The following is a 121,896-nucleotide window of genomic DNA, read 5'->3' on the forward strand; positions in this document are numbered from 1 at the left end:
TTCCATATTTTAAAACTTAAAACTCCTGAAGCCTTCCAATTATCCCCTTCCCTGGGATCTCGGAGAGTCCTGAAAGCCCATGATTTAATATATATTGCAAACTTGAGGAGGTATGTGTATTTGATTCACCAGTTGTGACTAGTGGAGATCAGATGTCTAATGGAGTTTTCATTAATTAACTAGGCAAAACCCTGACTTTCAGTATGTCCAGTGGGTCCCTGAACTCATTCTGAGATTATCTCCTCCATACAAGAATGTGTTAGTGAGGTTGGTATACTTAAATGTTCACAGATTTTTACGTTGGTTCCCTGACAAAGAGTGAAGGCCACTGTGGTTGGGAAAGCTAAATGGCCTTTATGGTTATCTCTGCCAAAGAAACTAGTGAATAAATAACAGAATAATATCCCTAGGGAAATTAGTGCCAGCGACAATGAGGTAAAAGAAGTGTGGGTGATGGTTCTTACCATATCTTTTAAATATCCTATCTGGCAAGTGCAGAAGATAGATGAATCACGAAGTATATCAGTTGATCATCGACAACACCATCAGGTAGAGACTGCAAATATGGTTGTTAAACTAGATATATTGCCCTTACTTGAGAAAATTTAGCAAGATTCCTGGTACATGCTATACAGCTATCACTCTGGAAAATAATTATTGTTTACTGCTACTTGTCCATAAGGACCACTGCTACATCCACTCTAGTAGTGACTTGTGTAACAGGTTTAAAAGCCTGGAAGCAGTCAGGAGGCAAAGAGTGTCAAGGAAACTTAGCCTCCTGGAACCTTGGCTTTCCCATAGCTAGAATGCCCCAGATTTCTCCTTGCAATATGTGGAAGGTCTTGCATGAAAGAAATTTCAGTATTTTTCTGGTTAAGAGTTAGAAATCTCAGGGCAAGCTTAGCAAAGTATACTTAGAATCTTCATTATACCAGGTATAGCAGACTACATTGCATATTAGAAGAAAGTTGGTAAATTCTTCTGGGGAATGGAGATTCTCTACAGATACTTAAAAGATCAGCCAAGTTACTCTTATATGCAAGTATTTACCAAGGCCTAGAAAAAAAGGGGGGTTGTGGTATTCCACTATTCACAGTAAGGTCTGCTAGAGCAGAACTCCCTGGTGCTAGCTTTCATAAGGCTCAAAGGATTAGCATAAATTCTGACTAGGGTGTGAAATCCTTATCTGACATTAGCTGACTCTAGCAGGGCTGTTTTATCTAAACATTACTTGGTCCCTGTCAGTCCTTTGAAGTCATTCCTCTGTTTTGTGTCAGATACTTCTATGTACCTTGCCTGCTGTGACACCCTACTCCTTTGTTTTCTATATTATATAAGACTGGTGTTCACTTTGTGAAAGATTACATTCAGATTCAGCACTCCTTTGTGTCCTGGGCTATTCCCGTCCCGCAGAAACGCACACAGAACACAAGTCAAGACCTTTCATGGTTACACTTTATTCATAATCGTGAGGTAGAACAAAGAAGGATAGAAACGTGTTGCTATATATACCCACAGGTGTGACGTGTTAATACTACTGGTGGTTCCACCCACAGTCTCAAATGTCCCGGGGGACAGACTAGTGACTTGGCGGGCATTTGCTCCGGCACATGCGCACAATGGAGCTTAGCGCCATCTAGTGATGGCACGCATTATCACGGCTTCCTACACCCTTGTGTCTGTGTCCCTTTGTCAATTCTTGTCAACTCCATGCTCACCTGTCTGGAACCTCGATTTCCCATGGATTGAGGAGGGCAGACCACCAGAATCAATTTTCTTTCAGTTTTCAAGAGCAGCAGTAGACTTCCTCAGTTTCACCTCAAGGATATATTAATGTTCTAGATCAGTGTCAGAACTGAGTTATAAGGTGCAATGATTTGAATGTAAATGGCCCCCACAGGCTCAGAGATTTGAGGACTTGATCACGAGGAAGTGTAATCTATTGGAGTAAAGTATGTGTTTTTTGGAGGATGTGTATCCCTGGAGGTGGATTTTGGGATTTCAAGTGCTCAAGCCAATCCCAATGTCATTATTTTCTGTTGCCTGCTGATATGCATGAAGGACTCTCAGTGACCTCTCCAGCACCATGAATGCCTGCATGCTACCATGCTTTCCATCATGACAGTAATGAACTAAACCTCTGAATATAAGCAAGCCTCAATTATATTGTTTTTTAAAAAGGAACAAAATGGTCTGGTGTTTCTTCACATATACAGAACACTGTCTCTGAGACACAGGATCTTGTTTATCTATAAATTCTTCAAAGTATCACATTGGTGAAGTATAATGATGGCATGCATAGCCATAGGTATGCAACCATTTTAAACTCATTGGTAACACATATGGGTAGTAGAAGACTCGATGGTACTTGAGGTGTCAAGGGCAGATAGAATGCTTTTTGGAACATGTTGCAGACCCCCATAGGCGAATTACAGAATAGACCTTTGAGAATTTGTAGAAAAGCTCTACCATCACCTGCAAACAGCTATTCTCCATTTGAAAAACAGCTCTTAGCTTGCTATTGGGCCCTAGTTATAATTTGACCTTGGAAGCACAGGTGAGGTAAAGGTTACCTGACCCACCAAAACATAAGTGTGAACACTTTGCCCCTTCTAAGAATTGGGAACAAAACACCCATGGAAGGAGTTACAAAGACAAAGTTTGGAGCTGAGACAAAAGGATGGACCATTTAGAGACTGCCATATCTAGGGATCCATCCCATAATCAACCTCCAAATGCTGACACCATTGCATACACTAGCAAGATTTTGCTGAAAGGACCCTGATAGAGCTGTCTTTTGTAAGATTATGCTGGGGCCTAGCAAACACATAAGTGGATGCTCACAGTCAGCTATTGGATGGATCACAGGGCCCCCAATGTAGGAGCTAGAGAAAGTACCCAAGGAGCTAAAGGGATCTGCAACCCTATAGGTGGAACAACATTATGAACTAACCAGTACCCAGGAGCTCTTGTCTCTAGCTACATATGTATCAAAAGATGGCCTAGTCGGCCATCAGTGGAAAGAGAGGCCCATTGGACATGCAAACTTTATATGCCCCAGTACAGGGGAATGCCAGGGCCAAAGAGTGAGAGTGGGTGGGTGGGGGGGAGGGTATGGGTGACTTTTGGGATAGCATTAGAAATGTAAATGAAGAAAATACCTAATTAAAAAAAAAAGCAGTTTATTCTCAAATGAAGGCTCTGAATAAACGATCAGATCTGAGAAGCTCCTGAATACTGGAACAAGTCAATTACGTGAAGAGGTCTACCAAATGATTTTTACTCCTGTTAAAATGTTCCCTGCTGAAAAGTGTGTCCCTAGAGCCTCGTGGTCTGTTTTTTATGATTTATTAACTGATAAGGAGAAGACTGGGGCCTGGTATATTAGTGGTTCTGCATGTTATACAGGCACCAACCAGAAATGTACAGGTGCAGTATTACAAACCCTTGTGGTAAAGTTGAAAGTCATGGATTAAGAGAAATCTGCACCAAGGGCAGAAGTTCAGACAGTATATGTGGACATATATTATGTTTGCAATGAGGAATTATCAGATGTAGACTTGTTTACTGATTTATGGACTATAGCTAATTTGTTGGTTGGATGGGGCTTGAGGAAGATCATAATTGGAAAATTGATGATAAGGACCTTAGGGTAAAAATCTTTTCACATTTGCAGGTGTGTAGAAACATGATTGCCATGGAAATGTTCATCAATAAGTGACTTTTGCTGAGAAGGATTTCAATAAGCAAGTAGCCTAAATACCTCATTCTGTGAATAGTCAACTTCTTTTCACAGACATCCCTGTCAGTGTCCAATATGCCCATGAACAATGTGAAGATGGTGAAGTGATGAGGTATATACCTGGAGTTGACAATATGGAATTCCACTCACCAAGGCAGCCCTGGCTATAGCTTTATTCTTAGGGTCAAATCTGCCTACAACATAGACCAATACTGAGCTCCTGATGTGGCACCATTCTCTTGGAGACTAGCCAGCAACCTGGGGACAAATTGCCTGATATGGGACCACTCCTTCTGTGAAAAGTACACCTTTTTGTTTTTTTGGATTGGATACATGTTCTAGTCCTAGATTTGCCTCTCCTGCAAACAATGCCTCTGGCAAAATGACTATCTGTGGACTTAAATAATGCCTCAATCACCATGGTGATATTGCACACAGTTTTGCTTCTGACCAAGACCCATGATCATAGAATCCACTGATCTTATAATGTTGCCCATTATTCTGCATCAACTAGTCTGATGGAGAGATTAAAAAGATCTTTGCAGACACAGCTATAGTGTGAAATTACATGGCAGCAGCTGGAAGAGCTGTTGCACTATTCTGGAGAGAGAGAATATGTTTTGAATATTTGCACACTATACAGTATGGTCTCTCCTGTAGCCAGGATTCATTGGTCAAGGATCAAGGGGTAGGAAACAGAAACCCACTATCACCCCTAGTGATACACTAGGAAAAGAATTGCTTCCTTTTCCTGAGACCTAAAGCTCAGCTACACCAGAAGTTTTTTTTTTTTTTTTTCAGAATAGAGAATGTTCCTGCAAGGAGCCACAACAAACATTCTATTGACATAAAAGGTAAGACCTCTTACTGGCGACTTTGGGAATCTAATATTCTTTAACAAAAAAGATAAGAAAGAAATAACAGTTTTAAAAGAGGTGATAGATCCAACATTACAGGGGAAAATTGGATTGCAACTCTACAAGGGATGTAAAAACGATTATGTCTCACATGCAGAGAATACTTATACAATGTATATATGTATATAATATATTATATATAATACATGTGTGTATAATATGTATATATAATGTGTATATATAAACAATGTATATAGTTTATATAATACATATGTGTATATATGTACATGAACAAATGTTTATATATATATAATAGATTAATTAAAGACACATTAGCTGAATAAATGTTACATTTTCAATATGAAAAGATGTATAAGACTATCATCTGTAATAACAATCTCTTTAAAGATAATGACTAGAAACACTTTATAATACTAACTCTATAGATAACTATAGTTTTTATGAATTAATCTATATTTATTATATTTTTACTTTATTAATTTGGTTACAGAGTATGTATGTGTATGTGGTAGTTTCAATAGCTGTTGTACCCAAAGACTCATGTGCTTGAATTATTGTCTATAGGACATGACACTATTAGGAGGTGTAGCTTTGTTAAAGTAAGTGTGGACTTGTTGGATGAAGTATGTCACTATGGAGACAGGTTTTGAGGTTTTCTATGCTCACACTATATTCAGTGTGACATATTGTCTTCTTCTGCTTGTGAATTAATATGTAGATATCTCAGCCTTTTTGTCAGCATCATGTCTGCCTGGACACTGTCATACTTTCCACCATGATGATAACGGATAAATATATTAACTTTTAAGCCAAACCCAATTAAATGTTATTCCTCATATGAGTTACTTTGGCTAATATGTCTCTTTACAGCAATTAAATCCTGCCTAAGACAATGCTCATTGCCTGTTTGCAAGTGATACCAAATATTTATAGTTTTTAGGTCAATATTATTACATTTATAGAATCATATACCTTGTGAAAATCTTAACCCCTTTGTAAAATTGCTTGAATCTTTTATTATTTCAATGTACCAAATATTAGAATTTCATATGCAAGAAGTTTCTTAGATTCTTTTATTTGAAAGTATTATATAGTAATTAATTATATGCATTAGTGATATAATATATGATAGTTTGGTTGTTACATGCTTTGGGGAATCATATTAATTTGAAGAATGAGTCAATATATCTTTTATTAACTATAAATCAAAATGTTACATCAAAAGATATCTAGGAAAATCTGAGGAAGTTCTGAATAGAAAAGCAATGCTGAAAAACATACATCAAATTTTCTTGTTTGAGTTTGTCCTTGGACATATAATGGTTTGGATTAGGAGTTTTGAATGTACTGCATTTGCATTTTGGCAATCATCTTTAAAGTTAAAAATTAATCACCATATAACAAAATGTTTATATTTATGAGAAGACATGAGTTAAACAATATTTCAAATGCAAATTGAAAGTATATTAGTGACATGTTTGTGCATTTCTAAACAATAATATCAACTAATAAATGTATTATGATTTTATTCACAAGTGGGATAATTGATGGTGCCATTAATGCACTTTGTACGAAATGGCGGTGATCCTCTTGCTTTATGATATCCATATTTACATTCAAATTCAATATCCTCCCCTGAATGGGAATAAATATTTTCAGTGTGTCTCCATTTGAGAATTATTTTGTGTGCTTCCATAATGTTTTCTGGTATTATACATGCATCTGAAGGAAAAATTACCAAATTTCATTAAGTAATACATAAACCAACAGAAATTACCCATATCTATAGACCAATTCCATTTATTTCTGAAAATTATTTATAAATGTAATGTCATTATCAGTAACTTCAAAAATTAATTTTTGATTTGAAAACTAATCTTTGTATCTGCAGTTAACTTATCTTAATAGACGTTCCAAAAAAATTGTGTTAGAGAACTGATATCATATACAGTAAATGATATAAGGATAATTGGGAGATAATTAAAATTTCATACTGTCTGTCATTCTTGGCAAGGTCAACTGAAGTTGGTCAATGTCAGAAATGTAAGAACAAACCACTGAAATTATGAGGAAACACAACAGGGAAACAGTTCATTGGTTTTGGACACTGAATGTGTGGAAGGGTCTCCAAATTGTAAGGCAAAAAGCAAACCTTGACCCTTGGATTTCATCACAATGAGGTACTTGTGCATAGCACAGAGCATAATCAATACAACTAAGAAATAGGAAGCTAGGTGAATCAGAGTAAATGGTTGTCTATTGTTTGTTTCTATGTATTTACATATCTTTTTTAGGGGTATCTTATGCCAAGAAAATATGAAAAAGTGAAAATTATTTGTTTTGGTTTGGGTTGGATTGGGTTTGGTTTCATTTTATTTGATTTGATTGATTTGGTCCTGGTTGGAAGTTATTATGCCACTTCCCCTAAATTGACAATATCTTTTTGAAAACGCTTTGCAGTCTTATACTTAAATAATTGATCAGGATTTCAGTTTGTTGATAACTTTTAAATGAACTGTCATTAGTCTGTGGTAAAATGCATTTTAAAAGAAAAATAAGCCAACCAAAATTGTATAAATGAGTAGATACTTCTCAAAAAAAAAAAAAACGAGTGGGGAAAAAAACATTAATATCATTTGCTGTCATCTTTTTTTTATCAAAGCCATAATAAAAATACTTTGTCACTCAGTTAAACAGCATTAGAGAAAGGAGCCCTTAAAATTACAAACGCTAATGAATGTGTGGTGAAAAACTCATAAGCTCTTGATGGGAATGTGACTAAGAGAAGTTACTATAGATGACAACTGAGATTTCTTAAAATTTAAAAATAGATTTTACGTATATCATTGCTATATGCTTTTTTTGCTATACACTCAAAAGAAATAAAACGAACCTTCTAAAATTGCATGTATATGATTATTGGAAACTGCTACATGACTGTAGATAAGATGCAAAAACTTTCTAAACTAATACCAATTTGATGAATTTATAAAGACAACATGGTATACTTAAGTGTGAAATTTTGTTCAGGCATTAAAAATATATTTTATTATTTTAGTTAGAAAAAGGCATTGGAGGATGCTAAGTGAAATAAACCAAACACAGGAATACAGCTACTTTGTGTTCTTTCTTAGAGAATGAAACGAAAGACTCAACTATCTCTAGAATGCATGACAGTGACTAATAGAAGTTACTTGTCTTTATCTAAGGGCAGGAGATGTTGTATGAATTTAATAAATGCAGGATGTAGATAGTTGTGATTTGAAAAAGAATGGCTTCTATAGGGTCACATATTGCTTATTCATTGGGGATTGGTGATACTAAAAAAGGACTAGGAGCTATTGGCCTTGTTGGAGTTGGTATAGCCTTGATAGAAGAAGTATGCCTATTTCTTATTTATTGAACTCCCTATTTTATTAGTATGTCATTGGACTTTTTCTAATGTACCGTTTTATGTTTCAGAATAGTGTTATTCTACCCTAATAACAATCATCATGTGACAAGGCTGGAGGGCATTAGTCAGATACTTCTTAAAATATCTTTAAATTTGTGGTTTTCTAATTTTTTATGGTTAGGGTAGGATTATAGGTTTGAGGGAAGAGAGCATAGAGAATTGTCCTCATCATATCTTATCAAGGATATATGACATAAAAATTACATATTGATAATAACTTTGATCACCTGTCCAAGACAGAAATTGCTAGGTTTTTATAAAATTATATGCTTCCCTCTTCCTACATTCTCCTATGTGGAAACAAGTTTATCACTAACAACCACAATTAAGAAGTGTAAATGTTAACCACCAGTACCTTATAACTAGAATGACATATCAAATGAGTCTGTTCTGTCAGTATTGCTCCTAATAGTCACTGTGATCCACCATCTCTTCTGTTTCTTTATGCATATTATACTGAATGTCTTCACATCTTATTGTGTCTTTTAAGTTCAGATATGTTCATTATATGTCAGAAAAAAAACATTTTCTTTCCCATATGTGCTGGTTATTTTTCTTTTGTTGTTAACTTGATAGAAACTAGTCATCTGGGAAGAGGGAACCTCAACTGAGAAAAAGCCTCTCAATCAAAGTAGTCTATAGTCTAGTCTGTGGTGCATTTTCCCGATTAATGATTGATGTGGGAGGATACAGCCTACTGTGGGCAGTGTCACTCTCTGGGTATGCATGTCCTAGGAGGTATAATAAAGATAACTGATGAGTATGGAGACCAAGCTGGTAAGCAGCATTCCTCTGTAGTCTCTGCTCAGTTCCAGCTTCCAGGCTCTTGCCCTGCTTGAGTTTCTGTTCTGCTTTTCCTCAATGATGGACTGTGGTGTGGAAGTGTAAGGCAATCAACCCATTTCCCCCATATTGCTGTTGGCCACAGTGTTTATCATAGCAATAGAAAACAAGCTAAGACATATAGATAAACCGATTTTCTACATAGAGAAATCCCTCTTATTTTATCATAAATATTCCTCTCTTTTTTTATTATAGAAAGGGACATTATAGCGATTTTCTTAAGATGTAGTCTTACTATGTTACTGAGGTTCATTTCAAACTGGACTGAAGCAAAATTTCTGCCTCAGTCTTTCAAGTAACTAAGAATACAGATATGTACCACAGTATCAAGAGTTTATTATACTGATCTTTTAAAATTAAAATTATGTATTTGTTACCTCCTATGACTATATTTCAGGATATGTATAGATTTAAATGATATGTATATTATATATACAATATATTGTATAGTTATATGTGTATATAATATATATAACTAATTATATATGATATATGTGTATATGATGCACATAATATATAAAATAGATAATGTATATAATATATACAAATTATATAAATATATTTAATCTGTTATATGAAAGTGTTTGGTTCAAAAAGAATAAGGTTATTCTCCATAGATAATTTATAACATTTATGAAACTAGAAATTTGACTAATTGCATGCTAATAAAATTAAGAAATAAATTTTTGATTCCAAAAAAATAAAAAGAATAACATGCACAATTTTAGTTGACAGGTGGGTTTTATAAAATGTATCTAATAATTTTGTTTTTATCACATGCTAATGTTTGGCACAACGAAATAGTACATGTATTTTGTGAATGTTCTATTATTAATAGAAATATATCCATAATATAAAACAAATTCTCCTATAATCTATGAGAATAAGGTACTTACGTAAGCAGGTTGGTGGCTCAGACCACTTTCCATTTCTACATGTTATTGTCTTCTTTCCCTTAAGGAGATAATACTTCTGGCATTGATAGTCAACTGATGAGAATGGTTCATATTCTGGTAATGACAAGGAGGTGATGTCTCCATTGTCAATAGGTGGAGGAGGCCCACATTTCCCTCTTGAGTCTAAGGAGAAATTGTTTGAAGGTTTGAGAATTAAGTCAAATTACAGACATAAGCAGAACCAAAAATAATATAATATTAAATAAGACTTTAGTGTTTTCTAGCTAAATAAATGATTTCTTGAAGAAAGATTAATCATATAAACTGAGAGTTGCAAGTTCTTCCTTCCTTTTCACCTAAAGCCCTAGCTTAACTACAGCAAACATGTCTGTTCTGAAGTCTTCAAGTACTAGTAAATATCTTAACAGCTTCTGAGCACACAGATCCCAATGTACATCGACAACTTTTAAAAGAAACTTGATCAAATATGACCCTATATATTCCCACTCTTTATCATTGTTTGTAGAAATACATTTGTAAATAAGATTTTAAAGTTTATAATGCTACAGAAGGCCAATGAGGGTTTATGTTATACATTTGCTAAGTATATCTGAAATGCTTGGACATAGTATTTTTAGTAAACATTACGTGAAGAGATAAGACATTGAAAATTCTAGCAAAAAAATTCAGAACTCATCTAACTGCATAATACTTTGCTATATGTTTTTGTTTTGACTTCTGAGTGCCCTTGTGAGGACATAGGAAAAGTCTGAAATCAAAACTACTAATTCCGTTCAGTAAGATCTGAAGAGGAGCATCATGAAACTGAACCAAATGCCAACATTTTAAATATAAAAACAAAAACATTCAAGATTCAAACAAAATTAATGTTTTAGTATAAAGGAAAATGAAAACATTGGTCATTAGGTATGAATGTTCATATGCAAGAACTGAATAAACTCAAATAGGACATGTCCCATGAAGCTCCTGGAAATCCATCTACTGGAAATGCTTAAAGAAAACATATTGGAAAAAAAATCAGTAGAAAGTCATCATCAACTACACTGTACCAAGATTCCAGAAAAGTTACCCTTATCTATGGCCACACCATAGGAAGTTAAAAAAAAAATGAGTGTCAGCCTTAAGTTCCACATCCTGTGGTCGTAGCCTTTTGAAGAAAGACATTAATGAAGACAGTGTCCAATAAAATAAGATAAAGGGGATTTATCTCCAGCAAAGTTCTTCCTAGAGAATAACAACCAGAATTCATTGCATAAGTAAATAAAAATTAACAATAGGCAAAATTTACCTGTAAAATTAGGCATGTATAGAAGATGATCTTTGTACTCATAAAATTAGGTTTTTGTTTCAAGTGTAACATAGCATTTAAGAATAGTGGTAAAAAACATAATCATAGGAGGCAGAGGGAGGGAGGAACATGAATGGGAGAAGGGAGGAAGAGGGAAAAAGAAGGGCAGGATCAGATATGGGGGAGACAGGACAGAATCCTAGAGGGTCAGGAGAATGAATAGAAATATGCACCACTATTGTTTGGAGGACTGGGGAATCTCAAGAAAGTGCAAGACAGCAAGGATATAAGAGGCTCTGGAGATCCAATGGGGATAAGCTTAGCCAAAATATTCAACAATCAGGAGGTTGAACCTAAATAGACCACCAATACATAGGCATGGACCCCAGTTGAGGGACGGGATCACCCACTCATCTTAAAAATGTTGAACAAGAATTGTTCCTGTCTGAAGGAAATGCAGAGATAAAACTGGAGCAGATCTGAACTTGGGCTTGATGTAGGCTGTATATTGCTTTTACTATGTTTAGGTATGGGCCTTGAATTCCTGACATTTCCTAGACTTTTATCATGAAGGGATTTTGGACTTTGTCAAATGCTACTTCTGCATCTAATGAAATGATCATGTGCTTTTTTTTCTTTAAGTTTGTTTACATAGTGGATTACATTGATGGATTTCCATATATTGAACCATCCTTGCATCACTGGGATGAAGCGTACTTGATCATGATGGATGATCATTTTGATGTGTTCTTGGATTCGGTTTGCAGAAATTTTATTGAGTATTTTTGCATCAATATTCATAATGGAAATTGGTCTTCAGTTCTCTTTCTTTGTTGAGTCTTTGTGTGGTTTAGGGATTAGAGTAATTGTGGCTTCATAGAATGAATTGGGTAGTATTTCTTCTGTTTCTATTCTGTGGAATAGTTTGAAGAGTATTGGTATTAGGTCTTCTTTGAAGTTCTGATAGAACTCTGTACTTAATCCATCTGGTCCTGTGGGTTTTTTTTTTTTTTTTTTTTTTTTTTGGTTTGGAGACTATTAATGACTGCTTCTATTTTTTTAAGGTGTTATGGGACTGTTTAGGCTATTTGGGTTAATGAGTAGGGCCAGGGGCTTGGGGTAGGGGGATTTTCGGAGGGGACATGAGGAAAGGGGACAACATTTGAAATGTACATAAAGAAAATATCTAAGAAAAAAACCAAAATAAGAGTTATCAAGCCATCATTTCTGTTGTTCATAGATGTCATCATTGAGTATCGCTGTTGGTTGCTTCCCTCTTTTGGAAGTTTTCATGATACATTCTGGTATGAAAGCCAATTCTCAAGGAGGAATCTTTCACATCAATACCAGCTCAAGATTCTCTTGGCCCTGTATCTAAAGTATGTGGGTTATTCAACTATAGAAATTACTCAGATTCTATTCTGAGTAATTTATACATACTGACAAGAAAATCTTGGACAACCATGACTAATATCTCAAAATTGGTTTCTCATGCTTAATGTTGGGTTTATTGTTACATGGTCTATGGTTCTTGGGATAGAGCACTGTCAACCCAGATGGAAACTTTTCATTTAAACTTTTACTTAATAAAAATTTCATTAAAAAAGGAAACTATTAGAGATAACATACTCAGATTGTATATTCAAAAGCAATTAAAAATTCATGCTTCCATTAAATTCTTGACAAACTCTCCTCCAAATCAAGGTGAAAAAGTAGAAAAAAAAGACCTGACCAGCTTTGCTGCTCTTCTGTAAACATCACAGCATGAAGGCCTCCCATGAGTTCTGAGAAAGAGATGGCCATAAATATACAAGAAGCCTATAGAACACCAAATAGATTGGACCAGAAAAGAAAATCCTATCATAACATAATATTCAAAACATTAAATGCAAAGAACAAAGAAAATATTAAATGCTGTGAGGGAAAAATGTCAAGTAACATACAAAGGCAGCAGATCAGAATTACACCAGACTTCTCAACAGAGACACCAAAAGCCAGAAGAGCCTGGACAGAGGTCAGGCAGACACTAAGACAAAACAAACACCAGCACAGGCTACTATACCCAACCAAACTACCAATCAACATAGACGAATACATCAAAATATTCCAAGACAAAAATAAATTCAAACACTATCAATCAATCAATCAATACAGTTGTACAGAGAATTCTAAAAGGAAAACTCCAACGTGCAGAGGGTACCCTCACCAAAAAAGCAAGTCATTAATAATCTCACAAAAAACAAAAAGAGAATCACATCCACATAATGCCTCCTACAACAACAAACATAACAGGAACTAACAATCATCTGATTTAATATCTCTCAATATCAATGGACTCAATTCTCCAATAAAAAGACATAAGGTAACAAACTAGATATGTAAACAGGATCCAACTTTTTGCTGTATACAAAAAACACACCTCAAAACAAAGACAGACACTACCACAAGTAAAAGGCTGGAAAAAAAGGCTTCTAAGGAAATGGTCCCAAGAAACAAGCAGGAATTGCCATCAAAATATCCAATAAAATAGACTTTCAATCCAAAAGTTATCAAGTGAGTTGAGGAAGTATAGTTCATACTCATGATAGGAAAAATCCACCAGGAGAAAGTGTCAATTCTGAACATCTATGCCCCAAATACAAGGGCACCAATATTTGTAAAGGAAACTTTACTAAAGCTCACAAAAACAAAACAAAACAAAAACAAAAACAAAAAACAAACAAAAAACCAAACTATACATATTGAACCCCACACAATAATAGTGGGAAACTTCAAAACCCCACTCTCACTAATGGACAGGTCATTGAAACAGAAACTAAACAGAAGCATGGTGAAACTGATAGAGGTTATAAACCAAATGGATTTAACAGGTATCTACAGAACATTTCATCTTAAAATCAAAGAATATACCCTCTTCTCAGCACCTCATAGTACCTGTTCCAAAATTGATTATATAATGGGTCTCAAAACAGGACTCAACCAATAGAAGAAGATTGAAATAATGCCTTGCATCTTATCAGATCACTGTGGCCTAAGGCTGGCCTCCAATAACACCAAAAATAACAGAAAACCTACATACATGTGGAAACTGAACAACTCTCTATTCAGTGATAACTTGTCCAGGGAAGAAATAAAGAAATTTGAAACTTCCTAGAATGCAATAAAAAGAATGATACAGTATACCAAAACTTATGGGAAATAATGAAAGCAATGCTAAAAGGAAAATTCATAAAACTAAGAGTACTGGTAAAAAATTCTAGAAGTTCTACACTAGCAACTTAACAGTATCCCTGAGAGCTCTAGAACAAAAAGAAGGTAACATACCCAAGAGGAGTAGAGGGCAGTAAATAGTCAAACTGGGCAGACATCAACCAAATTAAAACAAAGAGAATTATATAAAGAACCAGCAAAACTAAAAGCTAGTTCTTTGGGAGTATCAACAAGATAGATAAACCCCTAGCAAAACTATCAAAAGTGCCCAGAGGCAGTGGCTAAATCAACAAAATCAGACAGGAAAAGGGAGACAGAACAAAAGAAATTTAGGAAATGCAAAAGGTTACCAGATCCTACTACAAAAGACTATTCTTAACAAAACTGGAAAATCAAGATGAAACAGAGGATTTTCTAGACAGACACTCTGTACCAACGTTAAATTATGAGCTGATAAACTAAACAGACACATATCTCATAAGGAAATAGAAAAAAAAAACTCATTAAAAATCTCCCAACAAAAAAGAGCCCAGGCCAAATGGCTTTAGTGCAGAATTATACCAGACCTTCAAAGAAGAGCTAACACCAACATTCTTCAAATTATTCCATAAAATAGAAACAGTAAGAACACTACCTAATTCATTCTATGAAGATACACTTACTCTGATACCTAAACTACGTAAGAATCCAAGAAAAAAAAAAAGAGAACATCAGACCAATTTCACTAATAAATGTCAAAGCAAAGATACTCAATAAAATTCTAGCAATCTGAGTCCAAGAATACATTAAAGCCATCATTTACCATGGTCAAGTAGACATCATCCCAGGGATGCAAGGTTGGTTCAATGTACAATAATCCATTAACATAATCCACCATATAAACAAACTCCATGAAAAAAATCACATGGTTATCTCATTAGATGAGGAAAAAAAAAACATTTGACAAAATACAACACCCCTTCATGTTAAAAGTATTGGATTGATCAGGAATTCAAGGCTCATACCTAAACATAACAAAAGCAATATACAACAAACCCACAGACAATATCAAATTAGATGGAGAGATACTTGAAGCAATTCTACTAAAATAAGGGACAAGATAAGGATGCCGAATCTTCCTATATCTCTTCAATATTGTACTCAGCTAGAGCAATAACACAACAAAAGGAGATCAAGGGGATACAAATTGGCAAGGAAGACTTCAGGGTATCTCTATTTGCAGATGATAGTAAACATAAGCAACCCAAAAATTTTACCAGAGAACTTCTACAGGTGATAAACCACTCCAGCAAACTGGTTGGATATAAAATTAACTCAAATAAATCAGTATCTGACCTTTATACAAATGATAAATGCACTGAGAAAGAAATTAGGGAAACATTGGGCAGTAGTGATACATGCCTTTAATCTCAGCACTTAGGAGGCAGAGGCAGGTGGATTTCTAAGCTCGAGGCTAGCCTAGTCTACAGAGTGAGTTCCAGGACAGCCAGGGCTATACAGAGAAATCCTGTCTCAATAAAAAAAAAAAAAAAAAAAAAAAAGTAAAAAAAAAAAAAAAAAGAAAAGAAGAAATTAGGAAAACAACACCCTGCACAAGAGTCACAGATAATGTAAATTCTCTTGAGGCAACTCTAACCAAACAAGTGAAATATCTGTATGACAAGAACTTCAAGTCTCTGAAGAAAGAAACTGAAGAAGACCTCAGAAAATGGAGAGATCTCCCAAGTTCACAGATCAGCAGGATTTACATAGTAGAAATGGCCATCCTACCAAAAGCAATCTACAGATACAATGCAATCCCCATCAAAAGTCCAACACATGTCTTCAGAGACATGGAAAGAACAATTCTCAAATTCACCTGGAAAAACAAAAAATAAACAAACAAAAAACAGAATAGTGAAAACAATTCTTAACAATACAAGAACTTCTGGGGGAATCACCTCTTCTGACATCCAGCTCTACTACCCAGCAATAATGATAAAAACTGCATGGCACAGAGACTGACACACTGATCAGTGGAATAGAATTGAAGACCTAGAAATAAAATCACTCACTTATTTGACAAAGATGAAAAAAAAATTGAAAACAGAAAGTAACTTCAGTAAATGTTTCTGTTCTCACAGTCAGTATGTAGAAAAATGAAAATAGGTCCATATTTGTCATCTTGCACAGAGACCAAGTCCAAGTGGATCAAGGACCTAAAAATAAAACTAGATGTAGTGAACCAAATAGAAAAGAAATTTGAAACGAGGTTGTACTCATTGGGACAGGGGGAAGTTTTCTAAACAGAACTCCAGTGGCTAAGGTCATATGATTAAGAATTGATAAACGGGACCTCAAGAAACTGAAAAGCTTCTATATGGCAAAGGATATAGACAATAGGAAAAATCTGCAACCTACAGATTGGGAAAAATCTTTACTAACCATACATTCGGTAGAGGACTAATAGCCAAAATATATAAAGAACTCAAGAAGCTAACCACAAAGAAACCAAACAACACAATCAAATGGGATATAGAACTCAACAATAGAAAAGAAATCATAGGAGGAATCTTGATTGACTGAGAAGCATTTAAAGAAATGTTCAAATTCCTTAGTCATCAGGGAAATTGAAATCAAAGTGACCCTGAGGTTCTCCCTTACACCAATCAGAATGGCTAAGGTCAAAAACTCAAGTGACAGTACATTTTGACATGAATGTAGGGAAAGAGGAACACTCTTCCATTGCTTGTGAGATTACAAACTGGTAGAACCACTCTGGAAATCAATCTAGAGTTTCCTCAGAAATTTGGAAATAGATATACCTGAAGAACCAGTAATTCCACTCTTGGACATATATATCAAGATGATGTCCCAGGGCATGCCACAGAGGAACATGTTTCACTGTGTTCATAGTGCCTATCATTTGTGATAGCCAGAAGTTGGAAACAACAGAAATGTCCCACAACAGAAGAATGGATACAGAAAATGTGGTTCATTTACACAATGGAATATTACTCAGCTATAAAGAGTTAGGACATGCTGAGTTTTGCAGGCTAATGGATGGAACTCAAAAATATTATCCTGAATAAAGTAACTCAGATCTGAAGGACATTCATGGTATGGTTACAATCCTCATAACTCAAGAAGTTTAACAAGCCATAGGACCCAATTGAGGATGCCCCAGTACCACCAGGGATGGAGATGAAAGTAATCATGGGTGGAAGGGAGAGGAAGAGGGCATGAGTGGGAGAGAGGAAATGGGAAATATGATCAGGTATGAAGAACAGTCAGAGGGCAGTCCGGTAAAGGAGATAAGGACTGGACTGTAAAAAAAATTAAAAAAAAAACCAAACCTATAAACAGAGAACCCAAACACAAAGTAACAAATGAACTGATATACAAAACAGACTAAAAATTATTTCACATGCAAATGATCTGAATAGTGAGATTTGATTGTTGGACCAGGCAGTTTATGTTTCTTTATAGGTATGATTTAAATATGTCCACCATAAATATATAGTTCATATTTAATAATAAAAAATTGAGAAAAATTAGAAAAATCCTGTGCTTATAAATCTAACTTTTAGCATGAAGTCATTGAAAATTCACGAGAGCAGGTGAGGGAGCCATCTTGTGTCCTGGATCTCTCAGAGACTACTCTGTGCAGGTGAGCACACAGACTGCAGAGGCAACACATCTTCTGGGACAGGCCCAGTTAAGGGCCTTCCTCTTCAACCAGGAGGCAGGTCTGAACACCAGATTTCTGTCAACCTTCCCTGTAAGAGGAGAGCTTGCCTGCAGAGAGTACTCTGACCACTGAGACTCAGGAGAGAGCTGGACTCCCAGGACTGCTGACAGAGGCTAACAGAATCACAGGAGGAACAGGCTCCAGCAAGAGACACTATAAAAACTAACGCCAGAGATTACCAGATGGCGAAAGGCAAATGTAAGAATCTTACTAAGAGAAACCAAGACCGCTCACCATCATCACAACCCAGCACTCCCACCTCAGCCCGTCCTGGATACTGCAGCACAAATGAAAAGCAACATTCAGAATCAAAATTATATCTCATGATGCTGGTAGAGGAAAGGCATAAGAAGGGCATTAATAACTCACTTAAAGAAATAGAGGTAAATACTGCTAAACAGGGAGAAATCCATGAAGAATTACAGGAAACACTGCTAAACAGGCAGTGGTCCTTAAAGAGGAAATGCAAAAATCCCTTAAAGAATTACAGGAAAACACAACCAAACAGGCGATGGAATTGAACAAAACCATGCAAGACCTAAAAAGGGAAGTAGAAACAATAAAGAAAACACAAAGGGAGATAACTCTGGAGATAGAAAACCTTGGAAAGAAATCAGGAAACATAGATGCAAGCATCAGCATCAGAATACAAGAGATGGAAGAGAGAATCTCAGGTGCAGAAGATTTCATAGAGAACATGGGCATAGCAATCAAAGAAAATGCAAAATGCAAAAAGATCCTAACTCAAAACATCCAGGAAATCCAGGACACAATGAGAAGACCAAACCTATGGATAATAGGAGTAAAAGAGAATGAAGATTTTCAAGTTAAAGGGACAACCAATATCTTCAACAAAATTATAGAAGAATACTTCCCAAACCTAAAGAAAGAGATGCCCATGAACATACAAGAAGCCTACAGAACTCTAAATAGATTGGACCAGAAAAGAAATTCCTCTGGTCACATAATAATCAGAACAACAAATGCACTAAATAAAGATAGAATATTAAAAGCAGTAAGGAAAAAAGGTCAAGTAACATATAAAGGCAGGCCTATTAGAATTACACCAGACTTCTCACCAGTAACTATGAAAGCCAGAAGATCCTGGACAGATGTTATACAGACCCTAAGAGAACACAAATGCCAGACCAGGCTCTTATACCCAGCAAAACTCTCAATTACCATAGATGGAGAAACCAAAGTATTCCATTATAAAACCAAATTCACACAATATCTTTCCATGAATAAAACCTTTCAAAGGATAATAAAGGGAAAACACTAACAAGAGGATGGAAACCACGTCCTAGAAAAAGCAAGAAAGTAATCCTTCAACAAACCTAAAAGAAGGCAGTTTTGAGAACAGAATCCCAACTTTAACAACAAAAATAACAGGAACCAACAATTACGTTTCGTTAAGTTCTCTTCAAATCGATGGATACAATTCCCCAATAAAAAGACATAGACTAATATACTGGCTACACAAACAGGACCCACCATTTTGCTGCCTACAGGAAACTCACATCAGGGAAAAAGACAGACACTACCTCATAGTGAAAGGCTGGAAAACAATTTTCCAAGCAAATGGTCTGAAGAAACAAGCTGGAGTAGCCATTCTAATGTCTAATAAAATTGCCTTCCAACTCAAGGTTATCAAAAAAGACAAGGAGGGGCACTTCATACTCATCAAAGGGAAAATAAACTCTCAATTCTCAATATATATGCTCCAAATCCAAGGGCAGCCACATTCATTAAAAAAACTTTAGTAAACCTCAAAGCATACATTGTACCTCACACAATAATAGTGGGAGACTTCAACTCCCCACTCTCACTAATGTAGAGATCCTGGAAACAGAAACTAAACAGAGACACATGGACACTAACAGAAGTTATGAAACAAATGGACCTAATAGAATATTTCATCTTAAAATAAAAGGATATAACTAGTTCTCAACACCACATGGTACCTCCTCCAAAATTGACCATATAATCAGTCAAAAAACAGGTCTCAACAGATACAAAAATATTGAAATTATCTCATTCAGCCTATCATATCACCATGGACTAAGGCTGATCTTCAATAACAGCATAAATAACAAAAAGCCAACATTCATGTGGAAACTGAACAACAGTCGACTCAATGATATCTTGGTCAAGGATTAAATAAAGAAAGAAAATAAAGACTCTTTAGAGTTTAATGAAAATGAAGCCACAGCATACATAAACTTATGGGACACAATGAATGCAGTCCTAAGAAGAAAACTCATAGACCTGAGTGCCTCCAAAAAGAAACTAGAGAAAGCATACACTAGCAGCCTGACAGCACACCTAGAAGCTCTAGAACAAAAGGAAGCAAATTCACCAAAGAGGAGTAGATGGCAGGAAATAATCAAACTCAGGGCTGAAATCAACCAAGTGGAATCAAAAAGAACTATTCAAAGAATCAACCAAACCAGAAGCTGGTTCTTTGAGAAAATCAACAAGATAGATAAACCCTTAGCCAGACTCACAAGAGGGCACAGGGACAGTATCCTTATTAACAAAATCAGAAATGCAAAGGGAGACATAACAACAGAACCTGAGGAATTCCAAAACATGATCAGATCCTACTACAAAAGGCTATATTCAATAAAGCTGGAAACCCTTGATGAAATGGACAACTTCCTAGACAGATATGAGTTACCAAAGTTAAATCAGGGTCAGATTAGTGATTTAAAGAGTCCCATTTCCCCTAAAGAAATAGAAGCAGCCATCAATTGTCTCCCAACCAAAAAACAAAAAAACAAAACAACAACAACAAAAAAAAAGAAAGAGATGCCCATGAACATACAAGAAGCCTACAGAACACCAAATAGACTGGACCAGAAAAGAAATTCTTCCCGAGACATAATAATCAGGACAACAAATGCATTAAATAAAGATAGAATACTAAAAGGAGTAAGGGAAAAAGGTCAAGTAACATATAAAGGCAAGCCTATCAGAATTACACCAGATTTTTCACCAGAGACTATGAAAGCCAGAAGATCCTGGACAGATGTTATACAGACACTAAAAGAACACAATTCCAGCCCAGGCTACTATAACCAGCCAAACTCTCAATTACCATAGATGGAGAAACCAAAGTATTCCAGGACAAAATCAAATTCACACATTACCTTTCCACGAATCCAGCCCTTCAAAGGATAATAACAGAAAACAAAACAAAACAAAACAAGGACGGGAACCACACCCTAGAAAAAACAAGAAGGTAGTCCCTCAACAAACCTAAAAGAAGGCAGTTTTGAGAACAGAATCCCAACTTTAACAACAAAAATAACAGGAACCAACAATTACTTTTCTTTAATATCTCTTAATATCAATGGTCTCAACTCCCCAATAAAAAGACCTAGACTAACAAACTGGCTACACAAAAAAGACCCAACATTTTGCTGCTTACAGGAAACTCATCTCAGAGAAAAAGATAGACACTACCTCAGAATAAAAGGCTGGAAAACAATTTTCCAAGCAAATGGTATGAAGAAACAAGCCGGAGTAGCCATTCTAATATCTGATAAGATTGACTTCCAACCCAAAGTCATCAAAAAAGACAAGGAGGGGCATTTCATTCTCATCATTGATAAAATCCTCCAAGAGGAACTATCAATTCTAAATATCTATGCTCCAAATACAAGGGCAGCCACGTTCATTAAAGAAACTTTAGTAAAGCTCAAAGCACACATTGCACCTCCCACAATAATAGTGGAAGACTTCAACACACCACTTTCACCAATGGACAGATCATGGAAACAGAAACTAAATAGGGACACAGTGAAACTAACAGAAGTTATGAAACAAATGGATCTGACAGATATCTACAGAACATTCTATCCTAAAACAAAAGGATATACCTTCTTCTCAGCACCTCATGGTACCTTCTCCAAAATTGACCACATAATAGGTCACAAAACAGTCCTCAACAGATAAAAAAATATTGAAATTGTCCCATGCATCCTATCAGATCACAATGGATTAACAGTGATCTTCAATAAAAAAATAAATAATAGAAAGCCAACATTCACGTGGAAACTGAATAGCAACTCTTCTCAATGATACCTTGGTCAAGGAAGGAATAAAGAAAGAAATTAAGGACTCTTAGAGTTCAATGAAAATGAAGCCACAACATACCCAAACTTATGGGATACAATGAAAGCATTTCATTGTGGCATTTCATTCTAAGAGGAAAACTCATAGCTCTGAGTGCCTCCAAAAAGAAACTAGAGAGAGCACACATTAGCAGCTTGACAACCCACCTAAAAGCTCTAGAACAAATGGAAGCAAATTGACCCAAGAGGAGTAGACTGCAGGAAATAATCAAACATAGGGGTGAAATCAGCCAAGTGGAAACAAGAAGAACTATTCAAAGAATCAACCAATCAAGGAGCTGGTTCTTTGAGAAAATCAACAAGATAGACAAACCCTTAGCCAGACTCACTAGAGGGCACATGGAAAGCATTCTAATTAACAAAACCAGAAATGAAAATGAAGACATAACAACAGATCCTGAAGAAATCCAAAACACCATCAGATCCTTCTAAAAAAGGCTATACTCAACAAAACTGGAGAACCTGGATGACATGGAGAAGTTTCTAGGCAGATACCAGGTACCAACATTGAATGAAGATCAGGTTAATGATCTAAACAGCCCTATATCCCCCAAAGAAATAGAAGCAGTCATTATTAGTCTCCCAACCAAAAAAAGCCCAGGACCAGATGGGTTTAGTGGAGAGTTCTATCAGAACTTCAAAGAAGATCTAATCCCAGTTCTTCACAAATTATTCCACAAAATAGAAACAGAAGGTACTCTACTCAACTCATTCTATGAAGCCACAATTACTCTGATACCTAAACCACAAAAAGACCCCACAAAGATGGACAACTTCAGACCAATATCCCTTATGAATATTGATGCAAAAATCCTCAATAAAATTCTTGCTAACAAACTCCAAGAACACATCAAAACAATCATCCATCCTGACCAAGTAGGTTTCATCCCAGTGATGCAGGGATGGTTCAATATACGGAAATCCATCAACATAATCCAGTATATAAACAAACTCAAATACAAAAACCACATGATAATCTCCTTAGATGTTGAGAAAGCATTTGACAAAATCCAACACCCATTCATGATAAAAGTCTTGGAAAGATCAGGAATTCAAGGCCCATACATAAACATGATAAAAGCAATCTACAGCAAACCAGTAGCCAGCATCAAAGTAAATGGTGAGAAGCTTGAAGCAATCCCTCTAAAATCAGGGACTAGACAAGGCTGTCCACTCTCTCCCTACCTATTCAACATTGTACTTGAAGTCCTAGCCAGAGCAATTAGAGAACAAAAGGAGATCAAGGCGATACAAATTGGAATGGAAGAAGTCAAAATATGACTCTTTGCAGATGATATGATAGTATATATAAGTGACCCTAGAAATTCCACCAGAGCATTCCTACTGCTGATAAACAGCTTCAGTGAAATAGGTGGATATAAAATTAACTCAAACAAGTCAATGTCCTTTCTCTACACAAAGGACAAACAGGCTGAGAAAGAAATTAGAGAAACAACACCCTTCTCAATAGCAACAAATAATATAAAATACCTAGGCGTGACTCTAACTAAGGAAGTGAAAGATCTGTATGACAAGAACTTCATGTATCTGAAGAAAGAAATTAAAGAAGATCTCAGAAGATGGAAAAATCTCCCATGCTCATGGATTGGCAGGATAAATATAGTAAAAATGGCTATCTTGCCAAAGCAATCTACAGATTCAATGCAATCCCCATCAAAATTCCAACTCAATTCTTCAGGGATTTAGAAAGGGCAATCAGCAGATTCATTTGGAATAACAAAAAACTTAGCATGGCAAAAACTCTTCTCAAGGATAAAAGAACCTCTGGTTGAATCACCATTCCTGACCTAAAGCTGTACTACAGAGCAATTGTGGTAAAAACTGCATGGTACTGGTATAGTGACAGACAAGTAGACCAATGGAACAGAATTGAAGACCCAGAGATGAACCCACATACCTATGGTCACTTGATCTTTGACAAGGGAGCTAAAACCATCCAGCGGAAAAAAGACAGCATTTTCATCAAATGGTGCTGGCACAACTGGCGGTTATTATGTAGAAGATTGCGAATTGATCCATTACTATCTCCTTGTACTAAGGTCAAATCTAAGTGGATTAAGGAACTCCACATAAAACCAGAGAAACTGAAACTTATAGAGGAGAACGTAGGGAAAAGCCTCAAAGATATGGGTACAGGTGAAAAAAATCCTGAATAGAACAGCAATGGCTTGTGCTGTAAGAACGAGAATCGATAAATACGACCTCATAAAATTGCAAAGCTTCTGCAAGGCAAAAGACATCATCAGTAAGACAAAAAGACCACCAACAGATTGGGAAAGGATCTTTACCTATCTCAAATCGGATAGGGGACTGATATCCAATATATATAAAGAACTCAAGAAGGTGGATTCCAGAAAATCAAATAACCCCATTAAAAATGGGGCTCAGAACTAAACAAAGAAGTCTCACCCTAGGAATACCGAATGGCAGAGAAGCACCTGTAAAAATGTTTAACATCCTTAATCATCAGAGAAATGCAAATCAAAACAACCCTGAGATTCCACCTCACACCAGTCAGAATGGCTAAGATCAAAAATTCAGGTGACAGCAGATGCTGGCGAGGATGTGGAGAAAGAGGAACGCTCCTCCATTGTTGGTGGGGTTGCAAGCTTGTACAACCACTCTGGAAATCAGTCTGGGGGTTCCTCAGAAAATTGGACATAATACTACCAGAGGATCCAGCAATACCTCTCCTGGGCATATATCCAGAAGATGTTCCAACCGGTAAGGAGGACACATGCTCCACTATGTTCATAGCAGACTTAGTTATAATAGCCAGAAGCTGGAAAGAACCCAGATGCCCCTCAACAGAGGAATGGATACAGAAAATGTGGTACATTTACACAATGGGGTACTACTGAGCTATTAAAAAGAATGAATTTATGAATTTCCTAGGCAAATGGATGGACCTGGAGTGCATCATCCTGAGTGAGGTAACCCAATCACAAAGGAACTCTCACAATATGTACTCTCTGATAAGTGGATATTAGCCCAGAAACTTAGGATACCCAAGATATAAGATACAATTTTCTAAACGCATTAAACTCAAGAGAACGAAGACCAAAGTGTGGACACTTTGCCTCTTCTTAGAATAGGGAAGAAAACACCCATGGAAGGAGTTACAGAGACAAAATTTGGAAGCGTGAAGAAAGTACCCAAGGAGCTGAAGGGCTCTGCAACTTTATAGGTGGAACAACAATATTAACTAACCAGCACCTCCTCCCCCCACTCCCCGCCCCAGAGCTCCTGTCTCTACCTGCATATGTAGCATAAGATGGCTTATTTGGCCATCATTGGGAAGAGAGGCCCCTTGGTCTTTCAATCTTTATATGCCCCAGTACAAGGGAATGCTAGGGCCAAGAAGTGGGAGTGGGTGGGTTGGGGAGCAGGGCGTGGGAGGGTACAGGGCACTTTTGGAATGGCATTTGAAATGTAAAAGCAAATATCTAAGAAAAAATTAAAAAAAAAAAGAAATTTCACACATGTTGAATTCAAAATGTAAGAAATAAGGAAACATCAGAAATAAAATACATTTTCTCATATAGAGATATATTACACCATATATTTACATTTGTAAATAATTATTTGGAGAATCTTTTCTCAAACCTTACATAAATATTGTTTTATACATTTAATATCAAATGAATAAATGAATATCTTTAGTTGTAAAGTGGTTCATTTCTCCTTAGTAGCAATGCTGTTCCTCTAATCTGATTCAATTTTGCTAAAAATTTCCACCATATTTCTTTATAATATTCCCCCAAACTGTATCATCTTATTTTCACTTTTTTAAAATAAATGCTTCTCTTATCACTTCGGTAGTGAGCCTAGTCTTTAACAACTGTATAATATCTTGAATGACCATGCTCTACATTGACTGAATTTCTAGTAACCAAAGACTGGACAACTCAGACACCTAGAATTGGTGTCTTGCCAAATTGTCCTCAAATGGGCTTTCTCTGGCAGCCAATGGGAGCAGAAGTGAGAGTCCAAATTAGAGGTTTTCATTGGGTACCTTCCCTTGGAGATCAGGGAATTCGACAGAAGATGGCAGGTGAGGAATTGTGGGAGTCAGAGGGCATGGAGGACACCAGGAGAACCTGGCCCACTGAATTAACTAAAAAGAGCTCACATGGGCTCACAGCCACAGAAGCAGCAAACAAGAGGAAGGCATGGATCTGCACAAGGTCCTTTGTGTATAAGTTATGTTGTTAGCATGGAGTTTTTGTGAGACTCTTAACAGTGGGAGTGGTTGTACATCTGACTATTTTGCCTGCTCTTGGGACTCTTTTACTCCTGTTAGGTTGCCTTGTCCAGCCTCAATATGAGAGGATTTTTAACTTGTCTTATTGTATCTTGTGTTGTCATGCTTGGCTATTGTCTCTTGGAGGACTATTATTTTCTAAAGGGAAGCAGAGGGCAGGGGATCTTGAGGAGAGGTGAAGTTTGAGGAAGCTGAGAGGATTGGAGGGGGAAGAAACTTGCCAATTATACAAAAGAAAGTTAAAAAAATTCAACACCCTTAGTCATCAAAGAAATACAAATCAAAACAATGCTGAGATTCCACCTTGCAACATCCAGAATGGCTTCTCAAGTCATTCAAGTGACAGTACATGCTGACCAGGATGTGGAGAAAGGGGAACACCTCTCCATTGTTAGTGGGATGGTAAATTTATACAACCACTCTAGAAATCAATCTGGCAGTTCCTCAGAAAATTGGAAATCGTTTTACCTGAAGACCCAATTATACCACTCTTGTGCACATATCCAAAAGATGCTCTACATAACCACAAGGAAAAGTGCTCCACTATGTTCATAATAGCCAGAAGCTGTAAACAACCCAGATGTCCCACAACAGAAAAATAGATACAGAAAATATGGTTCATTTACACAATAGAATGATATTCAGCTATTCATAACTAGGATATCATGAATTTTCAGGCAAATTGGTGAAACTAGAAAAAATCATCTTGACTAAGGTAACCTAGACACAAAAGGACATTAATGGTATATACTCACTGATAAGTGGCTATTAGCCCAAATGTACAGAGTACCCAAGATACACCCCACAGATCCTAAGAAGTTAAACATTATGGAAGGTCCAAATGAGGATGCTTCAATCCTACTTATAATGTAAAAGAACATAATCTTGGGATGTAGAAGATGGGCATTACCTGTGTGGGAGAGGAGAAAGGAAGGGAAATAGGGGTGGGGGCAGGATCAGGTATGGGGTGGAACACATAGGGCCAGGAAAATAAATGGAACCCTGAAGGTGCCAGGGACAGAGGATCAGGGCAACCTCCTTAAAGTCCCAGAAGCCCAGGATGGGGGAGACTCCCAGGTCTCGATGTCAGTGACCTTAAGCAAAAGTGCTCTGGGAGGGGAGCACTGGGAAAGGATAACATTTGGGATTTAAATAAAATAAATTTTAAAGATTTTAAAATTACTTCAGTTGATTTTAACTAATGTACAATAACTAAATTACATTGTCAAAGAAACATTAGGAAAAATGATGCCCTACCTCGGCACTTTGGTTTTTCTGTCCATATCCCATTTTCACACATCACTTCCACTTGCCCAAATAGTTCCAACGGTTTATTACATTCATAACGTACTCTGTCACCAGGTAGATATTTATCCTTGGTCCTTGTTACAATATTAGCATTTGGCACATGTGGTGGATCCACACAGGAATTATCTAAAGAACAAAATAAAGTACCACTACCTATTTGCTTGTCTTGAGTATCCAATTATTGCATAAGATTCCAAATATATTTATGACTTGGTGAGTGGATAAAGAAAATTTGCTACATTTATTTGCACACAAAAAATGAAATCATGAATGTCACAGGTAAATGTAGGGAAATAGACAAAAATTGATCCTGAGTGAGGTAACTCAAAACAAGGAAGGCACACATGTATATATTTGCTTATACGTAGATATTAGCTGTAAAGTCAGGAAAGCAAAGTTACATTCCATAGAAAAACAGAGGTTAGGTATAGCATAATGAACTGGGGCTAAGGTATTAGGTAAAATAGAGTAGATAGTTATGGATGGCAGGAAGGGGAGAGAAAAGACAGAATAGAGGAACAACAAAAGTTTCATTTGAGGGATATTATAAAAATTAATATAATACAAGCTTCTTAAAATACATATATATACATATATATGTATATACATACATATATATACTCTTTATATGTATATGTGTATTTATACGTATATATCTATATATGTGTGTACATATATGTGGAATATATGTATATTTATATGTATATATATGTGTGTCCATGTGTATGTATGTATATGTATATATATATGTATATATATGTATATATTCCATATATATATGGAATCTAAATGTAATCAACAAAAATGTGAGGATACAGGGCTCCAGTGGACATTTCATGTCACCAATGAAGCTCTTAATGCTGGGATTAGGTTACATCTAATTAAATGAGTGCGAGAGGGGTCACATGGAACTCCAAAAGAACATAGGCTGTTGACAAGACTATAGATTGTACTCTACAACCTGAAGGCAAGGCTATATCGTGAAAGACAACATCTATGCATCTCACTGAACATAGGAAAATTACACTTGTGCCTACATAGGACCTTCACACCTGAAGGCAACCATCTTTGGTATAGGAAGGTATTTTGCATGCTGTCATATATATGATAGCTTTCAGGTTAGTATTTTTACGGAGTTCCTGAGTATATAAAGTGGGGCTTTGTGTCTATTTAGTTTCTTATGCCTTTTCTTCTGTTGTTTTCTCTAAAATGACTTGTTTTGTCATCTCCCAGTGTGTTTGTTTCCATTTTATTATTATTACTCCTTAGAAAACTATTTCCTTTCTCCTGAAATACTGAAAGTGTATATATTAGATGAGACAGGAGGTGGAAAGAAACTGGAACAAGTGGAGGGAAGAGAAAACATAATCAGAAATCATTGTATGAGAAAAAAATCTATTTGCAATGTTAGAGAAAAAAAGAACATTGTTTTAAGAATACCATAGTCGTAAGAAAATGACAAACACATAAAATATCCTAATATCATAACAAACTTGATAAAATGAGATGTAAGCAAGATCAATTGAAAGATAACTATAGAAAAATGTATCAAAAATATTTAGAGACTAAAGCACAGTCCAAACTGAATCATACACAGATCCCCGAAAAGACATTGAGGGAGGCTGACGGTCTCATCTCTAGATGTTTTCCTATTGAGGATGTCTAGCATACACTCCTCAGTGTTAATTTACATTTTCAAAACTTGATCCAAAGATAGTGATGCTGATGATTTTGAAATTAAACTCTGAACACCATCATGCTACCAACTTAACCATTGGGTTTTCAATTAAATGCTTTTATTATTTTTAATATAAACCAACTTGGTCACCCTTTAAAACTAATACCTGTATCCTTTTCAATTATGTCATCCTCAGACACTAAAATAAATACATGTTAAAAGCCCATCCAAATACCTTTGCATACTGGCTGTCCAATCCACCGGCTATTAACACATGTCACAGTGTCTGAGCCATTCATTTGATAAGGAGATTGACATTTGAATGTCACTTGTTCTCCTGTCCTATATGATTTTTTGTTCTTCCCTGCTATTATGGCATTTTCAATTGTGGGTAAAAAGTCACAATCCGTTTCTGGAAAAAAAAAGTTTGAACATATATGTTTTCAGAAAGTTGCAGAATATAAAATATATGGATCAATAGGTAGCTTCATAGAGAAAAATATAGTAGTAGTTTTCCTATTTTGACTTAGTTATATTGAATTCTTCCATATTTATGAAAATGAATAAGGTAGATATAGAATGCTGATGATCAGAATTCTTGAAATTTTTACATTCAATTTTATCTCATGTTTTTCATGCTTATAGAGTATTTCTACTTTTTGTTTTATCAAGTGTAAATTACTCATGATTATTATTTCAAAATTTAGAGCATATGTAATTGTAGTGGCATTGCTGCTAAAACTGTCATTGTAGTGATGACCCTGTTTAGAAATCTGAGGATTCTGATATCTCAGACTATATGGAACAAAAACAATTTAGTTAGGCTGAAAGATAAAACTATGTTTTTACCAGTACTATATTCGACTTCCAGCATCCAGAACTATGCAGCAAAACCTTCTTATATGCTAGAATTCAGGCTTCATTTCTTAAATGTACCACATAGAGATTGAATTAGATTATATGTTACAAAAAGAATGAAAATAAAACTATACTTATGCATTTTGGTGGGTCAGACCACTTTCCTCCTTCACATTTAATAAATGCTGGTCCATCAATTCCAAAGCCTGTAGAACAATGATATGTAACCTCTTCCCCATGTTGGTAACTCTCTAGCTCAAGAGAAACAGTACCACGAGGAATTGAAGGTGGAGGTCCACAAGGAAGTCCTGAAAAAGACACAAATGAGAGTAACATAGTTAAAGCATTCCTCATTGCACTAATACAGAAATTCACTTGTTTGTATTTGTTCTGTATATAACTGTACTAAAAGGAAATGTTAACAAGCAAGATGTGCCATCATAAAAAAGGTGGGAAATGCTTCCTAATACCACATTCTGTTGTCTTGCATCTGTTAAACAACAAAGTAATAGTTATAAAGAATTAATAATCTCAGAAAATACCATATATTGTGGAATGGGTGGGAGGATCATATTCTGAGAAAAAACATTTTGGACTTTAATACTTGGAGGCAAATCAAAAAAATACAAGAGTAGATGAAGTCTATAGACTTTATACTATATCTAAAAATAGAAATGCGAAAGTGAAACTAGATTTCAATAGAGTACAATCAACTAAAGCAGCATATATTGAATTATGCAAGTACAAATTTATGGTTAAAATATATAAAAGTGTATATGTTCTGATCTAAATCATTCTGTCTCCTGGTTTGGTTGAGAGTAGACTACTAGTAATGACTTGTTTAAAACTACTATTGTGTTTTCATGTCACTCTCACCAACACAGCGAGGTGGAGTGCTCCATTTTCCCATGTAGCAGGTTACCCCATTTTCTTCAGGGATCCTGAAACCATCATCACAGACATAGCTGAATGTAGTTCCATGTTCATGACTGCTGGACTCAATGGAATCTCTCCTTTCTTCTGAAGTTCTGGGTAATTTAATAGATCCATGTTCTATTGTAGGGGGCTGGGAACATGGAATTTTTTCTACATGAAGAAATAGTCAAGTAAAAATAAAAAACTTACATTAGAAAATAAAAACACAGTATTTTAATTATGTGTCCAGAATATTTATAGTATGGCCTTGTTTTTCAGTACCCATCCCATCATCTGAGTTCTTTTGGTATAAAGTAAGTTATAGCTACTGACCAATGCAGCGAGGTAATGACTGCCACCTTCCATCTTTGCACACCATTTCTTCTGAGTCCTGAGTTAGGTAATTGTCTTGGCAAAGAACAGATAATTTTTCTCCATCCAAGTATTTCACAGTGGTTTCAATCACTCGGGTATTTGGAATCTGTGGTGGAGGAGGGCAGGATGTTTTCCCTTTTCATAGAAAACATTAAAAAATCATAGTTCTTTACTAAAGACAGTATCTTACATTATGAAGTAATAATTTTTGTTAAATAGTAAATTAGTTATGGCAATGTAAAAATTATACATTTCATTTGCATAACAATTTAATGTAGTGATTTTTTGTTCTCCTTTGAACTTTTTCTCATTCATTTTGAATGCAGTTTATATTATTTTTATAAAACTTGCTTCAATTATTTCTAGCCTTTAATATATCTTAACTGAATTATACACTTAAATATATTACATTAAGTGTAAGCTAACACGAATATTTCTCCAGAGCTGTCTATGGATATTTGTGATCTAAGATGTTGGATTACTTTAAAAATCTTCATGAAATATTTTACAAATAAAAGTTGATTAGTGAAAGGTGTACTTGAATTTACTTATTATACTAATGACTTTTCTCATCGCTGTGATAAAATACCTGAAAAGAGAAGCTTACGAAGGAAGGAGGAGGAAGTAAGGAGAAAGAATAGGAAAGAAGAGAAATAAAGAAAGGAGGAAGAAAATGATGGAAAGAAGAAACAAAGGAAGGAAGGAAAGAAGGGAAGATGGAAGGAAGGAAGCAGGAAGAGTTTAGGTTAGCCCATCATGTAGGAAAACAATGGCATCAGAAATGTGAAGCTGCTACTAAGATTGAATCTATAGTCAGGATACAGAGTCACCTTTCCCTTTGTATTATGTCAGGAATCCTGCCCATAAAATGGTGCCACCTACACTTATAGTGGATCGTTCCCCCTCAGTTAACCTAATCTAGAATCGTCCTTACAGACATGCTCAGAAGTGGTTTTTGTAGGAAATTATCGACTCATCAGGTAGAAAATATGTACTAGTCATCACAATTGATAATCAATTTTACATTGATTCTTGGTCAATAAGAATATGGAGTATGATCAAAAGTGGTTTGTATTATGTTATTCAACGTTTCAACTACCCTGAACATTCTATTTAACCTGAACTAGCTAGAGATGTGAAAACCGATGGTTCACAACCAGAATAATATAGTGCTGGTATTTACACCCTTCTGGCAAGTTTTCACTAAATCATTATGAAATCCAGACACCTCAGATTCATCTCTCAGATTCAAAACATGAAAGGGTACTTTCTTAATGGTTACTAATAATTTCATTCTTTTTTTATATTTCTGCTTAAGTAGAGAGGAATTATTAGAAATAAATCAACACTGTGTAGTGAATACCTTTCTCCACCTTCTTTGAACAACTAGCTAGCCATGCAGGAAAGAAAAACAATATCTTAATAGTACAATCAAAATGATAACAGCAATGATAAAATAACAGAGACAACATGTGTATTCCATAACATGCATGTAGTAGGTTTAATTTCGTAATGGCATGAAAATACTTTCTGTGAAATTTAGTCTTTGAAAAATATTTAAAATATCAAATGAAGCAGGGCTTCCCTAACAACAGTGATAATACAAATAGGGAAGCAGAAATAGTAGTAGAATGACTGACTCTGATGCCTACTGACATGGACTGGAAGGTGTCAAATAAACCGGAATTTTCCAGGTAAACTGACTGTTAGAAGAGTTAACTAAATTGTTAGGTTGACAGAGCACACAATCATACTGAATGACATGATGATTTAGCATAGGCATAGGAATGGCATAGCACATTTGTTGTGGTTCAAGTATCATATGTAGTGGAACTCTAAGAATAAGGAACCATTATGACACATAGGTAAAGCCATGTTGATTATGTTTGTTTGTGTGTTTTACAATTCAGGTCACTGACAAACATGAGACTGTAATTAAAAACTATTTTTTTTCAGAAAATATGTTAGAAGATAATATCTTCATATATGGCAGGGTACCTGAACTCATGAAATCTCAAATGTGTGGTCACCTAACAAGATATGCATATTGACAATACCAACTATAATATTAATATGGATAGGGAAAATGCTATATAGCCATTCTCCTAAGTGAAGAGCTACAGGAAATTAATGGAGGTCTACACTGGAATAATCAGTCTTCTCTCTGGATGAGAGAGACAACTAATAAGTTATCCAATCCTATGAACTTAGTCCTGAGCTCATACCCATAGAAGAAACACTTAATGGACTCATCAGGTTTAATTTACATATACAAGTTTTATATATATCAAGAAGAGGTCATAAAATGGATATTAAATTGGAGGGACACAAGAGGAGTTGAGTTGGAGAGAGAAAAGGGAGAGGTAAAATAATATGAATAGGATTTCACACATAATATTCTAGGAAAATTTTATTAAGGAAATAAAGACACTACTACTATAGTTGAAAATGCGAGGACACTCATGAGAAGACAATGCCAATAAGCACTTACTTGTACAGTTTGGTTCAGGATCCCATTTTCCATTGATACAGATTGAGCGTTCATAGTCCTGCTTGTCTCTACATTTGTAATACATGATGGAGTTATGCTTAAATTCATTTCTTTTTGGTTTAATTGCTTCTATGTCAGTTGACTTCAGCACTCTACACTTCTCCAGTTGGTCTGTTGCTACATGAAAATATTTCCATGAAAATAAAAACACGAAATGAGTGAGTGAGCTACTACATTAAAATATATATGCAGTAAATGTATTATGAAACTATGTCTTAGTACACTAAATTCTGCCAACCAAAATGCTGAGATTCACCGTGCAGAAGTGACCTATGTGTGGGAATGGGATATCATGTCCACTTTTTTATGTCTCAGCAAAAAGTTGTGTCATGAAGGGACTTGGGTACTAGGCAACTACAAAAGCATAAAAGAAATCACTGTCTCAGATGCTGTACATAAGATATGATTATGACACGATCAGCTCAGGTCATAGCCTTAAAAGCTGTGAAAATGTTCAAATTCATTACTCTCCCATTTTTTCATAATGTTAAATTTTTCAAAATTAAAAAAAAAGTGGGGATAGGATGTAGAAATTTTCTACTTCACATTTCCTTTTTTTGATAAATGTGATACAAGAAAAGAACATTTAAGTTACACTATGTAGAATACAAATAATTCAAAAAAATTTTTTGAGATAATTGGTATAAGAAAATAGATGCTTTTAGTCACCATCTGTCTCCTTTATATTCCCTTCATTTGAGTCTATAATAAATACTTTCATATTCTAGACTATTCTATAAAACAGAAATATTAAGTTATAGTAATAAATTTTTCTAGTTGTGTTATGAGTTAAGTAAGTACTATATATTTGGGCTTTTAGTATATTATGTATTTTAATTATTTGGTGTAAATGAGAGTCAACTTTGAATTTAACATTTTACTACAGGCCCTGGATAACATTTGTTAATAATTTGAAATCTAGAGTGAAATAAACATAGTGCAAATAAAAGTAAATAATTAGAAAAAATTGTATAACATTTAAATGTTGACAAGAGTGCTGCGAGAACTAACCATCCCTAAGAATTAGCCCCTTCCTAAAAATTGGTCCACCAAAGAGAGATACTGATGTTCTACGAAGGAAAAATAAAGTCAAAGGGGCATGGTGACTATGTGGTTGATTTGCTTCTGAGTCTATGAGTCATCAAGAGAAAGCTAAGGATATGCAAAAAGGTAATGTATACTGTCAAGGTAAAAATATTTGAATCATAACATTAAGTTTGTAGTCCAGCAAGACATAACTGGAGAAAGTCATGTTAAGGTGGCTACAGGCAGATTAAGCAAACTAAACCTCTGATATCTGAACGAATAATAAAGTAGAATAGAGTATAGAAAAATAAGTATAGAATAATATAAAAAATTATTTTATATGATATTATTTCTGATTTTCTCCATATGAAATTAGCTGTTAAACAGTTTGAAAGCAATGATGAAGATGACTTTGACAAAAATGTGTTTGTTGAGCAAAAATTTATTAGGATTAATATGCAGTAGAGGTATTTGTTTACATGACAAATTAGTACGAAGTTTGGGTGTCTGGGCATGGATCACAGGTCATTAAATAACACAAGTATAGGTACTCTATACAAAGGTGCTCCGTGTTTCCCTGGCATTAACAATTACCCAAAACTCCAATAAATATTAAAAACTGGATACCAGGGACCATGCTTAAAAAGTGACCAAGATCATGCTAAGAAAACCTTCCATTTCAGAGAAAATAGAATGTAGACAGCAAGATGATTTCAGCTACTCATTAAGATTGAATCACCAAAAGAACACAGTGAATCAGTGCAGAATGATAAGTGGGACAAGGTTTCCCATCCAATCCCTGATATCTACAGCTGCTAGCAGGGCAGATGGTCCCAGCTCCAGTACATTGACTTTAGAATGCAGCCCATAAAATAAATACAAGAATTAGAGCTGTGCTTAGGGAGGAAAGTCTGTGATGGAAGTAGAAAATGGGTGATTAGCTGACTTTATTTCTTAGCTTTCGAAGAGGAGAGTCTCATACAATAAAGGCAATGATATTTTTGTGCCATAGTCATATCTACTTGGGTGTTAATATTCACATTTCAGTCACATGAAAATTCATTATTAACAACTAGACTTATATTAGGGTAATGAACAAAATTTTATAGGCTATATTAATGATTTCTGTAAAAATACATCAAATTATAGACAATGAAAGTTTGGATTCATATTATGTAAGACTAGATATTTCCAAAAAGATCACTAACTTCAACAGTATACAATAGTAAATATTTATACAATACAAATATTAAACTTTATAAAGTATCCATTTTATGCACACATACTTACCAACACATTTAGGAAGCTGGGTCCACTTTCCACTAAGGCAAGAAACTGACCCAAGTCCAATCATTGTGAAGGTTTCTGTACACGTGAACTCCACTGAATCTCCATGGTGGTAGGGAGGGACAGAAAACTTGACAGAGCCATGTTCAAGTTCAGGAATGTCTCCACATGTTCTCTCCTCCTCTGTAGATGTTTCACCAAAATGTACTTATGATCAATGCACCACTTCAAATACAAAATATCTTTGAAGTATTAACGTTTGTACTTACCAACACATACAGGCAAGGTTGTCCACTTCCCGTCAACACACTGGATTTTATTGGGTCCCTTCAGTAGGAATCTAGGTTTGCAATCATATTCCACCACCTCACCATGGCTGTATTCAAGTCTTTTTGTTCCATTAATTTCCCCATTAAGAATTTCAAGAGGTGGTGCACATGATGCTACTTGACCTGCTGCAGAAATAGTGTGTAAATATAAGTGAAATGTCCATCTTACAGCCTAAAATTTTAGTAAATGGAGATATTTTTAAAAATGTATTCATCATATTACTTTTTATAAGAGTTTTCTAAGTAAATGGTATTTACACTAGATTTACATTTCACAGCTGTAATACATTTGTTGAAATATTATTCCAAATGTATTGAAGGTGGAAGAATTATTGGTAAACCTGACAGCTTGAAGATACATGAAAATCACTTGGTAATTGTTGTGTTGATTATAATAATTTTCACATTGACTGGTACTATTTTATCATACAGTTATCACACTATGAAAAATATCAGCACTGTACCTTTTATCTATTTTAATTTGTTTAAAACATGGAATGAATTAATTGAAATCTGCTTTTAGATGTTTGGACATACTCTATGCAATATTAGAGAAGGCCTATGCTATAAAAACACCAGCACCAATGGTAATGCAGACAAAAAGAAAGAAATCTCTTCAGTCTCAGCCATCATGTGTGCATGCGTAACATATTGATAACACATTTAAAGGAGCAAGTTAGCTTGGTATTAACCTCATAAATATGTGGTTGTGTATTGGTCACATAAAACATCTCCTTCATGGATGTCAATTTCCCTGAAGATTTTAATATTATAGACATACTGGATAAATGGGGAACATTAAAAGAAGAAAAATAAACTTCTGATCCTAATTGATCAAATATGAAACACATACTGACCTTTACATATAGGGAAACTAGGAGACCATCCAAATTGGTAGCATTGCACTGACTCTGGTCCAACTCTGTGTCCTGAACGGCAGGAGAATTCCAACAAATCTCCAACTCTGTATTTTTCTTTTCTGGGAGAAACGACTAGTTTTCGGTCTAGAGTGGGAACGCTGCATTCTCTTTCTTGAAAAGTAAGATAATTAGAATATACAATTAATCACTGATAAGTAGGTTTATCTATCTCACGTTCGTTCACGGGGAAGTTTCAGTAACCCTTTTCCGTTGCATACTAGCACTAATATAGCCGCTAAATCAATATGCTATTCTCTGAGAATTATAAGAAATATAATAATATATTATAAGTAATATATTAATGTCAAAACTGATTTAAAAATCAATGTATTTTTACTGGATCTGATTTGCTGCACATAAATATTAATATGAAAGTAATAACTTTCCTATTCTTACAACATAAAGTTGTTTCCCCCAGATTTGAAATTAGTGTCATACAATTACTAAGTGACATATTAAAATACTTTCAGTTTAGTATAATGGGAAAGTAAAACATATAAAATAATTTCTAATGTTTCTGAAGTCAGGAAAATGTAGTTAGTATATTTTGCAATTAAAAAAACCAGAAGAAACATGTACATAACCTTTACATTAAACAATTTGTTATACTTCTAGTTCTAATTGATAATTGTCAATTATTCAGATGCAAATTAAGAGTATAAAACATTTTCCAATATGATAAAGTTTCTTTCAATTTTTGAAATTGTTGAGTTTTACTCCAAGTAAGTAAATAAATAAATAATAATATAAAATAATAATAAATAATAATAAAATAATAATTTCTGCCTTAAAATCCCCCTTCTTCTAATGTATAAATTAAAAGTCACAATTTTTAATTAGGGTTATTCATAAAATATAACTGCTGAATTATCAAAACTGAAGGGATGGTATCAGGTGGAATCAGGTGGGTTAGAGTGAGAAAGTTTGGAAGAGATGACTAGAATTTGGGGCATTTCAGGGGCAAGATGGTACCTTAGTTCAATGGAACTCCAAAGAATCTTTGAGGGTATGTCTAGTAAAGACTCCTACTAGTGGGGTTTAAAGAACCTGAAGCAGCCATCTTCTGTAATCAGGCAAGATTTCCAGTAGAGGAATTGAGACACCAAACTAGTTATAAAATATTCAATCTACTATTTGTCCTTCCTGAAAGATATAACTACAGCATTTGTGGGAATGGCCAACAAATGGTTAGTACAGTTTAAGAGCCATGGAGTGAGAGAGAGCCATCTCTGACACAACCTTGAAGGCCAGCAACCAGAGGCTGCATAGCTTAAAATCCTAGATGCCCTACACCTGAGGAATGCATAAAAATGTGGTATATTTATAAAGTGATATATTACACAAGTTGTTAAAAAAATGTTATCATGAAATTTGCAGGCAAATGATGGAACTAGAAAAAAGAAACCATCCTGAGTGATGCAACCAGACCCGGAAAGACAAAAAATAATATGAACGCTTAAGTAGTTATTAAAGATTAGGTAAAGGATAATCATTCTACAGTCCATAGACCAAGTGAGGCTAAGTAAGAAGGTGGGTTAAGTAAGAAGGAGATCACCCTGGGAAGCAGCAATAGAATGAGTTTTGTGGGTGAACTGGGGACAGCAGGGAAATATGGTCCACAGAATCAACTAAGGAGGAATCATAGAGGCTACAGAGACTGGAGCTGCAATCAAAGAGCCTGCATGTGTCTGTGCTCCGTCCTCTGCATACATAGTGTTGTTTATCTTGGGCATTTTGTGGGACTCCTAACATTGGAACGGGGAATGTCTCTAATTCTTTTGCTTGCTTTTGAGACCATTATCCTACTTGATTGCTTCATCCAGCATTGAAATGAGGATTTGTGTCTAGTCTTATTGCATCTTGTTATGTCATGTTTGGTGGATATCAATGAGAAGCATGCACTTTTCTGAAGGGGAAGGGAGGAGAAACGAGTCTGGTGGAGAAGGGAAGGTGGGAACTGGGTGGAGTCAATGAAGGGAGGCTGAAGTTGGGGTATATTATAAGAGAGAAGAATAAGTAAAGATAAAATTAAACAAAAGTAAAGAAAACAAAAGAAAAGATGTTTGGGTTACTGGAATTCCTGTTGTAAGATATCTAACAGTTTGTTTTTTGCTTTTGTTAGACAGGGATGAAGTGGTCGTTTTACTAGTGTACAATGGTGAAGATGAACAATTGGGAGTAAAACACTTTCTTTGGTTCAGCTGTAGATTCCATAGATAATTGTAATGCACACCTTTTGGTATCCAACTTTATAAATGCTCCCTTTATCCCTTTTCTGTGCTGCTAGCAGTAAGAATATATTCATTTAATCTAAACTTGAATTGAGTCTAAGTGTGTGCTCTTTTCTAGTGGAAAGAATGAATGCCATAATACAACCAGATATTATTGTAGTTTTATTTGTTCTATCCTGTTTATGTATTTTTGCTTCTTTTATACAAAGTATTTAATAAGTATACCATAATACTCTGTTTTAATGTGAAAAACAATCATTCCTCAGTTACTGTGTTTATACAGAGTGTGTCAGTCCATCAATTATGTCTGTTATACCCGTGTGTGTGTGTGTGTGTGTGTGTGTGTGTGTGTGTGTAATGTAACACTATCTAATCATATCAGTTTGCATTGCCATCTCAGTCACTCCATTTCCTCTCCTCTAATTCACATTTCCTGTCTGGCCTGGAGACATTGAAAGTCCATGGGAATTTGTTGGGTAGCAGTTTCTTTGAGATTAAAATACTCCATCCTTCTGGGAAGCTCCTTAAGCAGGGAGGTAAACAACTCAAAATAGCTTCAGGGAGTCCCTGAAACTGAGCAGATTCAGCAGGCTTCTCCCTACCAGAGTAAACCAGATAGATTGCTGAGAATCACTCAGACAAGCAAAGCTGCAAGGAAGGAGCTCAGACCACCCTAGATGCAAAAAAGAAAAATGACATTATACCAACTTCCCAGAAAAAGCAGGATCCTACCCAGCACCTGGAAGGTGCTTAGTCAGCTGAGTCACTTGGAAAAAAAAACCAAAACATTCTTCAACCTATTGTGCTGCCTACCAGTTATATATTATGCTCATCTGTGTTTTTGTCAGCTGTCAGCCACAATGGGTAGGCTTTGGGGATTTAGCTCTCTATGAGTCATTTCTTCTCTTATAAGAAATCCCTCCTCCATATTTCTGAAAGCAACATTAATAAAATTCTGAAGAGGTGAAAGGCAGCAATAGTTATTCATTCTTGTACTCTACACTCTATTTTAAGCTCTTGTCCATGGAGAAGTCTGCTGTCCTTGGAGAAAACTGGTATGCTTGGAGTAATATGGTCCCCATTCTTGGACTCTGGGAAAGCATTCAAAGCAAACAAATATAGATATAACATCTATGGACAGCTTACATCAACAGGAAAAGATGGTCACAATAACAAGATAAGTTAAGAAAACATGAATCTTTCCCAAGACAAGCTGCCCCATTTTAAATGTGTGTTACTTCCCTGACAATATCAGTTTGAATGGTAACATTCCTTTACTCATTTACCCAATCATGTCATGCGAGGCTTGAATGCCACAGCATGCTATTTTTTCCCTATACAAACCCTTAGCCCTAGTTCTGAGTGTCACTCTCCTTCCTATTACATCAGGAAAGTTTGTGTCCCAAGCTAGAGCTTGAATAAAGACTTTCATGGGCTTGCATTGTGGTTTCTGGTGGGTTTGATTTTTTTTTTTTTTTCATTTTGGGCACAACTAAAGGTTCAAGTTGGAATTTGGTGGTATTTGTACATTGGTCTGTCAAGAGCTCCTTATCTGGGGTAGGTAGATTTTTCATATTCCCTCTATGGGAAAAATTCTCATACATGAGAATGGTAAATAAATAATTTCATATTATATTTTACTTCATATTTGTCATGCTAGTACTGACCCTCAGGTAAAGTACTATCTCATGGAACTAATATCCCTTTACTTACCTTCTATTTTAGTATTGCATTGTAGAAAGTCCTGATTTCATAATTTTGAACTGCTTTTAATCAGAGAGAAACTAATGATCACCATTTGTTTAATTTGATTTTTTAAATATGTAAATCACTTGTTACTATTTGTTTGTTTATGAGATGTCTTCATTTAGAGTAAAAGATCTTGAGCCCATTTCCAGGTTTAAAACCTACCCAAACCTACCAATCCTTAAATCGGAAATCCCACCAATCTCTGAGCATGAATACCCACCAATCCCTGGATTTATCTTGAAATATCATTCCCCACCCTGGAAATGTTCATCCTCCTAAACTCACTCTACGTATGCCCCTCGGTCCCCCCAATCTTATATTTACCTGCCTCCTGCTCAGTTTCCTGCTGCATCTTGGCCAAGCAGAGGCAGCTACCTCCTTACTGTAAGCCCCTTGAGGTCAGACAAGTGACTGAGCTCCACCTTCAGACTACTATAATGGCTATTTTCCTTGAGATGCTAATGACTAAGTTCCTTCCTACAGGGGGGAAAATGACCTAAGATGAGCTCAAAATCTCACCAATCACTGAGCTTGTTCTGATACCTGGATAAAAAAAAATCCCACCAATCCCAAGGTGCCCTTGAAAGCATATGCACCCCCTAGGCCCCCAGAATATCCTATACAAATCAAACTCCTGCTAAGTCTTTGCTGCTTCACTCTGGAGCAGACACAGCTTTCTCATGTCTTTTTAAATAAAGCTCTTGTGTGAGGTTTGCTATTTTTGGTGTGACTTTGTACTTTTCCTTGGCTCCTTGCTGCCAGTGTACCTTCCCCTTCAGTGCTGTCACACCTCCAGTGGGCTGCAGCAACTCCATTGGGGAAGCATTTCCCTTCAGAGCTGTAACACAATTCCTATATAACCCAGACTGGTCTGTATTTCAAGAATGTCCTTCTTCTACCTCCCAAGACATCTTGACAGGGGTAGGTATCCACATTTGAGTGGACCTTCGAATCTGCAAATCAAATTTCGCAGTATCTGCTACTAGTTTTTTAAAAAAAATTTTTTTTTTCAATTTTATTATCGTTTATCCTCTGCCCTCATACTGTTCAAGGTTTCCTTTTTATTTCTTTTTTTCTTTTCTTTTTAAAGATTTACTTACTTTACGTATGAGTGCTCTATATGTATGGACACCTGCATACTAGAAAAGGGCATAAAAACTCTTTACAGTTTATTGAGAGCCACCATGTATTTGCTGGGAATTGAATTCAGAAACTCTAGAAGAACAACCCATGATGTTAACCACTGAAACATCTCTCCAGCCCTCAAGTTTTCATGACCTAATTTCATACTTCAATTCATAATTTTGATACTGGAGACCTAGCCTACATAAGTAAGAGCTTGAATAGTAAAAGAATTGTCTTCTAATAAGAGATACATGATATACCCAGGCTACACAAAGGATTCATTAATTTAATGAAATTTTTGGTTTGTTTGCTTTTGGAAATGGAACTTAGTATGTAGTCCAATATACCCTCAAAATTAAAATTTCTTGATCCTGTGTCTTAATTGCTAGAATCATAATGGTATCATATACAACTGATAAATATACTATTTTAAAAAGAGATTATCAGGCCAGAATGATGGCTGTTTGTGAGAGTGCTTGCCTCTAACCCTGGAGTCCTGAATTCACTTAAGATGAAAAGAGAGAGCTGGCTCCCACAGGTTCTCTGAAACCTACATGTGTATTGCAGTATACACACCTCCATAAACACACACATGTATGCATGTACACACACAGGATAAATAAGTGAATGTAATGAAACAATAAATGCAAATATAAACATCAATGTCTTAGAAAATGGTCCTTTTTCATAGGTTACATAAAATCATAAGGAAGATTCAAAGAATTTCAATTTTTAGCACATAAGTTCACTATTGTTCTTTAAAAAATATTCCAGAGAAAATAGCACTCACCATAACATGAGGGCGTATCAGACCATCCATAATAAGTACACGTTATAGAGCCTTTGGTATGTTTATATTCATTTTCATATCCAACGAGACATTCATAGTCTAATTTGTCATTGAGCTTAAACCATGTACTGTTATTCTTAGTTACAGAATTCTCAAATACAGGCATATCACAAGACTCTAATGAAAAATAAAAGAGATTTTATTTCAGATATGTCAATAGTCATTATGAGTAATTAGCATGAGAACAAAAGTCTTAATAGATTAATATATGATAACAAATTAAATACACTATTGAAGAACCTAAGGAGACCAACAACAATTTACTTCCTTGAAAGTTATTAAAATGGAAGATACAATTCTATATAGCATTGATATTCTTAAACATTTATAAAATATTATTTTAGAAGTAGTTTCTTAGCTTAATTTTTCATATACTTCTTGCTCACTCCAAAAGAATAGACAAGTGAAAATGTGTATTTTTAGGCGAATATGATAGCATTTTGTGAATTAACATCCTACATTTAGTAATTAAAATGATTCATAAAATAAGGAAGTAGATTAGCTGAACTTAAAACTGGAATTATACCAAGAGTTTAATTTTTAACAGTAAAAAAATCCAATAAATATTTGTCAGTTACAATTTAATGTAGATGAATATTACATGGGTATAATTTTAATTGCCATTTCTTTAATTAGATCTTGTAAAATTACAGTGGATTAAAATATTAGATATTTTAAAATTTGTGAATATCTTAAATCACCTTATTATTTATGTTGAATATTTTTTTGAAAAAGAGCACTGGGTATTTTTCTAATAAATAAGATTAGATAAACTAATTGTTGATCCTAGAAAATCTTTATTAACTTTTTGTCCTAAAACAAGGGATTGTTTCCAAACACCAAAATTTGCTGGTACCGGGAAGCATTTCTTTCTTTCCAATATCAAAATATTTAAAAAGATCTTCTAAGAGGGATATATTCTGACACGGACCTTAACTCACAGTGTCAAATACATATTATAAGGTCATCACTCTTTCAGGGAGTTGCAGCTCTTCAAAGACTTCTTCACTAGATTTAAAACTATAGGATATTTTAAAGCATTGAAAAGGCAAATGAACTGATACTCTAAAATGCAGGAATAAGTCGAAATAGAAAAAAAAGTGGTGTGTATTTTTTCTTGAAATTTACAAATGAAAAATAAGAGCATATAAAAGGAGAATAAAATTAAAATGCTATCCATCATCAGTATAACTGCAACAATAAAATAAAATACTCACTAATGCATAAGGGTTGAGGTGACCATCCATTTTGAAGGCAAGTTATTGATCCTGATGCTTCTCCAGTATTTGTCACATATCCCATTTTACATCTATAGGATGTTTCTCTATTTAGAGGATATGTACGAAAAGATTCAGAAAAAAACCCATTCTCAATTTCTATATCTGATACTGAACATGTCTCTGAAAGGGTAAAAAGTAAGGGAAAAATTTGTGTATGCACAGCAGCTTAAGGATTTACAATATTAAAAAATACAAAAGCAGCCATTAGTCATTTATACGTGAAAACCCGAAATAATCAAAATCATTCACATTACTAGGCCACAAAAAATAAAAATGAACAACAACAAACCTTATAGGTTTTAAGATAAATCATCATAGTCATCTGAGATTCTGAACACTCAAGTTTTACCAAAAAAGTTTGCCAAACAAATCTAAATAATTTCAAATGGAAATCAATCAAACTCAGTATTCCTATTCTGCAGTTTTCCAATCTCAAGCACTAGTAGTAAGTTTTCCCAGAGTGCTGCTACATTATTCAAGGGATTGTGGTGGATATGAATGAAAATACATACATTTGTGTCACCAATTTATTCCCCCAACAACAACAAAAAAAATTTCCAGACACTCATTTGGTAATGTTCACCCATTATATGCAAGTATCAATAAGAAAGCCACATACAAAAATCTATGTAATGACCACAAAAATCTGTCTGTACTCAATATTCACATAGACAAGGAACACAGACCTATGTTAGTAACCTGAGACACTTCAGAGGTTAGGCATGGCCCCCTGGTTGAGCGATTGGTCCACCTTCCCATATCTAAAATTTTAACCCAGAATTGTTCCCATCTAAAAGAAACACAGGGACAATGAGAAGAGCAGAGAATGAAGGAAAGGCCATCCAGAGACTGCCCCACCTGGGGATCCATCCAACATGCAGACACCAAACCCAGACACTATAGTAGATGCCACGAAGTGCTTGCTAACAGGACCCTGATATAGATGTCTCCTAAGAGAGTCTACCAGAACTTGATGAATATAGACATGGATGTTCACAGCCAAACTTGGGACAGAGCACAGGGTCCTCAATGGAGGAGTTAGAGAAAGGGTTTGTCCTTCCCTAAATTTCTTTAATAGACTTATTCACCTCTTCTTTTTGGACCACTTTCATCTTCATTAAGTAGGTTTTATTATCATTTTCTTGTGCTTCAGTTGTTTTAGAGTACTGAGGGCTTCATGGAGTAGGATACATGAGCTCTAGTCGAAATATACTGCCCTATCTGTTGTTGGTTGTATTCTTTTTTTTTTTAATATTTTTATTACATATTTTCCTCAATTACATTTCCAATACTATCCCAAAAGTCCCCCATAGCGCCCCCCACTTCCCTACCCACCCATTCCCATTCTTTTGGCCCTGGCATTCCCCTATATTGGAGCATATAACTAGTTTATAAACATCTGTGTTTAAAAGGAATTTTATCTCTAGATGTTGATTTCTGGGTTTATGGTTGCTCGATGGTTTTTATTTTTTCCCTCTCTGATTTCTGTTTGTTCTGTGGTCTTTGGATCTCTGTGGATGATTGAGCATGGACCCTCCACCAGAGATGGAAGATAGACTTCTGTTGGCCTGTGTGGACTCTGATCTGGTACATATTCATTTTCTAGTTGGAGGTTGGTCTTCTGACAGGAATAACCTATAGCTGGTGAGTGGGTGTCAGGCTGAGGGAAGCAAGAGAGCAGGGAACGTTTGTAGGTGACTGGCCTACTGGTCTATTGGTTGTCATTGGCTGTGCATTTTTTTCTACCTTATTCCATTTCTTTCAGTAGCATGTATGTATTGTTCTTCTATGCTATTGGTTTTATAACAACTGAATTTTATTTGAAAGATGGATTTATATGGATCTATAACAATTTAGCTATTTATACAACTGGAGGAATATGTTGACTATTTTATAATGTGTTAAATAGTGAGTTATTTATGAAAATTTGAATATGTTATTAAATTTTATAAAGAATTTATTATAAAAATTTCTACAACTAAAATTAATAAGTACTATGACATTGTGTAGGATTCATTCTAGTAATCTAGCCTATGGTTTATAAGTAGGATTGGGACATTTTGCATCCATAACAGCAATGAGCAAGGCTTCCAGTTGAATTGTTGAATGAATACCTTAAGGAATGTCAAGGATTCCCCCCCCCCAAAAAAAAAAAAAAAAGCTGAAGGGAAAAAAAAAACTCAACAAGATCTAAAACTGGAAACAGAAACAATGAAGACAGTAAAAAGTGAAGAAATTCTTGTAAAAAATCTAGATAAATAAAGAAAACATTGGATGCAAGCACCACCAATAGAGTACGAAAGATGAAAGAGCTGTTGTAGACACAGTAGAAAAAACACATACACTGATCCAAATAAAATGCTAAATCTGAAAATTTTCTAACACAAAATAGTCCAGGAAATCATATCTACTATGAAAATAACAAACCTAAGAAATATAGGAATAGAAAGAGAATCCAACTCAAAGTCTTTAGTGATTTAAATATGATTAGCTCATTGAGTGTGGTCTTGTAGGAGAAAGTAAGTTACTATAGGCATGGGCTTTAAGACCTTCATTCTATCTGCCTAGAAGCCACTCTTTTCCTAGTGGCCATCAGATGAAGCTGTGGGATAGTGAGCTCCTCCTGCACCATGCCTGCCTGAATACTGCCATGTTCCTGTCTTTTTGATAATGGACTGAACCTTTGAACCTGAAATCCAGCCCCAATTATATATTGTCTTTATAAGAGTTGCCTTGGTCCTGGTGTCTTTTCACTGCAGTAAAACCCTAAGACAATGACCCAGAAAATAATTTCAATGAAGTCATAAAAGAAAATTTTTCTTACCCTGTGGTTTCCCTTCCCCCACCTGCTTGAACCTGCTTGCTCAAGGGTGGAGTTTCCTGCTCATTCGTTCTGCTTCGCCCACTGCTGGACCCTGTCGGCTTTGCTGCTTGGAGGCACACACGTGTTCGTCCTGCTACTGGACCCCGAGTTACTTGGCGGGAAATTGGGATCCCTCCCCCTTCCTTTATAATTGAATGTTGGAATTAGTAAAGGTGGGCCTTGAACATGGAATCGTCTTGGCCCCATTCTTTCTTCTGCCCCGTCTAGCTTCCTCTCTTTTCAGCTCGAACTGCCATTCTCAGTTGAACAGTCCGCAGTTGCGGACTGCGGGCGGGCCACAACAGTTTGGCGCCCGAACAGGGACCTGAAGAATGGCAGAGGGATGCTAAGAGAAATGGCTGCTGTGTGGAGCTCCACAAGAAAGGAAAGTATCTTCTTATCGGGCATCAGAGCAACGGACAGGTACACATGCTAGCGCTAGCTTAAAATTTCAGTTTTGTAAAGTGTTGCTGAGGATGCGGTAGGATACGAATTAAGTTTGAATCAGTGCTAACCCAACACTGGTTCTGCTTGGGTCAGCAGCGTGTTAATCGGAACTAGATACAGAAACAGGTGGTGTGCCGCAGCTTTTTAGAAAGCTGCTTAGGTGGAAGAAGGAAGGGTTTAAAGTCATGGATCAGGCGGTTGTTTTTAGTTTTCAGGAGTTGTTTCAGGCCAGAGGAGTAAGGCTTGAAGTACAATTAGTAAGAAAATTTTTTAGATAAGATAGATAGCTGTTGTCCATGGTTCAAGGAAGAAGAAATGATAGATTGTGGAACCTGGGAGAAAGTTGGTGAGGCCTTGAAAATTGCTCAGACAGATAATTTTACCCTAGGCCTCTGGGCGCTCGTAAATGATGCTATAAAAGATGCAACTTCTCCAGGGCTAAATTGCCCTCAGGCGGAGCTTGTGCTATCTCAGGAGGAGTGCCTATCAGAGAAGGCCTCCTCAGAAAAAGATTTTCTTAACTCAAAAATTGATAAATGTGGAAACTCTGATGATGGACTGAATTTTAACAAAAATCACTCAGATAGAGGAATTGCCCATTACCTTAATGAGAATTGGTCCTCTTGTGTATCTCCCGCTTCACCTATAGTCACCACTTCGGGAGGTGCTACTCATAGGGACACACGGCTAAGCGAGTTAGAGTTTGAGATTAGCTTCAGAGGCTGACTAATGAGCTTTGGGAACTAAAAAAGGTCTCAGAAGCGGAGAAGAGTAACTCTTCTGTTGTTCATCAGGTGCCGCTAGAAAGAGTTGTGAGTCAGGCTCGTGGGAAAGGACAGAATTCGTCTAATACGCTAGCCTTTCCTGTGGTCGAGGTAGTTGATCAGCAAGATACTAGGGCCAGACATTACCAGACCTTGGATTTCAAGTTGATAAAAGAGTTAAAGGCGGCTGTTGTGCAATATGGTCCTTCAGCCCCATTCACTCAAGCATTACTGGACACAGTTGTGGAGTCACACTTAAGCCCCTCATATTGGAAGGCTCTTTCCAAGGCTACCCTGTCAGGAGTAGATTTTTTGCTTTGGGATTCTGAATGGCGAGATGCCAGTAAGAAAACTGCTGCTTCTAATGCTCAGGCTGGTAACTCAGACTGGGATAGCAACATGCTTTTAGGAGAGGGTCCATATGAGGGACAGACAAATCAGATTGATTTTCCCGTAGCAGTGTACGCGCAAATTGCGACAGCCGCACGCCGTGCTTGGGGAAGGTTGCCAGTTAAAGGAGATATTGGTGGAAGTTTAGCTAGCATTCGGCAGGGTTCTGATGAACCATATCAGGACTTTGTGGACAGGCTATTGATTTCAGCTAGTAGAATCCTTGGAAGTCCAGACCCGGGTAGTTCCTTCGTTATGCAACTGGCTTATGAGAATGCTTACACAATTTGCTGAGCTGCAATTCAACCACATAAGGGACAGACAGATTTGGCGGGATATGTCCGTCTTTGCGCAGACATCGGGCCTTCCTGCGAGTTCTAGCAGGGAACCCACGCGCAAGCAATGTTCTCGAGGAGACGAGGGAATAATGCATGCTTTAATTGTGGAAGTTTGGATCATTTTTGAAGTAATTGTCCTAAGAACAAGGGCGCCAAGGGTAGACAAACAGGCTGTACCCCAGGAATATGTCCCCAGTGTGAGAAGAGCCTCCACTGGGCAAAAGATTGTAAGCATAAACCAAGGGTTTTGAGCTGCCCGGTGCCGGGAAACGAGAAAAGGGGTCAGCCCCAGGCCCCGAGTTACTCAAAGAAGTTTATGGGGCTATAAATCTGCTGCCCAGCCAACAAGATCAGTTCTTGAGCTTGTCAGGTCAAACCCAGGAAATGCAAGACTGGACCTCTGTTCCACTGTCCACGCAGTATTAACCCCAGAAGTGGGAGTCCAAACTCTGCCTACCGGAGTCTTTGGACCACTGCCCGTAGAAACCTGTGGCTTTCTCTCAGGACGAAGCAGTTCTATTGTAGAAGGCCTGCAGATTTATCCAGGTGTTATAAATAATGATTATGAGGGAGAACTTAAAATCATAGCCGCTTGCCCTCATGGTGTTATAACTATACCCACTAATCAGAAAATTGCTTAACATACTTTGATCCCTTTACGCCAGTCACTGTATAGATTCTTTGAAAATGAGGAAGGACAAAATAATTTTGACTCCTTGGGTGTAAATTGGGTGAAATCTATCACTAATCAGAGACCTAACCTTAAATTGACTCTTGATGGAAAAGGCTTTGAAGGATTAATAGATACTGGGCCGATGTAACGATTATAAGAGGGCAGGACTGGCCCTCAAACTGGCCCTTGACTGTTTCCTTGACTCACCTTCAAGGAATTGGGTATGCCAGTAACCCAAAACGTAGTTCCAAATTGCTAACCTGGAGAGATGAGGAAGGGAAATCAGGAAAGATTCAGCCGTATGTTATGTCAAATTTGCCTGTGACCCTGTGGGGAAGAGATCTGTTGTCACAGATGGGTGTTATTCTGTGCAGTTCTAAGGAGATGGTGACTGAGCAGACATTCAGGCAGGGACTCCTGCCTGGTCATGAACTAGTAAAGAAAAGACAGGGAATTAAGACCTTTGAGGATCTTAAACCCCACTCTAACATGAGAGGTTTAAAGTATTTTCAATTGCGACCACTATCTTGCCTGCATCCCACGCCAAAAAAAAATTCAATGGCGTAATGATATTCCGGTGTGGGTGGATCAGTGGTCTTTACCTAAAGAGAAAATAGAGGCTGCTTCTTTGCTATTGCAGGAGCAATTAGAAGCAGGACATTTGGTGGAGTCTCATTCTCCCTGGAATACACCCATTTTCATTATCAGGAAGAAATCTGGAAAATGGAGACTATTACAAGATTTAAGAAAGGTTAATGAAACCATGGTACTTATGGGAACCTTACAACCGGGGCTCCCCTCCCCAGTAGCCATTCCTAAGGGATATTATAAGATTGTTATAGATTTGAAAGATTGTTTCTTTACCATCCCTTTGCATCCAAAGGATTGTGAGAGATTTGCTTTTAGTGTTCCTTCTGTAAATTTCAAGGAACCCATGAAAAGATATCAATGGACAGTTCTCCCGCAGGGTATGGCTAATAGTCCCACATTATGTCAAAGGTTTGTGGCAAAAGCAATTCAGCCTGTTAGACAACAATGGACAAATATTTACATCGTTCATTTCACAGATGATGTCTTGATGGCGGGAAAGGACCCCCAAGAATTGCTTTTGTGTTATAAAGGTTTACAAAAAGCCCTAGCTGATAAGGGATTGCAAATTGCTTCTGAAAAGGTACAAACTCAGGATCCTTATAATTATTTGGGTTTTAGACTCACTGATCAAGCTGTTTTTCCCCAGAAGATCGTTATTCGTAGAGATAACTTAAGGACCTTAAATGATTTTCAAAAATTGTTAGGTGATATTAACTGGCTTCACCCATATTTAAAGCTTACTACAGGGGAGTTGAAACCTTTATTTGATATTCTTAAAGGGAGTTCTGATCCCACTTCCCCTAGATCCCTTACCTCAGAAGGATTGCTGGCCTTACAGCTAGTGGAAAAGTCCATTGAAGAGCAATTCGTTACCTATATAGATTACTCCTTGCCGCTGCACCTGTTAATTTTTAATACGACTCAAGTGCCTACGGGACTGCTATGGCAAAAATTTCCTATAATGTGGATACATTCGAGGATTTCTCCCAAACATAATATCTTGCCATATCACGAAGCAGTGTCTCAGATGATTATCACTGGAAGAAGGCAGGCATTGACTTATTTCGGAAAAGAGCCAGATATCATTGTTCAGCCTTACAGCGTAAGTCAGGACACTTGGCTGAAACAACATAGTACAGATTGGTTGCTTGCACAAATAGGGTTTAATGGAACTATAGACAGCCACTACCCTCAAGATAGGTTGATAACATTTTTAAATGTACATGATATGATATTTCCTAAGATGACTTCTTTACAGCCTTTAAATAATGCTCTATTGATTTTTACTGATGGCTCCTCTAAAGGGCGAGCTGGGTATCTTATTAATAATCAACAGGTTATCGTAGAAAATCCTGGTCTCTCGGCTCAGCTAGCCGAATTAACAGCAGTACTAAAGGTCTTTCAGTCTGTACATGAGGCTTTTAATATCTTTACTGACAGTTTATATGTTGCTCAGTCAGTACCCTTATTGGAAACCTGTGGTACATTTAACTTCAATACACCGTCAGGATCCTTATTTTCAGAATTGCAAAACATCATTCTTGCCCGGAAAAATCCGTTTTATATTGGCCATATACGGTCTCACTCTGGTCTTCCTGGGCCTCTGGCCGAGGGTAATGATTGCATTGACAGAGCTCTAATAGGAGAAGCTTTAGTTTTGGATCCTGTTGCTCTGGCCCAACGTGATCATGAAAAGTTTCATCTCTCTAGCCATACCCTAAGGCTCCGACATAAGATCACTAAGGAGCAAGCAAGAATGATTGTAAAACAATGTCCTAAATGTATTACATTATCTCCAGTGCCACATCTAGGAGTCAATCCTAGAGGCCTTATGCCTAATCATATTTGGCAAACCCATTATGCAGAATTTGGAAAACTAAAATATATACATGTTTGCATTGATACCTGTTCAGGATTTCTCTTTGCTTCTCTGCATACAGGGGAGGCTTCAATAAATGTAATTGATCATTACCTACAAGCCTTTAATGCCATGGGGTTGCCTAAACTTATTAAGACAGATAACAGGCCATCTTATTCTAGTAAAAACTTTATTGCATTCTGTAAAGAATTTGGTATCAAACATAAAACTGGAATTCCTTACAACCCCATGGGGCAAGGAATAGTTGAACGTGCTCATAGCACCTTAAAGAATTGGCTTTTTAAAACAAAAGAGGGGCAGCTATTTCCCCCAAGGTCACCAAAGGCTCATCTTGCCTTCACCTTATTTGTCCTAAACTTTTTGCAAACTGACATTAAAGGTCAGTCTGCAGCAGACCGCCATTGGCATCCATTTACTTCTAATTCTTATGCTTTGGTAAAATGGAAGGACCCCCTGACTAATGAATGGAAGGGTCCGGATCTGGTTCTAATCTGGGGAAGAGGCTCGGTTTGTGTTTTTTCACGAGATGAAGATGGAGCACGGTGAGTGCCAGAGAGATTAATTCGTCAGGTAAACACAGATCCTGTCTCTTCTCATAAGTATCATTCTAAAGACTAAAATTCCTCTTGTGCTTAGAATTCAGCTGGGAATGGAATCTCCCAGAAACGCTGTTTTCCTCTGAGCCAAATCCCCTACAGGAGGCTGGAGACTAGCTTTAGCTTTACAATTTGCATCTGAATAAGTACCTGGATTTCTCCAAAAAGAAAATTTGCATTGCTACTCTCTCCTTGTCTAGATCTCTTTCTTTTTTTCAAGTAGGTCAATCTACATTCTCCAGCTGGACCTGCAGGCGTGCCTTCCCCTCCCCCAAGAGCACACAGGTGGCTACTGCTATCTCCCTTCCAAGGACATTCCAGCACGTGGCTTTCAGTCTAAGATAGAATTTAGATTTACCAAGAGAGCTAGGGAAGTAGAAATTTCATATATTTACAGAGATTAGTTTTTATTTTGATAGAGATGGGCTTAGTCCCTTAGCTGGCCTCTGGCTTTTCTCCCTTGCTGTTACTGCAAGGTGTCCTCAGTTCCTCAGGCTAGGGAATAACAGGGATGAGGGGGAAAGACTTCCAGCTCCTATTTTAGCCACAATTCGTGGTGTTACTAATGACATAATTCTTGTCTAGGCCTTGCTAAATCTGAGGTTGACAAGTCTCCACTAGAGACTGCGCAGGACTCAGACCTGCGCTTATTGATTCGTGATCATACGAATACAGTATGGCTACCGCTTGGCGCAGGAGATTACTGCAGGGGAAGGTCCAGCTTGACCGTTTATGAGTTCCCTGTTCGACACACCTGATTTGAAGGAGGTTGGTATCTGATTCCAGCTAAAAACCAAAAATACCTAAGGCTCTGCCTCCCCTCCCCAAAAGATACCAAGAGCCACAGATGTGGGTCGTGACAACACCCACGGGAGGAATCTGGTCAATGTCCACCCAAGCCAAGGTTAAAGGCCCACTCATCTACGGATGAGAAAATCATTTGATCACCTCAGTTAAGTGTTGCCTATTTAAACTTAATTAATAGGGGGGAGAGAGGTTGGAGACCATACTGTCGAAAGGGCAAGCCCTTCACTGCCTCCCACCCAAATAAAAAAGCCAATTGGCCTTGTACTAAGGAGCCGGTCTTGCCCCTTCTCCCTGTTTCCCTGCCTGTCATCCAAAATTGCGGAGGAATATCAACTCAGTGTTATTCTAAATTTGTTCAGTCAAACTTAGCCAGGGTTCCAACGCCCTACTTAAAATGCAACCAGGTAGTTACCTATTCAGCACTAATTAGCATTATAAAGTCAGAGCCTACAGCTCAGCACTATTTTGTTAGTGGTTTACTAGGATAATAAGGACAGTCTTAGCCAGATACAGTTTACCATTAGAAAAGATAGGGAATCCCACGGAAACAGGTTTTTTCTTTAGCCCTAAGAACTCAGGCAGAACTATTTAGCATAGATAATTTTTCTGCCTCAGGCCAGCCTTTTCTTTTTTTATTTTTTTGTTAACTAATTGGAGGAGATGTGGTTTCCCTTCCCCCACCTGCTTGAACCTGCTTGCTCAAGGGTGGAGTTTCCTGCTCATTCGTTCTGCCTCGCCCACTGCTGGACCCTGTCGGCTTTGCTGCTTGGAGGCACACACGTGTTCGTCCTGCTACTGCACCCCGAGTTACTTGGCGGGAAATTGGGATCCCTCCCCCTTCCTTTATAACTGAATGTTGGAATTAGTAAAGGTGGGCCTTGAACATGGAATCGTCTTGGCCCCATTCTTCCTTCCGCCCTGTCTAGCTTCCTCTCTTTTCAGCTCGAACTGCCATTCTCAGTTGAACCGTTAGCATTGTGGACTGGGGGCGGGCCACAACATTACCCTAAATTAACAATTGCTTATAAAGATACATAAAGCACACAGAACACCAAATAAAGGGGATCAAACAAGAAAGATCACCTAAAACATATTAAACAAATTACTAAGCATTCAGAACAGAGAAAGACTATTGAAAGCTACAAGGCAAAAAGAGCAATTAAGGTAGACATATTAGAATTACATCTGACTTCTAAAGGAAAATATCTAAAGTAAGACAAACAGGTATCCTTAAGACTAAAATATCACAGATGCCAGTCCAGACTACTATATACAGCAGAACTTTTGAACACTGTAGATGGAAAAGGCAAGAGTTTCAATGACAGCCAAATTTAAACCATATCTATCTACAAACACCACCCTCCAGCAGCTACTAGAAAGAAAAATCTAGCCCAGTGAGTTTAACTACACTCACAAAAACACAGGTAATAAATACACTCTCACTAGCAAAACCGAAAGACAGAAAACACACACACAATTCCACCACCACCAACAAACTAGTGAATTAAATGAATTAATAATCACTGTTCATGGATATTTCTAAATATCAATGAGTTCATTTCTCCAGTAAAAAGAAAAGACTAACCGAATGGTTTTGAAAACAAGAAAAATCCTTTGCGACATGTAAAAACATACCACATCAAAGGTAAACATCGAATCAGTGTAAAGGATGTTAGACTATTTATGAGCAAATTGGCCTAAGAAGCAAACTGCTGTATCCAATCCATTACCTAACAAAATAGACTTCGGACCAAAATTATTCAAAAGATGTGAGGTAGCAATACTTATTATTCATCAAAGACACGATTTGCAAAGATTATATTTCAATTTTTAACATCTATGCCCCATTCACATTTGTAAAAGAAAGTTAGTAAAACTTAAAATATATCAACCCTCAGACACTGATAGTGAAAGACTTCAACATCCCACTCTCTCCAGGTGACTGGACATCCAAGCAAAAAAAAAAAAAAAAATGTTATAGAGAAAAAGGAACTAATAGTTATCTACAAACATTTTATCAATCCCATGTGTTTATATATGTGCATATAATTTCTTACATTTGTATATAATTTCTTCTCAGCATTTCACAACACTTTCACTAAAATTTATCACTTAGTCACAAAACAAATTTCAAGAAATATAAGAAAATTGAAATGACCCCCTCCCTCCATCCTATCAGACCACAAGAGATCAAACCTGGATTTCAATAACAATGAGAATACCAGAAGACCTCCAAATTCATGAATTTTAACAACTTTCTCCTGAGGACTACAGTAACCTGACAGTAAAAATAGAAAGAAATTAAATACTTCCAAGAAGTCAATGAAAATGAATGCATAAAACATGAAAATTTATGGGACACAAAGAAAGCAGTACTAAAAAAAAATACAAATATACACATGTATATCAAACTACACAAAACTGAAGTCCAAGTGGACTGAATACATCAACATAAAAACATACTGAAACTACTAAAAGAGAAAAGGGGGAACTTCCTTGAACTCATTGGCACAGAAAACAAATACCTCCACAGAACACTAATAGTTCTGATACAAAGATCAACAATTAATAAATTGGACCTCATAAAACTAAAATGTTTTTGCAAAAATAAGGGCATCATCAATAGGACAAAGTAGCAGCCTAGAGAATGGGAAAAGATATTTACCAACCTTACATCTGGCAGAGAAATAATATCTAAAATACACAAAAATCCCAAGGCAGCAAACCAAATATGCCAATTGAAAAATGGAGTACAAAGCCAAACAGAGAATTCTGAGCTGATGAATCTTGAAATGTTCAGAAATGCTTAAAGAAATACTCAATACCCATAGCCATCAGGGAAATGCAAATCAAATGGATGCTGAGACACCATCTTATACCTGTCACAATGGATAAGAACAAAGACACATGTGACATGGCATCTTGTTGAGGATGTGCAGGGAAGGGAACACTCCAGTATTGCTATTGGGAGTCCAAACTGGTACAATCACTTGGAAATCAATTTCTCAGTTTCTCAGAAAATTCAAGACCCAGCTATATCACTCCAGGGCATATACCAAAAGATACCCTACTATTCTTCAAGGACACTTGCTCAAATATGTTCGTAGCAACTTTATTCATAATAGTCAGAAACTGAAAACAATCTACATGCCCCTCAATTGCAGAATGGATAAAGAAAATGTGGTATAGCTACACAATAGAAATACTACTCAGCTATTAAAAAAAAAGGTATGAAATTTTCATACAATTCAATGGAATGAGAATATATTGTCTTGAGTGTGGTAGCCCATCTCTGGGAGTAGATAGAGACTTGGGGTGAAGGAGCGAGGTTCTGAGAAGCCTATTGAGGTAATGCTAGTATATTGCTGTAATGCTAGCTGGGATTCCTACCAGTAGGGGATATGGAGACTGAAATGCCTACCTTCTGTAAATATGTGGGACTTCCAGTGGAGGTAGGGGGACATCAATTCACCCACAAAATCTTCAACTCAAACATTTTTATTAGATATTTTCCTTATTTACATTTCAAATGTTGTCCCCTTTCCTAGTTCCTGCCTTGAATACACCCTATTCCCTCTCCTCTCCCCCTGCTCAACCACTCCCACTTTCTAGCCCTGGTATTCCCCTATATTAGGGTATAGAACCTTCACAGGACCAAGGGCCTCTCCTCCCATTGATGTCCTACTAGGCCATCCTCTGCTACATATGCAGCTAGAGCAATGTGTCCCACAATGTGTTTTCTTTGGTTGGTAGTTTAGACCCAGGGAGCTCTGGGGGTACTGGTTAGTCCATATTGTTGTTCCTCCTGGGGGGCTGCTAACCCTTTCAGCTCCTTGGGTACTTTCTCTAGCTCCTTCATTGGGGACCCTATGCTCCAATCAATGGATGGCTGTGAGCATCCATTTCTGTATTTGTCAGGCACTGGCAGAGTCCCGCAGGAGACAGATATATGAGGTTCCTGTCAGCTAGGATAGCAAAACAATTCTCAACAATAAAGGAATTTCTGGTTTACCTACCATCTGTGACCTCAAGCTGTACTTCAGAGCAATTGTGATAAAAACTGCATGGAACTGGTACAGTGACAGACAGGTAGATCAATGGAATATAATTGAAGAAACTGAAATGAACTCACACACTTATGGTCACTTGATCTTTGACAAGGGAGCTAAAACCATCCAATGGAAAAAAGACAGCATTTTCAACCAATGGTGCTAGCTCAACTGGAAGTTAGCATGTAGAAGAATGCAAGCTGATCTTTTCTTATCTCACTATATAAAGCTCAAGTCTAAGTGGATCAAGGAACTCTGAGTGAAACCAGAGACATTGAAATTTATAGAGGAGAAAGAGGGGTAGGGCTGGGAACTTGCAGAAACAGGGCAAAAAATCCTGAACAGAACAACAATGGTTTGTGCTGTAAGAACAAGAATTGACAAATGGAACCTTATAAAATTATAAAGCTTCTGTAAGTCAAAGAACACTGTCAGTTAGACAAAAAGTAAACCAACAGATTGGGAAAAGATCTTTATCAACTCAAAATTTCATCTGCCTATTATATATGCAGATATAAATATGGAGCAGAGACTGAGATAATCCCAACCAATGGCTGACCAACTTGAGACCCATGCCATGTGAGAAAGACAACTCCTGACACTTTCAATGATACTCTGCCATACTTACAGACAGAAGCCTAGCATAAATGCCTTCTTAGAGGCTGCATCCAGCAGTATATGGAAAGAAATACAGGGATCCATGTCATGTGAGATCGACAACCCCTGACACTTTCAATCATACCCTGACATGCTTACAGACAGAAGCCTAACATAAATGGTCCCTGAGAGGCTGAATTCAGCAGTTTACAGAAACAGATAAAGGGGCCTACAGCCAAGTATTAGGCAGTGATTGGGGTGCTTTGTGGAACAGTGAGGCATAGAATTTAATGAATAGGAGAACTCAAGAACACCACAGGAAGTTCCACAACATCTACTATCCTAGGCCCATGGAGACTCACAGATATTGAACTAACAACTAAAGAGCCTGTCAGCACTGGATCCAGTCAATCTATGCACTTGTAGCAGATGTCCAGCTCAGTTTTCACGACTTCTGTCCAATTATAGAGGAGGCTGTTTTGGTTGCCTGCCATTGTATCCCCTTTCCCTAACTTGACTGCCTGGTTTGGTCTCAATACTAGAGAATGCACTTGGCCCTTCTGCAACTGGATGTCCCCAGGGTGTGGTCATAACAGAGGAGGGCTTCCTCTTCTCCTTAGAATAGGGGAGAGGGTAATTTGGGGGGGGGGCGTTATAGTTCTGGGACTGGAAAGAGATGTAGGAGGAGGGTCTTGATCAAGATTTAAGTTAATTAATTAATTAACTAGAAAAACCAAACTCTGTTTCAGGGTCATCATCAGTCATGATTTAAGCTCTATTACAGATATGTAGTTAAAAAAACCAACAACTGCATAGTATTGGCATAAATACCGAAAACAGACAGGATTGCCATTGGAACAAAATTGAAGATCCAGTTGTAAATTCATAAAACTATGAACACCTGGTTTTTATAAGCAATCTAAAATTAAATTATGGGAAAAGGAAAGCATCTTCTATAATGGTGCTTGTAAGATTAGGTGCTCCATAATCCCCTCCCACAACTTGAGACTGCATAACTCCCAGGAGCTCCATCATAACCAGGCTTACAGTGAGTCCCACCAGCCCAAACGCCTGGCCTAACTGGGACCCCTTGTGGACATTGGACCTATTCACCCTATCAGAGACACATCTTTATTCAAGTCCACAACCCTGCCCAGGGCAGACTTGGCATTCTAACCCCCTTAACCCGTAACTGGTATCCCTCAGAAACTGCCTGACTCTCAGGAAATCTGCCATAACCAGGGTCATAGGACAACTACCATAACTTGGATGGCAGGAAGTCTTCAATAACTAGTGAAAAAGCAGACCCCCCTAACAAGAGAAAATACTCTTTGCCTCCCAGAATATCTGTTCTAATTCAGCTGGCAGATCTGCACCTTCCTACAAGGAAGGACAGGCTCAAGGCAGAGACAGTAAGGCCAGTTAACACTAGAGATAGACAGATGGTGGTAGGGTAGGCAAGCACAAGAACATAAGCAACAAAACAAATGCCACTTGGCACCATCAGAACTCAGTTATCTCACCACAGCAAGCCCTGGATACCCTAACAAATGTACCACATTTTCTATATCCATTCGTCTGTTGAGGGAAATCTGGGTTCTTTCCAGCTTCTGGCTATTATAAATAAGGCTGCTATGAACATAGTGGAGCATGTGTCCTTCTTACAAGCTGGAGCATCTTCTGTGTATATGCCCAGGAGCGGTATTGTTGGATATTCTGGTAGTAAGATGCCCAGTTTTCTTAGGAACTGAAAGACTGATTTCCAGAGTGGTTGTACCAGCTTGAAATTCTATCAGGAATGGAGGAGTGTTCCTCTTTCTCCACATCCTCACCAGCATCTGCTGTTGCCTTTATTTTTGATCTTACCCATTCTGACTGGTGTGAGGTGGAATCTCAGGGTTGCTTTGATTTGCATTTCCTTGATGATTAAGGATGTTTAACATTTTTTCAGGTACTTCACAGACATATGTTATTCCTTAGTTTATAATTCGTTGTTTAGCTCTGTACTCCATTTATAATGGGGTAATTTGATTTTCTGGAGTCCAGCTTCTTCAGTTCTTTGTATATGTTGGATATTAGTCCTCAATCAGATTTAGGATTGGTAAAGATTCTTTCCCAATCTGTTGGTGGCCTTTTTGTCTTATTGACAGTGTCTTTTGACTTACAGAAGCTTTGCAACTTAATGAGGTCCCATTTGTTGATTCTCCATATTTCAGCACAAGCCATTTTTCTGTTCAGGAATCCCCCACGCCCCCCTCTGGCCCCTTATCCATATCTTTGAGGCTTTTCCACACTTTCTCCTCTATAAGTTTTGGTGTCTCCAGTTGTATATGGAGTTCTTTGATCCACTTAGACTTGAGCTTTGTACAAGGAGATAAGAATGGATCAATTTACATTCTTGTACATGCTAACCACCAGCTGAGCCAGCACCATTTGTTGAAAATGCTGTCGTTTTTCACTGGATGGTTTTAGCTCCCTTGTAGAAGATCAAATGACCATAGGTGCGTGGTTTCATTTCTGGGTCTTCAATTCATTGATCTACATGTCTGTTGCTGTACCAGTACCATGCAGTTTTTATCACAATTGCTCTGTAGTAAAGCTTGAGATCAGGCATGATGATTCAACCAGGGGTTCCTTTATTGTTGGGAATAGTTTTTGCTATCCTAGGTTTTTTGTTATTCCAGAGGAATTTGCAAATTGCCCTTTCTAACTCAGGGAAGACTTGAGTTGGAATTTTGATGGAGATTGCATTGCATTTGTAGATTGCTTTCGGCAAGATTCAAAAAAATTCTTGAAAACCAAATCCAATCACACATCAAAATGACCATTAACCACTATCAAGTTGGTGTTATCCCTAGGATGCAGGGATGGTTCAATATATATAAACAAACTAAACAAAAATAAATTACATGATCATCTCAGTAGATGCTGAATAAGCTTTTGAAAAATACAACACCCCTTCATGTTAAAAGTATTGGAGAGAACAAGAAGTCAAGGCATATACCTAAACATAATAAAATCAGTATGCAGCAAACCAAGACCCAACATCAAATTAAATGGAGAGAAACTTGAAACTATCCTACTAAAATCACAAACAAGGGAAGGCTGACTCTGTCACTTTTTATACAATATAGTACTGGAAACTCTTGCAAGATCAATTAGACAACAAAAGTCAGTCAAAGGATACAAATTGGAAAGGAAGGAGACAAGGTTATATCATTTGTAGGTTATATGATAATATAACTAAGTAACCACAAAAATTGTACAAGAGAATTTCTACATCTAATAAACAACTTCAGAAATGTGGCTGGACATAAAATTAACTCAAACAAATCAGTAGCCTTCTTCTACAAAAGGGATAAATTGGCCAAGAATGAAATTAGAGAAACAACACCCTTTATAGTAGTCATAAATAATATAAAATATCTTGATGTAACTCTAACCTAGTGAGTGAGAGGTCTGTATGACAATAAGTCTCAGAAGAAAAAAACTTGAAGAATATCTCAGAAAATAGAAACATCCCCCATCCTCATGGATCAGTAGTGTTGAAATAGTAAAATGGCCATCTTAACAAAAGCAATCTACAGATTAGATGTAATCTCCATTAAACTTTTAACTAAATTTTTCACAGAGATAGAAAGAGCAATCCTCCGCTTAGTATAGAATAACCAAACCAAACCAAACCAAAAAAAACCTGGATAGTGAAAACTACACTCAATAATAAAAGAACTCCTGGGGCAATTACCATCCCTGACCTCAAGCTGTACTGCAGAGCAAAAGTCATAAAAACCCATGATATTGGTACAGAGACAGACAAGTCAATGAATGGAATAGAACTGAAGACCCAGAAATAAACCCACACATCTATGATCACTTGATCTCTGAAAAAGAAGATAAAAGCATACAGTGGAAGAAACAGAGCATTTAAACAATTGTGGAGGATTACCTGGCTGTTGTGCATAGAAGAATGAAATTTGATCCATATTCATCTTCTTCCACAAGGCTGAAGTACACATGGATCAAAAATATCTATATAAAACCAGATATGATGAATCTAATAGAAGAGAAATTGGGAAAAGATCCATCCCATAGAGGGCTAATATCCAAAATATAGAAGTTACTCAAGAAATTAGACAACAGAAAATCAAATAAAAAATTTTTAATAAATGGGGTAGAGATGTAAATAAAGAATTTTCAACTGAGGAATCTTGAATGACAGAGCACCTAAAGAAAAGTTCAACATCCTTAGTCTACAGGGAAATGCAAATCAAAACGACCCTGAGATTCCAATTTATACCAGTAAGAATGGCTAAAATCTAAAACTCAGGAGATAGCAGATCCTGGTGAGGATATGGAGAAAGAGCAACACTCCTCCATTGATGGTGGAATTGCAAGCTGTTACAACCAGTTTGGAATTCTATCTGTCAGTTCCTCATAAACCTGGAACTAGTTCTACCTCAAGACCCAGCCATACCCTTTCTGGAAATATACCCCGAAGAGGTTCTATCACATCACAAGGACAAGTGCTCCACTATGTTCAGACTTTTTTCTAATAACCAGAATCAGAAAACAACCAAAGTGCTGAGAACAACCACTGGAAACAACCACTGGAAGTATGGATACAGAAAAATGTGCTATTTTTATGTGTTCCATTTATACAATGGAAAAATACTTAGCCTTTAAAAACCAGAACTCATGACTTTTGCTGGCAAATAATTGAACAAGAAAATATCATGCTAAACAAAATATTCCAAGACAAAAACCAAAATTAAAAAGTATCTATCTAAAATTCTAGCCCTACATTGGATCCTAGAAGGAAAAGTCCAACAAAAACAAGATACCGATATGAAAGAAAAGATAAGATTAAACATCTCACAACAAGCCAAAAGGAGAGAACTAAAGCACATAAAGCCACCTACAAAACCAAATATAACAGGAACCAATAGTCATTTGTCTTAAGTGTCTCTGAATACTAATGGGCTTTACTCACCTATAAAAAGACATAAGTTAACAGACTGGATATGAAAACAAGATCCAGCATTTTGCTGCATACAAAAAACATACCCCAATAACAAAGAAAAACACCATCTCAGAATAAAAGGATGGTAAAGGTTTTCCAAGCAAATGGTCCCAAGAAACAAGCTGGAGTTGACATCCTAATAGCCAATAAAATAGATTTTAAGCAAATGATATCAAACATGATGAAAAAGGACAGTTGATATACATCAAAGGGAAAATCCATCTAGACAAAGTCTCACTTCTGAACATCTAAGCCACAAATACAATGGCAAAACATCCTTAAAAGAAGTTTTACTGAAGGAAAGACTATATAGACCCTCTCCCCCCTATATATCAATCCCATACACAGTCACCAAACCCAGACACTATTGTAGGTGCCAACAAGTGCTTGCTGAAAGGAGCCTGATATAGCTGTCTCCTGAGAGTTCTGCCAGTGCTTGACAAGTATAGAGGTAGATGCTCTCAGCCAACAATTTTACTGAGCACAAAGTCCCCAATGGACAAGCTAGAGAAACAACTGATGGAGCTGAAGGAGCTTGCATCCCCATAGGAGGAATAACAATATGAACTAACGAGTACCCCCAGAGCTCCTATGGACTAAACCACTAATCAAAGAGTACACATGGGACCCATGGCTCAAGCTGCATATGTAGCAGAGGATGGACTTGTTGGACATCAATGGGAGAAGAGAACCTTAGGCCTGAGAATGCTTGATGCCCCAGTGTAGGGGAAAGCCAGCACAGGGAAGAGCAGTTGGGTGGGTTGTGAGCAGGGACAGGGGGATGGGAAAGTGGGTTTTCCGAGGAAAAACTGGGAAAGGGGACAACATTTTGCAATGTGAAGGAAGAAAATATTTAATAAAAAAGGAACTTTACTAGAGCTCAAAACACACATTGAACCCCACACAATAATAGAGGGAGATTTCAACACCTGGCTCTCACCAATGGACAGGTCATTGAAACAGAAACTAAACAGAGACACAGTGAACCTATTAGAGGTTGGGAACCAAATGGACTTAACAGATATCTACAGAACATTTCACACTAAAACAAAAGAATACACCTTCTTCTCAGTACCTCATGGTTACTTCTTCAATGTCAAGCATATATTGGGTCACAAAACAACCCTCAACCAATACCAGAATACTGAAATAATTTCATGCATCCCATCTGATCACCATGACCTAAGGCTGGTCTTCAATAACAACAAAAATGGCAGAAAGCAATCATACACTTGGAAACTGAACAACTCTCTATTCGATAGCTTGTTCAGGCAAGAACTAAAGAAAGAAACTAAAGTCTTCCTGGAATTTAATGAAAATCTTGACACATCAAATCCAAACGTATGGGACACAATGAAAGTGGTACTAAGAGGAATGGCTTAACTGGCTGGCTGTATGTAGAAAAATGAAAATAGACCCAGGCTTGTCACCTTGCACAAAGCTCAAGTCCAAGTGGATCAATGACCTCAACATAAAACCAGATGAACAGAATCTAATGGAATAGAAAGTGGGAAAGAACCTTGAATTCATTGGCACAGGGAGAAATTTCCTAAACAAAACTCTATTGGCTTAGGCTCCAAGATTGACAATCGGGACCTCATGAAACTGGAAAGATTCTGTAAGGCAAAGGACATAGCAATAAGACAAACATCCAACCTACAGATTGGAAAAAAAAAATCTTCACTAACCCTCCATGCAAAAAAGGGTTAATATCTAAAATATATAAAGAATTCAAGAAGCTAACAACTAATACATACATACACACATACATACATACATACATACATACATACATACATACATACATATAATAAAAAAATAAACCCAACAAATAATGAGGAATAGAACTAAACTAAGAAATTACAATGGAGGAATCTAGAATTGCTGAGAAGCACCTAAAGAAATGTTCAACATCCTTAGTCAGTATGGAAATGCAAATCAAAACTACCCTGAGATTCTACCTCACACTGGTCTGAATGGCTATGATGTAAAAGTCATGTGACAGCAGATGCTGGCTAGGATGTGGAGAGAGAGGATCACACCTCTATTGTTGATGGGACTGCAAACTGGTACAACCACTCTGGAAATCAATCTAGAGTTTCCTCAGAAAATTGGTAATTGATCTACCTGAAGACCCAGTAATACCCCTCTTGGGAATATACCCAAAAGTTGCCCCACCATGCCACAGGGGCATGTGTTCCATTACCATGTTCTAGCAGCCTTCTTTGTTTACAGCCAGAAGCTGAAAACAACCTAGATGTCCCACAACAGAAGAATGGATACAGAAAATGGGGATCCTTTACACAGTGGAATACTACTTAGCTTTTTTTATTTATTTATTTATTTATTTATTTTTTTTTGTGCTGAAGATTTTGTAGAATTTTAATATCAGAACACAGAAAGTTCTCATTTTAGCAAAGTTGGAGTTGCTTCATTATATTAAGTTTAACATAAATCATAATTACAAATTGTGACAAAATATTAAAATAAAACCTAATTATATAAAATATATGACAGTAATATAAATCAGGCAAAAATAGAGAAGTTACCATTCAATATATGAAAACCACTGTAGATGAGATTCTATAATTTGGGGGGTAATTTGTTTGCTTGATTTTTTTTTTGTTTGTTTGTTTGGTTTTTGTTTGTGTTTTTTGTTTTTGGGGGTGTTGCTTTTTTGTTTGTTTATTTTAAACTATATTCACTTCCAAATCAGTTCAGTATCTAGAAGTCAAGAATAAAACTACAGGCTTCCATGATTATCGAGTCAAGGAATAAATATTTACAGACTCAGAATTTCTCTACACCTTCTCTTCCTCTCCTCCTTTCTCTCCTCTCTGATCTCCATTGGTACTCCCTCACTGGGCTCGGATTTCCCACCTCCTCTGTCATCTCCTGCACAGCCATAGGCTGGTCAGCTCCTCATTAACCTATCAGAGATTGTTTTGTTTGAGACAGGGTTTCTCTGTATAGCCCTGGCTGTCCTGGAACTCACTTTGTAGACCAGGCTGGCCTCGAACTCAGAAATCCACCTGCCTCTGCCTCCCAAGTGTTGGGATTAAAGGCGTGCACCACCACTGCCCGGGTGGGTTTTTGTTTTTTATGGCTTTTTTTATGATTTTTTTTTTATTTAGACTTCAAATGTTATCTCTTTTCCAGGATCCTCCCCCCGGAAACCCCCATCTCACTCCCCCTCCCCGTGCTTCTATAAGGGTATTCCTCCACCCACCCACTCCTTCCTCCCCACCCTAGCATTCCACTACACTGAGGCATCAAGTCTTCACAGGACCCAGGGCCTCTCCTTCCATGAATGCTGGACAAGGCCATCCTCTGCTACATATGCAGCTGGAGCTATGGATCCCTCCATGTGTTTTCTTTGGTTGATGAATTAGTTCCCAAGAGCTCTGGGGGCTCTGGCTGGTTGATATTGTTGTTGACTTTTTTTTTTTTTTTTTTTTTTTGGTTTTTCGAGACAGGGTTTCTCTATATACCTCTGGCTGTTCTGGAACTCACTTTGTAGAACAGGCTGAGAAAGAAATTAGGGCAACAACACCCTTCTCAATAGTCACAAATAATATAAAATATCTTGGCGTGACTCTAACTAAGGAAGTGAAAGATCTGTATAATAAAAACTTCAAGTCTCTGAAGAAAGAAATTATAGAAGATCTCAGAAGATGGAAAGATCTCCCATGCTCATCGATTGGCAGGATCAACATTGTAAAAATGGCTATCTTGCCAAAAGCAATCTACAGATTCAATGCAATCCCCATCAAAATTCCAAATCAATTCTTCAACGAATTAGAAAGTGCAATCTGCAAATTCATCTGGAATAACAAAAAACCTAGGATAGCAAAAACTCTTCTCAAGGATAAAAGAACCTCTTGTGGAATCACCATGCCGGACCTAAAGCTCTACTACAGAGCAATTGTGATAAAAACTGCATGGTACTGGTATAGTGACAGACAAATAGACCAATGGAATAGAATTGAAGACCCAGAAATGAACCCACACACCTATGGTCACTTGATCTTCGACAAGGGAGCTAAAACCATCCAGTGGAAGAAAGACAGCATTTTCAACAAATGGTGCTGGCACAACTGGTTGTTAACATGTAGAAGAATGCGAATCGATCCATTCCTATCTCCTTGTACTAAGGTCAAGTCTAAGTGGATCAAGGAACTTCACATAAAACCAGAGACACTGAAACTTATAGAGGAGAAAGTGGGGAAAAGCCTTGAAGATATGGGCACAGGGGAAAAATTCTTGAATAGAACAGCAATGGCTTGTGCTGTAAGATCGAGAATTGACAAGTGGGACCTCATGAAACTGCAAAGCTTCTGCAAGGCAAAAGACACCATCAATAAGACAAAAAATCCACCAACAGATTGGGAAAGGATCTTTACTACTTAGCTTTTAAGAATGAGAACTTTCTGAGATTTTTGGCCAAATCGATGGCACTAGAAATTATCATCCAGAGTGAGGGAACTCAGACTTACATGGTATGTACTTAATAATAAGTGGATATTAGCCAAAAAAAGGGTACATAATAACCAAGATACAGTCCATAGAACTCAGAAAGTTCAACAAGCTGAAGGGCTCAAGTCAGGATGCCTCACTCCCACTTGGGGGAGGGAGAAGAAAGCAACCACAAGTGGGGATGAATCAAGGGACCTGGGAGTGAAAGGGGTAGGGTGGGGGAGAGGAGAACCTGATCTGGTACTGGGTGGGAGAAAAGAAATGAACCCCTGAGGGCCAGCACAAAGAATGGAAGCAGGCATTCTCTGGAGGGAATTGATTGGGGGAAACTCTCTAGAATGTATCAGAGACTTACAATGTAACTTAAACTCAGGACTCAAAGGGAGGGACCCTAGATGAAATGACCTACAGTATGGAGAGGGAATTGTAGAGCCTACTTTCAGCAGAAATACAGGACATCTCATGAGTGATGGGGTTTCTTCCCCACCTTTAAATCTCTGGCCCGTAATTGTTCCTCTCTGAAAGAATTGTAAGATTGGAAATGATGAAGAGTCTGAGGAAAAGAAGGTCCAATGACAGGCCCACAGTGGCATCCACCATAAGAGGAGGCCCCAAAGCCTGACACTATTACTGAGGCTATGGAACACTCACGAAAAGGGAACTATCATGACAGACAAAAGAAGAAAATAAAGAAAATATCCTGAGTGAGGTAACCCATACATGAACGGACATATGTGGTTTATACTCATTGATATGTAGATATCCCAAAAGCTCAGAATAGCCACAATACAATTCATAGACCATATAATGCTTAAAAACAAGTAAGACCAAAGTGTCAAAGTATGTATGGTTCAATCCCACTTAGAAGGGGCAACAAAATGATCACAGGAGGTAGAGGGATGGAGGAACCTGGAAGATAGATTAATTAGGTAAAAATGTGTGGGTGTATGTGTGGTAGTGGCTAGTTATGGGAAGAAATAGAAGAGAAGTCAAGAGGGTCAGGATAATGAATAGAAATATGCAGCAGTGGGGAGGGTAGAGGAATTAGAAAGTCATAGATGCCAGGGAAGGGAGAGGTTCTCAAATCCTATGAGGAAGACATTATCCGAGATTCCCAACAAAATGCAGAGAGAACAACCTCCAATAGGTAGACATGTCCCCAGTTGAGGGATAGAGCCACCCACCCATCTCAAAAATTTTAACCTAGAATTGTTCCTTTCTAAAGGAATTGTAGGGGGGAAAAAGGAGCAGACTGAAGAAAAGCCCATTCAGAGACTGTCCCATGTTGGGATCCATGCCATCTACAGTCACCGAATCCCTACATTATTGGTGATACCATGATGTGCTTGCAGACTAGAGCCTGATATGGGTGTCCTATGAGAGGAACTGCCAGCACCTGACTAAGACAGATGCAGATAGTCTCAGTCAACCATTACACTGAGACTGTGGACCCCAACAGAAGAGTTAGGGGTTGGACAGAAGGAAAAGAATGGGATTGCAACTTCAGAGGAAAAACTGCAGTATCAACTAAATGGTCCCCTCAGAACTCCCAGGAACTAAACCATAAATAAAAAAGTTGTACATAGGCTTCTTCATTCTAGTGATACATATGTAGCAGAGGACTGCCTTATCTGACATCAATGGGAAGGAGGCACTTAGTCCTGTGGAAGCTGGATGACCCAGATAAGGTTGATGCTAAAGGGTGAGGCAGGAATGGCTAGATGGGTAGGTGGGTAAGCAGCTTCTTAGGTGCAAAATGGTTGGGGATGGGGAATGGGTAATTGGAGGGGAGATAAGGAAGTGAGACAACATTTGAAATGAAAATATATAAAATAATTAATTAGAAAACTAACTTACAGTCCCATGGTTCCCAGAGTACTCTCTACACACCCGAAGCCCTAGCATGCCCAGGGTCTTAGGATCTCTGGTGAGTGGAACACAACATCTGTTCCAACAGAACCACCAGTGCCTGGGGCAACTAGGAATAGGGACACAGGAGACCTTCTTGGCCAGTGGCTTGGGTTCATTCAGGTGGCCCTTGGTCTACCATGGTTTTGAACTCCGTGGAGAGCCCCATCCAGGTTCCCCAGAGGAAGTATGACTTCCAGGTTCCATAGCACACCCATGATGTTAGGATTTCAGGATACCAGAATCCCAGGAGCTTGGTCACACCAGGATATTAGCATCTCAGAGGAAGCTTGACTGTTAAGAACTCTGACACACCCAGAATCTCAGGATCACAAGATCCCAGAATCACAGGATCACAGAGAAAGCTGAACTCTGAGGAGTTCTGACTCAACTGGGATTACAGAAAGGACAGGCTTCAATAAGATATATTGTGGACAGGGAACACTTGAGATAATCAGATGGTGGGAGACAAGTATAAGAACAGAAGCAACAGCAACCAACGTTACTTGGCATCATCAGATCCCAAGTTTGACACCATATCAAGTCCTGGATATACCACCACACCAGAATAGCAAGGTATGGATACAAGGTCACTTTTCATGATAATGATGGAGGACTATAAAAAGGACATAAATAACTACCTTAAAGAAATACAGGAGAATATAGAAGAAGCGCTTAAAGAGGAAACACAAAAATCCCCTAATGAATTATAGGAAAACACATCCAAACAGGTGAAAGAATTGAAGAAACCCACCCAGGATCTAAAAATGGAAGTAGAAACAACAAAGGGAGACAACTCTGTAGATTGAAAACCTTGGAGAGACATTAGGAGCCATAGTGGGACTTCCACTCGTGGGACTGGGAAAGAAAGGCTTAAAGCTTTTTACCCACTACCTGTCCTGTCTGCAAAATGTGCTAAGATGAAAATATCTCAGTGTTTCTGGGAGTGACCAATCAATGACTGATCTAAATTGAGGCCCAAACAATGAAGGGAGTCCATACTCCACAATGGGAGGATGGCCTGGAATGGGAAGCTGTATGACTCAGAGAAATGTAGTGGTACCAAACATTACTGACAAACAAAAAATGTCAATGATTGCTAATAATATTCTGCTACACTCATAGATTAGTGACTAGACTAGTCATCTTCAGAGAGGCTTTGTTGAGCACCTGAATGGAAACAGATGCAGAGACACACAGACAAACAATAAGGCAAAGATAGGACAACCCAGAAAAAGATGAGAAGAAAGGATTTTAGGAAACAGAAGGTTGGAGGATACCAGGAGTATATGGTAAACAGAATCAACTAAGCAGGGCTCATAGAGGTTACAGAGATGGAAGTTGTAATCCTAGACACTGAGTTGGTCTGTATATACACTGTGTTTTCTTATTTTGGGCATTTTGTGGGACTCCTAACAGTGGCAGAGGGAGTGTCTCACTCCTTTGCCTGTTCTTGGGACCCTTTTCTGCCTACTGGGTTGTATTCTCCAGATTTGATATGGCAATTTCAACCAAGTGTTATTGCATTCTGCTATGCTGTATTCATTTGTTATCACTAAGATGCCTGCTCTTTTCTGAAGGGAAATGGAGAACAGCTTATATGGAGGAGATTGGAGTGGAGGGAACTGGGAGGAATGGAGAGAAGTGTGGCTGAGGTCAGGATGTATTGCATGAGAAAAGAACAATGAAAACAGAATAAAAGAAAAATTCAAATTCTAGAATGAAAACAAGCAAGCAAGCAAACAAACTAAAGCCTACAGTGCATTATTCTATTGATATAATGTAGTAGAAACAAAACACAACAGTAAGGAAAGGAAATTTTAATACCTAGAATAGTAGAATTGAACTCAGACTGAAGAAGGAGGGAAAAAGATAAATTCCTCAGAAGACTGGTTCTAGATGGTGTTGTAGTCATAGAATCAGGTTCATCTTTCAATGCCACTGACCTGAGCACTATATATTTATCAACTGTTTCCTGAAGAAAAATGATTTTTTCATAGGTAAGTCCTTGGAATATGAGCATAAAGCTTTCAGTTCCTTTAAGATATTTTGAGTTACTTGAAGGAAGAAAACTAAATCAATCTGCCTTAATAGGACTTTAAAAAGTAAAAAGACCTGAAATATTTTTAAAATATTGTATATTCATATATTTCAGACCAATTTACAAAAACTCTAGAAAGAATATGTAAAATTAAGGTTATAAGCAAAGCTAGTATAAAAGAAAAACTACCAAATAAAAACACAGTAAACATTTTAAATGGATCAATAATGTTAATCTTTTAAAATTTTAAATAAATAAAGATAAAAATTCTTGGAAATTAAATAAATAAAGGACAAGTGTCTAAAAAAGAATGAGGCTAAAAAAAGTTTCTCATTAGAAAGTGGTATAATAAAAGGCAATTGACAAGCATTCAAAATCAGTCTATACTTTTAAATATGTGTGACGTTCATAAAAAGCAAGACAATAGTATACGATAATTTCAAAATTGTTCTGAAAATGCAAGATAATGGCAATCAAGTCCATATTAAAAAAAGTTGGCAGTACTAAGTCTAAAAAAACCCCAGTTCCATGACATGTATAAGTAAAAGATTATTTTTTAGAATTCTTTACTTTCCACCAAAACAATTACTAAAGTATAAATTAGAAGAAAACTAAATTTGAAAAATGGTCAAGCTGGGCATGGTGGCGTATGCCTTTAATCCTAGCACTTGGGAGGCAGAGGCAGGTAGATATCTGAGTTCGAGGCCAGCCTGGTCTACAAAGTGAGTACCAGGACAGCCAGGGCTACACAGAGAAACTGTCTCAAAAAACCAAACAAAAAAAAAAAAAAAAAAAAAAAAAAAAGAAAAAAGAAAAAAGAAAAAAGAAAAAAGAAAAAAGAAAAATGGTCAAGTATAAATTGACTTAGGATCATATTTTAAAATCCCAAGTGACATTAAAAGGAATGCATATCAACACTATGATGTTGTAACATTTTATAGATATTTCTTTTAAAAATAATAAATTGAGACATAGACATTTACAAGGACACACAACAAGAAAATTGGCACAACGTAAACAGATTGGTACAAAGATTGGAGAAAAACATCAAATCTGAACCATGCACACTACTCAAGAATTCCCTTCCCCATAACACATCATAGAGAATTCAGAGTTAATTAGCAGCTATTTAAAGTGTTAATATATGTCCATTGTGTTTAGCTATTTTGTTTAATGGTAAATTATAATTTTATAATTGTTTTGAGTCAAATGCTAAGTAAGCTAAAAGCACATACTACTATAAAATTAAGTTTGCTAAATGTTTTGTTGTATTATGGCTTAAGATAGACTAGGAGTGTTTAGGTTGTATATACTTCTCAAGAATCTTCAATATTCACTTATACACACTGGAAACAATGAAGCATTTTGCCACAGTAAATACAGAAGGGACAGAGAATCATGAGTATCTTGTGATGTAAGGGCTGGTTACTTACTGATACGAATGCATTTGGGAGGAGGGGACCAGCCATTCTCTGTACATATCATTGTGTCTTGACCATTTTGAAGACTATAGCCATTGTAACACTGGACTTTTACAGACTGACCCTGCACATATATTTTTTCCCAGTATGCAGATTCTCCATTCTCCACGTAATGGAAAACACATTTCCCTAAGAAACATAAAAAATAAAAAGTTCAAAAAAAAGTAAAAGCTTTCATTTGCTTAAGTTAAATGTTATCGTTCCAGCTGTTTAATGAGCATGCATTGCATTCAGAAATAAAATTAATAACAAATGTTTAAATGAGTAGCATGTATCTTTAGTTTGTAGAAATAAAATATGCAAGAGATAAAGGCATTTCCATAGTCCCTATTGTGTGTGTACATTTCATGAAGAGCTGCTCCCAAAGAACAGAAACTAGCCTTTTTGCTCACAAGTATTTTCGTTGGTCTTATGTTTGTCATGAGAAACATAACTGTAATTATGTATGTGCTTTCTCTTTAAAAGAGTTAAACATATTTAAATACAAAGACATTGGCTTACTTATGCATGGGACTTCAGGCTCCCACCCTTGTGCTGTGCAACGAAGGTAGTCCCAGGGATGCCCAGAAGGTGGTAAAAACCCATCGTTACACTTATAGCTGTACTTTTTTCCTATAGACACTGGGAAGTTGGGTCTCAGGCTCTCTTCATAATACAGCTGTCCATATTTGAATTGTGGAAATTCACAAGGTTTCACTTGAAGTTAAAAAAAAATTAAATAAAACAACCAGAAAAACACTCAAATCACATATAAAACTCTTGATTAGCAAATTACTTTTAATGAATTGAAAGAACAGTGGGGGTGTGGGACAAGGAAATAAGACAATAGAAAACATTGGCTTGTGAGAATGTCATTTCATATGAAATCAAGTTAGGGCTGATACTCCAACAGAGAAGAGGATTAGAGATGTTTGTTAATATCAAATATGATAACTCCTTATTTATAATTTCCACTGAAACTAAAATATAGTTTGAATATGGAATCATATGGAGCTAGTCCCATACCACTATATGAAATTCTGTATTGTTCACTATATTGTTTACATATAACATATGATTACTTCTTTTATGTATATAATAATTTGTGATTATTATTTATAATTTGTAATATTGAATGAGAACAATATCACTGTTTCATGAAGTATGTTTCTGCTTTAGGAAACCTCATGCAATATATTAAAAGTTATTTCAACGAATACATATATAGACAAACTAATTTCATTAGGCTTCCTCATTCATTTCAGTTTTTGATTTATGAGAAAAATTCTCCAGAATTCTTTATACATTTATCACATGGTTTAAAAACTGCAATTCCTTTTATAGTAAATGTTCTTCTTTAACATTTTTGAGAATCATACTTTTCATAGTATATCAATAAGTGAAGTAAGCTCACTAAGATTTTTTTTTTAAAAGTAACAAAAGGAGGCATGGTTCAGGGTAGCAATATCATTATTTCCACAGTCCTCAAAGTTTTACCTACTCTTCATTCTCCAGTGGGCACAGGAGAACATGTTTACCCTCTTTATACACAATTCTTGAAACAACATAGCATTCCTTAAAGTACATGATCACCTGAGGTGGTCAGTACCTAACTGAGCCTTGTTTGACATCTTACACTTTCAAAATGCAGGTTGTGGCTGCATCATCAGTGACTGTTGGACCAGTATCACAGTGTTGATATACTCTACTCAGCCTGCTGATCAATACATTTACCAGTTTTTCAACTGTTCTAAATATTATGAGCACATCTTAAGATCATCTAGTTTTTAATGTCTTCAGCCCCAAGATCTTCTAATTTTTATTGATAAGTCTCATCCTACTACATATTCAGCATGACATAAAAGATTGATTTCTGCAATCATGTGTAACACAGATTCATTGTCATTATCTTCTGTATTGTTCCACTTGTCCTTTTATATTGTATTTTCCCAAAAATACTAAAAGATTTGATGAAAATGATGAGTAAACATCCCTGAGGAGCAAGAACTACACATCTAAAATACAAAATATCGTGTAATGAAATTACAGAAAGATTAATCATCCTTTTCATATACAGGAAATATCAGAAAGTTCACTGTAAAATAAATAAAATTCAGATATATTCAAGCCACAGACAGTGCAGATATATTTGGGCAGATGTACATTTCAGAAACTCAAACTTAGTTGGGTTTCTGGCTCACTGTGCTACACAGATTCTTCACTTGTAATTGTAAAGCTACTCAAAAGGCCAGGGCAAGGATGTCATAAATTCTGAGTTAAGAGACACACATTAATTCTGCTATTAAATAAGTTGACTCAACAATGAATAAATAGATGGGAAAAGAAAATGAAGTTCTGTCAAAATAGTAATTAGAATAATAAATATTCAAAAAATTGAATACTGAAATCTGTGAGAGCAAAAGAGCAAGTAAAATATAAAGGCAAACCTATCAGAATATAGCTGACTTCTTATTGGAAACTCTGAAAGGAAGAAGGGCCTGGACATACTTTTAAAAAAACCACAATTCTATCCCAGACTAGAGTGGTCAGAAAAAATACTCAATAAACATAGAAGGAGAAAACAAGATATACCATGAGAATGCCAAATTTAAACAATATCTATCTAGAGCTGAGCCCTACAATAATTAATTGAAAGAAAAATTCCAACCAAGGTGATCAACTAAAACCAATAAATAAATAAGCTCTGCTCTAATACAAGCAGATCATCTACATCATAGGCAATAAATAACCTCACATGAGTAAAAGAAGACACACACACAATACACACACACACACACAAAACACCTACACACATACATATAACCACCAGCACAATCAAAATAACAGTAATTAACAGTCATGGTCACTGGAAGCTCTCAAAGTCAATGGATTCAATTCTCCAATAAAAATGGCACAGGCTGACAGAATGGATGAAAAAACATTATTCACCCTTTTCCTGCATACAAGAAATATACCTCAACATCAGAAATGGCTATTACACCATAGTAAAAGGCTAGAAAAGATTTTCCTAGCAAATATACCCAAGAAACAAGATCATTTTTCCATTCTAAATTCTAACAAAATAGAATTCAAGACAAATTAATCATTAGTGGTGCAGAAAGAAACTTCATACTAATCAAAAGGAGTATTTCATGTGTATGACATCTCATTTTTGAACATCTGCCCCAAATGCAAGGAAACCCATATTCATAAAAATATATAAAAGAAACATAGTAACAAAAATTTAGTAATTTTGAACATCTCAATTTTGAACATCTGCCCCAAATGCAAGGAAACCCACATTCATTAAAAAAATATATATATAAAAGAAACGAACTAAGTAAAAATTTACATAACTCCTATCGAACACTTTATCAGTCAAAGACTAAAACACCCCACTCCTAACAATGGACAGTTCATCCAGACAAAAATTAACAGGAAAAAAATGGAACTGAGAGGTATGATGAATCAAATGGCCTTAACAGAAATCTATTGAACATTTCACCCAAACTCAAAAGAATATACCTTTGTCTCAACACCTCACAGAACTTTCTCTAAAACAGACCATAAACTATGTCACAAAGCTAGTCTCAACAAATACAAGAAAATTGAAATAATCCCTTATATCTTCTTGGACTACAGGGATTAAAGCTGAACTTCAACAACAACAGAAAGCCCATAAACTCATGGAAACTGAACAATGCTCTTCTGAATGACCACAGGGTAAAGGAAGAAATAAATAATTTAAGACATCTAGTATTCAATGAAAATGAAGGCACAGAATACCAAATATATGAGACACAATGAAAGTGGTGTCAAGGGGAAAGTTCATAGTACTAAGTGCTTTCATAAAGACAGCAGAAAGATCTCAAAGATCTCATACTAGTGACTTAACAGCACACCTGAAAGCTCTGGAAGAGGAGTTGACAGCAGAGAGTAAACCAGCTTGGATATAAGAAACATTATAGGGCTGAAATCAATAAAATAGAATCAAAGAAAAAAAGATGCTTCTTTGAGAAAATCAACAATACAGACAAACCCTTAGCCAAACTAAGTAAAAGGCAGAGAGAATAAAGAAACTAACAAAGTCAGTAATGAAAACAGGGACATGACCCCATAAAGAGTTTGGGACACCAAAGTAGACATAAAACCTTCAACCTACAATTTGTCTTGCCAGAATGATGTGCTGGGTTAAAGGTGGCACAGGAATTCAGGGAGTGGATAACCAATGACAGATACAGTTTGATACCCATGCCATGAGAGTTACACTCTCCCCTGTCACTGACTTGAGGACCAGAAACAAGAGGCTATATGGACCAGAGACCTAGAATAGATCCAAACATGACTGTTAAAGAAAAAAAGTCAATACAATAATGCCTAATGATACTCTGCTATACTCATAGACTGGTACCCAGCCCAGTCATCATCAGAGAGGCTTCACCCAGCAACTGATGGAAACAGATGCAAAGACCCACAGCCAAACAATTATAGGATTTTTGACAACATTGTGAACCCCAAGATTATGTTGTTTACAGGAAAAATCTGTTTTCTAGTGAGGTGTAGCTCAGCCTTAGTACACAACTTTAATCCCTCTGGCTGTAATACAGACAAGTCCTTACTACACACCTTTAATCCAAAACAATGAAGGTAATGTTAGTTTGTAGAAGGAAGTACTCATGTTTGAAAGAAATGTCAAATTGAGTCTCAGACAACTTGATAAATCAAAGAAAGATTTAACAGAATAGGAAATGTTCAAGTCTCATGAGAACAGAGAGAAAAGAGAGGCTACTTAAGAGAAAGCAGCACAGAAGAAGAGGCTGGGAGACCGTTTAACTCGGACAGGTTGCAGAGACAGAACAAGCTAGTCACAACTGAAGTTGGGAGGAGCTAGAATATGAGAAGGAGCCAGAGGATTAGAACAGATTGCCAGGGTTAATTTGATGCCCAGCAGAGCACAAAGTCAAAGGCTCAGAGAGAAACCAGATTGATTCAGTCAGTTTGCAGAGGAGTTTAAGCCAGAACAGTTGAGTTGAATGAGCCAGGCAGAGGTCAACAAGTACTAGCAAGGTGTGGACTTACACACCAGTAAGTCTCAAAGGCTGAAATCATTCTTGGTCTAGATAAGATCGTACATGGATGGATGTAGCTCATGGTAAATGAAAGTGTACAGGACTAGGCCTAGGTTAGCAGAGAGAAGCATTAAGTCTATGAGAAAATTACTCAGGAGAAAAAAAGTTACTTTTGTGCTGAATATTAGACATTGTTTGGAGAATCCTGCAGAAGATGGGGAAGAAAGATTATAGGAGCTGGAATTATCAAGGATACCACAAGAAAACTCAGAGTCAAGTAACCTGGACTCTTGGGATTTCACAGAGATTCAACTGACAATCAGGGAGCCTGAATCTAACCTATGTCCTCTAAATATATGTTATAGTTGTATAGCTTGGTGTTTTTGTGGGATTCCTAACAGAGGGAGTGTCGGTTGATTTTTGATTCTTTTCCCTACTTTGTGTAACCTTGTCCTCATACCGAGTTGCCTCATCCTGCCAAAATATAAGCAGAAATGCCTAATCTTATTGAAATCTGATATGGCATAGTCGTTGATATCCCTGGGGGCCTCCCAGTTTTGATGGGAAATGGAGGAGGGAGGGATGGGGAGGAATGAGGTTGATGGGATGGAGGAGTTGGAAAGCTGAGGTAATATATGAGAAAATAAATTTTATATAAAAAATCCTAATGGCAAAAACAAATAATAAATAAATAGAAACAATAAAAAGAAATAAAAGAAAATTTGTAAGAGAACTAATTAAAAAAATTAAACTCAACTTTCTTACAATTATAGTATTAATGCTATTTCTTAGTGGAAATAGCTTCTTTCATTTTTATGAGTTAGATATTATAGATTTTCCAAATTCTCATCTCAGTTAAAAGCTTGGTTTTTCATTACTGGTGCTATTGGAAAGGATATAAATTTCAGAGTTTCTGGACACACTGAAATAATTAAGTCATTGGGTCTATGCCTTTGAAGGGGATATTGGGATCTTGGCCATTCCCTTATATCTCTTTGGTGGTGTGTCAGGCAAGCAGTTTTGACTTACCACTTATTTTCTGACATAAAGATGCTCCTGATGCAGATAGGCAAAAAAAAATTGAAAAGAATAGAGTAGCCCAGAAATTACATACTCTGGATTCAATATAACACAGTGGTTGGTATACATGTGATGAGAAGCCACTGACATTGTTCAAAGCAATGCTCTCCAGATAGAGAAACATAATTCCCTTCTTCACATGCGTGTTGAACTCAGTATATAAGAAACAGCCATGGCCAAAACATTGTATGCTCCATGTAGCTCATGGATGGATTCTAGACTCCTACTGTATTTCTGATCAGTAACTCTAAGGCAAGTTAGCTTTTGTGAAACAATCTATGCAGAGGCTTATCTGATAAGGAACTGAGCCCTCTTGCCAAATCCTAGTGTGTGTGGCATGTTGGACATAGTGCCTAGCAAAGTCGCCTGATGACTGACATTCAAGAATATCTGACAGCAACGCACTGATTCAGAGCCATTAGCCAAGTCATCTTCAAATCTGGCTGACAAAAAGGAAGGGACAACAAAGGTTTGTTATGAGGCAAATAGTACTGAGATTTACTATGATGCAAATAAATAAGTAAAATAAATTTTTACATGACAATATTCTTACCCAATAATTTATTACAAATCTTAGAAAATTATTAATTAGAAAAATGTATTTATTCACATATATTTTTATTTAAGGTACAGTAAATTAAAAATTTTAGTTTTCTATAATGTATTTTAAATATTACTTGGAATCTTAAATTCTAATATTACTTATACTATTACATTAAATATTTACTTTCAAAACTAAAATATTTCTAAGGGTTGTACATAAATAAAAATTAAATATTTGCTGTTACTGTATTTTCATCTGTGCATAGTTAATAGGCTAATTTCAGGGTCATGGAGATTAAAGACGTAAGTGAAGCTTACAGGTACATCTTGGAACAGGGATCCAGCCAGTTAGTGTACACTTTGAAACTGTTGATTCAGTTACAGGATAGAAGCCATAATTACATTTATATCTGATTTCATCATCAGTTCTGTGTATAATCCTGTGAGGTGTGTAGATACCATTTGGAATATAAGGAGGCGAGCATGTCTTTTCTGAAAAGAAGCAGATATAAATAATGAGAAATATTCAATCTCACTAAGATTAAGAATATAAAAACTAAACAGCAGATACCATTTATTTCTATTGATAAATGTAAAATTGGCATTGAAATGAATGCATCTTCACATATTTAATGAATCAGTCAGGTTTCTTCTCTCTCCTCCTGTTGTATGTGTTCCTCTCTGGTATGAATTCTTCTCTATTGATGCCATCATATATAGTACTTCATGATTCTAAAGTTGACAATAACTTCATCAGATAGATATTTAGAGCAAGGAACATTATTCCTTCTACTTTCTAATTCTATGATCGAAATTGCTTGTCTTGATTCTCATTTGGGCTATTTATTAATAGCCACAGGTACAATTTTATACCTCTTTCTCTTTGAATTAAACATTTCCTTTGACTTATTTGGGAAAACATATTGAATAAGGAAGAAACAGCATAATTTTTGACTTTCAAAAATCATGAATCTAAACTCCTGATACACCAAGCCATTCCTCAAATGTGCATTTTAAGTTTTGTGATTTGTGTGTCTTAAGTCATCTTTGCCTAGATCTGCTAACTCATACCATTGCTACATTAGAAAATTATTTTTAATTGACTACAGTTTCCGCATAAATAAATTTATTTGCCTTATAGTTGGTTTATATGTGCATGTACTTTTCATTACTGTTTTTACTTCTGGACTTTGTGGCATTCAAGCAAACGTCTGTAATTAAAAGGTGCCCCTTATGGTAATAATTCTGTAGTTTAAATAAAAAATCATAGAAGTGAATGACTCAGGCCTATATGCAGAATTCAAAGGGATGTTCAGTTTATAAATTGACAATCTCTATCATTAACCTTTCTTCAGTCCATGTTTTTCCACCTAAATCTAATATTTTAATTTATAAAAGAAAGGTATTAAGATAGAAATCTCGACATTTTCTTCACAATTCATTCTTAGACACAGTATGGTACAGAATCCTTTAGTTTTAAGTATTATTTAAATAGTTTTTTTTTCCTTTCCATATATACCTCTAATGTGCAAACCTAGGCCCTGAAGGGATGGCAGCAATATTTCCACTGGTCTTAAATTTGTGTCAGAGTATACCTGTATTTTTTTTTTTTTGTAATTCAATTTATATCCTGATTGAAGCCCTATCCTCTCCTCCTAGTCTCTCCACATATCGCCCCTTGCCATGTTCCCTCTATCCCTTCTCCTCTGAAAAGGGGAAGAGCCTCCTGGGTGCCAGCCTACTTGAGCACATAAAGTTACTTCAGGACTAGGCACATCCTCTCTCACCGAGGCCAGACAAGGCAGCCCAGTTAAGTGGAACAGGATCCACAAGCAGGCAACTAAGTCATGGATAGCCCCTATTTAAGTTTTTGGGGTTCCTCATGAAGACAGATAATATACATGCATAGTAATAAAAACCTGATCTAAAATAATAATAATAATATATGATTACTGTCATGGTTTGAACATACTTGGCCCAGGGAGTGGGACTATTGGGAGGTATGTCCTTGTTGGAATAGGTGTGGGCGAATTGGAGGAAATGTGTCACTGTTTGGATGGGCTTTGCCCATCTTCTCCTGACTGCCTTTGTAACTAGATGTAGACCTCTCTGTGCCTTCAATGCCGTGCTTGCCTGGCTGCTGGCAGGCTATCCCCTTGATGATAATAGACTGAACCTCTGAACTCATAAGCTAGCCCCCAATGGAATGTTGTCCTCTATAAGAGTTTCTTTGGTCATGGTGTCTCTTCACAGCAAAACACCCTAAGGTAACTACTTAAATCAAGTGTGTCTCCTAATTTGTATGCCATTTAACATTAATTTTGAATTAGGAACAAAAAGTGTGTTCCTCATTTTTTTTCTCTTCATCATACTCTGACTGTCATATTTTAATACGGCCATTATAGTTTATGTTTTTCTATTTAGGTTTTCTTAATAATATAGCTTAACTCAGTATCTTTTTAAACTAAAGTGCTAAGATACTAAACAACAATGATATGGCCAAGTATTTGAGAGGACAAGCAAACAATATAGGAAGAACTTCGTAAAACTGATTAAGAACAAAAATACTTTTGGAGATTACCCTAAGCTGTCAACATAAGTCCCTGATGATGTCTGATTAACTATCTGTAGTTAACTGTTCAAATGTATGGTACCTTTTAACCCTTGTATATTTCCCCTGTACAGTTTTCTTATTTCAAATGTTTAGTAGAAACATTTAGAATGCAATACTTCAAGCTCAGTTCTCTTATATTGTAAAGTCAATTTTGCAAAATGGATTCTGTAAAGAAAACAGATGCATCAAAATAAATTATTCAGGAGATTGTGATATTTTTCATTATTCCTGCTTGTCATTAGAAAGTTTCTACTATATGTTAGAGATACAAATGATTTGAGAAGTTGTTGTAACCCCCTGGTCTGGCTATGATCAGCTGGAAGAAAGGTTACTTATTTTCATGTTATCTTATTTTAATTTTGGTGTCTTATGGAGTCCAAGATTCTTGTAAAGTCAGCTGCAACAAATTGTGTATTCGGCTATATACTGTCAAAGAGATTAAAGTGCCTTGGTTTAGAGATAATTGTACATTAACTCAGATAAACTCTTTTTCGCTCCAGGAAAACAAAGGCAATACTTATTACACATAGCTGACGTACAAAGAGATGCAGTATGTTTATTAATAAGAAACTACTTTTCATCCAGAATTACAAATCTTTCTTCAGTAAAACAAAGTCCATTGTCAGAGATTTGTATGCCTACATGAATTAGGATGCAGATCTCCTTATTTTTATTATCAATCTCTTATTTACTATCTAGTGACAGTGACCTCTGATACCTCTCTTCCAAAGGTAAAAGACCCCCAAGAACACAGTACTAAACTTTTACTATTTCACTTATAATCGTGTTTGAGAAATACTCAAAAGGAAATTTTTGTGGAGAGTCTTTTTCTCCTCCTGCCTCTTTTCTTCACACCCTCTATTCTCTCCCTCCCCTGACACTCCTCCCCTCTCTCCTAGTGTTCAAAATAAGCAAGCCTAGGTAGCATGTACAGAAAGACAGACAGTTGAAAAAGCAAATATATTTCTCAGTTTGAAAGCAAATATATGCCAAGGAAGAGTTAGAGAATAGAAATGACAGAAAAACTTGACCATAAACTCAAGTCAGCAAAAAAAAACCCCAAATCCCTCTTCTAAGTAATTAATTCAGTAATACTGACATAGCAATAGAAAAGTGAGTGGGAAGAGATCCTCGGGTGCTCTTCTGTCATTGTGTGCTTTATTCCTTAGGGGATATCAGGCTTAAGAGTGATACACATTTACTATAGACTGTTAGATAAAAGAAAATATATGGATGCAGATAGGCAAAAAATTGAAAAGAATGGAGTATCCCAGAAATTAAATACTCTTTTTTATTTTTAATATTTTTTTATTACGTATTTTCCTCAATTACATTTTCAATGCTATCCCAAAAGTCCCCCATACCCCCACTTCCCTACCCACCCATTCCCATTCTTTTGGCCCTGGCATTACCCTGTATTGGGGCATATAAAGTTTGTATGTCCAATGGGCCTCTTTTTCCAGTGATGGCCGACTAAGCCATCTTTCGATACATATGCAGCTAGAGACAAGAGCTCCGGGGTACTGGTTAGTTCATCATGTTGTTCCCCCTATAGGGTTGCAGATCCCTTTAACTCCTTGGGTACTTTCTCTAGCTTCTCCATTGGGAGCCCTGTGATCCATCCAATAGCTGACTGTGAGCAAGATATAAGATACAATTTGCTAAACGCATGAAACTCAAGAAGAATGAAGACCAAAGTGTGGACACTATGCCCCTTCTTTGAATTGGGAACAAAACACCCATGGAAGGAGTTACAGAGACAAAGTTTGGAGCTGTGATGAAAGGATGGACCATCTAGAGACTGCCATATCTAGGGATCCATCCCATAATCAGCTTCCAAACACTGACACCATTTCATACACTAGCAAGATTTTGCTGAAAGGACCCAGATATAGCTGTCTCTTGTGAGACTATGCCGGGGCCTAGCAAACACAGAAATTAAATACTCTTGATTCAATATAACACAGTGGTATACATGGGTTGAGAAGCTACTGTCATGGTTCAAAGCAACTCTCTCCAGATAGAGAAACATAATTCCCTTCTTCAGATGCATGTTGAACTCAGTATATAAGAAATAGCCACGGCCAAACATTGTATGCTCCATGTAGCTCATGGGTGGATTCTAGACTCCTACTGTATCTCTAATCAGTAACTCTAATGCAAGTTAGCTTTTGTGAAACAACCTATGCAGAGGCTTATCTGATAAGGAACTTAGCTCACTTGCCAAATCCTAGTTATAGACTCCCTCAGCCTTGAAGCATGCTGATCCAGACTTTCATCTTGCTCTCACTAAGGAGATTACCTACGGTAGAGCCTTCTGACCTCGATGGTTCTTTTTGCTCTTCTCCAAGACTCTGCTTCCTGCTGAAAGGTCCTTGAGATGACCCTGTAGATCACCTACAGGCTGACTCCAGGAACCAAGAATGGGCTGGCGGGGGGTGGGCCTACCCTCTTTATAAGCTCGGACTCTTAGTAAACTTTAGAGGCTTTGAACAGAAAGATTTGTCTTGGCCTTGTTCTTTTCTCACCATCTGATCTCTTTCAGCCCCAGCCCACCTTTCAGGGGAACCCAATTCACGTGGCCGCAGCCAGGTACAGTTGGTGCCCAGCACACGGGTCCTGAACACTGCAGGACAGACTGAGGAAATACTGACTTATGTGGAGCTCCACGAGAAGGGAAGAACAAGAAGATCATATTGAGCACAGTGAGCAGCAGGTATTCATGATGTCGCTGGCTTTAAACTTCATCTTTTTTAAATTGTTGCTGTAGGTGCGATAGGATATGGGCTAAGTTGGGACAGTGTTGACCCAGCACTGATTCCACTTAGGGTTGGTTAGTGGAAAATCGGATCAGAAAATTCTAAACAGGCATTTGTCTGCAGCCTCCAAGATCTGCTTCAGGCGAGAGGAGTATGGTTTGAAAAACATTTGTTAGAAGATTTCTCAGGTTGGTGCCAGGACTCCACCGAACTTAGGAACTTAGTCTGCACAGGTGAGAGTGTGCACCACAGAAGCTGACAGCTTCTGTGAACTGCCAAAGCAACACAGCATCTGGGAAAGGTCCTGTTTTGGGCCTTCTTCTTCGGCCAGGAGGAGGTCCAAACACCAGATATCTGTATACCTTCCCTATAAGAGGAGAACTTGTCAGCAGAGAGTGCTCTAACCACTGAAACTCAGAGGAGAGAGCCTGTCTCCCAGGTCTGCTGATAGACGGTAATCAGAATCACCAGAAGAACAATCTCTAAACAGAGACAATTATAACAACTCCAGAGATTACCAGATGGCTAAAGGTAAACATAAGAATCTTACTAACAGAAACCAAAACCACTCACCATCATCAGAACCCAGCACTCCCACTTCGCCCAGTCCAGGGCACCCCAACACACCTGAAAAGCTAGACCTGGATTTAAAAGCAAATCTCATGATGACGATAGAGGACATCAAGAAGGACTTTAATAACTCACTTAAAGAATTACAGGAGAACATTGTGAAAGAGTTACAAGTCCTTAAAGAAAAACAGGATAACACAATCAAACAGGTAGAAGTCCTTAAAGAAAAACAGGAAAACACATCCAAACAGATGATGGAAAGGAACAAAACCATACTAGACCTAAAAAGGGAAGTAGACTCAATAAAGAAAACCCAAAATAAGGCAACACGGGAGATAGAAACCCTAGGAAAGAAATCTGGAACCATAGATGCGAGCATCAGCAACAGAATACAAGTGATGGAAGAGAGAATCTCAGGTGCAGAAGACTCCATAGAGAACATCGGCACAACAATCAAGGAAAATGGAAAATGCAAAAAGATCCTAACTCAAAACATCCAGGAAATACAAGACACAATGAGAAGACCAAACCTATGGATAATAGGAGTGGATGAGAATGAAGATTTTCAACTCAAAGGACCAGCAAGCATCTTCAACAAAATTATAGAAGAAAACTTCCCAAATCTAAGAAAGAGATGCCCATGAACATACAAGAAGCCTACAGAACTCCAAATAGGCTGGACCAGAAAAGAAATACCTCCCTACACATAATAATCAGAACAACAAATGCACTAAATAAAGATAGAATACTAAAAGCAGTAAGAGAAAAAGGCCAAGTAACATATAAAGGCAAGCCTATTAGAATTACACCATATTTTTCACCAGAGACTATGAAAGCCAAAAGATCCTGGACAGATGTTATACAAACACTAAAAGAACACAAATTCCAGCCCAGGCTACTATACCCAGCCAAACTCTCAATTAACATAGATGGAGAAACCAAAGTATTCCACGAAAAAACCAAATTCACACATTATATCTCCAGGAATCCAGCCCTTCAAAGGATAATAACAGAAAAAAACCAATACAAGGACGGGAACCACGCCCTAGAAACAACAAGAAGGTAATCCCTCAACAAACCTAAAAGAAGACAGCCACAAGAACAGAATGCCAACTTTAACAACAAAAATAACAGGAAACAACAATTACTTTTCCTTAATATCTCTTAATATCAATGGACTCAACTCCCCGATAAAAAGACATAGACTAACAAACTGGCTACAAAAACAAGACCCAACATTTTGCTGCTTACAGGAAACTCATCTCAGAGAAAAAGATAGACACTACCTCAGAATGAAAGGCTGGAAAACAATTTTCCAAGCAAATGGTAGGGAGAAACAAGCTGGAGTAGCCATTATAATATCTGATAAGATTGACTTCCAACCCAAAGTCATCAAAAAAGACAAGGAAGGGCACTTCATTCTCATCAAAGATAAAATCCTCCAAGAGGAACTATCAATCCTGAATATCTATGCTCCAAATACAAAGGCAGCCACATTCATTAAAGAAACTTTAGTAAATCTCAAAGAACACATTGCACCTCATACAATAATAGTGGGAGACTTCAACACACCACTTTCACCAATGGACAGATCATGGAAACAGAAACTAAACAGGGACACAGTGAAACTAACAGAAGTTATGAATCAAATGGATCTGGCAGATATTTACAGAAAATTTTACCCTAAAAAAAAAGGATATACCTTCTTCTCAGCACCTCATGGTACCTTCTCCAAAATTGACACCGTAATTGGTCAAAAAAGGCCTCAACAGATACAAAAATATTGAAATTGTCCCATGCATCCTATCAGATCACCATGGACTAAGGCTGATCTTCAATAACAAATAATAGAAAGCCAACATTCACGTGGAAACTGAACAACACCCTTCTCAATGATACCTTGGTCAAGGAAGGAATAAAGAAAGAAATTAAGGACTTTTTAGAGTTCAATGAAAATGAAGCCACAACATACCCAAACTTATGGGACGCAATGAATGCATTTCTAAGAGGAAAACTCATAGCTCTGAGTGCCTACAAAAAGAAACTAGAGAGAGCACACATTAGCAGCTTGACAACACACCTAAAAGCACTAGAACAAAAGGAAGCAAATTCACCCAAGAGGAGTAGAAGGCAGGAAATAATCAAACTCAGGGGCGAAATCAATCAAGTGGAAACAAGAAGAACTATTCAAAGAATCAACCAATCAAGGAGCTGGTTCTTTGAGAAAATCAACAAGATAGATAATCCCTTAGCCAGACTCACTAGAGGGCACAGGGAAAGCATTCTAATTAACAAAATCAGAAATGAAAAAGGAGACATAACAACAGATCCTGAAGACATCCAAACCACCATCAGATCCTTCTACCAAAGGCTATACTCAACAAACCTGGAGAACCTGGATGAAATGGAGAAGTTCCTAGACAGATATCAGGTCCCAAGGTTGAATCAAGATCAGGTTAATGATCTAAACAGCCCTATATCCCCCAAAGAAATAGAAGCAGTCATTAATAGTCTCCCAACCAAAAAAAGCCCAGGATCAGATGGGTTTAGTGCAGAGTTCTATCAGACATTCAAAGAAGATCTAATCCCAGTTCTTCACAAACTATTCCACAAAATAGAAACAGAAGGTACTCTACCCAACTCATTCTATGAAGCCACAATTACTCTGATACCTAAACCACAAAAAGACCCAACAAAGATAGAAAACTTCAGAGCAATATCCCTTATGAATATAGATGCAAAAATCCTCAATAAAGTTCTTGCTAACCGAATCCAAGTACACATCAAAACAATCATCCATCCTGACCAAATAGGTTTCATCCCAGGGATGCAGGGATGGTTCAATATACGGAAATCCATCAATGTAATCCAGTATATAAACAAACTCAAAGACAAAAACCACATGGTCATCTCGTTAGATGTGGAAAAAGAATTTGCCAATGTCCAACACCCATTCATGATAAAAGTCTTGGAAAGATCAGGAATTCAAGGCCCATACCTAAACATGATAAAACAATCTACAGCAAACCAGTAGCCAACATCAAAGTAAATGGTCAGAAGCTTGAAGCAAACCCTCTAAAATCAGAGACTAGACAAGGCTGTCCACTTTCTCCATACCTATTCAACATTGTACTTGAAGTCCTAGCCAGAGCAATTCGACAACAAAAGGAGATCAAAGGGATACAAGTTGGAAAAGATGAAGTCAAAATATCACTTTTTGCAGATGATATAATAGTATATATAAGTGACCCTAAAAATTCCACCAGAGAACTACTAAACCTGATAAACAGCTTCGGTGAAGTAGCTGGATATAAAATTAACTCAAACAAATCAATGGCCTTTCTCTACACAAAGAATAAACAGGCTGAGAAAGAAATTAGGGAAACAACACCCTTCTCAATAGTCACAAATAATATAAAATATCTTGGCGTGACTCTAACTAAGGAAGCAAAAGATCTGTATAATAAAAACTTCAAGTCTCTGAAGAAAGAAATTCTAGAAGATCTCAGAAGATGGAAAGATCTCCCATGCTCATCGATTGGCAGGATCAACATTGTAAAAATGGCTATCTTGCCAAAAGCAATCTACAGATTCAATGCAATGCCCATCAAAATTCCAACTCAATTCTTCAACCAATTAGAAAGTGCAATCTGCAAATTCATCTAGAATAACAAAAAACCTAGGATAGCAAAAACTCTTCTCAAGGATAAAAGAACCTCTGGTGGAATCACCATGCTGGATCTAAAGCTTTACTACAGAGCAATTGTGATAAAAACGGCGTGGAACTGGTATAGTGACAGACAAGTAGACCAATGGAATAGAATTGAAGACCCAGAAATGAACCCACACACCTATGGTCACTTGATCTTCAACAAGGGAGCTAAAACCATCCAGTGGAAGAAAGACAGCATTTTCAACAAATGGTGCTGGCACAACTGGTTGTTATCATGTAGAAGAATATGAATCAATCCATTCCTATCTCCTTGTACTAAGGTCAAGTCTAAGTGGATCAAGGAACCTCACATAAAACCAGAGACACTGAAACTTATAGAGGAGAAAGTGGGGAAAATCCTTGAAGATATGGGCACAGGGGAAAAATTCTTGAATAGAACAGCAATGGCTTGTGCTATAAGATCGAGAACTGACAAGTGGGACCTCATGAAACTGCAAATCTTCTGCAAAGCAAAAGACACCATCAATCAGACAAAAAAACTACTAACAGATTGGGAAAGGATCTTTACCTATCCTAAATCAGATAAGGGACAAATATCCAATATATATAAAGAACTCAAGAAGGTGGACTCCCGAAAATCAAATAACCCCATTAAAAAATGGAGCTCAGAACTGAACAAAGAATTCTCACCTGAGGAATACTGAAAGGCAGAGAAGCACTTGAAAAAATGTTCAACATCCTTAACCATCAGGGAAATGCAAATCAAAACAACCCTGAGATTCCATCTCACACCAGTCAGAATGGCTAAGATCAAAAATTCATGTCACAGCAGATGCTGGCGAGGATGTGGAGAAAGAGGAACACTCCTCCATTGTTGGTGGGATTGCAAGCTTGTACAACCACTCTGGAAATCATTCTGGCGGTTCCTCAGAAAATTGGACATAGTACTACCGGAGGATCCAGCAATACCTCTCCTGGGCATATATCCAGAAGTTGTCCCAACCGGTAAGAAGGACACATGCTCCACTATGTTCATAGCAGCCTTATTTATAATAGCCAGAAGCTGGAAAGAAGCCAGATGCCCCTCAACAGAGGAATGGATATAGAAAATGTGGTACATTTACACAATGGAGTACTACCCAGCTATTAAAAAAATGAATTTATGAAATTCCTAGCCAAATGGATGGACCTGGAGGGCATCATCTTGAGTGAGGTAACACAATCACAAAGGAACTCGCACAATATGTACTCACTGATAAGTGGATATTAGCCCAAAACTTAGGATACCCAAGATATAAGATACAATTTGCTAGACGCATGAAACTCAGGAAGAATGAAGACCAAAGTGTGGACACTATGCCCCTTCTTAGATTTGGGAACAAAACACCCAGGGAAGGAGTTACAGAGACAAAGTTTAGAGCCGTGATGAAAGGATGGACCATCTAGAGACTGCCATATCCAGGGATCCATCCCATAATCAGCTTCCAAATGCTGACACCATTGCATACACTAGCAAGATTTTGCTGAAAGGACCCAGATATAGCTGTCTCTTGTGAGACTATGCCGGGGCCTGGCAAACATAGATGTGGATGCTCACAGTCAGCTATTGGATAGATCACAGGGCTCCCAATGGAGAAGCTAGAGAAAGTACCCAAGGAGCTAAAGGGAACTGCAACCCTATAGTTGGAACAACATGATGAACTAACTAGTACCCCAGAGCTCTTGTTTCTAGCTGCATATGTATCGAAAGATGGCCTAGTCGGCCATCACTGGAAAGAGAGGCCCATTGGACTTGCAAACTTTATATGCCCCAATATAGGGGAATGCCAGGGCCAAAAGAATGGGAATGGGTGGGTAGTGAAGTGGGGGGCGCTATGGGGGACTTTTGGGATAGCATTGGAAATGTAATTGAGGAAAATACGTAATAAAAAAAAATTAAAACAAAGATTCATAATACCTTTTTAAATTCTCAAAAAAAAAAAAAAAAAAAGAAGATTTCTCAGATTAGTTAGATTCTTGCTGCCCATGTTTCAGAAAAGAAAATAACTTTAGCCCAGCCCGGGAGCACTTTGCCTGAGCATCGGCAGCAGACATTTTGGTTCTGAACCGTGCCGAGAGTATTCTGCACATGTGAGAGTGTGGAATACAGAAGCTAACAGCTTCTGGGACAGGCGGGAGCCACAGAGCTTTTTTTTTTTTTTTTTTTTAAAGATCTATCCACTTATTATATGTAAGTACACTTTAGCTGTCTGCAGACACTCCAGAAGAGGGCGCCAGATCTCGCTACAGATGGCTGTGAGCCACCATGTGGTTGCTGGGATCTGAACTCTGGACCTTTGGAAGAGCATTCGGGTGCTCTTACCCACTGAGCCATCTCACCAGCCCCGCCACAGAGCTTTTAAGGCAGCCCGCTATTCGGGCCCCAGACATCCAGCCTCTTTCCCAGCCAGAGGATAGGGTCAGCCCGGCCTGGGAGCTCTTGGCCTGAGTATCTTTGGCAGACATCTTGGTTCCGGGACCAAGCCAAGAGTATTCTGCACAGGTGTGAGTGCGGAATACAGAAGCTAACAGCTTCTGGGACAGGCGGGAGCCACAGAGCTTCTAAGTCAGCACCCTTTTCGGGCCCCAGACATCTGGCCACTTTTCTGGCCAGAGGATAGGGGTCCACGCGGCATGGAAGCTCTTGGCCTGAGCATCATCTGCAGAAATCTTGGTTCCAGGACTCCTCCAGAAGTATTCTGCACAGGTGAGAGTGTAGAATACAGAAGATAACAGCTTCTGGGACAGGCCAAAGCAACTCAGCTTTGGGACAGGTTCTGTTTTGGGCCTTCATCTTCGGCCAGGAGGGAGGTCCTAATGCCAGGTATCTGTGCACCTCCCCTGTAAGAGGAGGCCTTGCCTGCAGAGAGTGCTCTGAATACTGACACTCAGAGGAGAGAGCTAGTCTCCAAGTTCTCCTGATAGAGGCTAACAGAATCACCAGAGGAACAAGCTCTAACCAGAGACAACTAAATGAACTAACTCCAGAGATTACTAGATGGAGAAAGGTAAACATAAGAATCTTACTAACAGAAACCAAGACCAAGCACCATCACCAAAACCCAGCACTCCCACCTCTCCCAGTCCAGGGCACCCCAACACACCCAAAAAGCTAGACCTGGACCTAAAAGCATATCTCATGGTAGAGGACATCAAGAAGAACCTTCATAACTCACTCAAACAAATACAGGGGAACACTGCTAAACAGATAGAATATCTTAAAGAGGAAGCACAAAAATCCCTTAAAGAATTACAGAAAACACGACCAAACAGGTGATGGAATTGAATACAACCATCCAAGACCTAAAAAGGGAAGTAGACACAATAAAGAAAACCCAAAGAGAGGCAACGCTGGAGATAGAAACCCTAGGAAAGAAATCTGGAACCATAGATACGAGCATCAGCAACAGAATACAAGAGATGGAAGAGAGAATCTGAGGTGCAAAAGACTCCATAGAGAACATTGGCACAACAATCAAAGAAAATACAAAATTCAAAAAGATCCTAACTCAAAACATCCAGGAAATCCAGGACACAATGAGAAGACCAAACCTAAGGATAATAGGAGTAGATGAGAATGAAGATTTTCAACTCAAAGGACCGGCAAATATCTTCAACAAAATTATAGAAGAAAACTTCCCAAAACTAAAGAAAGAGATGCCCATGATCATACAAGAAGCCTACAGAAATCCAAATAGACTGGACCAGAAAAGAAATTCCTCCCGACACATAATAATCAGAACAACACATGCACTTAATAAAGATAGAATATTAAAAGCAGTAAGGGAAAAGGGACAAGTAACATATAAAGGCAAGCCTATCAGAATTACACCAGATTTTTCACCAGAGACTATGAAAGCCAGAAGAGCTTGAACAGATGTTATACAGACACTAAGAGAACACAAATGCCAACCCAGCCAAACTTTCAATAACCTTAGATGGAGAAACAATAGTATTATACGACAAAATCTAATTCACATATTATCGTTCCCTGAATCCAGCCCTTCAAAGAATAATAACTGAAAAAAACTAATACAAGGATGGAAACCTCGTCCTAGAAAAAGCAAGAAGGTAATCCCTCAACAAACCTAAAATAAGACAGCCACAAGAACAGAATACCAACTTTAACAACAAAAATAATAGGAAGCAACAATTACTTTTCCTTAATATCTCTTAATATCATTGGACTCAGCTCCCCAATAAAAAGACACAGATTAATAGACTGGATATACACACAGGACCCAACATTTTGCTGCTTACAGGAAACACATGTCAGGAAAAAGATAGACACTATCTCAGAATGAAAGGCTGGAAAACAATTTTCCAAGCAAATGGTCTGAAGAAACAAGCTGGAATAGCCATTCTAATATCTAATAAAATTGACTTCCAACCCAAAGTCATCAAAAAAGACAAGGAGGGGCACTTCATACTCATCAAAGGTAAAATCCTCCAAGAAGCACTCTCAATTCTGAATATCTATGCTTCAAATGCAAGGGCAGCCACATTCATTAAAGAAACTTTAGTAAAGGTTAAAGCACACCTTGCACCTCACACAATAATAGTGGGAGACTTCAACACACCAATTTCACCAATGGACAGATCATGGAAACAGAAACTAAACATGGACACAGTGAAACTAACAGAAGTTATGAAACAAATGGATCTAACAGATATCTACAGAACATTTTATCCTAAAACAAAAGGATATACCTTCTCAGTACCTCATGATACCTTCTCCAAAATTGAACACATAATTGGACACAAAACAAGCCTCAATAGATACAAAAATTTTGAAATTATCCCATGCATCCTATAATATCGCCATGGACTAAGGCTGATCTTCAATAACAAAGGAATAATAGAAAGCCAACATTCACATGGAAACTGAACAACACTCTTCTCAATGATAACTTGGTCAAGGAAGGAATAAAGAAGTAAATTAAGGACTGTTTGGAGTTTAATGAAAATAAAGCCACAACATACCCAAACTTATGGGACACAATGAAAGCATTTCTAAGAGGAAAACTCATAGCTCTGAGTGACTTCAAAAATAAACTAGAGAGATCACACATTAGAAGCTTGACAACACACCTAAAAGCTCTAGAACAAAAGGAAGCAAATTCAACCAAGAGGAGTAGAAGGCAGGAAATAATCAAACTCAGGGGTGAAATCAACCTAGTGGAAACAAGAAGAACTATTCAAAGAATCAACCAAACGAGGAGCTGGTTCTTTGAGAAAATCAACAAGATAGATAAACCCTTAGCCAGACTCATTAGAGTGCACAGGGAAAGCATCCTAATTAACAAAATCAGAAATGAAAAGGGAAACATAACAACAGATCCTGAAGAAATCCAAAACACCATCAGTTCCTTCTACAAAAGGCTATACTCAACAAAACTGGAAATCCTGGATGAAATGGAGAAGTTTCTAGACAGATACCAGGTACCAAAGCTAAATCAAGATCAGGTTAATGATCTAAACAAGCCTCAATAGATACAAAAATATTGAAATTATCCCATGCATCCTATCAGATCAACATGGACTAAGGCTGATCTTCAATAACAAAATAAATAATAGAAAACCAACATTCATGTGGAAACTGAACAACACTCTGCTCAATGATACCGTGGTCAAGGAAGGAATAAAGAAAGAAATTAAGGACTTTTTGGAGTTTAATGAAAATAAAGCCACAACATACCCAAACTTATGGGACACAATGAAAGCATTTCTAAGAGGAAAACTCATAGCTCTGAGTTTCTTCAAAAAGAAACTAGAGAGATCACACATTAGCAGCTTGACAACAGACCAAAAGCTCTAGAACAAAAGGAAGCAAATTCACCCAAGAGGAATAGACGGCAGGAAATAATCAAACTCAGGGGAAAAATCAACCAAGTGAAAACAAGAAGAACTATTCCAAGAATCAACCAAAGGAGGAGCTGGTTCTTTGAGAAAATCAACATGATAGACAAACCCTTAGCCAGACTCACTAGAGTGCACAGGGAAAGCATTCTAATTAACAAAATCAGAAATGAAAAGGGAGACATAATAACAGATCCTGAAGAAATCCAAAACACCATAAGATCCTTCTACAAAAGGTTATACTCAACCAAACTAGAGAACCTGGATGAAATGGACAAGTTTCTAGACAGATACCAGGTACAAAAGTTAAATCAAGATCAGGTTAATGATCTAAACAGTTCTATATCCCCTAAAGAAATAGAAGCAGTCATTAATAGTCTCCCAACCAAAAAAAGCCCAGGACCAGATAGGTTTAGTGTAAAGTTCTATCAGACCTTCAAAGAAGGTCTAATCCCGGTTCTTCACAAACTATTCCACAAAATAGAAACCGAAGGTACTCTACCCAACTCATTCTATGAAGCCACAATTACTCTGATACCTAAAGCACAAAAAGACCAAACAAAGACAGAGAGTTTCAGACCAATTTCCCTTATGAATATCGATGCAAAAACCCTCAATAAAGTTCTAGCTTACCGAATCTGCGAACACATCAAAACAATCATCCATCCTGACCAAGTAGGTTTCATTCCAGGTATGCAGGTATGGTAAAATATACAGAAACCCATCAATGTAATCCAATATATAAACAAAATCAAAGACAAAAACCACATTATCATCTCGTTAGATGCAGAGAAAGCATTTGACAAAATCCAACATCCATTCATGATAGAAGTCTTGGAAAGATCAGGAATTCAAGGCCCATACCTAATCATGATAAAGCAATCTACAGCAATACAGTTGCCAACAGCAAAGTAAATGGTGAGAAGCTGGTAGCACTCCCACTAAAATCAGGGACTAAACAAGGCTGCCCACTCTCTTCCTACCTATTCAACATTGTACTTGAAGTCCTAGCCAGAGCAATTTGGCAACAAAAGTAGATCAAGGGGATACAAATTGGAAAGGAAGAAGTCAAAATATCACTTTTTGCAGATGATATGATAGTATATATAAGTGACCCTAAAAATTCCACCAGAGAACTCCTAAGCCTGATAAACAGCTTCAATGAAGTAGCTGAATATAAAATTAACTCAAACAAATCAATGGCCTTTCTCTACACACAGGATAAACAGGCTAAGAAATTAATTAGGGAAACTCAGCCTTCTCAATAGTCACAAATAATATAAAATACCTTGGCCTGACTCTAATGAAGTGAAAGATCTGTATGATAATAACTTCAAGTCTTTGAAGAAAGAAATTAAAGAAGATCTCAGAAGATGGAAAGATCTCCCATGCTCATGGATTGGCTGGATCAACATTGTAAAAATGGCTATCTTGCCAAAAGCAATCTACAGATTCAATGCAATGCCCATCAAAATTCCAACTCAATTCTTCAACGATTTAGAAAGGGCAATCAGCAGATTCATCTGGAATAACAAAAAACCTAGGATAGCAAAAACTCTTCTCAAGGATAAAAGAACCTCTGGTGTAATCACCATGCCAGACCTAAAGCTGTACTACAGAGCAATTGTGATAAAAACTGCATGGTATTGGTATAGTGACAGACAAGTAGACCAATGGAACAAAATTGAAGAACCAGAGATGAACCCACACACCTATGGTCACTTGATCTTTGACAAGGGAGCTAAAACCATTCAGTGGAAAAAAAAAACATCATTTTCAACAAATGGAGCTGGCACAACTGGCGGTTATCATGTAGAAAATTGCGAATTGATCCATTTCTATCTCCTTGTACTAAGGTCAAATCTAAGTGGATTAAGGAACTCCACATAAAACCAGAGAGACTGAAACTTATAGAGGAGAAAGTAGGGAAAAGCCTCGAAGATATGGGTACAGGGGAAAAATTACTGAATAGAACAGCAATGGCTTGTGCTGTAAGATCGAGAATCGATAAATGGGACCTCATAAAATTGCAAAGCCTCTGCAAGGCAAAAGACACTCTCAATAAGACAAAAAGACCACCAACAGATTGGAAAAGGATCTTTACCTATACTAAATCAGATAGGGGACTAATATCCAATATATATAAAGAACTGAAGAAGGTGGACAATAGAAAATCAAATAATCCCATTAAAAAATAGGGCTCAGAGGTGAACAAAGAATTCTCACCAGAGGAATACCGAATGGCTGAGAAGCACCTGAAAGACTCTTCAACATCCTTAATCATCAGGGAAATGCAAATCAAAACAACCCTGAGATTCCATCTCACACCAGTCAGAATGGCTAAGAACAAAATTCAGGTGACAGCAGATGCTGGCGAGGATGTGGAGAAAGAGGAACACTCCTCCATTTTTGGTGAGATTGCAAGCTGGTACAACCACTCTGGAAATCATTCTGGCGGTTCCTCAGAAAATTGGACATAGTACTACCGGAGAATCCCGCAATACCTCTCCTGGGCATATATCCAGAAGATGTCCCAACCGGTAAGAAGGACACATGCCCCACTATGTTCATAGCAGCCTTATTTATAATTGCCAGAAGCTGGAAAGAACCCAGATGCCCCTCAACAGAGGAATGGATACAGAAATTATGGTACATTTACACAATGGAGTACTACTCAGCTATTAAAAAGAATGAATTTATGAAATTCCTAGGCAAATGGATGGACCTGGAGGGCATCATCCTGAGTGAGGTAACCCAATCACAAAGGAACTCGCACAATATGTACTCACTGATAAGTGGATATTAGCCCAGAAACTTAGGATACCCAAGATATAAGATACAATTTGCTAAACGCATGAAACTCAAGAAGAACGAAGACCAAAGTGTGGACACTTTGCCCCTTCCTAGAAATGGGAACAAAACACTTATGGAAGGAGTTACAGAGACAAAATTTGGAGCTGTGAGGAAAGGATGGACCATCTAGTGATTGCCATATGCAGGAATCCATCCCATAATCAGCTTCCAAACGCTGACACCATTGCATACACTAGCAAGATTTTGAGAAAGGATCCAGATATAGCTGTCTCTTGTGAGACTATGCCGGGGCCTAGCAAACACAGAAGTTGATGATCACAGTCAGCTATTGGATGGATCACACGACCCCCAATGGAGGAGCTAGAGAAATTACCCAAGTAGCTAAAGGGAACTGCAACCCTATAGGTGGTACAACAATATGAACTAACCAGTACCCCGGTGCTCTTGTCTCTAGCTGCATATGTAACAAAAGATGGCCTAGTCGGCCATCACTGCAAAGAGGGGCCCATTGGACTTGTAAACTTTATATGCCCCCATTACAGGGGAACCCCAGGGCCAAAAAGGGGGAGTGGGTGGGTATGGGATTGGGGGTGTGGGTATGGGGGACTTTTGGGATAGCATTGAAAATGTAAATTAGGGAAATACCTAAGAAAAAAATAAATTTTAAAAAAAGCAATGTACAGATTCAATGCAATCCCCATCAAAATTCCAGCTCAATTCTTCTACGAATTACAAAGGGCAATCGGCAAATTCATCTGGAACAACAAGCAAAACTAGGATAGCAAAAACTCTTCTCTAGGATAAAAGAACCTCTGGTGGAATCACCATGCCTGACCTAAAGCTGTACTACAGAGCAATTGTGATAAAAACTGCATGGTATTGGTATAGTGACAGACAAATAGACCAATGGAATAGAAGACCCAGAAATGAACCCAAACACCTATGGTCAGTTGATCACTGACAAGGGAGCAAAAACCATCCAGTGGAAAAAAGACAGCATCTACAAAAAATGGTGCTGGCACAACTGGCAGTTATCATGTAGAAGAATGGGAATTGATCCATTCCTATCTCCTTGTACTAAGGTAAAATCTAAGTGGATTAAAGAACTCCACATATAACCAGAAACACTGAAACTTATTGAGGAGAAAGTAGGTAAAACCCTCGAAGATATGGGTACAGGGGAAAAATTCCTAAATAGAACAGCAATGACTTGTGCTGTAAGATCAAGAATCTACAAATGGGACCTATTAAAATTGTAAAGCTTCTGTTAGGTAAAAGACACCCTCAATAAGACAAAAAGACCACCAACAGATTGGGAAAGAATCTTTACCTATCCTAAATCCGATAGGGAGATAATATCCAAAATATATGAAGAACTCAAGAGGGTGGTCTCCAGAAAATCAAATAACCCTATTAAAAAATGGGGCTCAGAGCTAAACAAAGAATTCTCACCAGAGGAATACCAAATGGCTGAGAAGTACCAGAAAAAAATGTTCAACATCCTTAATCATCAGGGAAATGCAAATCAAAACAACCCTGAGATTCCATCTCACACCAGTCAGAATGGCTAAGAACAAAATTCAGGTGACAGCAGATGCTGGCGAGGATGTTGAGAAAGGGGAACACTCCTCCATTGTTGGTGGGATTGCAAGCTTGTACAACCACTCTGGAAATCAGTCTGGCGGTTCCTCAGAAAATTGGACATAGTACTACTGGAGGATCCAGCAATACCTCTCCTGGGCATATATCCAGAAGATGTCCCATCCGGTAAGAAGGACACATGCTCCATTATGTTCATAGCAGCCTTATTTATAATAGCCAGAAGCTGGAAAGAACCCAGATGTCCCTCAACAGAGGAATAGATATAGAAAATGTGGTACATTTACACAATGGAGTACTACTAATCTATAAAAAAAATGGATTTATGAAATTCCTAGGCAAATGGATGGACCTGGAGGGCATCATCCTGAGTGAGGTAACCCAATCACAAAGAACTCAAATGATATGTACGCACTAATAAGTGTATATTAGCCCAGAAACTTAGAATACCCAAGATATAAGATATAATTTGCTAAATGCATGAAACTTAAGAAAAATGTAGACCAAAGTATGGACACTTTGCCCCTTCTTAGAATTGGGAACAACACCCATGGAAGGAGTTACAGGGACAAAGTTTGTAGCTGAGACGAAGGGATGGACCATCTAGAGACTGCCATATCCTAGGTTCCATCCCATAATCAACTTCCAAATGCTGACACCATTGCATACACTAGCAAGATTTTGCTGAAAGGACTCAGATATAGCTGTCTCTTGTGAGACTTACTGGGGCCTAGCAAACACAGAAGTGTATGCTTACAGTCAGCTATTGGATGGATCACAGGGCCCCCAATTGAGGAGCTAGAGAAAGTACCCCAGGAGCTAAAGTGATCTGCAACCATATAGGTAGAACAACATTATGAACTAACCAGTACCCTGTAGCTCTTGACTCTAGCTACATATGTATCAAAAGATGGCCTAGTTGGCCATCACTGGAAAGAGAGGCCCATTGGACTTGTAAACTTTATATGCCCCAGTACAAGGGAACGCCAGGGCCAAAAAGTGGGAGTGGGTGGGTAGGGGTGTGGGTGGGAGGGTATGGGGGACTTTTGGGATAGCATTGGAAATGTAATTGAGGAAAATACCTAATTAAAAAAATATATATATATAAAGAAAATAACTTTAGATAAGAGAACCTGGGAGAGAATTCGACAAGCTCTGAGAAACACCCAGGCAGATAATTTCACACTCTGCCTCTGTGAGCTCATAAAAGATGCTATTTGTGAAGAGACCTTGCAGGCATCAGATAGTACCCAGGCAGAGTTTGAAGAATCTCAGGAAGAATGCCAGCCAGAGAGGACTTTCTCAGAAGAAGGCCTTCTCAGACCTAAATTAGAAAGATACTGAGGTTCTGATGATGAGCCAACATTAGAATAGGATGATCATTCAGAAAAAGGAGTATTGGTGAGTATTGGCCTCCTTGCGAACCTCCTGCTCCACCTACGGTCTCCAGTATAGGAGATGCTACTCATATGGATATGCAACTAAGTAAATTAGAGTTTGAAATCAAATTGCAGAAATTGACTAATGAGCTTCGGGAACTAAAATAGGTGTCAAATACAGGGAAGAACAGCTATTTTGAAATGTACCAATCTCTGCTAGAAAGAGCTGTGAGTCAGGCTCATGGGAAAGGGCAAGATACTTCTGACATGTTAGACTTTCCTATAGTTGAGATAATTGATCAGCAAAATAAGAGGGTCAGACAATACCAGACTTTGGAGTTCAAGGTGATAAAGGAGTTAAAATCAGGTGTTGCACAATATGGCCCTACACCTCCTTTCGCACAAACATTATTGGATACTGTCATGGAGTCACATTTAATCCCCCCAAGATTGGAAGACTCTATGTAAGGCTACTCTGTCAGGAGGAGATTTCTTACTTTGGAATTCCGAATGGTAACAAGCCAGTAAGAGAACTGCTGCTTTGCATGTTCAGACAGGTAATCCAGACTGGGATGTTAACATGCTTTTAGGGGAAGGTCAATATGAAGGCAATGCTAATCAGATTGAGTTTCCTGTTGGAGTGTACAAGCAGGTTGCTATGGCTGCTTGCAGCTCTTGGAATCAGTTACCAACTCAAGGGGATCCTGGTGGAAGTTTAGCTAGCATTTGGTAGGGTCCTGATGAGCTTTACAAGGACTTTTTAGATGGGCTATTGAAATCAGCCAGTAGAATTCTTGGAGATTCTCAAACGGGAATTCCTTTCATTATGCAATTGGCTTATGAGAATGCTAATGCAGCATGTAGCATTCGGCTGCACAAAAGACAGACAGACTTAGCGGGATATATCCTGCTGTGTGCAGAGATTGGGCAGTCATATATTCAGGGTTTGGCCTTGGCCAGTACTTTGCAAAGAACCACTGTGCGAGCAATGCTTGCACAGAAATGAGGGATTAACGCATGTTTTAAGTGTGGAAGTTTGGGTCATTTTAAAAATGATTGTCCTAAGAGTAGAGGTGCCAAGAGTTGGCAAGCAGGCCGTGCTCCAGGAGTTTGTACTCGATGCAGGAAGGTCAATAATTGGGCTAGGGAATGTAAATTCAAGACAGACATTCAAGGCCATCTGTTGCCATGAAATGAGAAGAGGGGCCAGCCTCAGGCCCCGAGATACCCACAGCAAACAGCTTATGGGGCCATGAAGCTGCTGCCCAATAAAAGAAATCCATTTTGAACTTATCAGGGCAACCCTAGGAAGTGCAGGATGGATCTCTGTTCCACCACCCATGCAGTATTAACCCCAGAAATGGGAGTTCAAACTCTACCTATAGGAGTTTTTGGACCTTTACCCAAAGAAACTTGTTTATTTGTTTTAGGACAAAACAGTTCTATTGTAAAAGGTCTGCAGATTTTTCCAGGTGTTATAGATAATGATTATGAGGGAGAAATTAAAATCATCGCTGCTTCCCCTCATGGTATTATAACTGTACCTGCTAATCAAAGAATTGCTCAACTTATCTTAGTTCTTTTGCATCTGCTACTGTCCAGATTTGTTAAGAATGAGAGGACAAAGTGGCTTTGGTTCCTCTGATGTATATTGGGTTCAATCTATTACTAATCAGAGACCTAACCTTAAATTGATAATAGAAGTAAAAAGTTTTGAAGGATTAATAGATACTGGAGCTGATGTAACAATTATGAGAGGACAAGATTGGCCTTCAACTTGGCCTTTGTCTGATACACTTATTCACCTTCAAGTAATTGATTATGCCAATAACCCAAAACAAAGCTCTAAATTGCTAACCTGGATAGATGAGGAGGCAATTCAGGACAAATTCAGCCATATGTTATGTCAAATTTTCCTGTTACCCTATGGGGAAGAAATCTCTTGTCACAGATGGGCATTATAATGTGCAGTCCTAATGAAGCAGTGACTAAGAAGATGCTAAGACAAGGAGTTTTGCCCAGTCAGGGGCTAGGAAAGGAAGGATGAGGTATTAAGACTTTTGAAAGTACTAAACCTCACTCTAACACAAGAGGCTTAGGGTATTTTCAGTAATGGCCACTATCTTGCCTGCACACCATGCTGATAAAATTCAATGGCTTAATGATATTCCCATGTAGTTTGATAAGTGGTCTTTACCTAAAGAGAAAATAGAAGCTGCCTCTTTGCTAGTGCAGGAGCAATTAGAGGCAGGACATTTAGTAGAATCTCAGTCTCCTTGGAAAATTCCAATATTTGTTATCAAGAAAAAAATCAGGTAAATGGAGATTCTTACAAGATCTAAGAAAGGTTAATGAAACCATGGTACCTATGGAAGTTTTACAACCTGGGCTTCTGTCTCCAGTAGCCATTCCTAAAGGATATTATAAAATTGTGGTAGATTTGAAAGATTGTTTCTTTACTATTCCCTTATATCCCGAGGATTGTGAAAGATTTGCTTTCAATATTCCTGCTATTAATTTTAAAGAACCTATGAAGAGATATCAATGGACAGCTCTTCCACAGGGCATGGCTAATAGTCCTACCTTATGTCAAAAGTTTGTGGCACAAGCCATTCAGCCTGTGAGACAACAATGACCTATGATCTACATCATTCATTACAAAGATGATGTCTTAATGGTGGGAAAAGACCCTCAGGACTTGCTTTTATGTTATAGAGATTTACAACAGGCCTTAGCTGATAAAGGACTACACATAGCTCCTGAGAAGGTACAGACTCAGGATCCTTATAATTATTTGTGTTTTAGACATACAGATCAAGCTGTTCCCCCCACCCCCCCGAAGATAATTATTCGCAGGGACAGCTTAAAAACTTTAAATGATTTTCAAAAATTGTTAGGTGACATTATTTGGCTTTGCCCCTATTTAAAGCTTGCTACAGGGGAATTGAAATCTTTATTTGATATTCTTAAAGGGAGTTCTGACCCTACCTTCCCTAGTTCTTTAAACTCAGAAGGATTGCTGACCTTACAACAAGTGGAAAGAGCTATTGAAGAACAATTTGTTACGTATATAGATTACTCTTTGCCTTTACATCTGTTATTTTTTAATACAATTCACATGACTACTGGATTATTGTGGCAAAGGGCTCCTCTAATGTGGATACATTTGAGGATATCTCCTAAACTTATTATCCTGCCATATTATGAAGCAGTAGCTCAGATGATAATACTTGGAAGAAAGCAGGCACTAACTTAGTTTGGGAAAGAGCCAGATATCATTGTTCAGCCTTATAGTGTAGATCAAGATACTTGGCTGAAGCATCACAGAACAGATTTGTTGCTTGCTCAAATAGGATTTATAGGAACTATAGATAATCATTATCCTCAAGATAGGCTGATAAAGTTTTTAAATGTACATGAGGTGATATTTACTAATATGACCTCTTTACAGCCTTTGTGTAATGCTCTTTTGATTTTTACTGATGGCTCCTCTAAAGGGCAAGCTGGATATCTTATGAATAATCAACATGTAGTCATAGAGACTCCTGGCCTCTCAGCTCAGTTAGCAGAGCTGACAGCAGTATTGAATGTTTTCCAGTCTGTAAATGATGCTTTTAATATTTTTACTGATAGTTTATATATGTTGCACAATCAATTCCCTTATTGGACACTTGTGTTACATTTAATTTTAATATGCCAGCAGGATATTTGTTTTCACCATTGCAAAACATCATTCTTGCTCAAAAACATCCATTTTATACTGGTCATATTCAAGCTCATTCTGGTCTTCCTGGACCTTTAGCTGCAGGCAATGATTGCCTTGACAGAGCTCTAATAGGGGAGGCCTTAATTTCAGATCCTGTTGCATTGGCTAGACGTGATCACGATAAATTTCAGCTCTCTAGCCATATATTAAGGCTTCAACACAAGATCACTAAAGAGCAACCAAGAATGATTATAAAACAATGCTCTAAATGTATTATCTTATCTCCAGTTCCACATTTAGGAGTTAATCTGCGAGGTCTTATGCCCAATTATATTTGGCAAATGGATGTAACTCATTATGCAGAATTTTGAAAATTAAAATATATACATGTTTGTATTGACACTTGTTCAGGATTTCTTTTTGCTTCTCTACATACAAGAAAGGCCTCTAGAAATGTAATTGATCATTGTTTACAAGCCTTTAATGCTATGGGATTGCCTAAAGTCATTAAGACAGATAATAGGCTATCTTATACTGGCAACAATTTTATTTCATTTTGTAAGAAATTTGGTATCAGACATAAAACTGGAATTCCTTGTAACCCCATGGGACAAGGAACTGTTGAACGTGCTCATCGCACTTTGAAAAATTGGCTTTTAAAAACAAAACAGGGGCAATTATCCCCCCCCCAAGGTCACCAAAAGCACATTTTACTTTTGTCTTATTCGTTTTAATTTTTCTGCAAACTGACATTAAAGGACAGTCTGCAGTAGATCGCCATTGGCATCCAGTTACTTCCAGTTCTTATGCCATGGTTAAATGGCAGGACCCATTAACTAATACATGGAATGGTCAAGACCCTGCTCTAATTTGGGGAAGAGGTTCTGTCTGTGTTTTTTCACAAAAAGAAGATGAAGTGTGATGGCTGCCTGAAAGATTGGCTCATCAAGTGGACACAGATCTTGAATCTTCTACTAAGTATGATTCCAATCTTCATGATAGCTAAAAATCTTTTTTAGCTGGAAGAGTTAATTTGGAGCGCAGCCTCCATTTCCAGAGAATTTACAGCCTTTCTGTTGATTCTCAAAGTCACCTCTCCTACACTGGGAGGTCAGAGTCTGAGCTTAATCATTGCTAATTTGTAACTAAATAGAGTACCTGGACATCCCCCAAAGAAGTCTTTATCCTGTTGTTTTTTCAACTGTCTCCACCTTGTTTTTCAAGCAGGTCAGTCAATGCCTTACAGACTGTTTTCAGAAAGCATGCAGCTCACCTCCAGCCAGAGCAATTGGCAGAAATTCATTGATATGAAGAAGCATTTTAAGTATATATTGTGGCTTTGGTCTGATTTGGGAATAAGGTGTGTAATGAGGGCCAGTCAGTCAATGACGGGCAACCAGATTTCGGAACTGTATCAATCTAAGACAGAGGTATAGGCCAAGAGGCCGTGGTTTATTAATAATACACCACAGAGCCATGTTTGTGCAAAATAAACACAAACAAGCTGCATATATTCTCCTTGACGGATAAGAATAGATCGGGAAAATCTGAGTCCCCAAGCCAGGCATGGCTGCCAGCCACCATAACTCCCAGGCAGGACTATGGAGCATAAATAAATTTTATGCCTCAGTCCAGCTAATTTTTATTATATATTTAGGGAGGAATTGTAGCCTCCTTCAGCCTTGAAGCAGGCTGATCCAGACTTTGACCTTGCTGCCACTAAGAAGGAGCTTACCTAGGGTAGAGCCTTCTGACCTTGGTGTCTCTCTTTGCTCTTCTCCAAGACTCTGCTTCCTGCTGAAAGGTCCTTGAGACGTTTCCAGGGACACACCCTGTAGATCGCCTACAAGCTGGCTCCAGGCACCAAGAATAGGCTGGCGGGGGATGGGCCTACCCTCTTTATAAGCTTGGACTCTCAGTAAACTACAGAGGCTTTGAACAGAAAGGTTTTTCTTGGCCTCATTCTTTTCTCACCACCGTCTGATCTTTTTCAGCCCCAGCCTGCCTTTTAGGGGAACCCAGTTCACGTGGCCGCAGGTGGCTACACCTAGTATGTATGGCATGTTGGACATTGTGCCTAGAAAGTCTCCAGATGACCGACAGTCAAGAATATCTGACAGCACCACACTGATGCAGAACCAGTAGCTGAGTCATCTACAAAGCTAGCTGACAGAAATGAGGGGAAAACAAAGGTTTGTTATGAGGCAAATATTATTGAGGAATATTTACTATGATGCAAATAAATAAGTAAAATAAATATTTATATGACAGTATTTTACCCAATGATTTACTAAAAATATTAGAAAATTATTTGTTAGAAAAATGAAATATATATATTTAATATATATAATTTATATATGACATATAAATTAAAAAAATTAGTCTTCTATAATGTATTTTATTATTTTATTATAATATAATGTATTATATTACTTGGAATCTTAAATTCTAATATTACTTATATTATTGCATTAAGTATTATTCACTTTTAAAACTATAATATTTCTAAGGGTTGTACATAAATAAAAAGTTAAATATTTGCTGTTACTGTATTTTCATCTGAGCATATTTAATAGACTAATTTCAGAATCATGGAGATTAAATATGTAAGTGAAGCTTACAGGTACATCTTGGAACATGGATCCAGCCAGTGAGTGTACACTTTGAAACACTTGCTCAGGTTGCAGGATAAAAGCCATTTTTACATTCATATCTGATTTCATCAGCAGTTATGTGTATAATCCTGTGAGGTGTGTAGATAATATTTGGAACATAAGGGGGTGAGCATCTCTTTTCTGAAAAGAAGCAGCTATAAATAATGAGAAATATTTAATCTCACTAAGATTATGACTATAAATATAAACAGCAGATACAATGTATATATACTGATAACGGTAAAATTGACATGGAAATGAATGCATCTTTATATTATTAACATATCAGTCAGGCTTCCTCTGTCCTCTCCTGATATATGTGTGTCTTTTGTTATGCATTCTTTTCTCTTGATGCCATCACATATAGTATTTCATGATTTTAAAGATGATAAAAACTTCATAATAATAGATATTCAGTGCAAAGAACATGATCCTTTTCACTTTCTAATTCTTTGATTGAAATTGCTGGCTTTGAATCTCACTTGGGCTATTTATTAATATTCACAGGTTCTTAATTTTAAATAATTGTGAAGAATTTACACCTCTGTCTCTTTGAAATAAACATATTCTTTGATGTATTTAGGAAAACCTACTGAATAAGGGAGAAAAAGTAAAATTTTTGACTTTCAAAATCCTGAATCTAAACTTCACATACACCAAGCTATTGCTCGAATGTGGATTTTGTATCTTGTATGCATTAAATGTATCAAATGTATTATATGTATCACCTTAACCAAGGTCTGCTAACTGATACCAATGCTACATTAGAAAATTATTCTCTATTATTAGAAAATTATACTCTATAATTACAATTTCCTCAGTTCACGCTTTTCTATTTAAATCTAGTATTTTAATTTATAAAAGAAAGGTATTATGATAGGTGTCTGTAAATTTTCTTCACAATTCATTCTTAGACTCAGTCTGGTACAGAGTTCTTTGGTTGTAAGTATTATTTGAATAGTTTTTGCCTTTACATATGTATTTCTAATGTGTACACTTATCCCAGAAGGTGTGGCAGCAATCTTTCCACCAGTCATAAAGTTGTGTCACAGTTTACTTGTATTTTTTTTAATTCAATATATATCCTGATTGAAACCCTCTCCTCTCCTCCTTGTCCCTCCACATATAGACCCTAGCCTCATCCACTCTACTCCTTCTTCTCTTAAAAGGGGAATGGCCGCCTGGGCACCAGCCCACTCAGGCACATAAAGTCACTGCAAAACTAGGCACACCCTCTCTCATTGAGGCCAGAAAAGGCATCCCAGTTAGGGGAAACAGGATCCAGAGGCAGGCAACACAGTCAGGGACAGTTGTTGTGTTCCACGTGATGAGAGATAATATAAATACACAGTAGTAAAACATGATATAAAATAGTAATAAATATATATGTCTACTGTTAGGTTTGAATATGCTTGGCCTGGGAAGTGGTATTATTAGGAGGTGTATCCTTGTTGGAATAGGTGTGGCCTTATTGTAGGAAATGTGTCACTGTTAGGTTGGGCTTTGTCTGTCTTTACTTAGTGCCTTTCAAACAAGATGTAGAATTTTCAGCACCTTCTCCAACACCATGCTTGCCTGGCTGCTGACAAACTTTCCCCCTTGATTATAATAGAAGCAACCCCTGAACCTATAAGCCAGCCCCAACTAAATGTTTTCTCTTATAAGAGTTTCCTTGGTCATGATGTTTCTTCACAGCAACCAGAACTCTAAGATAACTACTTAAATCAAGCATGTCTCCTAATTTTTATGCCATTTAACATTTATTTCAAATCAGCCTTAATTGTGTTCCTTCAATTTTTTTCTCTTCATTGTACTCTGCCTCTGATATCTTCATAGGACCATTGTGTTTTTGTTTTTCTATTTAGGTTTCCTTAATAATACAGCATAACTCAGTACCTTTTTAAGCTAAAGTCATAAGATACCAAACAACAATATGGCCAAGTATTTAAGAGGAGAAGCAAACAGTATGGCAAGAACTTTGTAAAACTGATTAAGAACAAAACTACTTTTTCCCTTGTATATAGATTCTCAAATGTACAGTTTTCTTATTTCAAATGTTTTATAGAAATATTTGGAATGGAATACATCATGCTTAGTTTCTTTACATTGTAAATCAATTTTGCAAAATGTAATCTCTACAGGATACTGATGCATCAAAATAAGTTGTTCAGGACATTGTGTTATTTTTTTCACTGTTCCTGCCTATCATTAGAGAGCGGATATTAAATGTTAGAAATCCAAAAGTTCTGAGAAGTTGTTTTAGACCCCTTTGGTCTGGCTATGATCAGCTACAAGAAAGTTTACTTATTCTCATATTTTCTTATTTTAATTTTGGTTTCTTATGGAATCCAAGATACTTGTAAAGTCAGCTGCAACAAATTGTATATTCAGCTATATAGTGTCAAAGAGATTAAGGTGCCTTGGTTTAAAGATAATTGTACATCAACTCAGGTAAACTCTTTCTTCTCCAGGTAAACAAAGTAGAGTGATGCAGTACTTTTTTTTTTTAATAAGAAACTACTGTTCATCAAGGAGTACATATATTTGTTCAGTAAAATGAAGTCTGTTGCTAGAGATATGCAAACTTACATGATTTAAGATGCAGATATCCTTATTTTAATCATCAAACTTTTATTCAATATCCCTTGAGAATGCCTTCTGTCATCCCTCTTCCTGAGGAAAACGATTCCCAAGAACAAAATACTAAACTATTAATATTTGAATTGTAATTGTGTTGTGGAATGTTCAAATGGAAATTTCAATGGAGTGTCTTTTTCTCCTCCATCCTCTTTTCTTCCCTTCCTCTATTCACTCTTTCCCCTCTTTCCTAGTGTTCAAAAGAAGCAATCCTATGTAGCATTTACAGAAGCACATTTGGGGAGCCAAATATATATCTCAGTTTGAAAACAGATATATGCTAAGGAAGAGTTTTTAAATAGTTGACAGTAATTCCAGCTTCAGTTGAATTCAGTCCAAAAGAGATTCTACTCTGCTATGTTATTTGTTGTGGCATGAATGATGTATTGAATCCTAATGTTTCCAATGGAAAACTGGATTCACCTAAAGGTGGAATGATTGTTTAAAAGTTACTCTTAAGAACAAGGCTTGAGGCCTTGCCAGTGGAGACTCTGGACACATGCAAGGACCCACACAGGATTACCCATGGGATGCTAAGACCTCTGGTGAGTGGAACACAGCATCTGCTCCAATCCAATCGTGCGGGACCTGAGATTGCATTAACTAGGGAAGCAGACAACCCGGCCTGAGCAGGGGCACAAGTCCCTTCCGGTCCACTCGAGCACTGGGGTGCCTTGCCAGTGGAGTCTCCAGACACCCACAAGGACCCACACAGGATTCCCCACGGGATCCTAAGACCTCTGGTGATTGGAACACAACTTCTGCAAAGAGGCAGGTTCGAACACCAGATATCTGGGCACCTTCCCTGCAAGAAGAGAGCTTGCCTGCAGAGATTAATCTGACCACTGAAACTAAGGAGAGAGCTAGTCTCCCAGGTCCGCTGATAGAGGCTAACAGAGTCACCTGAGGAACAAGCTCTATCCAGAGACAACTATAACAGCTAGCTTCAGAGATTACCAGATAGCGAAAGGCAAACATAAGAATTCTATTAACAGAAATCAAGACCACTCACCATCATTAGAACTCAGCACTCCCACCCCAACTAGTCCTGGGCACCCCAACACAACCGAAAATTTAGAACCAGATTTAAAAGCATATCTCATGATGATGGTAGAGGACATCAAGAAGGACTTTCATAACTCACTTAAAGAAATACAGGAGAGCACTGCTAAAGAGTTACAAGTCCTTAAAGAAAAACAGGAAAACACAAACAAACAGGTAGAAGTCCTTATAGAAAAACAGGAGAACACATCCAAACAGGTGATGGAAATGAACAAAACTATACTAGATCTAAAAAGGGAAGTAGACACAATAAAGAAAACCCAAAGTGAGGCAACACTGGAGATAGAAACCCTAGGAAAGAATTTTGGAACCATAGATGCGAGCATCAGCAACAGAATACAAGAGATGGAAGAGAGAATCTCAGGTGCAGAAGATTCCATAGAGAACATCGGCACCAAGAATCAAAATGCAAATGCAAAATACAAAATGCAAAATGCAAAAGGATCCTAACTCAAAACATCCAGGAAATCCAGGACACAATGAGAAGACCAAACCTACGGATAATAGGAGTAGATGAGAATGAGGATTTTCAACTTAAAGGGCCAGTCATATATCTTCAACAAAATAATAGAAGAAAACTTCCAAAACCTAAAGAATGAGATGCCCAGGATCATACAAGAAGCCTACAGAACACCAAATAGACTGGACCAGAAAAGAAATTTCTCCTGACACATAATAATCAGAACAACAAATGCACTAAATAAAGATAGAATATTAAAAGCAGTAAGGGAGAAAGGTCAAGTAACATATAAAGGCAGGCCTATCAGAATTACACCAGACTTATCACCAGAGACTATGAAAGCCAGAAGAGCCTGGACAGATGTTATACAGACACTAAGAGAACACAAATGCCAGCCCAGGCTACTCTACCCGGTCAAGCTCTCAATTACCATAGATGGAGAAACCAAAGTATTCCAAGACAAAACCAAATTCACACATTATCTTTCTACGAATCCAGCCCTTCAAAGAATAATAATAGAAAAAAAAAACAATACAAGGAAGGAAATCATGCCCTAGAAAAAGCAAGAAAGTAATCCCTCAACAAACCAAAAAGAAGACTGCCACAAGAACAGAATGCTAACTCTAACAACAAAAATAAAAGGAAGAAACGATTACTTTTCCTTAATATCTCTTAATATAAATGGACTCAATTCCCCAATAAAAACACATAGACTAAAAGACTGGCTAAACAAACAAGACCCAACATTTTGCTGCTTACAGGAAACTCATCTCAGAGAAAAAGATAGACACTACCTCAGAATGAAAGGCTGGAAAACAATTTTCCAAGCAAATGGCCTCAAGAAACAAGCTGGAGTAGCCATTCTAATATCGAATATAATCGACTTCCAACCCAAAGTTATCAAAAAAGAAAAGGAGGGACACTTCATAGTCATCAAAGGTAAAATTCTCCAAGAGGAACTCTCAATTCTGAATATCTATTCTCCAAATGCAAGGGCAGCCAGATTCATTAAAGAATCTTTAGTAAATCTCAAAGCACACATTGCACCTCACACAATAATAGTGGGAGACTTCAACACACCACTTTCACCAATGGATAGATCATGGAAACAGAAACTAAATAGGGACACAGTGAAACTAACGGAAGTGATGAAACAAATGGACTTAACAGATATCTACAGAACATTTATCATAAAAGAAAAGAATATACCTTCTTCTCATCACCTCATGCTACCTTCTCCAAAATTGATCATATAATTGGCCATAAAACAGACCTCAACAGATACAAAAATATTGAAATTTTCCCATGCAGACTATCAGATCACCATGGACTAAGGCTGATCTTCAATAACAAAATAAATAATAGAAAGCCAACATTCACATGGAAACTGAACAACACTCTTCTCAATGATACCTTGGGCAAGGAAGGAATAAAGAAATAAATTAAAGACTTTTTAGAGTTTAATGAAAATGAAGCCACAACATTATGGGACACAATGAAAGCATTTTTAAAAGGAAAACTCATAGCTCTGAATGCCTCAAAAAGAACTAGAGAGAGCACACACTAGCAGCTTGACAACACACTAATTCCAGTTCTGCAAGAACTATTCCACAAAATAGAAGCAGAAGCTACTCTACCCAATTCATTCTATGAAGCCACAATTGCTCTGATATCTAAACCACAGAAAGACCCAAGAAAGATAGTGAACTTAAAACCAATTTCCTTCATGAATATCGATGCAAAAATCCCCAATAAAGTTCTCGCTAACCAATTCCAAGAACACATCAAAACAACCATCCATCCTGACCAAGTAGGTTTCATCCCAGGGATGCAAGGATGGTTCAATATATGGAAATGCATCAAAGTAATCCAGTATATAAACAAACTCAAAGACAAAAACCACATGATCATCTCCTTAGATGCTGAGAAAGCATTTGACAAGATCCAACACCCATTCATGATAAAAGTCTTGGAAAGATCAGGAATTCAAGGCCCATACCTAAACATGATAAAAGCAATCTACAGCAAACCAGTAGCCAACATCAAAGTAAATGGTGAGAAGCTGGAAGCATTCCCACTAAAATCAGGGACTACACAAGGCTGCCCACTTTCTCCCTACCTATTCAACATTGTACTTGAAGTCCTAGCCAGAGCAATTCGACAACAAAAGGAGATCAAGGGGATACAAATTGGAAAGGAAGAAATCAAAATATCACTATTTGCAGATGATATGATAGTATATATAAGTGAGCCTAAAAATTCCACCAGAGAACTCCTAAATCTCATAAACAGCTTCGGTGAAGTAGCTGGATATAAAATTAACTCAAACAAGTCAATGGCCTTTCTCTACAGAAAGGATATACAGGCTGAGAAATTAATTAGGGAAACAACACCCTTCACAATAGAAACAAATAATATAAAATACCTTGGTGTGAATTAAACTAAGGAAGCAAAAGTTCTGTATGATAAGAACTTCATGTCCCTGATGAAATCAATTAAAGAAGATCTCAGAAGATGGAAAGATCTCCTATGCTCATGGATTGACAGGATCAATATAGTAAAAAGGGTTATCTTTCTAAAAGCAATCTTCAGATTCAATGCAATCCCTATCAAAATTCCAACTCAATTCTTCAACAAGTTAGAAAGGGCAATCTGCAAATTCATCTGGAATAATAAAAAAACCTAGGATAGCAAAAACTCTTCTCAAGGATAAAAGAACCTCTGGTGGAATCACCATGCCTGACCAAAAGCTGTACTATAGAGGAAGTGTGATAAAAACTGCATGGTACTGGTGTAGCAACAGACAAGTAGGCCAATGGAACAGAACTGAAGACCAGAAATGAACAACACACCTATCATCACTTGATCTTTGAAAAGGGAGCTAAAACCATCCAGTGGAAAAAAGACAGCATTTTCAACAAATGGTGCTGGCACAAGTGGCGGTTAACATGTAGAAGAATATGAATTGATCCATTCCTATATCCTTGTACTGAGGTCAAATATAAGTGGATCAAGGAGCTCACATAAAACCAGAGAGAGTGAAAGTTATAGAGGAGAAGTGGGGGAAAGCCTCGAAGATATGGGCACAGGGGAAAAATTCCTGAATAAAACAGCAATGGCTTGTTCTCTAAGATTGAGAATCGACAAATGGGACCTATTAAAATTGCCAAGCTTCTGTAAGGCAAAAGACACTGTCAATAAGACAAAAAGACCACCAACAGATTGGTAAAGTATCTTTACCTATCCTAAATCAGATAGGGGACTAATATCCAATATATATAAAGAACTCAAGAAGGTGGACTCCAGAAAATCAAATAACTCCATTAAATAATGGGGCTCTGAGCTAAACAAAGAATTCTCACCTGAGGAATACCGAATGGCTGAGAAGCACCTGGAAAAATGTTCAGCATCTTTAATCATCAGGGAAATGCAAATCAAAACTTCTCTGAGGTTCCACCTCACACCAGTCAGAATGGATAAGATCAAAATTTCAGGTGACAGCAGATGCTGGCGAGGATGTGGAGAAAGAGGAACACTCCTATATTATCTGTGGGATTGCAAGCTTTTACAACCACTCTGGAAATCAGCCTGGCGGTTCCTCAAAAAACTGGACGTAGTACTACTGGAGGATCCAGCAATACCTCTCCTGGGCATATATCCAGAAGATGTCCCAACCGGTAAGAAGGACACATGCTCCACTATGTTCATAGCAGCCTTATTTATAATAGCCAGAAGCTGGAAAGAACCCAGATGCCCTTCAACAGAGGAATGGATACAGAAAATGTGGTACATTTACACAGTGGAGTACTACTCAGCTATTAAAAAGAATGAATTTATGAAATTCCTAGGCAAATGGATGGACCTGGAGGGCATCATCCTGAGTGAGGTAAACCCATCACAAAAGAACACACATGTTATGTACTCACTGATATGTGGATATTATCCCAGAAACTTAGAATACACAAGATAGAAGATACAATTTGTGAAACACATGAAACTGAAGAAGAACAAAGACCAAAGTGTGGACACTTTACACTTTCTTAGAATTGTGAACAAAACCAAAGTGTGGACAGTGTGCCCCTTCTTAGAATTGGGAACAAAACACCCATGGAAGGAGTTACAGTGACAAAGTTTAGAGCTGAGATGAAAGGATGGACCATCTAGAGACTGCCATATCTGGGGATCCATCCCAGAATCAGCCTCCAAATGCTGACACCATTGCACACAGTAGCAAGATTTTGCTGAAAGGACCCTGATATAGCTGTTTCTTGTGAGACTATTTTGGGGCCTATCAAACACAGAAGTGGATGCTCACAATCAGCTATTGGATTGATCATAAGGCCCCCAACAGAGGAAGTAGAGAAAGCACCCAAGGATCTGCACTAAAGGGATCTGCAACCCTATAGGTGGAACAACAATATGAACTAATCTGTACCCCCTGGAGCTCTTGTCTCTATCTGGGTATGTATCAGAAGATGGCTTAGTCGGCATCAGTGGAAAGAGAGGCCCATTGGTTGAGCAAACTTTGTATGTCTCAGTACAGTGGAACACCAGGGCCAAGAATTGGGAGTGGGTGGGTAGGGGAGTGGTCGGGAGGGTATGGGGGACTTTTGGGATAGCACTGTAAATGTAAATGAAGAAAATACCTAATTTAAAAAAAAGGAATAAAATCGTTCCTAATTATATTTGGCTAAAGTCAATCAGCACTTTCTTCAGTGATGTCCAGAGAGGTTTCCTTCTACAACAGGTGGGAACCATTAGACATACCCACAGCTACACATTTCACACACACACACACACACACACACACACACACACACACACACACACACACACACACAGAGGCACGCAGGGGCAAGTAGAAAGTTTGGGGTGGAAAAGAGAGACCTTGGAACACTAGGTTCCAAATGGGGCCTATCCATCAAACCCCTTCCCTCAAAATTCAGGAAAACTTCCAGAAAGAGCAAGAACATACAGAGGCTGAGGGCATACAAGATCCCAGAAGAAAAGAAACCCTCCAAATCAACTGAGTAAATTTAATATGAACTCCTGTAGACTGAAGCATCATGCATACATAGGCCCTGAATGGGTCTGTCCCACATCCTCTGTGTATATATTATAATGTTACTTTAGTGTTTATATGGGATTCTGAAGTATGTGAATGAATGGTGTTCTTATTCTTGTGTATTCTCTTGGGTTCATTTCCTTCCATAGTTCTCATATTCCAAATTCAATGCAATAGTTTATGTATTATTGTATTTATGTATTATGTTTTATTTATTTACGTTTTTCTGTTGTGTTTTAGAACCCTATTCTTTTTTGACAGAAATGGAATTGATCTAGATGGGGAAGAGAGAGGGAGCAAATGGGAGGCATAAAGAAAGTGGAAACTTGTAATCACGATATATTTTATGAGGTAAGAATCTCTTTTCCATGAAAGAATACACATGGTATATACTCACTGATAAGTGGATATTAGTTCAAAAGCTCTGAACACCCAAGGCACAATTCACAGACCACAGGAAGGTCAAGAAACGGGAAGACCAAAGTGTGGGTGCTTCAGTCCTTCCTATACAAAATACTTAAGGGAACAAATAAGGAGACAAAGTGTAGAGCAGAGACTGGAGGAAAGGCCACCCAGAGATTGCCCCACTGGGGATCCAACCCATATACAGTCACCAAACGCAGACACTATTATGGATGCTAAGAAGTACATGCTGACAGGAGCCTGATATAGCTGTCTCCTGAGAGGCTCTGCCAGAGTCGGACATAAACAGTGGTAGATGCTGGCAGGCAAACATAGAACTGATCACAGGGCCCCCAATAGATGAGTTAGAGAAAGGACTGAAGGAGCTGAAGTGGATTGCAACCCCATAAGAAGAACATAAATATCAACCAACCAGAGCTCCTAGGGTCTAAACTACCAACCAAGGGATACACCTGGAGTGGAGTGGCCCATGGTTACAGACGTATATGAAACAGATGATGGCCTTGTTGAGCATCAATGGAGTAAGACGCCCTTGTTCCCATGAAGGTTCGATGCCTCAGGTTAAGGGAATGCGAGGGCAGGCAGAAATTTAGAGGTTGGTATTTGTGTCGGGCACACACTCATAGAAGCAGAAGGAGGGGGGATAGGGCAGGGAGGTTCTGGGGGAGGGAACTGGGGGAGGGGGTAAAATTTGAAATGTAAATCAATAAAATATCCAATAATAAAGGAAATAAAAAGAATCTCTTTTGCATAAAAGGGAAAAAAGAATCAAGATTCTTTTATAATAACAAGATTATAAAAATGATAGATGATTAATAAATGTATAGATAGATAAGTAGATAGATAGATGATAGGAAGGCAAATTAATATAATCAAATTGGATTCTCATAATAACCTGAAGAAATGATTGAGGTAAGCTATTTTATGTCAGCCAACTAAAGTTCAAAGGGCAGAACTGTGTCCCAATGCATGAAGCTTCCACAAAAAAGAAAAAAAATAACAGAAAGGTAACGTCATTAGCACTGATTGCAGATAACCCCCAGAGGAAGCATGTTCAGGCAGCTAGCCTGAGTTCTCGATCTGGATTCTCAGGAAGAGTAGGAAAAAAAAAAAACAACTGAAATATCAGACAGCCAATTTATCTATAGGAGGTGAGGGTGGGAAACACAACAGGAAACTTCAGCTTATTGTTTCAACTTTTCTAGTCAGTTCATGCTGGAAATTGAGAGCACCTGGTTTGATTATGTGATCTCTACTGTTGATCTCTGTTCTATTACTTAGAAGTATCATGCAGGAAGACCTTCAGAGGGGAAGCCCAGATATCTACCATAAGTTTGCTGCCATAAGTGAGTTACCCTAGAAGTGTTGAACATCTTAGTTCCTGAAATAATGTTCTCAATGTTTGTTTGTCTATCATTGTTCAGTCTGTCTGTCACCTAATTGTCTACATCTTACTCATTACTTGTTCTTTTGCTTTTCTTGCTGTATACTTTGTGAACTCACTCATTCAAAGGAAACGTGTGGCTATTATTCTCCACACTGTACAGAATATCAGTCAGACAGTATTTACATATCATATTGAATGGACTAAGCAGACTGTATTTAGACACATTTTGATGTATATGTATATAGACATAGATATATGTGTGCAATAATAATTAGGGAAAAAGAAAACCTGAGTCACAGAACAAGAAGGAGACTATGGGACAGTTTTGTGAAATAAGAAGAGCAATATAATTATATTAATATATCAAAGTTATGCAAGTACAAAATAATTGAAAGAAAATATTTTGTCATTTCAGAGATAGACTTTTCTCTCATTGAATTACTGCTTTCCTGTGACAAAAAATTCAAAGTGAATTCAAAGTTACAGCAAAAGACAATGAGCTTAAATCTCTGAAATGATTCAAAATGAGAAAGGGTGGATCTTAAAACAAATGTAATGTGAGGATTGAAGAGTTCCATAAATCACCCCTCATTATGTGGACACATTAGCAAACAAGAAATAGGAAAATAAATACTCCATGAAACCAGATTCAGGCACAGTGACTAAATTCCAGAATCCTACTACATCTTTAAAGCATTATTGCTAACCCATGTAGTGTCTTTATGAATCTCTCAGGATGGTTGTTAAATCCTCTTCAGACACAGTGTGAATACAGTGGTAACATGATCTCCATCTTTCTACATACATTGGAGATATCAGGTAAGAAATTGTTAACATTGTGGTGGCTCACATACAAAGTAACATAATTCTTTTTTATCTTCTTAAAGACATGTCCATTTGCTGAAATATAATTTGTTTGAAATAGGAAAAGTTACTCATTTTAATGACTATGAAATTAAAAGGTATCCAGTTTATAGAGATGAAATCAATCCCACATCAACCTAGATAGATTTAGAGTCTGTCAGGAACTTTGTCCTGTTCAATGGCTGTATTTATTTAGGTGAAATTTCATTTTGAAAATTAATCTTGTTACATGTACTGTTTACACATTTATAAGATGAATTTTTTCTTTGTCTCCAAATTATAATTTAGAGGCTATTCACACTTTTCAAATTAGAGAACTGAGAAAATCACTTTATTCAATTTTTCTCCCTTATTTCTTATCAGAACCTATTTCCAAAAAATAAATTTATTTTTACTATCAATATTTTTCTGCTTTTATTTAAATATTTTATAATTTAGTTTCTATTAATACTTCTTTACTAAAATTAAAATAAATTTAAAATATTCTCATAGACATACAGGAGTTAAAATATTTTACTAGAAATTGCATGTTTCAGATCTGCTTCCACTTACCTTCCCCTTTAGCAGTAGAAAGCCATGCAGTTAGGAGAATATTGGATAAGAGCAACATGTTACAGAACCCCATGTTCTCAAGCTTAAAGCTCCAGATGTGGTGGTCTGTCTGGGAACTCTGTCATTAAAAATGCTGTGTATGACATTGAACTTCACTGTATTACTAGCATCCAGTTGGTAAATGCCAAAGTTCAAAAAGGAGGAGCAAAACAAACATTTTTCAATCAAATATTTCACAATAATAAGTTAATCATTTTACACTTATGGAGCAATGTAGTAGCATTCAATTCTTAGTGCCAAGTTTCCTTGTCAGTCATATTGTTATGTAGAAAGGAAGAGGAGAGAATATATTTCTTTTGCCTTCGTATAGGCATGATAGCTGGTTAGGACAGTTGGTGATTTTCTTCTTTGTAAGCTTTCATGGCTACTTCTAGAAAAATGAATGGTAGGACCCAGGTATGAATTTTCAGAACACATTCAGCTTAGGATCATTTGGGCCCTGTGGTATGGAATACACAATATGGAATGATCTTCTTCTTGGGGACACAAAGTGTCATGGAAACAGTCATCAGTATCTTAACTTCTATTAGACAACCTTGACCTACAACTCAGAAGAGTGCTTCTCTTGTCTAGTACTGTTGTTTGTTAGATGGTTTTGGTTGTACATATGGGCCTTCACATATAGAACTGTCTCTCTACACGTGTATACACACACACACACACACAAACACACATTATTCTGATTGAGGAGTTAATAATATGATTCCTTATGATATTCCCATGCACTATTTCAATATTCTTTCTCTTGTGTATCTCTCCTTCCACTTCCCTAAGTATGTCACTATTTCCTTTTTCCTATTCCTCCTGCTAAATAATTTGTATCCTATTCTTTCTGTTGCTCATCCAACCTACTACTCTGGCAATGGTCTATATTTACCTTTCTCGTCTCTGCAGTTGCTTTGGTGTATAGACTTGCATGTGAAGATTTGGAGCTAGGAGTCTCTAATAAGGGAGATCATGAGAAGTTTGTCTTCATGTGTCTGGGTTACCGTACACCATACAATCTGTTCTGGTTTGCTCATTTACCTGAGAAGTTTATGATTTCACTTTTCTTTATAGTTGAATGGTATTCCATATTGTATATGCCAGGGATGTTTATGATCTGCTCATCATTTGAAGAACGTTTAGGTTGCTTGCATTCACTATGTATTGTGGAAGGGC

At 37.3% G+C, this 121,896-nt stretch overlaps 1 protein-coding gene across 5 annotated transcripts; it reads right to left on the reverse strand.

The window, feature by feature from the left end:
- Positions 1 to 5,675: 5,675 nt before the first annotated feature.
- On the reverse strand, positions 5,676 to 120,844 carry LOC110288164 (complement factor H). 5 transcript variants are annotated; one of them, XM_085841593.1, is made up of 17 exons: positions 120,676 to 120,843; positions 80,878 to 81,051; positions 74,390 to 74,584; positions 73,841 to 74,017; positions 44,906 to 45,088; positions 43,629 to 43,805; positions 37,671 to 37,844; positions 36,754 to 36,936; positions 36,488 to 36,667; positions 34,112 to 34,288; positions 31,579 to 31,755; positions 31,207 to 31,416; positions 30,465 to 30,638; positions 29,708 to 29,884; positions 27,744 to 27,920; positions 9,814 to 9,996; positions 5,676 to 6,342 (listed from the first exon to the last, which is right to left on the reverse strand). In XM_085841593.1, the coding sequence occupies exons 1-17, from the start codon at positions 120,746 to 120,748 to the stop codon at positions 6,146 to 6,148; spliced, it is 2,988 nt and encodes a 995-aa protein (XP_085697719.1). In that variant the 5' UTR covers positions 120,749 to 120,843; the 3' UTR covers positions 5,676 to 6,145. The 5 variants fall into 5 exon arrangements, with proteins under 5 accessions (XP_085697719.1, XP_085697716.1, XP_085697725.1 ...); XM_085841590.1 differs by having other exon boundaries at positions 36,754 to 36,939; XM_085841599.1 differs by lacking the exon at positions 80,878 to 81,051 and having other exon boundaries at positions 120,676 to 120,844.
- Positions 120,845 to 121,896: the final 1,052 nt, after the last annotated feature.

This window comes from Mus caroli, unplaced genomic scaffold, assembly GCF_978045245.1.
Source record: "Mus caroli unplaced genomic scaffold, Mus_caroli_1 scaffold_1, whole genome shotgun sequence".
Classification (NCBI taxonomy): Eukaryota; Metazoa; Chordata; class Mammalia; order Rodentia; family Muridae; genus Mus; species Mus caroli.

Bases quoted from the DNA above. Each gene is read 5' to 3' on its own strand.
- LOC110288164 (XM_085841590.1), bottom strand. From the start codon at position 120,748: ATGGGGTTCTGTAACATGTTGCTCTTATCCAATATTCTCCTAACTGCA. The intron at 37,845-43,628 runs GTGAGTGCTATT...TTACTTTTCAAG, and splicing joins TGATACGCCCTCATGTTATG to AAAGAGAATGCAGCGTTCCC. The intron at 36,940-37,670 runs GTCAGTATGTGT...CTATTTCTGCAG, and splicing joins TAGTTTCCCTATATGTAAAG to CAGGTCAAGTAGCATCATGT.